At 43.4% G+C, this 121896-nt stretch overlaps 3 protein-coding genes across 3 annotated transcripts; 2 read left to right on the top strand and 1 right to left on the bottom strand.

The window, feature by feature from the left end:
• Positions 1–58311: 58311 nt before the first annotated feature.
• kiaa2013 (KIAA2013 ortholog) lies at positions 58312–67079 on the bottom strand. Its single transcript, XM_080015464.1, has 2 exons — positions 65775–67079; positions 58312–59454 (listed from the first exon to the last, which is right to left on the bottom strand). Exons 1-2 carry the CDS (start codon positions 66781–66783, stop codon positions 58595–58597), a joined length of 1869 nt encoding a protein of 622 aa, XP_079871590.1. The 5' UTR covers positions 66784–67079; the 3' UTR covers positions 58312–58594.
• A 942-nt stretch (positions 67080–68021) lies between these two features.
• Positions 68022–90429, top strand: plod1a (procollagen-lysine, 2-oxoglutarate 5-dioxygenase 1a). Its single transcript, XM_080014909.1, has 19 exons — positions 68022–68229; positions 70032–70123; positions 70271–70407; positions 72665–72828; positions 73709–73821; positions 74584–74647; positions 76209–76306; positions 77404–77505; positions 78831–78962; positions 82438–82562; positions 84439–84543; positions 84641–84766; positions 85291–85432; positions 85583–85696; positions 85813–85878; positions 86022–86126; positions 86749–86895; positions 88912–89037; positions 89592–90429. The coding sequence occupies exons 1-19, from the start codon at positions 68139–68141 to the stop codon at positions 89745–89747; spliced, it is 2205 nt and encodes a 734-aa protein (XP_079871035.1). The 5' UTR covers positions 68022–68138; the 3' UTR covers positions 89748–90429.
• A 3159-nt stretch (positions 90430–93588) lies between these two features.
• mfn2 (mitofusin 2) lies at positions 93589–121097 on the top strand. The gene is made up of 18 exons (XM_080014447.1): positions 93589–93765; positions 95710–95891; positions 96415–96550; positions 96660–96822; positions 100774–100898; positions 101009–101117; positions 101703–101810; positions 104011–104164; positions 106375–106442; positions 106543–106664; positions 107188–107314; positions 107426–107530; positions 113851–113953; positions 114400–114620; positions 116157–116312; positions 116454–116650; positions 118168–118302; positions 119549–121097. The coding sequence occupies exons 2-18, from the start codon at positions 95714–95716 to the stop codon at positions 119619–119621; spliced, it is 2280 nt and encodes a 759-aa protein (XP_079870573.1). The 5' UTR covers positions 93589–93765; positions 95710–95713; the 3' UTR covers positions 119622–121097.
• The last annotated feature ends 799 nt before the right edge of the window (positions 121098–121896 follow it).

A 121896-nucleotide genomic window follows, 5' to 3' on the forward strand; every position in this document is an offset into this window, starting at 1 on the left:
TACATCACATAATGTCGTAATGACATAGGCTATAGGTCAAATGTCAATTTTGTGGTCAACATGGAGAAACGCGTACGGGTCGGCAAAGCATAAACTCTAAAATGGAAAAATAAGCTAAAAATCAACAAATACAAATGTAGCCGGTACTACATCACTGCATTCTGGGGAGGACCTGGATGTTTATGCTGCTAGCACTACCAGCCCCGGCACAGAGGTAAGTCATCTCAAATCGCCTGTGGACAAAAAATAATGTTAATGGTTTTGCAACTGGAACCATTCATACCACATTTCTGAGCATGAGAGGAGCCCAGACCATATGTCCAACATGCTAATGCTACTGATGCAGAGGTAGAGTGGCAGTGGGGAAACTGATTTAGCAATAATAAAGCAAACTTTGGCTGTGAGGCGATATTGATGGGATTTTCTATGACGTGTTGTGGCAGTGATAAAATTTTTAGAGGAAATGACAAGCTCCTGGAATCGCCACACAGCGGAAACTATTTGGGGATTTTCGGGGTAATATCCCAATTTGAACCGTTTCTGGCGGAACACATTACAATACAAACGGTCAGAAGGGCAGAGGCTCGTACTTGTCGTCAACATGTGAAGATTTCATCAAGTTAAAGGAAGAGAAAACCAGACAAGTAATTGCAGAAGAGCTTCTTGGTGCAAAATATTTCTGTCATAATAGATTCAACTCCCGACCTGTCTCATGTAGATCACATTTTTCTTTGGATTCGTTAGCAAGCAAGGAAAGACAGTAGAACTTCTTCTGGCTTTTGAGGCAATACAATACCCCTGGTCATGAGAATCCGTCCATGGCTCCACACTTATAAAGTTATACATTCATCGCGGTAGGGTGGAGCTCAACACCATGGTGGGGTACCTTGTCTTGCTCAAAATGTCCATGGCAGTGGATGTCGCACGTGTGTGCCAATGTTGACTAATGATTAAAAATGTGTACCTCTTATTTGACTCTGAGTGGTTTCAGAGCTACTCTTTGAAAAGTCACATCCAAAAGGAGTCCAGTGGGATAATCTGCATAGCCAGGTAGCAGATTGTGATCATTTCCATCCCGTGTGTCCCTCACCTTCCCATGCATCCGAATAAAGCTCAGATTCCCACGACATTACGTCATACATCACCTCTTGCTACAAGACTGTGGAAAAGGCCTGTGTGATGTTTTAAATGTGACCCTCTCTAGTGCCACCTTTAGCGAGATAAGGCTATTTAAATTTTCAGGAACCAGACCGAGTGGCATATATTTAGCCTCAGCTGATGCTTTTTTAACCCAGCGCTGAACACTCACTAGGGGAGATTTCAATTCCCGCTGGTGTTGTCCTGTGAGAAATGTGTTCACTCCTGCTGCTTCGAGTTGGTATCAACCTAATAGAGAAAATAACAAAAATAGACATGGTTATTGCTTTCATTTTTTGGCATTTCGATAGAAAAGCTAGCTGAATTATCTCACAGATACAACTCTGATGCAATCCTTTTGTCTCAAAGGGGAGAAAAAAAGTATTGCTTGTTCATATTCTATATTCTATATGTTTAACCCTTTTTTGTTTTTAAAATAGTAACTTCTCTGCCCTATCAAATCCTCTCCGGCCAGGGTGAAGAAGTTTTGATCTTCATGTAACATGCAACCTCCACGTAAATAGATCTCCCAACCCCACCATCTTACAGAGCTGAGGCTGCATTTAAATATTTAAACAAACAAGAGGGTTTCCGTAAGAAATGACGTGAGCAGAAATTTGCATGATGTCCATTGTTTTATAAATGTGCAAAACTGAGTGGGGCTGCTTTGTATAAATTTTCATATATATTTTTTTGTTTCTAGAAGTGCTGTCTCAATAGGCTTAAGAAAAAGCCCATAAAATTCACATTACGCCGCACGACTATTTATGCCTCAGAGTCATAGCTTTCGCAGGAATTCACACAGCTGTTTACAGTGCCATTTACCCCCCACCCCCACCCCCACCGTGGTAACGGCAACACGGCAGCGCTGTTTCAATACTGCTGTTCTTTTCACACATTTCTCAAAGCTCTCCAATAGGGCTTTTGGCAGGAGGGGGGGGACACCCAGACACCCAGCCTGGCTCTAGCCTTTTTGCCATTCTATGAAATCTATCGATGTATTTATTTATTTTACATATAAAATAAAAAAACATAAGGGCGACGGGACGCAAGGGGAGCAACAGCAGAGTGCAGTTTGCGGGCACCCCATCACTCACAGGCTGATCGAGGGTGCCCCATCGCTGCCACTGGGACGATGGGATGGGCCCCTAGTGGCCACTGGGCCCCAGTGCAGCTGTACCAGTTGCACCGGCGGTACTTATTCCATTGATCACTTGATTTCTACATAGGCCTACATTTTTGAACAATTTACATTGATGGCATGCATGCAACATGTTCAACTGTGCTTATAATTATGGCCTACAAACAGCTGCACGAATCGCAAATGATTTGGTCATAGCAAACAACTCTTTTACTGTAGACGACTCAGGAGTCTAACTCGGTAGCAACTCTGACAAAAGAGTGGACGAGTGAGTAAATCTTCATTTCAAGAATTGAAAATAATGAAGTCACATTTATTGTTCACTGGAAGTCCTCCCTCCCTCACCGTGCTTTGAATGAAATTGACAAAGAAGGAAAATAGAATGACTCGTTTAACTGGGTGATCGTCAAGAACCAAATCTCAGAAAAATAGTCCAACCTTTCATCACTAGAATAGACCTCGCTTTTAGAATGTTGTGTTGTGTTTAACACAGAACTACTATCCTGCCTGGAACTTATGAATTAGTACAGGCTTGCAATTTTAATCTTGCAACACAAAAGATTATTTTTATGTGGAATTTTCACTCAAACACGCAAACACTCATGGCGCCATAGTGTGTCGCAGCACAGTTGAAAAACACTTGATTAGCCATTAGTCGTAGTGTCATTAGGCTAGTATGAGTTATAGTAACAGTAGTAGTAATATGGTGTGTTCCATTTGAACTGGGAAGTCGGAATTTCTGAGTTCCCAATTCGAATTTTCGACCAGAATGCAACTTGAAGTCGAGGTTCTGACTCGAAATGTCGGAAGAACCTTATCAGCCCTGACCTCAAAATTAAAGATGGTCTGCTCTGAATTCTGTGAGTTAGGCTTACATTTTTCATTTTTCATTCCATGAGAAAATAAATAAATCTAAATCTTTCTCTAAATCCTTGTTCAGCCTGATACCTGCGCTGTATTTGAATGTGCTATTCAGAGCTTCAACTGATTATCAGATAATGTTATATATTGCAATATATAACGTATTATTATCATTAAATTATTATTATTACATAATCTAAATGATCAGAATTTGCACTTGGGGTGATTAGTTTCACCAGCCACTTTCTGGCCATTGTCTCTGCTTTTATTTTTCATTTTTTAACCCGTGCTGTCAACATGCTGGACACAGAGCATTTATGTGCCATTGCATCTCGGACAGAGTTAGTCTGCAAGTGGAGTTCAAGTTCTCAAACTGCAATGCAACTCTTTATTAATTCTTAAATCATCAAGAACTGCTGCAATAACTCTGTCCTGTGGATGACCTGTAGAATGACAAGAGCACAGTTTTTGGTTATGGAGAACCACCTCCAAACCCCCTCGTTGAAGAACTATTTATCATGTTTGGGTCTATAAACAACTGATTACTACCAAGAGGGGGAGAATCACCATGGGTGAGACATATAAACATATAACCAAACAACATTTACACAAAAACATAAACATTGGACGACAACATGTATTGAAAAACAATTAATTAGGTCCAGGAAAACTGGAACTACAACTGGTCACATGGCCTCTTCCTGTCATAGTTATGGCAGTAAATGAGGGAGGAAAGGAGAGGATTGCAACCAGGAGGGTGCTGGGATTCACTCGAAGTAGGTGTGATGTGTGTGTGTATGTGTGTGTGTGTGTGTGTGTGTGTGTGTGTGTGTGTGTGTCTGTATGTGTGTGTGTGTGTGTGTGTGTGTGTGTCTGTGTGTATGAGATCTGTTTATTCTGCACTGAGTTTTCTTGTGATTGCACAGACATTTCATATATTTTCTTTGATTGTATTTCTCTGTAAAGCGCATTGTGTTGCCCTGCTATGAAATGCACTTTATTTGACTATATATATATATATATATATATATATATATATATATATATATATATATATATATAGTATAGTATAGTATACACACACACACACACACACACACACACACACACACACATTTTATATACAAGCTATATATATATTTGTCTTATTTTGTAACCTGTACACTCATGTTTGCATCCTGTGTTTTAGAACAACAAGTCAATCTATTGATTTTGGCCTGATAAATACATTAGGGATTTGATTATTTCTATCCACAGTGTCTGGATTTGTCCATCTCTAGCTATTATAATGTAAAACAATGAATTGTCATGACGTCAACCTAACCCTAACCTGGTAGCGGGTTAGGGTTTAGGGTTAAGGTAAGGTTAGGGTTAGGGTTAGGTTAGGGTCAGGATAAGGGGGTTAGGGTTAGGGTTAGGGGTTAGGGTTAGGGTTAGGGGTTAGGGTTAGGGTTAGGGTTAGTGGTTAGGGTTAGGGTTGGGGTTAGGGTTAGGTTAGGGTTAGGGTTAGGGTTATGGTTAGGGTTAGGGTTAGGGTTAGGGGTTAGGGTTAGGGTTATGGTTAGGGGTTAGGTGGGTTAGGGTTAGGGGGTTAGGGTTAGGGGTTAGGGTTAGGTTAAATGTTAGGGGTTAGGGTTAGGGTTTAGGGTTTAGAGGTAAGGGTTAGGGTTAGGGTTAGAGTTAGGGTTTAGAGTTAGGGTTAGGTGTTAGGTTTAGGGGTTAGGGTTAGGGTTAGGGCCTAGGGTTAGGGGTTAGGGGTTAGGCTTAATTTTAGGGGTTACAGTTAGGGTTAGTGTTAGGGGTTAGGGTTAAGGGTTGGGGTTAGGTTAGGGTTAGGGTTAGGTGTTAGGGGTTTGGGGGGTTACAGTTAGGGGGGTTAGGGTTCGGGGTAAGTGTTAGGGTTAGGGGTTAGGGTTAGGGTTATGGTTATGGTTAGGGTTAGGGTTAGGTTAGGGTTAGGGTACAGGGGTTAGGGTGAGTGTTAGGGGTTAGGGTCAGGGTTAGGGGTTAGGGTTAGGGGTTAGGGTAAGGTTATGGTTAGGGTTAGGGGTTAGGGTTAGGGGTTAGGGTTAGGGTTAGGGTTAGGGTTATGGTTAGGGGTTAGGTGGGTTAGGGTTAGGGGGTTAGGTTTAGGGGTAAGGGTTAGGCTAAATGTTAGGGGTCAAGGTTCAGGTTAGGTTTAGGTGTTAGGGTTAGGGTTAGGGGTTAGGGTTAGGTTAGGGGTGAGGGTTAGGGTTAATGTTAAGATTAGGGTTAGGGGTTAGGGTTGGGTTTAGGGGGTTAGGGTCAGGGGGGTTATGGTTAAGGGGGTTAGGGTTCAGGGTTAGGGTTAGGGTTAGGGGTGAGGGTTAGGCTTAGGGGTTAGGGTTAGGGTTTCGGGGTTAGAGGTAAGGGTTAGGGTTAGGGGGCTTAGTGTTTGGGGTTTGCGTTAGGGGTAAGGGTTAGGGTTTGGATTACAGGTTAGGGGTTGGGGTTAGGGGTTATGGTTAGGGTTAGGGGTTAGGGTTCGGGTTAGGGTTAGGGTTAAGGAGGTTAGGGTAAGGAGGTTTAGGGTTAGGGTTAGGGTTAGTGTTAACCCTAACCCTAACCCTAACCTAACCCTAACCCTAACCCAAGATTCAAGGTTCAAGAGGTTTATTCGTCACATACATATACATATTTTCATACATATATGCAGTGAAATGTCAATACAACACACCTGGTGATTACACACAATATGTCCTCGACCAGGGGTCGGTAACCTTCAGCATTAAAAGAGCCATTTGGGCGTGATTCCCACCAAATAAAACCCACATGGAGCCACAAAATCTATTTGACCGCCATAATGAAGATAACACCCGATATACAGAATAGCTTTATTACACTTCTATTACGCTCTGTACTGTATATTTGAACTGTAGTTTGTTTCATTTATGAAATAAAAGAACTACAAACTGATAAAGACTGTCATTTTTTTTCTGTGCTTGACACAGCGAAACACTAAATTCTTTTGAACTCTAAAGAAAAGAATACTGGCACATAACGTTTTTCTTTGAAATAAAATACAAAATGCAGATCTTCACTTATTTGTGGATTTGAAAAAAATAAATATTCACTTTAATTATAAAGGGGAAAAAAATGTTAGTTTATGTTTTCACGACTTAAGTCTATTCTTCAGTGTGCCTTCATCCGCAACTATTTCCTCAGTTGTGTGCCACAGTCAACCATCGACCTGAATATGAAATATTACAACTACATCAGTTCAGGATCCAATATAAATATCTATATTTGCAAAATTAATAGCTAATTTCTCTCACCTGCTTAATGCGATTTCTGCCCCTGAACTTCACTGCAGAGCTACTCCATATCCGGGCTGTATGATGTAACTTTAAGATTCACACATGACTGTTTGCTGTCATCAGTGAGTCGCGACGGTTTTTTGCTTTTTATGAAGTTCATGGTGGAAAACACTTGCTCACACAAGTATGTTGATCCAAAGATGGACAGGACCCCAAATGCGTACTTGTTCATGTTCAAATAGGTGTCGGAATGGCATTCCATGTCTCGATTCCACTCCACATTCCATGAAACGAACTTTAACATTCTATTTTCCTCCGAAACTTTTCTTTTTTTGGATGTATGCATTGTTAGCTTACCGGGGTTCAAGAGCTCAAAATAAGTCATCAGCCTGTTGGCATCAGGTGACGCATACAAGGTGCCAAAATATTAAAACACGTTTTATTTCAATGTTACAAGATCACCTAAATCTCCAGTCACCTCCTCGCGGCCTTCTTATCGCCGTCAGTGATCAGGCCCACGACAACGGTGTCGTCAGCAAACTTGATGATGTGTTGGAGCTGGACCTGGCCACACAGCCGTGTGTACAGGTAGTACAGTAGGGGGCTGAGGATGTAGCACTGGGGGGATCCTGTGTTCAGAGTGAGGGAGCTGGACATGTGCTTCCCCACCCTTACCACCTGGGGCTAGGCTGAGAGGAAGTCCAGGATCCAGGCACACAGGGGAGTATTCAGTCCGAGCTCCTTCAGCTTGACATCCAGTCTGGTGGGGACTATGGTATTGAAAGCTGAACTATAATCGATGAACAGCAATCTCACATAGGCCCCCCTTCCGGCCATCCAGGTGCGTGAGCGTGGTGTGCAGTACCTGGGAGACCGCATCATCCGTGGATCTGTTATGCTGGTACGCAAACTGCAACGGGTCCATGGTATGGGGGAGGGAGGCGCAGATATAATCCTTAATCAGCCTCTCAAAACACTTCATGACCACCGAGGTGAGGGCCACCAGGCAGTAGGTGGACCTCTTGAAGCAGGACGGGACCACTGATTCAGCCAGGGAGATGTTGAATATTGTAGTGAACACTGGGGCTAGCACAGGTCTTCAGTACTCGTCCAGATATGCCATCTGGGCCCACAGCTTTCCTGGTGTTCACCCGCATCAGACCCCTCCTGAAGTCATGCTCGGACACTGAGAGTGTGCGCTCATCCCCAGTGGTGTAACTCCAATTAGCCGGTGAGCTAGCAGTGCTGTTGCCAGACTCAAACTGCACATAAATGGAGTTCAGTTTGTTAGCGAGGGAGGCGTCCACACTCGTGGCTTGGGAGGAAGCGCTCTTGTAGTTTGTTATAGTCTGCAGTCCCTGCCACAAGCGTCTGGTGTCCTGTTGCTCCATCTGTAGCTCCACACTCTCTCTGTATGTCGGTTTAGCGTCCTTCACCACCCTCTGCAGATTATATGATGCCGCTTTGTAATTATCAATATTTCGGGATACAAGACCGTCATTGTAAGCGGCCGTGCGAAGATTCAGAGCGCAGCGGATGTATTTATTGACCCACGGCTTCTGGTTTGGAAATATCCAAACTTTCACCATGGGAACGATGCTGTTCGCTAACGTAGCCACAAAGCTCACCGCTACGTCCTGTAAACGGGAACCACCAAAATCGTGGTGGGATCTGATTTCCCGAAAGCAGGTAGCAAGACGGTCTTATATCCATTCTTGTACGGTGTGTAGCAATGGTCCAAAGTTATATCTCCCCTGGTGGCACACGTGTGTTGATAGAAATTAGGCAGAACTTTTTTAAGGTTCGCCCTGTTAAAGTTCCCAGTCACCACCACAGCCGCGTCGGGATGTTTGTTTTGAAATCCACACAACACATCATAGAGGTCCAACAGTGCTGTGTCGGTGTCAGCCTGCAGTGGAATACAAAAGGCTGTAATGATGACCGTGTTGAATTCCTGGGGGAGATAAAATGGATGGCATAAGATTGTCAGCTGTTCCAGGTTCAGCGAGCAGGAGCAGGAGAGAGACTTGGTGTTGTTGGGGTTACACCAGCAGTTGTTAACCATGAGGCGGACGCCTCCACCTTTGGATTTCCCAGACTCCCCCGATCTGTCAACGCGGAACATGGAGACGGACTCGGCTGGAAGAATGGCTTCATCCGGAACCAGTGGGTTCAGCCATATCTCCGTCAGGCAGAGGACGCAACAGTTTCTCGTGTCCCATTGGAATTTAATCCTCGCTCGAAGTTCATCCATCTTGTTCTCCAGAGACTGAACGTTGGCAAGAAGGATGCTTGGCAGAGGTGGACGGTAAGGTTGCGTCCTCATTCTGACCCGATTGCTGCCTCGTTTACCACGGTGCTTTCTCCATGGGCCCGCTCGTGGAACAGCGGCTCCATTTTTGTTGTTATTGTTGTTGAGAGTGTTCGTGCGTAAAATTTCAGTCGGCCTCTCTAGTTCACGGATAAAAAGTCACAAAGTTGTTCTTTTAGGGAAGTTTTTATATCCACAAGTGCATCGTGGCCGTAAGAACTGACGATGCTTTTTTGGTGGATATTATGATAAAAAAACGAAAAAATACTAAAATGTGGGAAGTGGATAGGAGCGCCGGCGCAGGCGACCGCAAGGGGCAGCGCCACAATCGCCTATACTTTGGCTGGGGTTAGGGGTTAGGGTTAGGGTTTGGGTTAGGTCAGGGTGAGGGTTAGGGGTTGGGGTTAGGTTTATAGTTAGGGTTAGGGTAAGGGTTAGGGTTAGAGGGTTAGGGTTAGGGTTTGGGTTGGGTTAAGGTTAAGGTTAGGGTTAGGGTTAGGGTAATTCATTATTTTCTGAGAATTGAAATGTAATGTCTTGAAGTACAGCTGTTTGGGGAGAAATTATAATTTTTCGTTGGTTTGATTGTTGACCCATAGATGATTCACACCTAATCCGTAATTGTATCTGACTGTAAATGCTTTTTTTTCCTCGGACAACAGCGAGTAGTTTGCTCAGGTTGACATTTGCCACTTTCCATGAATGGGAGTTTAAAACTCCCTTTATATTGTGTTTGCAAAGTTTGAAAGAAATATTTAAAATACACACAATTAATTTTCATAAAAATAGATTTATTGATGGTGAATATTGTGACATTACCATTAATAACTTTTTTTTTTTTAAATACATGACTTATTTACTCAGTTTCAAGTCCAGTTCCAATGAACTTGACCGACGTCACTTAACCCACGTCGTAGTGTTGGGCTGAAACTTGCCACATGAGTTGAAGAATTGGAATGCATACCGGATCGAAAGCCGATCGGACGCAGAAATTCTGCCCTGCACACAGCAGTCACAGCTTTCCACATGCAGAATCTGACTTTCCATGACAATAGATTGACTTCTAGTTTGTTCTTGTCCTTTGTCATTTTAGGTGTGAAGCTGGCTTTAGGCTATTTAGAGCTGCCGGGACAGTCATCTTTTGCTCAGAGGTTACCATTTTGACTTTGGAAATTTGTCCTTGAGTAATGTCTCATAAGTAAAATGCAACATGGTTTTGATATTGATCATAGGGGGCGGAAATTAACACATGATCTAATCTTGGCGGGTCAGCTTAAAATGAGGCCAGTAGCCCCCACTCTTCTGCCAAGACACTCTTGGGTATAATATTTTATCAAAGCAATAAAAGATTTATCTTTATTTTGTGTAAAAAAAAAATATGCTTGGTTTTTCTGGCTCTTGAAATAACACGCAAACCATTTGTTAGCATTGCATTACATTGTCAACAGTCAAAATAGTAACATCTCCATTACAAGTCAAGCCGACAAGTACACAAAAGTAAACGTAGTGAAGATAAACACAAATACACCACCAATAAGCCACGACATTAAAACCAATGACATGTTTAGTCAATAACATTGCTCATCTCGTACCAATGGCATCTATCAAGGGGTAGGATATATTAGGCAGCAAATGAACAGTCAGTCCTTGAATTTGATGTGTTGGAGGCCGGAGAATGGGCAAGTGTGAGGATCTGAGGAACAAAGGGCGAAATTGTGATGACCAGACGACTGGGTCAGAGCATCTCCCAAACAACAGGTCTTGTGGGGTGTTCCCAGTATGCAGTGGTTAGTACCTACCAAAAATGGTCCAAGAAGGACAACCGGTAAACTGACGGCAGGGTCATGGGCGCCCAAGGCTCATTGATGCGTGTAGGGAACAAATGCTAGCCTGTCTGGTCCGATCCCACAGAAGGGCTGCTGTAGCACAAATTGCTGAAAAAGTTAATGCTGGCAATGATAGGAAGGTGTCAGAACACAGTGCATCACTGCTTGCTGCGTATGGGACTGCATAGCCGCAGACCGGTCAGAGTGCCCATGCTGACCCCTGTCCACTACCGAAAGCGCCTACAATGGGCATGTGACCATCAGAACTGGACCATGGAGCAATGGAAAAAGGTGGCCTGGTCTGATGAATCACGTTTTCTTTTACATCATATGGATGGCCAGGTGCGTTTGCATTGTTTACCTGGGGAAGGATGCACTACGGGAAGAAGGCAAGTCAGCGGAGGCAGTGTCATGCTCTGGTCAATGTACTGCTGAGAAACTTTGGGTCCTGGTATTCATGTGGATGTTACTTTGACACATACCATCTACTTTAACAATGTTGCAAACCTGCAAGGATCTGCTGCTTATGTCATGGTGCCAGATACCACAGGACACATTCAGAGGTCTTGTGGAGTCCATGGCGGCATGAGGGGACCTACACAATATTAGGCAGGTGGTTTTAATGTTGTGGTTGATCAGTGTAGGTGCGTAAAATCACAGAACTCTAAAATATAGCTTGCCTTAAATGCTGTTGACACTGCACTAACACTGATCTGGTTATATATCCAGTATAAACACAAGATGTATTTAAAATGTAATCTATGTGGGTATATGATTGCATTTAATAAGTCCAAATTCTCAATTCATGATCATGGCTACTGCAGCCTTTATAGCACATCTATAGGCTTTGATCCCCGTCTGGTAGCATGCTGTAGTGTCCTTGAGGAAGACACTCAGCCCCTCAACTGCTCCTCTTACTAAATGTGATATTATCGTCATTCCCTTTCCTTTCTAGTAATGTCATGATAGTTTGTTTGACGTTGCTTGGAAAAGCTGATGTTTAGGATTTAGGATTTTATTAGGATCCCCTTTAGCTGATGCAGAACATCAGCTACTCTTCCTGGGGTCCACACAGAACATAAAACATGTCAACAAATAAGACACAGACAAAACAACCACATGGAATTAAAATACAGTGAATCTCCACACGTAAAACCCACAAAATCCTCCTCAAACGCCTATCCGACCTCCTTGGCATCACTTGTACAGCTCTCTTGGTTTCAATCATATCCATCAAACAGAGCTCAGTTTATTAACATCAACGTCTCCTCCTCCCCCCATGCCCCAGTCAACCATGGCATCCCTCAAGGCTCTGTGCTCGGTCCAACACTCTTCATCATCAACCTGCCCCCCCTCGGCCAGATCATTCGTCACCATGGTCTCAACTTCCTACGCTGATGATACGCAGCTTTATCTCAGCACCTCACCAGCAACTTAGTTCCCCCCACAATCTCTGGTCAACTGCATCCATGCCATAAAAACCTGTATGACAACTAACCTATTCAAACTCAACAGCAAAGAGTCAGCTCATGGTTTTGGCCCCAAAGCCGCTGTTCCGGAAGGTTGGAGATCTCCTCCTCCTCATCGATGGCTGTTCGATCAAAACATCTCCCGAGGTCCGCAACCTGGGTGTTATCCTGGACTCTACCCTCTCCTTTCAGTGTCACATCAGATCCATCACCAAGTCCGCCTTTTATTACCTCAAAAAAATCTCCTGTCTCCATCCCTCACTCTCAGACTCCATAGCAGAAATGCTCATCCATGCTTTTATCAACTCCCGGGTGGACTACTGTAATGGAGTCCTGTCCGGGGTTTCCAGTAAAGCCCTGGACAGGCTCTTGTATGTGCAGAACTCGGCTGCCAGGGTTCTCACTCACACCAAGCCCTGGCAGAACATCACCCCCACCTACCTGTCCAGGCTCTATAGAAATTTAAGTTATTATTTTATTATTATTAAAATCAAAAAAGTATAACAATACAACAAAATAACAATATCCTATCTTGCAAACATATTACTATACATATACTATTTGTATGCGCTTTATACTATGTGTATATATATATATTCAAAAGCACTTAGTATACACACAAACTGATATCTTACGCTATATTCATATACATATTGATATTCCCATTCATAAAGGTGTACAAAAAGTAGTTTTTGAAAGCTTGCTTTATTGTGTGCTTCAGCAATCTGAGCTGGAAGTGAGTTCCATGCAATCATGGCTCTATACAATACTGTGTGTTGCTTTGATTGTGTTGTACATTTAAGAACTGTGAGGAGACCTCTGGTGGCATGTGTGTTAGAGCTGAATGTGAGTTGACTATACAAACAATTAGGAAGTTTCCAGACATTAATGTTCATTACAAAGACAAGGAGTGATTCTATCAGCCTCTACTCAACTTTCAACCAGGAGAGATTGACATGCATGTTGTTTACATTTGACCTTGGTGTGCATCGAAGGGCAAGAGGAGTTGCTTTGTTCTGAGCCAGCTATAGTTTTCCTAGATCCTTCTTTGCAGCACCTGACCATATCATTGGGAAAGATATGTGATATAGTTTAAATTTGATAAAACGAGAGTCTGCAGGACCTGTTTGGTCAAGTGTGGTGTTAGAAAAGCGGAGCACCTCTTTATAACAGATATGTTCCTACCTGTCTTTAGAACAAGAGAATCAATATGCCTTGTCCACGACAAGTTTCCTCTACTCGCTCAACAGCTACGTCGTTCAGCATCAGATACAGCTGAGGTTTACGGCTCAAGAAGTGATTTGTACCGAAGACAATGCTTTTAGTGTTTGATATGTTTAGGACTAGTTTATTGCTAATTTCCCATTCTAGTGCTGTCTGCAACTCTTTGAGGGTTGCAGTGATTTTATTAACTGAGGGTGCATATATGTATATTGTTGTGTAATCTGTATACATGGACATACAGACTTTTTTTTTTAAAGCAAGTGGAAGATCATTAGTAAAAACAGAAAAACGCAAAGGGCCAAACAAACTTGGAACTCCACACTCTACATGTCTGGCATCTGAAAAGCTTCCATTGAAGAAAACTCTTTGTGTTCTATTGTATGGATATCTTTCTATCCATGATAGATGGAGAGGAGCAAGGCAGATGGAGCAAAACCATAACACATGAGTTTTTTCAGTAATCATTTGTGATCAATCACATCAACGGCATCACTAAAATCCAAAGGTACTGCTCCCACAATATTTTTTTGATCAATTTCTTTCAGCCAGTCATCTGTCATTTGTGTAATTGCTCTACATGTTGAGTGACCTTCCCAAAAACGGGGTTTGGTAGTCACTTGTCAAATTGTTAACAAAGAAATAGCACTGTATCTGGTCAAATACAATTTTTTCAGGGAGTTCGCTAAGAACAGGTGACAAACTGATTTGGCGACTGTTAGAGCCAGTAAAGGCAGCCCTAGCATTCTTGGGCAGTGGAATGACTTAAGCTTCTCTCCACGTTTGGGGACAAACATTACTCACAAGCACAGATTCAAGATATGGAAGATAGGAGTGGCAATATGGTCAGCTACCATCCTCAGTAGCTTTCCATCTTAGTTGTCAATACCAGATGGTTTCTCAATATTAATAGATGCCAATCATTTTTTACCTATTCTCTACTGACTTTACACAGTTCAAAGGTGCAATTCTTGTCTTTCATTATTTAATCTTTTATACATAAATATGATGGCTCACAACTTGATTTTGGTATTTCCTGCCTTCACACTTTGCCAATTAAGTGATCATTAAAATACTTGTCAATGTCTAAAGGTTGAGTAATGAAAGACCCATCTAATTCAATGAAAGATGGAGTTAAGTTACTTTCTGCCTATGATATAATTTAAGGTACTCCAGATTTTCTTTTTCCATCATGCTTTATTTTGTTTATCTTATTTTCATAATACAATTTATTTTTATTTTTGTTAATTTTAGTCATATAGTTCCTTATTTTACAGCATGTCTGCCATTCAGATGTGCAACCAGACTTATTTGCCACTCCTTTTGCTTCATCTCTTTCAACCATGCATTTTTTCCTCATTAATCTATCGGGCTCTGATAGTTCTAACAGTGATTTCCCTGACAGGTGCGTGCTTATCAATAACTGAAAGCAACAATTTCATAAATACATCAAGTGCAGCATCTGGGTCGCTTGCTACCCTCACATCAGACCAACAAATATTTTTAACATCATCCATGTACGAGTCACAGCGAAATCCCTTGTATGATCTGGCTTTCCTGGATAAAGGATACTAAATTATGATCGCTAAATGGGAACAGATAGAGCTTTGGAGTAAAGTTCTACTGTATTAGTGTAAATGTCATCAATGCACATGGATGATGTTATTTCTGTACTGTTAGTAAACACCCTGGTAGCTTGATTGATGACCTGAACTACAAGCACTGGTTAGAAAAGCAATACTGATCTGTGTGTGTGTGTGTGTGTGTGTGTGTGTGTGTGTGTGTGTGTGTGTGTGTGTGTGTGAGTGTGTGTGTGTGTGTTTGTGTGTGTGTGTGCACAAAGTCCCAAACCCTTAAACTTGGCTATTTTCACTCTGTCATTTTTTTTTGGGGGGGGGGTGTGTGCAAAGAGTCTGTTGTATGTATGTATTCGCCTCTGGCATACAGCCTCAGTATAGTCCTCATTGAGGAACATGTTAGTTCCTTTCAGTTTACGGCCTCTTCCCGAACTACCATCTTGTCCTTGAATCATAGGAATTTCACCACTATCGGCCTGGGTCACCTGGGTTGGTTCCCATCCTGTGGACACACTCCACCTCAATCCTCTTTTCATCCATCTGCAGCTTTACGGCAAGCATCTCACTGACCTTGTCCTCGGATTCCTCCCAGCTCTCACGTGGGGAGTCAGGAATGCCTTCTATGATTATAGTTTTCCTTTTGGATTTATCCTCGAGGTAGTCCGACATTCCCAGTCATTAATAATTCACACACAGTATTGATGTCTGTGAGTGCATCTTTGCACTTTATAGTCAACTCCTTGCAAGTTTATTTTATGTCTTCCACTTTTTCGGAGAAATGCAAATTGATCTTTAGGTCCTGGACCTCTCTAATCATATCGTCCATTCTTTTGTTACTAGAGTCGACCAAGATTTGGACAACGCCCTTGACGTGTTTTTCTTGCTGCGTTAGCAACTTTGTATAGACATCTTGTTGTTACTTTAAAGATCTCACACCTGTAATTGACCGACACAGTCCTCTCTTTTTGGTTTGGGTGTCATGGTTGGAGCGTGGTTTAACGATTACGAGAATAAACAGTCTGGTTCTGCTTTTTCCCAATTTGGCGTCAGTGTTGCGTTCCTGCAGGATGTACCAGGAGTTGATAGATGTTGAAGATATTGATATCTAGTCAGGCCTATATGTCAAAGCCCTGGTAGGCCCAGAAGTCCACCAACTTGAGCTAAAGACATTTCAAAAACTGTTCACAGCCCATCCTTTCTGAAAACGTTACTATTGAGAAACTTACTGTACCACTCTGCTGCAGCTTCTCACTGTGCTTGAATGCAGTCCAATGGGGCAAATGTTTGAGCCATATAAAACAGGTAACATTTCCCTTTTGAAAATAGCAAACTCTTTTTAACATGTTTTGAATTAATATCAGGAGTATCTCAATTAACGCAGAACATCCCAAGCGTAACTTTGGCTACAGAAGGTTGCCTTCACTCTTGGGGAGAATGAAGCGACACTTCTTCCTCTTTCTTCTTTCTAGTGACATACGAGAGTGAGGATCAATAAAACCCTAAAAAACCTGATAAAATGTGTGTGTGTGGGCGGGGGGGGGGGCTGAAAAACATATGAAGACAGTCTAACTATATTGTGAGCTTCCCATTTTCAAACGGTGCTATAGTGCTGAACAGTTGTAACTAAATGATGGGATGAATAAATGGAACCAACATTTGGGCCTGGGTTGAAAAAGTATCTAACTTATTATTTAAAGGCATGAGAATTTTCGGTTTTCGGTGACATGAGTAGCCCCTGTAGCCAAAAGCAGTAGCGTTTTCAGCTACTTTAGTTCTTATTACAAGAAGCTATGTTGACTCTTCAGTGGTGGTATTTGGTCTAAAGAGACAGGGAAGTAGTTTTAAACAACAGCTGTTTGCGAGATGTGCAGAAATTTGGTACTATAATATACCGCACCTTATATATACAATAGAACCTAATTTATCTGAAACCACATGGGATTAATTGGACTACTGAGATAGTCCATTGGCCAAAGCATGACTAAATACAGTATACAATATACAATATTATACAACTGTTCAGAAATCAATCCAAGAGGTCTATTTCAACTCCACCAGAAAAAAACATGAATATGCTACCAGATTTACCAACAGTATGATCCGTAAACATAAAATCAACACAAATCAGATTCTGTTTAGATCTGCAGCTGTTACTTTAACTTAAGCCTGTGTGTCTAAGGGACCGGACAGGCACAATAGCGAGATTCATAAAGATTTCAATCTGCATTTGCAATTATTTTGTACTGTTACCACCAGTATCTAGTAACCAACAATTGTAGCTGGGGGTAATAGAGAGAAATGCTGGATTTGTTTTAATTGACCGGTAAGTGAGGGTGAGATAAATGGTGTTCCACTGTCTCTTAGTCAGATTTTGCACAGAATCCGACCACGATGGTGGAAAGCAGTTGTAGTGTAGAAACTCCCAATATTCAATGCACCAACTAAAATATGGACTAAACCCTTGCTCACTTGTGGTCTACACTATCATAGTGTCTATACTATGAATTATTCCTAAAAGTAAGCCTTCTATGCCATATTTGAAGGCTCAGTGTCAGCTTTTCCAAGCTCTCCCCTCTCAAGTCACATGTGTGGGATGGAGCCGGGCAGCAGGTCCGGTTTGTCTCTGCCACGGGCTCTGCCAACACCAGGCACAGGGCTCTCATCTCCCCCGTGGAGCCTGCCAATCATGGAGCCCATTGTGCCGTAGCTGCTGGCACAGGGCTCTACCTGGGCGGAAACGCACAGGCTCGGCCCGTCTGAACAGAGCTGCGGCGGGGTGGGGGTCAACACTGAGGAGGGTGCGGATATAGGGGTTGTGGTGTGCTCACTGAGGCTGTTGTCCGTCACAGATGACTGGAGTGAAGGGTCAAAGTGGAGAAAGAGATAAAGGGTTTCAGGATTCAGTACCAGGCTCAAAGCTATTCTTTTCAAACACAATCTAAAAACAGGTGAAAACAGCTGCACTGTTGGGTCATTATTAAAACAATATGCATTACTCTGGGTATTATATATATGAGTAAACATGGACTACTAGACTCGTGTACTTACATTTCCCGCAGAGCCCTCACTATTAGCGACTAGTTTCTTCTTTCTGCCCATGCCAGGTTTCCAGTGGCACACCAAACTATCATTCTGGACACTATAGTTTTTATGGCCAACCAACCAGTAAGTGTTCATCTTGCCTTTACCCTGGCACACAAAATGCAAGGAATAGAGGAACAGTAATTACAAGATGGTAAAACAAACACACTGCAGAGAACACGCTGAAACTGTTCAAGTTACCTTTCTTCTTTTTTGCTTTCTTTTTTAATTTATATCGATAAACATAGATAAGACTAAGACAAATTTCAAAATGCTGGTTGTACTGTCCCAGACAGTAAAATATATTGTTCATGAATTAAAGAATGTTAGCCTTTAAATAAATTAAAGAATCCTGTAATGTTAGCCTTTAAATAAAGTGGATGTACATCAACCATTTAAATTTACATTAGATTACAGGAATTACAGGAATATGGTAAATAATCAACGCCATTTTTGTCTTTCTTAAGTCAGAAAAGTCAACAACAGGAATATTACAGATAGGTGTTAATGCATAGCTGTGAGAAAATTAAGTCTCTCACCTTAACCTCAATCTCTCCACGGAGTTGCAACTCATAAGAGTTGTCTTTAATCAGGGCCAGGTAAGTGGCAGAGCTGGCATGGATTTTCTGGGCTAATACACACAAAAAAAACAGAATACAGTGCAGGTGTTCACATAGAAATGCAAGTGCATCATATTCAAGCATAAATTCAAGCATAAATGTTTATTTTCACATTCAAGACAAGTACATTGCCACCCCTCACTAATCAGTTGTGATCAATCACAAATGCTTTTACCCTTCTGTATGTTGTTTTAATTTAGAATAGACTGAAATATGTTTTTGCAGTGAAAAGGTCCTCTGCATTAAGTACGTTCATGTGAATGAAAGTGGTGGAACTTTATAAAAAATATTTCTGCCATAGTGCGAAATATATAAGCCAGGAAGATGACCACCCTTCAGCAAGAGGTCAGTCTATCGGGTGGGCCTTGAACTAGGAAAGATGTCTATCCCAGCCTGGGTCTCGACACCTACACCAGGCAAGACACAACGCATTCCCCTAGACAGTGCCAATCTAGGCTGATTGGCATCACCTGGACCTTCCAGCTGCCGCCAATCCACTCACAACATGATGGCATAAAACCTCATGTTCTACTTCACATAGGCTCTGCGCTCTAGCTTCGCCCTTAATTGGCTTCACCAGAGCATGCACGCCCTGTTGAAAAGATTTGAATGTACCCATCAGCCTATCAGCTGTGAACTGCTGCTATAAAAGGGCTGTGCGTCCACTGTTCTGCTCCCCATTTTGTTTAACGACCATTCGATAAAGATAGAAGATTAAGAATTAGGCTACCCAAAGATTTTAGAAGATCATGAGCGATACTAGCATAGAAGAAGAAGAGGGGGAAGGCGTGTCCGGAGACAACAGGAGAGGAAGAAGGGTAGGAGAGTAGGAACTTTGAACATTGGCACTATGAAGGGTAAAGAGAGAGAGCTGGCTGACATGATGGAGAGAAGGAAAGTAAATGTACTATGTGTACAAGAGACCAGGTGGAAGGGGAGTAAGGCCAGGAGCCGGGTACAAACTGTTCTACCATGGAGTGGATGGTGGTAATGTAATGGGGTAGGGATAGTCTTGAAAGAAGAATATGCCAGGAGTGTTTTGGAGGTGACGAGAGTGTCGGACAGAGTGATGAGCATGAAGCTGGAAAATGATGGGGTGACAATGAATGTGGGTCAGTGCATATGCTCCCCAAGTTGGGTGTGAGATGAAAGAGAAAGAAGAATTATTTAGTGAGTTGGATGTAGTGGTGGAGTGCGTCCCCAAGGGAGAGAGAGTGGTCATTGGACCAGATCTCAATGGGCATGTTGGGGAAGGGATCAGAGAAATAGGTGATGAGAAGGTGATGCGTATGTGTCAAGGAGAGGAATATGGAAGGACAGATGGTGGTGGATTTCACCAAAAGGATGGAATTGGCTGTTGTGAATACATATTCCAAGAAGAGGGAGGAACACAGGGGGACATACAAGAGTGGAGGAAGGTGCACACAGGTGGATTACATCTAAGGCAGGAGTTGCAATTTGAAAGAGATTTGTGACTGCAAAGTGGTGGTAGGGGAGTGTGTTGCTATGCGGCAATCGGATGGTGGTCTGAGGGATGACTCTGGAGGCCAAGAATAGGAAGAGAAGCTATGTTGACTCTTCAGTGGTAGTATTTGGTCTAAAGAGACAAAGAAGTAGTTTTAAACAACAGCTGTTTGCGAGATGTGCAGAAATTTGGTACTATAATATACCGCACCTTATATATACAATAGAACCTAATTTACCTGAAACCACATGGGATTAATTGGACTACTGAGATAGTCCATTGGCCAAAGCATGACTAAATACAGTATACAATATACAATATTATACAACTGTTCAGAAATCAATCCAAGAGGTCTATTTCAACTCCACCAGAAACAAACATGAATATGCTACGAGATTTACCAACAGTATGATCCGTAAACATTAAATCAACACAAATCAGATTCTGTTTAGATCTGCAGCTGTAACTTTAACTTAAGCCTGTGTGTCTTAGGGACCAGACAGGCACAATAGCGAGATTCATAAAGATTTCAATCTGCATTTACAATTATTTTGTACTGTTACCACCAGTATCTAGTAACCAACAAATGTAGCTGGGGATAATAGAGAGAAATGCTGGATTTGTTTTAATTGACCGGTAAGTGAGGGTGAGATAAACGGTGTTCCACTGTCTCTTAGTCAGATTTTGCACAGAATCCGACCACGGTGGTGGAAAGCAGTTGTAGTGTAGAAACTCCCAATTTTCAATGCACCAACTAAAATATGGACTAAACCCTTGCTCACTTGTGGTCTACACTATCATAGTGTCTATACTATGAATTATTCCTAAAAGTAAGCCTTCTATGCCATATTTGAAGGCTCAGTGTCAGCTTTTCCAAGCTCTCCCCTCTCAAGTCACATGTGTGGGATGGAGCCGGGCAGCAGGTCCGGTTTGTCTCTGCCACGGGCTCTGCCAACACCAGGCACAGGGCTCTCATCTCCCCCGTGGAGCCTGCCAATCATGGAGCCCATTGTAGCTACTGGCACAGGGCTCTACCTGGGCGGAAACGCACAGGCTCAGCCCGTCTGAACAGAGCTACGGCGGGGTGGGGGTCAAGACTGAGGAGGGTGTGGATATAGGGGTTGTGGTGTGCTCACTGAGGCTGTTGTCCGTCACAGATGACTGGAGTGAAGGGTCAAAGTGGAGAAAGAGATAAAGGGTTTCAGGATTCAGTACCAGGCTCAAAGCTAGTCTTTTCAAACACAATCTAAAAACAGGTGAAAACAGCTGCACTGTTGGGTCATTATTAAAACTATGCATTACTCTGTGTATTATGGATATTAGTGAACATGGACTACTAGACTCGTGTACTTACATTTCCCGCAGAGCCCTCACTATTAGCGACTAGTTTCTTCTTTCTGCCCATGCCAGGTTTCCAGTGGCACACCAAACTATCATTCTGGACACTATAGTTTTTATGGCCGACCAACCAGTAAGTATTCATCTTGCCTTTACCCTGGCACACAAAATGCAAGGAATAGAGGAACAGTGATTACAAGATGGCAAAACAAACACACAATCTCTGATAGAGATTTGTGACTGCAAAGTGGTGGTAGGGGAGTGTGTTGCTAGGTGGCAATCGGATGGTGGTCTGTGGGATGACTCTGGAGGCCAAGAAGAGGAAGAGAGTGAAAGAAGAGCCAAAGATAAAATGGTGGAAGTTAAAAAAGGAGGAGTGTTGCATGCAATTTGGGGAAGAGGTAAGGCAGGCAATAGGTGGGAATGAACGGTTACCAGATGACTGGGAAACAACTGCATAAGTGGTGAGGGAGGCGGCTGAGAAGGTACTCAGTGTATCATGCAGGAAGAGGAAGGAAGACAAGGACTCTTGGTGGTGGAATGAGGAAGTACAGGACAGCATAGAGCAGAAGAGGTTGGCGAGGAGGAATGTTAGTCAGAGAGATAGTCAGAGAGATGAAGAAAGAAGACAGGAGTACAAGCTGATGCCGCGCAACGCAAAGAAAGAAGTGATAAAGGTTAAGGAAAAGGCATACAACGAGTTGTATGAGAGGTTGGACAGTAAGGAAGGAGAAAAGGACTTGTACCTATTGGCAAGACAAAGGCACCAAGCTAGGAAGGATGTACAGCAGGTTAGGGTGATGAAGGATAATAATGGGAATGTGCTGACTAGTGAGGAGAGTGTGTTGAGAAGGTGGAAAGAGTACTTTGAGGAGTTGATGAATAAAGAAAATGAGAGGGAGAGAAGAGTGGATGATGTGGGGATAGTGGATCAAGAAGTGCAGCAAATTAGCAAGGATGAAGTGAGAACAGCATTAAAGAAGAAGAAGAGTGGAAAGGCAGTTGGCCCAGATGACATACCTGGGGAAGCATGGATATGTTTAGGTGAGATGACAGTGGCGTTCCTAACGAGACTGTATTTACACCATCCTTGAAAGGGAGAGGATGAGGGAGGAGTGGTAAAGTGTACTGGTACCCATCTTCAATTTTCAATCTTCAATCTTCAATCTTCATCTTCATCTTCAATAAGACGTACAGAGCTGTAGTAACTACAGGTGAATTAAGTTGATCAGCCACAGCATGAAGCTATTGGAAAGGGTAGTGGAGCCTAGGTTAAGAGGAGAGGTGGGGATCAGCGAGCAGCAGTATGGTTTCATGCCAGGAAAGAGTACTACAGATGCAATGTTTGCTTTAAGAATGCTGATGGAAAAGTACAGGGAAGGCCAGAGGGAGTTGCACTGCGTCTTTGTGGATTTAGAGAAAGCATTTGATTGGGTGCCGAGAGAGGAAGTTTGGTATTGCATGAGGAAGTCGGGGGTGGTAGTAAGGCATGCAATAGGCGTGGCGAAGGAGGGATTGCATCAAGGATAAGCTCTGAGCCCTTTCTTGTTTGCAACGGTGATGGACAGGTTAACAGATGAAATCAGGCAGGAGTCTCCGTGGCCTATGATGTTCATGGATGACATTGTGATCTGTAGCGAGAGTAGGAAGTAGGTTGAGGAGAGCCTGCAGAAGGGGAGGCATGCATTAGAGGAATGCAAGTCAGCAGGGGTAAAACAGAATACATGTGCCTGAATGGGAGGGAGGGAGGCAAAAGCTAAGAATGCAAGGAGTGGAGGTTGAGCAGGCGGATGAGTTCAAGTACTTGGGGACGACCATCCAAAGCAGCGGAGAGTGCAAGAGAGAGCTGAAGAAGAGAGTACAGGCAGGGTGGAATGGAAGGAGAAGAGTGTCTGGAGTGATCTGTGACAGAAGGGTTCCAGCAAGAGTGAGGGGGAATGTTTACAAGACGGTAGTGAGACCAGGTATGTTGTACGGTTTAGAGGCGATGGCACTGACAAAAAGGCAGGTGGCTGAACTGGAGGTGGCAGAGTTGAGGATATTGAGTTTTCATTGGGAGTGACAAGGATGGACAGGATTAAGAATGAGTACATTAGAGGGACAGCTCAGGTTGGACAGTTTGATGAAAAAGTGAGAGAGGCTAGATTGAGATGGTTTGGACACGTGTGTAGGAGAGATGAGAGTCACATTGGGAGAAGGATGCTAAGGATGGAACTGCCAGGCAAGAGAAAAAGGGAAAGGCCAAAGAAAAGGTTTATGGATGTGGTGAGGGAAGACATGCAGGCGGTTTCTGTAAGGGTGGAAGATGCATAGAACAGAAGGTATTGGAGGCAGATGATCCACTGTGGCGACCCTAACGGGAGCGGACGACAGAAGAAGATGAGCGATACTAGTGTCCCACAACACGGCCCTTTTCAGGGCCAGGCTTCTTTGGGCAGCGGTGTGAGGGGGGCGCCTGGCCTACTTGTCGCCAGCAGACCAGCATGTCCGCTGCTTTGAATGCCTGAGCTCCATCCAAGCTAAACATGAAGCCTAAGATTCGGCGGCCTGTGAAGCTTGCGCAGCCCTGCCGCAGGGTGAGCGAGACCGCCATCTCCCTCACTTCTTCTACAAGAGCGTTCCGCTGGAGGAGGATCTCACCTTGTGTGGAGCAGGGGATGAGGAGCTGGACCAGGATATGCCCCGCCCTTCTGTTCACCCCCCACCAGGTGAAACCCCACTAGCTCATGCATTGTATGAGTATCATCCAGGAGGACGCCGGTTCACCCAGAGCTTCAGTAATTTCCCTGGTGTCGGAGTTTGGTGTGGACCCTGCTCGACTCCACAATCAGTTCTTAGGGCTCCTTTGCTCAGCAGCGTCGAGAAAGGGCGCTCGGAAGAAGAAAGGGCCCAACTGGGTCGCCATGCCCAATGGTCGACCAGTATTACCACCCCTCACTTGCCAAGGCCAACCAGACGAGCCACAGAGTCAAGAGGGCCAATATAGCTCCAACAGCCCCCCCCAAACACCAGCACCGGTGACCGTGAGCAAGCAGCCTGACCGGAGTCCCTGCTCCAGACCACCGGGTGTTGGGGGAGCCTCTTACTACTTGGCTCCCACTTGGTCCAATGTACCTAATGTTCCAAATAAAAATAAAAAAGTAGAAATATTTTATTTTACTAAACAATACATTTTCCATATAGAGTGATCCAATGATAGGGGGGCTCTATCCACCCTGCCTCTTTTGAGTCATGGTACAGGTAGATGAGAATGTTGGGTTTCTATGGGCTTCAGACAATGGCCCAGGTTGGCCACCGTCTTGCCCTCAGCTCCTCCTACCAAGAACAGCTTGGACATCCCTGAGCTAGCTGCAGTTAAGCCACCAGGTGTGTCCACGGAAGTCATTGATTCTGTTGGGCAGCGTAATGCTTGCGCTGTTATTAGAAAAAGCGGCCGGGACAGCTCTGAGCTTCTAAAGGTATATACAGATGAGAACTGCATAGACTCTATGCAGTTCTAATAGACCAAATTTCCGCTGGTAACCAGTGCTCCCTCTCTCTATACAGAGTGAGGGGCTGAACTCTCCGCCAGAACACATCAACATGGAACCCAACACAATCCTTCTGGCTTATAACAGTTTGCCTCCTTTTTAAGGAAGCGCGATGTTCTAATCAGGATAGAAAAACAACCGGCGGTGGCTTATATCAACCGACATGGCGAAGTTAGGTCTGTGAACCTGCATCAATCAGCGCCAGACTGTGGCACTGGGTACATGCCAACCTCTGCAGCCTCAGGGCACTCTACATTCCCAGAGTACAGAATGTAGGGGCTGATCTGATATCCCGAGGGGGCCATCAGAAAGCCAATGGTGCCTGAATTTGGACATAGTTCGTCAGATCTGGCACCACTTGTTTGCAACCGTGGAGAACACTCATTGCCAATCCTGGTTTTCTCTTCCCTGGGAGTGGATGCTTTCTCCCCTACCCCTGGCCCCACAGGCTGCTTTACACGTTCCCTCCCTCCCTGCCAACCAGAGTGAGAGTGAGGAGAGTGTGCCTGATTCTAGTAGCCCCAGAGCGCAGGTCCGCACCTCCCAACCAAAAACATGCACACATCATCATCCAACCAGCGATGGACAAATGGAACCAGGTCCCCAGACGTGTCGACGAATGCTGCTATTTTTTGTTTTTTAATGAATGCCGATCCGAGGAAAGCTACGTTGAAACCTAACCCGATCTTTATACCGAAGAATATCATAAGCTCCTATCATTCAAGACAAAAACAAACGTCTCCATTGCTTATGCCCTGTTTGTGCTCCGGATACATATATCTGGCGCACAGCGGCAATGAGGAACACAACTCAGCAACTCAGTTTGCGTTTCACAGCGGGACTACTATGAGAAAACCTCTGTCGAAACAGCTACTTTCTCATTGTTTATGAAATGGCATCACACAAGGCTATATGGAAACCGGCCAAGTATTGCCACCTGGCATCAAGGCTCACAAACGGAAGGAGAGTCCAAATAGCCCGTCACCGGCGAACTGCCTGTTGATGAGCCTGGCTTTCTCCGGCTCTGGGAGAGTGGTCAGGTCCAGCCACAGCACACACTGAGACTGCGTGGCCCAGGTCATGCCTCTGCCAGCTGATACCACCCAGGTTGTGCTGGAGGTCCTTGCCACCTCATCACACACACACACCTCCGAACACTGCCCTGTTTGGAGGTGTGTGAGTGGAAGACATTTGTATGGCAGCGTTATGGGCATCACCATGCCCTTTTGTCAGATTTTATCTACTGGATGTGTCTGGAGGATCTCTTTGGATTGCCTTGTCTCTTGACAGCAGGGCGTAGACTCAATTGGCTTCGCCTTGTGCCAATACGGGTGAAGCTAGAGGACAGAGCTTATGGGAAATAGAACTATAGTTAGCTTGGTGTAACTCAAGTTCTATGATCATAGGGGAAGCCCTCTAGCTTTGCCCTTATTGGCTTCCCTGGCACGTGAGCACACCCTGCTGAAAAAATGTGAATGTACGACCCTAGGCAGACAACAGGGTAGAAAAGAGCAGATGGAAGCACAGCAGGAAGGCAGCCAGCCCAGATGGCATCCCTGGGCAGTTGCTGAAATCATGTGCTGACCAGCTAGCCCCGGTGTTCACCTGTATAGTCAAACTGTCCCTGTCCCATTCTGTCGCCCCTACATGCTTCAAAACATCCACCATTGTCCCTGTACCTGAGAAGACCAATCCATTCTACTTAAATGACTACCGCCTTGCAGCAGTTACCTCTGTGGTGATGAAGTGTTTTGTGAGACTTATCAAAGACTTCATCTGCTCATCTCTGCCCAGCTCATTAGATCCCCTTCTGTTTACCTATCGCCACAATAGGAGAACTGATGACGGCATCCCCCATGTCTTACACTCCACCCTCTTCCATCTGGACTTTGGTAAGGGGAATTACAGTATGTGCGTCTGCTGTTCATTGATTTCAGTTCGGCATTTAATACTATAGTTCCCCTCAGACTGGTCACCAAGCTCAGTGAAATGGAGTTGTTTGTTGGGTATTGGTACACAATACATTTTAAGGAATTGATTGAAATAACCCAATACCAAATAGTATCGAAACATCTCCAAAAAACAATACCCGCATTCAATCCTTTATGAACCCAGATCTAGAAAAAAAGTACTATTTGTATGGTTTTGCTCACAGCCACTACATTGCGCTTGTAGTGATAACTCTGTAGTGATGCGATGTGTGATTGGCCCATTACTGCAGCAGCAAAAGCCGGCCAATCACCACAAGTGTTATCGATTTAATACAACCTGTAACTGGCTCACTCCTGCAGTAACAGTGTTGAAGGATAGGTTCAGATTTTTCCCAGTCCAGGGATTCCATGTGTCCATGCACTTGGACACATCGTCAGTGATAGTACCTGGGATCATAGGGTGTTTCGGGTCTTTCAACTTCAGACACCCTCACCCAGGTGACCGGACTGGGAGTGATCAGTTCCCGCCCTGTGTCCAAGAAGCATTCATCCACGGCTTGTCCCTTCTGATCCACAGCCATCTAGAGGCTTTCTCCACTGCCTCTGAAGCTCTAGCGATGGCCTTTCTTTTGCACACACCAGTGATGCCCAGGAGGCTATAGGCTTTGCATAAGGACTTGCTCGCAAAGCCCCTGCCTCCCACCTCAATGGGCAAATACTTTGTACGCCACCCCTGTCTGCAGCACCTTTCCACCAGCTCTGCAATTTCTCCCTCCTCCTTTCGTTGGCCTCTTCCATTCGTTCCTCCCAAGGCAATGTGAGCTCCAGCATGACCACTTGTTTGGATGTTTCCGAGAACAGCACAATGTCCAGGCGAAGGGTGGTCTATACAATGGCCTTTGAGTTGGGTTTCCAGGTTTCTCCCAAAACTTTAGGACAAGCGCTGAGGATGTGCTCCAGTGTTCCTCTTCCTTGGCACAAGGGACATAATGGTGAGTCTACCTTGCCTAAACAGAAGAGGTTAGATGGGCTGGGCAGAACATCGTACATGGATTGAATGAAGGGTTCAGCCTTCCACAACTCAGAACATGTGACCTTGCAATCCACTGCCTGTTCCCACCTGGTCCATGCACCCTGCTGCCTCATTCCCACCATCTGGCTTGCACGCAGCTCCTCGACCCCAGCTCTCACTTCTTACTGGACCAAGTCCCATCTCTCTTTTCCCTTTGCCTTGATGTAGTTGGTGGTTGGTATGCTGCCCAGTCCTGCTCTGTCAACAGCCACAGATCCCACCAGCGCTCTGTGGGGTAGACGTGATTTTGCCTGGTCCACTGCTTCCAGTGCCCGCCACTTCCTTCCAGTCCTCACCTCAATGCCTGCCTGGGAGACTTTTGGATCCCTGGACTCCCTGTATTGCAACACCTCCCTTGCTCTGGCAACCTTGAACTCCTCACTCAGACTGTTGCAGGGGAGAACTTTTATTCTCTTTTGTTCGTTCTGTTTTTTTCACTCTAACTCTGTGAAGTCCTGCTCTCTCTAACAAAGTTTTTTTTTAGAGAGTTTTCTTGTTTTTTTTTTTCGTGTTGTTTTTATTATGCCGCTTCCACCGGGACCCGCTGCCTTTGTGTACTCCGGAGAACAGCTGATCGCGCTAATGCTGGCTGGCATGGTGGCCAGACCAGCTGATATACCATCTGAACTCTGGAAGAAAACACACTGGGGATGCAGAGGAGGGAAGCAACAGCGGGGGAAGAGTGGAGGGTCGTGACGGGACGGGCTTATGGAGAGGAGAAGATTTAAGCCGTGTCTCCACTCTGTTGTTATGGGAAACGTACGGTCTCTCAGCAACAAAGTGGACGAGCTAACGGTGCTAACGTGGAGCCGCGCAGAGTACCGGGAGTGCAGTCTGATGTGTTTCACTGAGACATGGCTGCACAGGGACATTACGGACCAGAACGTCTCTGTCGATGGCTTCCACACCGTCCGGGCGGAACGGGATTGTACCGACAGCGGTAAGCGGAAAGGCGGGGTGCTTGCCGTTCTAGTTAACAGCAGATTGTGTAATCCTGGTCACATCACCATTAAAGAACAGCTCTGTAGCCCGGATGCTGAACTGCTGGCCGTTGGACTCTGTCCATACTATCTGCCTAGAGAGATCTCGCATGTCATCATCGTTGTCCTGTACATCCCTCCCTCTGCAAACCCAACATCTCCCTGCAGCATCATACACACCACCATCTCCAAACTTCAAACTCAACACCCCAGTGCCCTCATCATCATGTCGGGAGACTTTAACCATGTCACCATGAACAGAGTTCTGCCGACTTTCAAACAGTACGTGAGCTGTCCTACCAGAGAGGAGAGGACCCTGGACCTGATGTATGCTAACATTAAGGATGCATACATCTCCTCTTCTCTCCCCCCTCTGGGCAGGTCAGATCACAACCTGGTTCACCTCAAACCCTGCTATGTGCCTCTGGTGAAGAGGAAGCTTACGACCACAAGGACTGTGAGGAGGTGGTCGGAGGAGGCTTATGAGGCACTGCGGGACTGCTTTGAAGTGATTGACTGGCCTGCACTCTGTGAGCCCCACGGGGAGGACATTGATGGGCTCACGGAGTGCATCACGGACTATATCAACTTCTGTGTGGACTGCATTGTCCCAGCTCGGACTGTCACCTGTTACGCCAACAATAAACCATGGATCACTAAGGACATTAAGGCCATCCTGAACGAAAAGAAGAGGGCGTTCAGAGATGGCAACCGTGATGAGGTGAGGAGAGTGCAGGGGGTACTCAAACTTACAATCAAGGAGGCAAAAGACAGTTATAGGAGGAAGCTGGAGAAAAATCTCCAGCAAAACAACATGAGGGATGTGTGGAGTGGCATGAGAACCATCACTGGGTTCCAGAAGAGGGGTGGCATGGGGTTGGAGGGCCGTGTGGACCGGGCCAATGAACTGAACCTATTTTTCAATAGGTTTGATACTGCGGCCCATCCCCCACAAGTCTCTGCTGCTGGCTGCTCAACAACAACTGCCACTTTATCTCCCCCTACTCCTCCTCCTTACAGACCCCTTGTCTGCTCCTCACCGCCTCAATTCACACCCACTTACTCCACACCCCCCCTGCTCTACATCATGTCCTCCACAGCCTGAGGACCCCACCCCTCCCCCAACTGTCCCCTCTACCGTGTCCTTCACGCCTGACCTGGTGAGAAGACAGCTGACGAGACTCCACTCCGGCAAAGCTGCAGGCCCCGACGGTGTATTTCCCAGGGTGCTTAAAGCCTGTGCCCCCCAGCTGTGTGGAGTACTCAGTCAAGTCTTCAGCCTGAGCCTGCACCTCCAGAGGGTCCCTGTGCTGTGGAAAACGTCCTGCCTCATTCCTGTGCCGAAGACGCTGCGTCCCAGCGGCCCTCAGGACTACAGACCGGTGGCTCTGACGTCCCACATCATGAAGACCTTCGAGAGGCTCGTCCTGGAGCAGCTAAGGCCTATGGTCAGGCCTTCACTGATCCACTGCAGTTCGCCTACCAGCCCCGCCTGGGAGTTGAGGACAGCATCATCTACCTGCTGAACAGAGTCTACACTCATCTGGACAAGACGGCGAGCACTGTGAGAGTCATGTTCTTTGATTTCTCCAGTGCTTGCAACACCATCCGTCCCGCTCTTCTGGGTGAGAAGATGGCTGCGATGCTGGTGGAGGCCCCCATCGTGTCCTGGATTGTTGATTACCTGACGGGCAGACCACAGTATGTACGCCTACAGAACTGTGTGTCTGACAGAGTAGTCAGCAACACTGGGGCCCCACAGGGGACTGTCCTCTCTCCATTCCTCTTCACTCTCTTCACCTCAGACTTCAACTATTGCACTGAGTCCTGCCACCTTCAGAAGTTTTCTGAAGTTGGTTGTATTAAAAAGGGTGATGAGAGTGAATACAGGACTGTTGTGGGCAACTTTGTCACTTGGAGTGAGCTAAACCATCTGCAGCTCAATGTGACTAAGACAAAGGAGCTCATAGTGGATCTGAGGAGGGCAAAAACACCCGTGACCCCTGTTTCCATCCAGGGGGTCCCTGTGGACATTGTGGAGGAGTACAAGTACCTGGGGGTGTACTTCGATAACAAGTTGGACTGGACCAGAAACACAGAGGCAGTCTACAAAAAAGGCCAAAGCCGACTCTATTTCCTACGGAGGCTGAGGTCCTTTAACATCTGCCGGACGATGCTGAGGATGTTCTATGAGTCTGTTGTGGCCAGTACGATCTTCTTCGCTGTCACATGCTGGGGCAGTGGGCTGAGGGTCGCAGACAACAACAGACTAAACAAACTAATCAGGAGGGCCGGTGATGTCATAGGAGAGGAGCTGGACACCCTGACGACTGTGGCAGAGAGGAGGATGCTGTCCAGGTTTCAGTCCATCTTGGAGAATGTCTTACACCCTCTCTACGACACACTGGCCCAGCAGAGGAGCACCTTCAGCAGAAGACTCCTTTTACCTAGATGCACCACAGAGCGCCACAGGAAATCATTCCTCTTTGTAACCTGACCTCAAAACACAGACTTCCACTTCTGCACCTTCTTCTTTTTGCACATTTTAACTGTACATTTTACACTTTACCATGTGTATATATATATGTTTATATATATATTTACATATAAATAGGTTTCTTAATAATTATTATATGGTGTATGTAAATATGTTGTATGTAAATATGTTGTATGTAGATTTGGAGTTGTAACAAAAGTAATTTCCCCCTGGGATTATAAACGTATTTCTGATTCTGATTCTGATTCTGATTACTGTTGCCATACAGGGCAATGCTGCTCAGGCTTATTGGTAATCCCAACCACCTACGGATGCGACGGCTAATCATCCTTTTAAACCCCTTGACTCTTGACAGTGGGAATTCATACACCAGCAGAGGCCACAGTACCCTGGGTAGGATGCCATGCTGGTATATCCAGGCTTTGAATTTCCCCGGTAGTCCTGATCTGTCAACAGTTTTCAACCATCCCTATAGTTCTTGACTGGTTGCTCTGATGGAAGCAGCGGTGCAGTTGAAGGTCATCCCGAGACTCTTTAGGGGTTTTCGGTAACTGATGGAATCTGGATACCTCAGAGGGAGAAGCGAAACCGGTCTGTAACCTTCCCTCTTTTCAGCACCAGAGACCTGGATTTTGATGGTTTGAAAGACATCCGAGCCCACGTGATTAACCTCTCCAAGCCCTGGAGGTGTTGGCGAGGTCTAACCATAGCACTGCCAGGTTGCCTTTTCCTTCTCGTGCCTCTCGAATGAGCTGTGTTACCACACCGCTGTGTTCTAGGCAGCCTGGAACCCCTGGAATTTCACCCTTCTGCACAGAGGTGTCGATGTAATGATTCTTCAGGAGGGACTCTGTCAGGCGTTTGGAGACGATACTGAAAAATATCTTCCCTTCCACGCAGAGCAGTGAGATGGTCCTCAACTGCTTGATGTTAGAGTTCTCCTCCTTTGGAACCCACACTCCTTCTGCAAATCTCCATTGTTGGGCTACCTTCCCACTCCTCCAGATCACCCTCAGGATCTTCCACAGACAAGAGCGTGAGTTTGGGGCACCTCTTATACACCAGGTAAGGCACTCCAGGTCCAGGTGCTGAGCTGGCCCTGGCAGCCATGACCACAACTTGAACTTCTTTCAAACTGGGCTCTTTGGTGTTAAAGTCAGTGGTTGGTATAGGAGGGCTGATCAGGGCTCTGCACTCACCTAAGTCTACTCCTCTTGCTGCATCATTGTATGTGTTTCGCAGATGGTTGTCAATGTCCTCTTTCGAGGACACGAGTTGGCCGCTGCGCTTCTGTCCTAGCAATTGTTTGGTGAATCCATATGGATTACCTAGGAAGGCAGCACGTTTCCTAGATCTTTCTTTGGTAAGCCTCCTGTGCCACTCTGCTCTACAGAGAGTTATGAGTCTTTCTGAGGATGTTACAGAGTTCTGCAAGCCCACTCTTCTCCTCACTAGTCTCATGAACTGCCTTTTCAGAAGTCGCAGTTCTTGTCTCAACTGCGTGATCTTCTCTGCCCTGCGGTTCTTGGTGTATTGGCCTTTGGTACCACGCTTTTCCACTGTTCCAAACCTCTCAGTGCTGAGGCTGATGATTATGGTCGTCATTGCTTTAAGTCTCCTATCTGCTTCCCCCTTCAAGGTTGCTTCCAGGATACTGTCCACGTCCTCATTGAATTGGCGTCGCTCGTTCTTGCTGCTGGCTGGGGGCCACTTAACTCGCTGGTGGTATTGTGCTGTGAGTGGTACTAGAAAATATATTTGTGTAAAAATAATTTAGATGGGAAGGATTGGTGGCATTTTAGGCAAATGAATGCATGCATTCACATGATGGGTATATTAGGAAAAAAAATGTATCCAATGAAGTACTCTATTAGTATCGGTATCACTTTAAGGGTACTGGTATTGTTACTGGTATCATAATTTTTTAAACAATACCAAGCCTTATGGAGTTGAGTTCCTCACTCTGCTCCTGGGTCCGGAGCTTCCTGCCTGACAGACCACAGGTGGTGAAGGTTGGAACCTGCACCTCCAGCACATGGACCCTCAATACCGTCGCCTCCCAAGGCTGCACTCTGAGTCCTCTGCTCCACTCCCTTTACACCCGTGACTGCATAGCCACACACAGCTCCAACACCATTGTGAAATTCACAGGCTTGATCGTAGGATCATAGGCTTGATCTCCAACAACAATGAGACAGCCTATCTGGATGAGGTATAGGTGCTGTTATCGTGGTGTCAGGATAACAATTTGGACCTTAATGTCTCCAAGATCAAGAAGATGATGGTAGACTTCACAAGAGCAGGTGATCCACAACACACCACTCAGGATCTGCGGGACCCCGGTGAAGAAAGTGAGCAGCTACCAGCAAGACAGCTCTGCCCTGCCTCCAGGACATCTACACCAGGCGGTGCAAGTCCAGGGCAAATTGGATCATGAAGGACATTCACCACCCAAACCACAAACTGTTCAGTGGCTGTCCTCTGGCAAGCGTCGCCGCTCCATCATGGCCAAGCGGAGAGGTTGAGAAGGAGCTTATTCCCCCAGGGCATATGGGCCATAAATACTTAAAATCTGCTTTTAAAAACAAATAATAAAAACGGACTGCTTTTAACTCCCTTAAAAACTGACCTTCACACTGTATCATTTATAACTTGCTACTATTTTTTACTTATTCTATTTTTCCTTATATTAATTATGTACATATAGATTATTGTGGTTTTCAGTTTTTCCCTGTATATAGCTTGACATTATTATTATTACATTGATATTCCGTTACGTTCCTTTTATTTAATTGATAGGCTGCTATATACTGTAGCTTCACGTTTGTTATTTGCACAGTTGTCGGAGTTATTACGATTTAATTTCACTGCTATCAACCTTGTACACATTTGCATATGACAAATCTCTTGAATCTTGAAAAGTTATATGCATCGCCAATGCTCATAGAACATGGGTTAGAGCAAAATAACTATCATAACCAGGAGAAATGAGAATCTGTTTTAACTCCCAATTAACTGCTGTTTTTTGCAGTAACCGAACTGGCTGAGGAGAGACCACAGAAAAGATCACCCCAGAGAGTGACTAGTGCTGGCGAGATTAAGCTTTTTGAAGCAAAGTAGTTTTCTGACACACTGTGTTGAAAATGGTTTCAGTACTCATATGAGTACTCAAATTAGCATTTAACATTAATATTTATCATCAGCAGTCGAACTGTTGCTTACTTCCACCTGAAGTAAGCAGCCAGTACAGTCCCTTAACCATTAAAAGCATTGGTGATGTGCATCAAGCCCCCACAGTCTTCATGCCCCTTCTGACTCTTCACGGCTATACTCGGCTCACAGCAGAATTGTCCTTCCCCTTCTCCTTGGGAGAAACATCCAGCAGTTCAATGTCCTCTACCAGGAAGCATCAATACAGAATACCACAAATTGAATGGAGGGGAGAGGGGCCCAGATAAATATTTCCCCTGTCCTCACCATCCGCTGCAGTGTTTTCCGGTCTGAGGCATGCCAGTTCCCATACCAGATGGTGATGCAGCTGGTCAGTCGATGGTGCCCCTGTAGAACATGATGAGGGTGGTGGTTGCTCTCCTCAGCCGTTGTAGGAAATAAAGACGTTGTGCCTTCTTGGTCGGGGAGGTGGTGTTGAGGGTCCAGCTGAGGTCAGAGATGTGCACACTAAGGAACTTGATGTTCCCGACTGTCTCTATGGTGGGTTGGACAGTGCGAATCTTCCTGAAGTCGACAATCATCGCTTTTGTTTTTTCAACATTAAGAGAGATTGTTGTTACTGCACCATGTAGCCAGCTGCTGCACTTCGTAGAAGCACTGTATGCTGCCTCATCATTGTTAGTGAGGCCCACAACTGTCATGTCATTAGCAAACTTGACGATGTGGGTTGAGCTGTGTTTGGCAGAGCAGTCATGTATCAGTAGAATGAACAGCAGTGGGCTGAGCATGCAGCTGTGGGGGGCCCCGCTGCTCAGTGTGATGGTTCTAGAGTTCCAGCTGGGCCAGCTTCCCCATCAGCTGCTGTGGTATGGGGTTGTTAAATGCTGAACTGTCAGAGAATTCTCACATAAGTGTTTATGTTTTCCAAGTGGGACAGGGTTGTGTATAGGTTGGAGGATACAGCATCTTCAGTTGACCTATTTGAGAGGTAGGCCAATATATGGGGGTCTTTTGAGATGAAGAGCACCTTGTGATGATTGGGTGAGTGCCACCGGCCGGTATTCGTTGAGACAGGACATTGTTGACTTTGCATTGGTATTATTGTAGTGGCTTTGAAGCATGCTGGGACAGCCGCTTGGCTCAGGGAGATGTAGGTCTGCACATTCCATGAGCACGCAACCAGGTATGTTGCGAGCAATGATGGACTGGGATTAAAAAATGGCCCTGGCATTTGCAACAAAGAGGCCCTATTTTCAAACCCAACACCAACCACAGTCTTGCTCTGCATTGTTCTGCATGTCATCGGTGGACTAGGTGCCCACACTAATGTTAGTGCTGCAAGCTGAAGCAGCACTGTTGGTGACACAGCTAGATAAACCTGCAGAGGCCTCAGCGGTGGCATGTTTTAAGAATAAATCTATTATTTTTGCACATGACAATGTTCCATTTGCTCCTGGCTTGTAACATCTTGCCACACACATAAAATGGTTTGTCTTCAACATCACTGCCTATGTTTCTGAGTCGAGGAGCCTGGAAAAGCCACTTGGGTAGCGTGTGGCAGGGGAACTGTCACACTCACATTCATACATACACTGATGTATGAGGTGCCAAGGTGTTAACCTGCTCACCAGGAGCAGTTCGATATCTTGTTTAGCAACACAAAATGCTCCCAGGAGCAGCTGGGATCAAACCAGCAATCCTCTCATTAACTGACCCGTTCTACCTACTTAGCCTTCCTCCTGAGGCGTACTAGTCCTTAGAAGGAACTGAGCAATAGCTCAACACCTGCAGAGGTCTCAGGGGTTGCATGTTTAGAGAATAAGTCTAAGAATAAGAATTTTTGCACATTTTTCACAACTTGACCATAAGACCTGTAGTAATCTGGTGTAGAGGTCTTCCTGGGTCGCCCAGCATCCAACTATCAGGACCCTACCTGGGACCCGTACCCTTTTCAGGTCCACATTTTATTACCACCACATCTGCAATATCTAGGGGAAAACAGGGTATTAATCCATTTTTTCATGGTTGGTTCTAATCGGAACATAATGACATCAAGTGACGTTAACACACTTGTTCAATCCGCAAAGCACATACATTAGAAGTGACACATATTCTCCATTCAAAATTTGCACAGAAAGGCAGTGAAGCGGCATGCCATTCCACATAACTGATGTTGAACGGACTGTGCATGTGCCTCTGACACAACCGCCAGTTAAGCTGTCGGACACGCCCAGCGATCCACAGCACAGTGCACTCTGCTCCAGACAGCACTCAAGGAGCATTCAGAAATGAGGGGTGCTAAAATAACCTTTTGAATCAAAATCAAAGATGTTTTTGATTTTTTATTACTATTATTATTTTTATCAACATAATGACCCATTCTGAGCGGCTCAAGTGGCCCATAGTAGGGTGACTCCGGGCCTGTGGTCCGTGTCTGGCCCATGTGGTGACTTGTATGTGTGCACTTCGGGAGTCCATGGTCCCCTCGAGCTCCTTGGGACTGGTTTATGCTCCTCTGGGCCGTCCGCGGGCTCCCGGCTTCTCTGGAGGCTGGGGGTCCTTCTGTGGCTGTAGGGCACGGTGCTTGGGGCTTTCCTGAGGTTGTGGAGTGTCTATACGGCTGCGGGACAGAGGGGTAGCTGTGGGGCCTTTTCCGTTGCTTGGAGGTGCTCGAAAATAATTCTGACTTCATACACCAGAACTACTTGGGACAAGTCCTGTGCACTTACCTGTGGACGCACACACACACCCACACACACACACACACACACACACACACACACACACACACACACACACACACACACACACACACACACACACACACACACACACACACACACACACACACATAGGCAAACTCATCACAGACACACACTCCACCAGCACCTGCTTTAAACACCCTCCTGTTTACACCCCACTCCTTTTCTCCCTTATTTACTGCCATAGCTATCACAGGAAGAGGCCATGTGCGGAATTACTGTTTCAATTTTCCTGGACATAATCAATTCCGTTTTATCGATACATGTCGCCGTCTGATGTTTCTATGTTTATGTTTTTCCATGTACATTTTGTTTGTTTCCAGAGTGCCCCGGTCACCTTCTAATGCCTGATGGACAATGTCCTCCGACCCCTCCAGCAGTATGCCTTCCCCAATGTCCCCAAATGTCTCCCATTAATAGCTTAATGGTTGACCACCATTAAGTTCTCAGATCAACAAGGTAAAGGTGGTTAAGAACTGGCCTCAGCCAACCACAACGTCCAAGATATGATCTTTGTTGGATTTAGGAGGGTATTACAGATAGTTCATACCCCTTTTCTCTTCCCTGATAGCTTTCTCCTCCTACCTCTCCAGACCAGTTCACCCTGAGAAGATAAATGGACTGTCTTTGATATGGAACCTTTTCTCGTCCAGGAGTCACAAAGACACTTTACAATTACGTCTCAGTGTGGTGCGGGCTAGGACCCAAGAGAGCCACACCTGTCTTGGGTCTAGTTAATTGGACCCAGGATCAGGGGTGGCTTCGCACCTGTTTCTCATCAGACCACTCGATGAGCACGGGTTAAATCACCCACCCCCACACACACATGGGAGGAAGCCTTTGTCATGACAACGTTTCATCTGCTCCCGGCTTGTTACATCTTGCCACTCTCTTCAATAAAATTGTTTGTCTCCAACATCATCGCATGTGTCTCTGTTCATATTCAAATTCATACATACTGTACACTGATATAGGAGGTGCCAAGGTGACAACCTGCTCATCAGGAGCAGTTTGGTGTCTTGTTCAGCAACACACAATATGCGGCTAGGGGGAGCTGGGATCAAACCAGCAATCCTCTCATTAATTTACCCACTCTACCTCCTTAGCCTTCCTCACGAGGTGTACCAGTCCTTTGAAGGAACAGAGTAACAGGTATTTTTATTAATTCTAGTTCAAATTTTTGCCCCAAATAAACACATCCTCATATTTTTCTGCAAACTCCTTTTTTGTTGCCCCATGGCAGACATCCCTTACAGCGCCACAGCTGGCAGAAGCTCACTATGTGACATATACATAAAGAATGTTCTCATAGTTGTGTAAAAAAAAAGAGGACCATTGGATTACATGATCACTGTGCATGTGTTGGTAATTGTTTTGTGTGCACCTACGCAGGCTGGTGGACTCCATTCTAGAGGCCGTGTTGACAGTGTCTCCGAAAAGGCAGTACCTTGGCATTTTGTAGCCAACGATACCTGCCACACATGGACCTAAAGGGACAGGAGAATCAGTGGGAATTTCATAATTGAATCAAAACTCTATAAACAGTTAATCAAGATCCTTGTGTTGTGGTTAATTATTAAACCCCACATGAAAAGAAACAGATTACACGTTATACTAAACCACAATTATTCAAGGTATGCGTATCAAAAAAAAAGTAAAAAAATGTATGCTATAAAACCAAATAAAGTTGAAATTAAATTAAATAATGACATAACAAAAATAACTCACGTCTTCTACAAAAATGTATCAAAAAAAATGTATGCTATAAAACCAAAAAAATGGAACTTAAGTCTTATACAAAAAACAGGAGGACCAAAAATGTAGCTGAAAAAAAGAGAATTGAAATCAAGGTCATACACCCATATATGGAATTCTAAGAACCCCGGAAACACCCTTCTCCAAAAACATAGTAAACCCATGGTAACAAGGCTGTGATTGTTTGTCTGGAAGACCACCCCAAAATGCCTGGTAACAGGACTGCGAGCTGTGATTGGCTCACCCCCACAAAGAATGTGTTTGTATATTCAGCTACCCAAAAAATAGTAAAACCCTGGTAACAGGATTATGAGTGGTTCACGGCACTGAAAGGGGAAAAACATGTAAATGGAGAAGGGTACATTTTGGATAAAAAGAATCCCAAAAGGTTCGGTTAGTAAGTCGATTTCGTGGAGTCTACTCAAAGTTTGCTGTTTATCTCTCTGTATGTCTCTGGCATACAATAAACTTTTTCACATCAGACTTTGTACGGTTCCAGTGTTTTTTCTTCCAAGTTTTTTGAGCCCAAGAATAGATAGAAACGTCGTACAGAAACCCAGACGTTTTACTGGCCAGATGTCGTCTTCATAATCGGAGCCTGGACCTCTTTGGTCACGACACTTGGACAACATTAACAGTCACTTGACATTCTTCATTAAAACCTAGTCTCAAATCAAGCAGTCCCTGCAATTTTATGTCTGGCATACCTGAAGATAACATCTAGAGAAATTTTCATTATATTGTCACACTTGTCTCATGTAATGGCCAGCATTACATAACATCATTGTAAAGTTCCTTATGAGGTGAGAGATTAGCTGAAGCTGAAGATATCTTACCTCTGACCGTTGAGACTCTTACCTGTGTGAATTCCAGCGCGTAGTTGCAGCCTCTGGTTAGGCATGTGTGGGATTGAAACCTGTCTGACGGCTGCCACCAGGTCCAAGGACATCTTGGCTATCTCATCTGCATGTTTGTCCCCATTCCTCTCTGGGAGGCCACTTACCACCATGTAAGCATCGCCTATTGTCTCCACCTCGAGTTAGCAGAAGGCCCAGCTACATTACAGAGCAAATTAACTCTAGAAAAGCTGGAGATTTGTGTACAGTAGAACCTCTTTTATAGGAAGGGGGGGAATGGCGGTCATTCATTCTATTAATTCACAGTATGGACCCTAATTGTAAGGTAAAAACATTAATATCTGTCATTTTAAACATTGAAATATGTGATGATACATGTATCTGTAGGTGCAATTTGAAACTTGAATTTGAATGTGCGCAACATTCCTATCGGACACTTTAAATGGGAGCCATGAATTTTATATTTATCAAGACAATTTGTTTGCACTTTGCAGTCACCATTGCCAAATAGCTGACTCGTGTAGCTGGCATGAAAAGGTATAAGTTTGAATAAGCAAGTTTCTGATAAACAGGGTTCTACTGCATGTTTATATATGATAGTATACAAACATTAAGACAACAAGTAGATTAGATATGAGATGATGGAAATGATAAAGCACAATATTATGGGCTGTGAGAATGTATTAATGCTGTATATTACGAGTATCAGGAGTAACGCGAAGAGCATAATGAAATACAGTGGAAAGAGGAATAGAACAGAATCTAATTGTTTTTCAGGTGAACAAACAAAATACATTTTTGCTGAAACCCCAGATCAAACTTTGTTGCAGTTTGAGAATCGTTCATATAGGTATTTTCAGAGAATATCCAAAAGAGCTGTAACGTTAACAAATTACATTTGGCATCAAGATTGAACATGCTATAGCTGAGTTATTCAATGAAATTGGTGTCATTTGGCCTTTCTATTTTCTGAACAAAGAATTTTTTTTCTACATTTCCTCATTTAATTTAGCAAAACTGAGACACAGATAATTGATCATATTTTAATTTAAAATAATATTTTTTATTAATATGCGCTGTGTGGATGGCGAAACAGCTTTACTTCTGAAAATAACTAAATTGTGATGGCAATACATTTATTCTGTAATAATTGTGATTCAACTTCCATGGCTCTTTATACGGACATACAGTCCGTAAAAAAAAAAAATATTATTATTCACTTTAAATAACATTTTCTCGTATAGTATGTTAATAATGAACTTTTAATTAATATTTTTTAGCTTGGCAAACATGTTGTGGACTCAAATGGCGCTCCCTTAATGGAATGACTGGGATACTGATTTTATTAACAAAACCTTCAAATTACATGACCACATAATATTCTTTTTTTTTTCTTCTTCTTTTTTTACAGTTGTTACACTAAAAGAGTTGCATATTTAAATAAACAAGCTCTTTTGACAGTTTGGGGAATTGTCAGTGACTTCACATCGCGCAACTTTGTTTTGTTAGCCATTGCTCTCAGGTTAGCATTTCAAAGGTTTTAGACTAATGGGTTTTTACTTTTTAATAGCTTTGCATCCGATAAAAAAAAAAAAAAAGACAATATATATAAATATATTATATATATATATATTATATATATATATATATATATATTTTTTTTTTTTTTTTTTCATCTTCAAACAACTGTGGTGTCCCTGTATTTTATTTTTTTTGACATTTGTGTTGTTCGTTTGTGAGATTTATTTATTTGTGTTTTCTCGTACCTTGTAGACATTGTATGAGTCGATCCGTGTGTCAAAGCACATGTAAAGGTTGTTCAGCATTTCCACCACTTGCAGTGGGGTACACGAGGCAGAGATGGTGGTGAAACCCACAATGTCAGAGAAGAAAATGGTAACCTGTAAAAAAAAAATGATTCAACCAGACAAAACATTTTAGATACCTATAAACCCATACTATTATTATTATTATTATCTTGTATATATAACTACACTATATTTCTTTATTCTGAGATAAATCGACTGGTCCAGAATTCTGTGTGAGATGTCTTAAGCTCTGAAAAAATATGTGTTCACCTATCTTATTTTCAAAAATTCCAGGGATTTCAGAGAAGTATACATTGTTTTGTGGAGTATTTCAGGCCTTTCATTTCAGGCTTTAAGATTTTATAGTACTAAGATTCTTTTTTAGAAAGAAATCGTTCCAATGTACTGTAGTTACTTCTACTTATTATATTCTTTTCAGAATACTCTGCGGTCAGTGTAAAAAATCAGTGTAAAAAAATTGCTCTGCCCCCAACCCTGTTTAGTAATTGCTCCTGTAAGCAGAGTGCTTCGGGCACAGCTGCTTCAGCCCTCTTCAGTGAGCCAAATGCAATTTTCACCCATATAACCTGTTTTATCTCCTGATGAATATGGAATAGGATAATTATAGGCAATTACACAGACAATGACAACAAAGACCGAAAACAACATCCTTGTTCATTCAGTGTTTTTGCCAGATCTTGCGTGATAAGGCTGTCACACCAACACAGTTTCTTTAATATTCTGAGCTTGAATTGAACTGAGGAACGAGGACGGAATGGCACACGAGGGGAGTTATGTTGTATTGTCCCTTCAGATCCAAGCTGCGGTCTGTTGACTGTGTTCCATTGATTGCGAGCAGCACTTTTCTAGCCAGTGAACACATATATTGATATAAACATATATTTTTTATATATTTTGCCAATAAGCCACAGCCAAATTGGAATGTACATAATTTCCATCTAAAATGGACCACTGCTACACACAACACTTGGATCTGTTTGCCCCAGATTTTCATTTTTTTTTTAAGTACAGGGGTATCCATTGTATGGATCTAAACCAGATTAGGGCTGATGGCAGGACTGTTTAGGACAAATCATGAATCTGAATCAAAATCTGATCCGAACATGACTGGGCCCTCATTCAATGTGGCTCAACCCAGTTTGGGCCCACACCAGGCCAGATACCCAGCAGCAGCCGATATGGCCAGGTCTGATCCAGTATATATTTTGGAAAATGTAACACTGACACCACAATGGTACATTGTGAGAACTCAACCAATCCATTTCAAAGTAAATCGATAACACCAACCTTCTCATAGCTCTCTGCCTCCACATGTTTCTGCTGGCGGAGCTGTCTGGCCACTGACTTGGGCAACATCTGGTGCAGCAGATTGTCAGCCAGCTGCCTCTGGCGCTTGAGGTCCTCGGTTTTCTCCCTCAAGCTGTGGGCGTAATTATGGATCCACTCTGTCATCTGCTTGAAGGACAGCAGCACCAGGGGGTAGATGAGGCAGGCCATGGCCAGGAGACAGACCCTCATGCTGAGGGCCGAGAACACGGCTCTGGACGCCAGCTGAAGAGTTGGCACTGCCTGGGCAAGGAGGCACTGCCGCATGATCCTAAGGGCTTCAATACCAGCGACAGACCCTGCTAATGTGTATGTGTCACCTTCAGAGAGCCCCCAGAGTTCGAAATTCAAAAGATCTGCATTCCTTACAGAGGGGGTTACATTATATTTGAGGTTCACGTTCTCTAAGCAGTAGTCATTCAACTGCTCTGACATGACCTTGGCAAAACAAAGGTGGCTTAGTGTTTGAATCCACTTGGACTGGAAGTCAGTTTGAATTGTCAAGTGAGGGAAGTCACTCAGCTGGAGGTTGAGCTCTAGGAACGTTACCAGGAGTCTTGAAGCCAGCACATCTCTCCAGGCTGAGTATTCCTTGGCCATGACAATAGTCTCTTCCACAGTTCCCAGCATCTTGAAGAGTCTGGAAATGACCGAGGAGAAAACCAGTGTAGTATTTCCATGCACACCATCTGTTTTCAAAGTGCCATTTAGAAATGCTTTGAAATCTTTCCATGTATCCTGACAAAAAGTGGATAATTCGATGCTACAGGAGAGCCCCTGTCTGTTACTCAGATCAACTATGTCATCACAGAGGCTGTCAAACACCGGCAAAATAATGTCTGGCAGCCTGGTGTCTTCGAGCGTCCCGTTATCCATAACTTTAGTCCATAGTCCTCTCATCTTTTGAAGTTGATCCACAAGTTGCAGAATAGCCACCGTCCTACACGAGCTGAGGTTGTCGTATGCCGCCTCTGTGGCATGCAACAGATTAAAATCGGAGTTGAGACCAATTGATACAGAACCGAGCAGGGCCACGAAGGAGAGGAGACATGCAGTTGAAATGCGACGAACCGTGCGACTACTGCCAGAATGGGAGAATATGGAACACCTAAAAGTTGAAAATTGAATGGGGCTTAATGAAATAAAACCCAGGAATAAACAAAAAATCTGCTGGTACGACAGATAACAGGTAACATTATTATATATTGAGCCCGTACTTTAGACTATTGGTTATAAGAATAGCTGTGATTATTCTAATAAATGAAGCACTTACTCAAAAATGACAACAATTACAGTGTAGACTAGCAATTATTTGGGTTTAAATTACTTGGATCATGAGCATAATACTAGATAGATAATTAGAAGGGAAAAAAGAGCCTCTATTCCTTAAAACTATTGCAAACAAACAAAGGGCACACACCTGCAGAATTCACACTCGCTGTCTGCCTCCTCTTGGGCCTTGGGAATGACTCTTCTCCTTTTGTTCCTCTTGCTTTGGATTTTGGTTAACGTTCCTTTCAGAGAGGCTGAGGACAGAGTCCCAGATGCAAAACATTCTTTTTTCATGAACCCCAATGATGACATGAGTGGGCAAACAAAAAAAAAAATCTCATAGATTGTATGTGCAATGTGTGAACATTGCTAATGAAGGAATTAAATTGTTAGAGGTCCTGTCCCTGAAGCATCTCTCCGTTGTCAAGCACTGATGTGGGACTGATAACCTGATGTGTCGTCAGATATCCGTTGGGGGTGTGGAGCAACTCTGAGGGTGTGGTATGAGTGAGTGAGCGAGTGAGTGTGTGTGTGTTCGTGTGTGTGTGTGGGGGGGGTTGTCGATGAGTGTCAATGAGCGTCGTTGATGAGATGTCAATAAAGCCCAATAAAATATTAAACGATAAACCTAACTATATATGTTTATATTTAGAGAGTTTGTTTTCACAGTCGACTGGTGACAGTAATTTATATTAAAAATGCCTAAATTATTTGTCATATGAAAGTGACAAGTGAAAATCCAGGAATACATTAATTCATATTCATATTTAATGCAAAAATATATGAAAAAAAAAAATCTAGACATGCAGATGAGGTTCACTTCAATAGGATCATAATGTATGGGGGGATAAGAGAGTGGCAGAGAAAGTGTCCCTCACAGTGCTTGATTCGTTCCATAAGGAAACAGAGTAAAATAAAATAACCTACATCTAAAATGAAAACACACTGTTTTGGCGCGGTTTGTTGTGTTTGTGGAAATGTGTTAATTACTGTATGAACATAGCCCTGTGAGAAAATAAACCACTTTGGCACTTGTTTCAACTCAGTACTTGGCTACTCGCTTTCCCAGCTCGGAGCCTGCCCCCTGCTCTGAGCTGATTGGTCTGATGCCGAATGCACAAATCACCCGCTCTCCCAGCCTGCCCGGTCCGACTCTGAGTCTGACTGAGCGAGTGATTCGCAGCCCAAGGGACTCGGGTTGACATCCCACGTGCAGATGCACAATTTACTGCAAAAATGTGAATGCACCCATTAGCCTATCAGCTGTGGCCAGCACCAAAAGTGGGGTGCTGTTCTTCTCAGTATTTTTTGCAGAAACCATTCACTGAAGATAGAAGATTACAAAGTACCGTGAAGATGAACGACACTAGCACCCCACCGCAACGGCCCTTTTCAGGGCCAGGTTCCCTTGGCCGGCGGTGCCATGGAATCCCGGCATATTTGTTGCCGGTGGAAAAACACTTCCCCTGCTTCGAATGCCTGGGTTTATTTCACACTGTTGCAGATGAGGGGGCAGATTGGCAGCAGCAGCCAACAACAGCCATCGCCCTCCGCAGCGCTTCCCTGGGCACCTTGATGGCGGGCAGGGAGACGCTGTCTCCGGAGGAGATGGATGAGGCAACAAGGGCCTCATTCATTCTTGACGTGACTCCAGCCCTGGCAATATCGGCGGGGAGAGCCATGACGTGGGCCACACAGACCCAGCACACGCTGTGGCTGGACCTGACCTCTCTCCCAGAGCCAGAAAAAATTAAACGGGCAGCTCGCCGGTGACGGCAATTTGGACCCTCCTTCAAAAAGGTGGGGAGGGCCCACCTTGGCTGCCATGTCCCCTTGGCAGACCAGCATCATCTCCCCCCATGTACCAACCAGACTGAAAAAATCCAAAGAAATCAAAAGAAAACCAGAAGAGACTAAAGAATAATCGCCCGGGATAGGGTTAGGGCATGACATTACCACCGATAACATGCTTAGTGGAGACACGAGGACCAGCCCTTCATGTGTAACTGTCCCACTAGACCCAAGCAGTGCTGCCCATTCACGTCACATCAGCAGTCCCTCCTCCGGCAGTTCAATGCTGATTTCCGCGGGCAGGGTTCCCACCGCTGGGTTTCCCCCACTCTACCAGCCGTGCAATATTAGAATTGTGTGATCAACGCTGTTCTCATCTACGTCCGCAGTGACCTCCTTAGGAAAGACATAGTGTCTGTCTGTGGCGGTGAGGGCAGAGGAAGCGAACAGCCGGATCGGCATGTTCTGCCAGCGGCTGTTTTGCCAGTGGCTATTCTGCCAGCAACAGCTAGACCTTATTTATTCCCACTTCTTCCTGGATCCCAAAAAGACAGGAGGGGAAGGACTGATTCTGGATTCACAAGCTCTCAACAAAGTTATTGTAAAGAGACTATTCTGCATGCTGGCAACATAGCACCTGCTGTGTTATATCATGCTGGGAGAGTGGTTCACCTCAATCAATCTTAAGGATGCATATTTTCATATACCCATCCTACTGGCACACAGACGGTTCCTGCACTTTGCCTTTATGGGAATAACCTACGAGTACCAGCGGATACTATTCAGTTATTCACTAGCACCCCGCAATTTTTCAAAGTGCGTGGAGACTGAGCACTGAATACACTTACACAGAGAATATTGTTCTATGTAAACTATATTCTTGTGCTGTCTCACACCCCAGAGTTAGCGAGAGCACACACCAAGTCCCTGGTGTCACATCTCTCCCACCTGGGTTATGCCATCAACTGGGAGAAGAGGAGACTTATTCCCAGACAGTGGGTGGATTACCTGGGCATTCATTGAGACTTACTAACCATGAAAGCCACACTGACAGCCTCTCGTCAGCTGGGGTCCACTAGAGAGCAAGTGGCCACTGAACCCAAGCATAGTTCGACCTGTTTGCAACCAGGGCGAATAATCATTGTCCACTCTGGTTTTCCCTTCACTGCCGGGACGGGACGCATTCGCCCACGCCCCCTTGCCCCACAAGCTGCTGTACACGTTCCCTCTGATCCACCTTATTATCTATCGCTATCATATATTATTATTATGGCCTGTTAACGAAAGTGAGAGAGCATGCCTCATCCTAGTAGACCCACAGCTCATTTCCGACAGCCGTTTATATTCCACTGTAAGCGGACAACAACACAACACTATCGGACCTATATGATGTGTTGTGCGGACTTCAGAACAAACATCCCGACATGGCTGTGGTGGTGGCTGGGGACTTTTACAGGGTGAACCTTAAAAGAGTTGGGGCTTAATGAAATAAAACCCAGGAATAAACAAAAAATCTGCAGGTACGACAGATAACAGGTAACATTATTATATTTTGTGCCCTTACTTTAGACTATTGATTATAAGAATAAGACATGTTCCAATCAAGTTCCAGTGACGTCAGCAAGTTTATGGAAGTAGCTACGAGCTTCATAGCCACGTTAGCAGACAGCATCGTTCCCACAGTGAAAGTTCGGATATTTTGGATATAAACCATGGTCAGATAAATCCATCCGCGGCGCACTGAATACTCAGACGGCCACTTACAACATCGGTCTTGTATTCGGAAATATGGAAAATTGTTGACAGACGCTGAACGGACGTACAGGGACAGAGTGGAGCTTGTGGCGAGAGCTGCAAACTATTATGAACTACAACACCAGCACCTCCCCAGCCACGAATGTGGACGCCTTCCTAGCCAACGAACTGAACTCCTCTTTTGCGTTGTTTGAGGCTGGCAACATCACCGCTAGCATGCTGGCTAATTGGAATTACACCGCTGGGGATGAGCGCGCACTCTCAGTGTCCAAGCATGATGTCAGGATGGCTCTGATGCGTGTGAACACCAGGAAAGCTGCGGGCCCAGATGGCATATCTGGGCGAGTACTGAAGACCTGTGCTAACCTACTAGCCCTGGTGTTCACTAAGATATTCAATGCCTCTCTGGCTGAGTCGGTCGTCCCGTCCTGCTTCAAGAGGTCCACCGTCATTCTTGTCCCAAAGGTCGCCTCTCCAGCCTGCCTGAATGACTACCGTCCAGTGGCCCTCACCTCGGTGGTCATGAAGTGCTTCGAGAGGCTGATTAAGAATTCCATCTGTGCCTCCATCCCCCGCACCTTGGACCTTCTGCAGTTTGCATACCAGCCGAATAGATCCACGGATGACGCAGTCTCTCAGGTACTGCACACCACGCTCATGCACCTGGATGGCCGGAAGGGGACCTATGTGAGATTGCTGTTCATCGACTATAGTTCAGCTTACAATACCATAGTCCCCACCAGACTGGCTGTGAAGCTGCAGGAGCTAAGACTGAGCACTTCGCTGTGTGTCTACATCGTTGCCTGGTTTGGGAACTGCACTGCTCAGGACAGGTGGGCCCTGCAGAGAGTGGTGCGTTCAGCTGAATGTACCACTGGAACTACCCTCCCCTTCCTGCAGGACTTATACACCAGGAGGTGTAGTAGCAGAGCCTGCTGGATCATTAAGGATCCTCACCACCCGAACAACGGACTGTTCCAGCCGCTGCGGTCAGGCAAGCGCCTCCGCAGTCACACAGCGAGGACAGAAAGACTGAGACGGAGTTCCCTCCCACAAGCCATAAGAACTGTCAATGCTGAACTCACCAAGGGTCCTAACAAAAAGCACTGAGACACTCACACAGGCCTCACTGCCTTACTGTACTGTATGTAGCATACTGTATTGCAAGTTACTGTATCACTGTTCTAGGTTATTGCACACTGCGCTGTATTGCTGTTCTGTTCGGTGTTACTGTATTGCTGTGTCGTACTGTTGTAAACTAAACTGTATATCTCCATACTCACTTTATTCACATGCACTTTACTGCACATATCTGTATATACAAATAGCCAATCATATATACATAACTCTATTCCCTTTACTTAAATTTTTTACCCCCACTCTGTATTACCTTTTTAAGTCTTATTTTATTTTATTTATATTATTCTATTCACTAACTGCATTACGTTTTAGGAATCAGTTTGTTTCAGTTAGTTAACTAGGTAGGAATTAGGTTAGTAATTATGTTCGGTTTAGAAAATATTATGTATAATCTCCGGGTGCGTTGCAAAGACGTTTCACTGCATATATGTATGAACGTATGTATATGTATGTGACAAATAAACCTCTTGAATCTTGAATCTTGAATCTATATTTACGTGTGTATGTGTGTGTGTGTGTGTGTGTGTGTGTGTGTGTGTGTGTGTGTGTGTGTGTTTGTGTGTGTGTATGTGTGTGTGTGCGTGTGTGTGTGTGTGTGTGTCTGTGTCTATATACGTATTTACTGTATATGCAATGTTTGCTGTGCAATGTTATATGTTCTAAAAAGAATAAATATCAAGGAATACTGTACCTGAACCTTAATCAATTGTAACTTGTTCTGTGTTTTATAAGGCGTGAGATGACTGCATATTTCAAAAAATTGGGACATTTTCTGGGTGGAAAGGAGAAGCACATATTTGCCCTGCACATCTGGCCACAAGGCAAGACACAGAACAATGGCCCTTTCTCAATCTGCATTCTTGTCTGTACTTGTGTTCTTGTGGACTTGTAAAACGTCATCAGTCGCAGCCCAAGTACTGTTCCAATTCAAAGTACGCATCAAGTCAAGTCCAGTCCAAATGCCCGGATGTGGACTTGCTCCGTCCATTTTATCGAGGATGCATCGGTGGTGACTTGTGTGGACTTGGGACAGCCAAATATCCCAGAATGCATTTCGCACAAAGCGGTGGTAATGGTATTGGTCCCCGGGAGTCCGTAGTCCCGAGTCCAACTTGCCAAGTCTGAACTACCAAGTCCGCAAGTCCGGACTTCGCGTACTTGGTATTGAGAAACGGCCAATGTTTTGCAAAAGGTTAGTTTGCTCATAAAGCTGAAAAAGGCTGAAAAGGCTATTCCACCTATGGGCGGGTTTGCTCCTGATTGGTTACTGAGATCTGTCAATTATCGTTATGACAACGTTTCAATCTTTGTATACGTCAATGTGACAAATAAACCTCTTGAACTTGAACTTGAACTTGAACTTGAACTCCCAAAACAGTATAGCACAGTGGAAAATCTGTCTTTAGATCAAATAGCCTACATTATGAAATTTCTGAGGAAAACAAAAGTACAAATAAATAAATACAAAAAACAAAACAAAAAATATGTTTGCGAACTTACTTTGAAGGAAATGGTTGGTAATTGTCCTTCCCTCTATGCAGCATGATGGGAAATTATAACCAGACAAGCATAATAAGCGACATCGTGCTTCATAGAGCTGAACCTTGCTACAGTACTGTGGCTGGGTGCTGGCCTGGTGCAAGATGTCCATCCTATAACAAAGTTGGGTGCCTGAAGCCTAAAAAATAAATAAATAAAATGAAATAAAGAAATAATAATAAATCATGTTAAAATGTAAAATAAGGCAACAAACGACGAAAACATACAAAACAACAAAAAATACTTGAAGGCTAATAATCTGGGCCACATTTTGGTGAGTGACACAGTTATTATGTGGTGGGGCTTAGAAATTTGATTTGTAAAACCACACTTATCATTTTTTTAAATTATACATAGAAATGTTAAAAGCTTTCCAATAATACAGACAATAAAACGTTATTTTTCAACACTATAGCACACACACCTTGATGCCATGCTCAGAACCCTGTGTAGCCCTATTGATGAAGGGTCAGACACAATGCGACACCTGCTGGTCAGTTTTTGTAAGTATGTCGTCTGTTTCCATGCCACTGTTCTTAACTGTCTATTTACAGTGTCCACTGCGTTAAAGAGGCAAAACTGGGCTTATTCTTTGAATTAAACGCACTCTGTACACCACGACCAACAGCTGTTCCAGCACAGTGCAAGGCCAGGTGTGGGCCTGGGGAAGAGGCCCTTCTTTCTCTCCGGACCGAAAGATTTAAGAATTACATTAATGTTTAATGTTCCTTTTGCTCTGCACATCCTGAAACTGTGGCTCATTTCTTTTGCCATAGTAACTACACTAAAATACTGTGGCAAGAGGTTTCTAAGTTTATTAATGTTTTTATGTTATTTATGTAATTTATGGCTGATTTCCCATTACTGTATCCATTACATTATATTTAGTGTTTATTATATTTAACTAGTCTGTTGTTTTATTTATTTGTGTACTTATTTTTGTATTCATAATTTGTATTTTTATTTAAATGATTATTTATTTAAGTATTCAGTTAGTATTGTTTGTGAACCCATCAATCCATCCATCCATCCATTTTCCACCGCTTATGCAGGGCCGGGTCGCAGTAGCAGCAGGCTGAGCAAGGAGCTCCAGGCCCCCTTCTACCCGGCAACGTTTTCCAGTTCCTCCTGGGGGACCCCGAGGCGTTCCCAGGCCAGCTGGGATATATAATCCACCCACCCTGCGGAGGAAACTCATTTCAGACCCTTGTATTCGCGATCTCGTTCTTTCGGTCACTACCCAAAGCTCATGACCATAGGGGAGGGTTGGGACGTACATGGACTGTTAAATTGAGAGCTTTGCCTTCCGGCTCAGCTCCCTCTTCACCACAACGGTCCGGTACAATGCCCGCATCACCGCTGACGTTGCACCGATCCGCCTTTTATCTCATGCTCCATTTTCCCCTCACTCGTGAACAAGATCCCGAGATAACTGAACTCCTTCACTTGGGGCAGCAACTTGCTCCCCACCTGGAGGGAGCAATCCACCATTTTCCAGCAGAGAACCATGGCCTCAGACTTGGAGGTGCTGACTCTCATCTCGACCGCCTCACACTTAGCTGCAAACTGCCCCAGTGCGTGCTGGAGGTCATGGTCTGATGAAGCCAACAAAACCACATCATCTGCAAAAAGCAGAGATGCAATTCTGAGGTTCCCAAACTGGACACTCTCCTCACCTTGGCTGCGCCTTGAGATCCTGTCCATGAATATCACAAACAGAATCAGGGACAAGGGGCAACCTTGGTGGAGTCCAACACCCACTGAGAAAGTGTTTGACTTTGTGCCGAAAATGCGAACACAGCTTTCACTTTGGTTATACAAGTTTCTGTGTGTTTGTGTTGTGAACCCCCCTGGCATTTTGTTCACAACAATGTACCTTGTTCTTTATTATACTCAATAAAGGAAAAAAAAATGTTGCTTGTAAATTGTTTGCAGCATAGGCTACACTCATTTTGATCATTATTAATGTTATTGTGAATGTATGGGAGAAATTTACGATACTTTTAAAGGAAATATAATTAAGTACTATTCATATAAAGAAAGTATAATTATTATCTTGCATATATGCTATATGAATGAAATAGGTGTGGGGAAAAAACTCTCTCGGGACAAACCTAAAACAGAGGAATGTGTGTGTACATTTCACAGAGGCAAAATATAAAAATGTGCCCAAACAAGGTAAGGAGTGCATGGGATGATATGAGAGCGTGCAGAAGATGGATCCACAGAGCAGAGAATATAAGTTGTAGCCTGAGCCAGCTCTTCTGCAGAACCGCTCAGCTTTTATATAACTTGTTTAAAGTTCTAATAAAAGTATTTTTGAAGTTAATTCCTTGGTTTCCTGATCTTTCTCTTAATTTGTGAAATGTCATTTTTCCACAACAAATGCTGAATTCAGGGAAGATGTCACATAATCCTCTGAATGTGAGTACAGTACTGTACAATTCACGATAACATTTCAATAATGACAACTTATATCTACAGCCTGACAGTGGCAGCACCTTTCATCGATGCATTGTTTTGGCTTGCTTTACTCTTCACTGATTGATTACAGAAACTTGAAACTTGAACTTACTGGCAGAAGGAATGGCTCATTTGCCCATAGAAAAAAACGTCACAAAAAGTGACGTTTTTACTTTTTTTTTTTAATGTATTTCATTTTTTATTTTTATTTTTTAACCTGTGCTGTCAGCATGCTGGGCATACAACACAGAGAATTTGTATGCCATTGCATCCAGGACAGAGATAGTCTGCAAGTGGAGTCAAGTTCTCAACCTGCAATGCAACTCTTTATTTATTCTTAAATCATCAAGAACTGCTGCAATAACTCTCTGCTGTGGATGACCTATAAGCCAAGAGCAGTTTTTGGTTATACAGAGTCACCACAAATCCCCCTCTTTGGAGAACTATTTACCATGTTTGGGTCTATAAACAACTGATCACTACTCCAAGAGGGGGAGAATCACCACGGGTGAGATAAATAAACATAGAACCAAACAACATTTACACAACAACATAAACATTGGACGACAACATGTATTGAAAAACAGGTAATCAGGTCCAGGAAAACTGGAACTACTATTGGGCACGTGGCGTCTTCCTGTCATAGTTATGGCAGTAAATGATGGAGGAAAGGAGAGGAATGCAACCAGGAGGGTGCTGGGATGCACTCGAAGCAGGTGTGATGTGTGTGACGGGACCGTCTGTATGTATGTGTGTGTGTGTGTTGTAAGGTGTCCACCGGTGAGTGTACAGGACTCATCCCTATTGGTTCTGGTGTATAAGGTTGGTTTTATGTTGTGGCGCCTCCAAGCAGTGGAAAGGACCTGAAGCACCGCCCCGAACTCCGCAGCTGCGTAGACACCCCACGACTGCAGGAAAGCCTCGAGCACCCTGTCCTGCAGCCACAGAAGACCCCCGGGCCCACAGAGAAGCCGGAGGGCAGCGGAGCAACCCCCATAGCTGGCCCCGAGGAGCATAGCCCAGTCCCTAGGAGCACGAGGAGACCACGCACCGCAGTGGCGCACATATACAACCCATCCCCAGATGCATGCACAAGAAGGCAGTTGCAGGCACAGAACACGGGACACGGATGCCAGGCACAGACCACAAGCCTAGATCCAGGCCCCGCGCCAACAGACCGACACCCCTGGCCCAAACCGCCCACCCTGCAGGTGAGCAGGCGGGACCCCCATGCCCAAATCTTTTATTTTTTTTAAAAAGGACGTTTTTAAATGTACTATTATTAATCTCAGATTACTTTTATATCATAATTCCACATTTATTCATTTCAGGGGACTTATTTCATAGTGCTATTTTTATTTCGTAATGCCACATTTCAAATCCATAAATAACAGTAAATGGGGCATGGGTATCTCACAGATTCAGAGCCAGCGGAGAGAGGGGGCGGTGCCGCAACAGTGGTAAGTGTAGCGGTTCCTTGGAGCTGGTCTTCAGCGCCCGCTACCTCCTCAGTTGGAGCCAGGGGCTGGTAGGGAGTGAGCCGCTCATGGTGGAGGGCCACCACCCGGTTCCACTTGACCGGCCGCAGCCTGTAACACCACATCTGACAGCTGTTCCAGCACAGTGCAAGGGCCAGCCCACTGGCTCGACAGCTTGGGGGAGGGCCCCTTCTTTTTCTTCGGACATTAGACCCACATCTGGGTTCTGGGTGCAAAGTCTTGGTTTCCTTGGCAGTTCACACACAAAAATGTGTGAACATTTGCTCACTGTTATTAAAGACAAATAAATAAAAAAGAATAATCTCGAAAAAAAAATTAGGAACATTTTAAGATGTAACGATAGCTTCAATTAAAAACAGAAAAATGGAGACGTCTGTAGACGATTAAAAGATGTGTGTACCACTTGTGAGACTCAAAGTGGCTGTAGGGTTGCCAATTCTGACAGCTGAGTTTTGTTAACGCATGTGGCAACCCCGAATTCACATGAAGCAGCACTGATGCGTCAAAATAATTCTGAAATGAATAATTTTGAAATGTTTTTTACTCGTCATAATAACCCAAAATGTATTGCTTAAATAATGGCTTTCCAGAAATTTGAAGGTTTATTTCCCTAATTTCACATACTTAGCATGCAGCCTGTCACTATGTCAGGGATGAAACACTTTAAAGATGGCAAATGTCAATGATAAATAGAATACCACGATGGAACACTGTGGTGATGGTCTTGGAAACGTATTTCTTTATATCAAAACTCACCTGACACTTGGATCCACTGATATCCTCTTTTTTTTAATCCACCTTGCCAAGTATTGCACAATGTTTATGGAATGAACTACATTTCAGAGTTTTTCCCCCTCACCATTAATTAATTGTGTTCAACTTTGTATTCAAATTCAACAACACTTGATCAAATAAATGAACAGGTTCGTAATTATATCTTTATTGCTGCATCACCACTGCAAATATGAACTTCTCAGATTGAATACATGAAAAAAGCATAAATTACTAGATAGTATCTCTCAATCTCTCAATTCAACACATTTATATTGTCACTGATCTGTTTATGTCCTCTTACCTTTGACAAGGTGGAAAGATATTTATTTTTCAGTTCACATTATCATAAAACTATTTGGGTACAGTGCAAAGGGACTGTAGTTGTAATCAGAATAAATTAATATCTTAATTAAGGCACATTCAGTAGTTCAAACACAAAAGGAATTGACTGGATATAAAGCCCTTTAAACACCCAATATGGAAGAAGAAAAAAAAAAAAGTAAGAATCAGTAACGAATCATCAAAATTCTGCAACAACAAAAAAAAAAACAAAGAAAAAAAAAAGAAATTAATCTGAATGTGATCCTCAAAAGGGGCTGAATCTGGTGATGAAGTGAAAAGGGAAAACTATGAAATCCCCTTTAGTCCAAAACCATCTTTTAAGGAATACTAGTTTAGCGCAAGTAAATAATGGTAAATATTTTGGAGTGTTTTGCACAGTTAATAAAAATTAACAGGGCAACAAAAACAGCATTGGAAAAATCTGCCCTTTTTTTTTTTTGTTTAACCATTCTATAGGTTTTGTGTCTGGTCGGCATGGTTGGCATACATTGACATCATGTAAAGAAAAAATAAACTGATCAAATTAATTCAGACTGCCAACTGTAGACAGGATTTGTAGATGCTATGCATGTCAGTTCAGCAACACGTCTAGAATCACATCAGTAAGCTCATCAAAAGCATTTTGTCCGGCACAGAAAATGTGGTCTGAAGTGTAAAGTACTGTATTAAGAGACTCCAGTGCGGCAGCCAGTTCCTCCTGGAAAATTTCCCGTTTCGAATTTTAGCGACTTTAAACATCAAGTCTTACCTATGGAACATTGCTTCCATAAGTTGACTTCATGTAGCTACAGGCAATATTCTTGGAAGAAAGTCTGCTTTCCGGCATACTAATGTCACTAAAATCTTATTTACAAACGGCCTACACCAAGTTATTCCCAATACTATAATAAATTATTATATATACTATATATAATATATATATAATATTAGACCGTCAATCAAGTAAAACAGCTCTTCTCGTGTCTGATTCACATCATTTTATAACGGCGTCATTTCTTCAACTAGAAAAGCCGCCTGTTTTGACTTTGGGCCGGGTAAGGTGCAAAGGAGGCTCACTATCCAACAGCAGGTGGCATTCCTTCAAGCAGTAGGGTCTTCCTGTAAGAACCCATAGAATCAGGGTGAGCAACTATCAGTGGTTTGCTGGAATGGCATTGGATTTGTTCTCAACGGTTGTCACGCAAATAGCTCTTCTACCCTATATCAACTGACAGCCAAAAATAAACAACGAACTACCAGACACAGGTGTCATGCAGTAAGCCCTCGTAGGTTTGGGGGGGCACCTTCCTAGGCAGTGCCTTCCTCACTTACGCTGGCGACCTGGTAAAGGGAGGGGGGGTTTGGGGGGAAACAGGAAAAGCAGGAAAGGAGTTACGCAGCTGGTTATGGCAGCAAGCAAATGTGAACTTTTTTGGAATGCAAGGAAAGCAGGTGAAACACGCAAGCAGTGTTTCCCCCAACAATAGCATTAGCAGCCGGTCAGCTCCCACTATACACAAACAAATCATTAAATGAGAAAGTGAAATTTTAAAGAAATGCATATGTGCAAAGGAATTACAGGTTTTGCAAGTGAATAATCTAGAACCTCCAATGGCCACCAATGGAAACTTCCTGGGGGAAACGCTCGTACATAGCGTACGTTACTGTAAGCCAAAGTTGAGTCGGGGTGGGGAAAGTAAAGAAGTGAGGCAGATTCTAGAAATGTATCATTAATTTAATCAAGATAATCAAGAGTGAATCGATATAAAAACACAATCTGAAGCAAAAACAGGAGAATAAGTGAGAGAGAGAGGTGGGGGGGGTCGCCTTCAGATAAAGAGAATGGCACACAGAGACAGAAATCATCCGAATAGATTCACCCGGCAACACCAACAATGTCTCCCCCCGAGTGGCAGCCGTTTTACCATCACCTTTGTTTCGTGTAGCAGACAATTAGAGGTTTCACAGACAGGGAACAAAAGCCTTTTTTGCAATGTAAATTCTTAGTACTACCTTACATAGCTTATCACTTTAGTTCAAATAGGCTCAGTTAACTCTGAAGGTTATTTTCATCATTGGCCATTGACTCCTAAGAGTCTACATCTAACCAATACGGTGTCATAGTTTGGCTGTAAATGTAATACAAATGCAGATCAATGGCGTGTTGATGTAATTTGGCAGTAATGTTTGGCAAGGCATACAAAGAAAAAAAAAAAATGAAAAACGAGAAACCTTTTTTTAACTGCGTGGTGTTTGAAGGCACCATGAAATGCCAAATCAGTGTCGAACGAAAGAAAGGAGGGATTGCTACATTTTTTGGGGGGATAAAAATGTCCTCTGTGTGAACAAAAAGACATAGTGAAACACAAAGTGCATAAAAGAATAGGGCGAAGAATAAAGTTGTTCTGTCCTAGCTTGGTTCCCTCTTGCAAGGTCTCTACTTTCCCTATCACAAGAGAGACTGCCCTTTCGCAGCAAGCATTTGATTTGGATCCATGCCCTGACAAACACCTTCAGCTAATCAGATTAACCAAACGTGTGACACTATCACAGCGCACCCCATATATCTATATCTGCACGCACGTGTGCACACACACACACACACACACACACACACACACACACACACACACACACACACACACACACACACACACACACACACACACACACACACACACACACACACACACACACACACACACACACAATCAGCTTCAAAAAAAGACAAAAGAGGGGAGAGGTGTACGTTCAAACGATACAAACCGAGGCGACTGGTGCAGAAATGGGGCGGGGGGTGGAAATGGAGGAGTACGGGGCGAGGTGATGGTCACACACCAAGGAAATACGCAGGAAATGGAGAAAAGCGACCATCGAAGAGGAAGAGAAAAGTCCTTGCCACCACATGTTAAGTCGAAACCAGAGGACTGAAGAAATATTTTTATGGTGCCCCCACCCTTTACACTTCACCTCGGTTTCCAGTTCAGAGAGTTCACTGGCCGTGTCTATACCTTGCTCCTGAAGAGGGGCTTGGCGCCTGGGCCGCAGTACTCGTTGTAGATGAGCTTGAAGAGGAAGAGGTGGAACAGAGTGATGAGCGAGGCTACGCTGAACCAGAAGAGGAAGGGCAGGCCCGGGTAGCGGTTGGCCATGTGCTCCTCGTGAGCCAGGATGGCCTTCAGGTGCAGAGTGTGACGCAGGTCCTGCAGGTGGCGCAGGTCGGTGGAGATGTACAGCAGCGGCGTGATCGGCTGGGTCACCATCACAGGGAATGTGTGCCCTTTGACCTCCGAGGTCAGCTCCACCGGCTCGTTGAGGCAGCCCGCCTCACACGCATACAGCTGCACGGGCTTCTCCTGCGGCTTGACCCACAAGTGGAGGAAGGGCTTGCCTTCAACATCCAGCAGCACGGCCAGGTTGATGAGGTCCTGGTTGTAGTGGATGCCTCGCAGCACGTAGCTGTTGTGCAGCACATCAGGGTCGGCCTGGAACTGCAGGTGGTTCTCGGTGAACTGGAGCCCACCAAAGCTGAGCGCCATGCCCTGCATGACACCATGCGCCCCGGCCGCCACCAGGACCTTGCAGCCTCTCTTTTGGAGGGTGAGGGTCCACAGGGTGACCAGCTGGAGGATCTGGCCAGTGCTACTGACGCGCTCAGGCCAAAGGTTCTCAGCATGCATGGTGGCGTGGCCGCTGAAGCAGTGGTCGGCGTAGTTGAGGCTCGACTCCAGCCGGGCACGGTCCTCGCCACCCAGCCGAAGGTCCAGCAAAGGCGCGGTGGAGGCAGAGAGGACATAGTACAGGGTGGTGTTTACCGTGTGGCTTGATGGGGTGTGGGAATCTGTGATCTTCCTCATCTCCACGCCTATGTGAGAATGGAGGAAACAACAATAAAAAAGAAAGAAAGAAAGAAAGAAAAGACAGTTGCCGTGGATCCTCCTCAAGGGCTCTTGTTAACAGTTTAGCAATACCAGCCCAGGTTCTGTGACAAGCAGCGACACAAAAAGCCAGTGACTTATTCTCCAGCTTTTACATTACACCCTGTTATACTGCCAAGAAGAGGCTTATCGAATCAAGGTTCATACAGTTGATCTAGTCAGAAGAACATTATGCAGAGATACGCGCCCTGATGTGCCTCTGCCTTTATTTTTTTTCTTTAACCTGTTGAACTTCTCAACCTGCAATGCAACTCTTTATTAATTCTTAAATCATCAAGAACTGCTACAATAATGTGGATGACCTGTAGGATGACTAGAGCACAGTTTTTTTGTTGTACAGAACCGCCACCAATCCCCCTCTTTGGTTAACTATTTTATCATGTTTGGGTCTATAAACAACTGATCACTACTCCAAGAAGGGGAGAATCACCACGGGTGAGACAAATAAACATAAAACCAAACTAAACATGTACACAGAAAAACATAAACATCAGACGAGAACGTGTATCGAAAAAACAGAGTGAATTAGGTCCAGGAAAACTGGAACTTCAATTGGGCAAGTGGCCTTTTCCTGTCATAGTTCTGGCAGTATATGAGGAAGAAAAGGAGAGTGATGCAACCAGGAGGGTGCTGGGGTGCGTTCAAAGCAGGTGCCGGTGGCCTGAGACCGCCTGTGTATGTGTGTGTCCCAACTGTGTCCACCGGTGTGTACAGAACTTATCCCAATTGGTTCTGGTGCATAAGGTCGTTACTATGTCATGGTATCTCCAAGCAGTCAAAAGGGCCCCGAAGCCGTATAGATACCCCACGGCTACAGGAAAGCCCGAGCACACCACCCTGCAGCCACAGAAGACCCCCCGGTCCCCAGAGCCGCGAGCCCCGAGGGCCCATCCACTTATTCGAGTGTGCCCAGCACAGGGCACCTGAATGTTAGCCCACCCCTGCCGACGCCAGTAGGCTGCCAGATATATGGGCCCTCCACCACCCCCAGCTCCCGCCGGAGAGAAGCCGCGCAGCGGGAGCAAAGGCCGACAGCCACCTCCCGCACCCCAACCCACACCTACAACAGCAAGTGACCCCCCAGGGGCCCCGGTGCTCCCCGCCGCCCCGCCAGGTCACAGCACAACAGAAACCACCAGGCGCAAGCCGCCAGGAGTCGAGCCCAACCAGCAGGGGGCCCAACCGGCAGGGGGCCCCAACCGGCAGGGTGCCCAACCGGCAGGGGGCAAATGGCCACCGCCTGGCCAGCCATGCCCCAACACCAACCCACTAGCGACCCGGCACCCCGGAAAACCCCAGAGCTCAACGTGTGTTGCTGGAAAATGCAGTTAAAATTGCGGGGTGTGGGGGTGGGAGTCCTCCAAGCAAGTCGAACCCGAATTACTCGCACCCCTCCTGCCCTGCAGACCCTGGTCTGATGGAGTGTTGTTCGGAGTATGATTTGTGTGCAAGTGTATGTGTTCCAGGGTAATATTAGTGGAATTAATTTTGGAAAGCACATCGGGGCAGGAGCGTGACAGGCAAGATGGCAGCAGCCCGCCACATCCCCAGCCACAGATGTGCCTCTCTATGCGCCCCTGTCTCCCTCTCCTGCTGCATTTTTCCCCATGGATGCTCGACCTTCTCCATGGGTGCTCTGGCCCTGAAGCATGGAATCTGCGCTGTGTGTGGCCGCTCGGGCAGGACAATGATTTTCAGCGAATGCAATCAGGGAACAGCTCTTCTCGAAAAAGAATACAAAAATCCCCTATATGGGATTATTTTGGTTTTAAACCGGACACGAGCAAGCTGAAGGATGTAACAAATGCAGGGTTAAAACATAGGGATTACAGGGATTTAGTATATAATTGATCTCTTTAGCAATCATTTATCTCTTTGAACAGTTTCTTTGCTTTACTCTATGACATACCAAAGGCATGCAGGTATGCATGAGAAAATTGCTTTTAATTTCATCACTTTTCAGGAGGAATGAAGCATTGTTTCAATGAGCTGTAAGGGTACCAACAAATTTGTCCGTGTGTGTGTGTGTGTGTATATATATATATATATATATATTATATATAAATATCAGAAATACTTTAATAATCCCATAATAACTCTACATACAACATATTTACATACAACATATAATAATTATTAAGAAACATATTTATATATAAATATATATATATATATAAACATATCTATATACACATGGTAAAGTGTAAAGTTTGAAGTTTGAGAGAGTTGAGTTTGAAGTTTGGAGATGGTGGTGTGTATGATGCTGCAGGCAGATGTTGGGTTTGCAGAGGGAGGTATGTACAGGACAACGATGATGACGTGCGGGATCTCTCTAGGCAGATAGTATGGACGGAGTGCAACAGCCAGCAGTTCAGGCTACAGAGCTGTTCTTTAATGGTGATGTGACCAGGATTACACCATCTGCTGTTAACTAGAACGGCAAGCCCCCCGCCTTTCCACTTACCGCTCTCGGTACAATCTCGGTCCGCCCGGACGGTGTGGAAGCCATCGACAGAGACGTTCTGGTCCGTAATGTCCCTGTGCAGCCATGTCTCAGTGAAACACATCAGACTGCACTCCCGGTACTCTGCATGGCTCCGCGTTAGCGCCGTTAGCTCGTCCATTTTGTTGCTAAGAGACCGTACGTTTCCCATAACAACAGAGGGAGACACGGCTTAAATCTCCTCCTCTCCATAAGCCCGTCCCGTCTCGACCCTCCACTCATCCCCAGACGTTGCTTCCCTCCTCTGCATCCCCGGTGTGTTTTCTTCCAGAGTTCAGATGGTATATCAGCTGGTCTGGCCACTATGCCGGCCGGCATTAGCGCGATCAGTTGTTCTCCGGAGTAAACAAAGGCAGCGGGTCCCGGTGGAAGTGGCATAATAAAAACAACACAAAAAAAACACGAAAACTTTCTAAAAAAAAACTTAGTTAGAGAGAGCAGGACTCCACAGAAATAGAGTGAAAAAAACAAGAACAAACAAAAGAGAATAAAAGGTAAGAAGGTTAAAAAGCAGATTCAAACGTTGCAGCAACGTACCAGGCAGCAAGCAGCTTTCGCGCAGGCGCACTTCATTGTGAAGTGCTGTGAAGTGAAGTTGTGAAGTGATTATATATATATATATATATATATATATATAGCTAGCATGGGGCCAAACTATCTCCAGAGGGAATTTTCGCACGTCGTCGTGATCGCAGCATCTGTCCCCCCCTCTGCTAATGCCGAAGCAGCCGCTGATGTCCTGCACTCAGCTGTAAGCAGGCTGCAGACGCAGCACCCACATGCCCCCCTTCTCATCTCTGGGGATTTTAATCATGCCTCTCCATCCTCCACTCTGCCCACTTTCTTCCAGTATGTGACATGCCACACCAGGGACAATAAAACACTGGACTTATTATATGCCAACACCAGGAGGCATATAATAAGGGAAGATCAGATCACAACCTGGTTCAGCTCCTGCCTGTGTTCAAACCTCTCGTGCTCAGGCAACCAGCTGTGACCCGCTCAGTGAAAAGGTGCTCTAAAGGGACTAAAGAGGCTCTGCAGGACTGCTTTCACTCTACTGTGTGGGAAGAACTCTGTGCTCCTCATGGAGAGGACATCAACGATCTCACTGACTGTATAATGGATTATATCAACTTCTGTGTGGAAAACACTGTATGCACCAGGACTGTATAGTGTTTTCCCAACAGCAAACCCTGGATTACTCCGGATATAAAGGCTCTTCTCAAGGAGAAGAAAAGGGCCTTTAAATCAGGTGACAAGGAGGAGCTGAATGTGGTACAGAAGCCGCTGCGGAGGAAGATCAGAGAGGGGAAGGACAATTACAGAAGAAAGATGGAGGACCAGTTGCAGCGAAAGAACACCAGAGGAGTCTGGAGGGGCCTCAAAACCATCTCGGGCCACAATGAACCAGACTCCCAGGCTGTGGGGGATCAGAGGTGGGTGAATGATCTGAACTTGTTTTTCAATAGATTTGATCAGTCACCTACCCCTCCCCGGGCCTATTCACCTCTGCTGCTACCTCCGTCGTCTGCACCCCAGGTGTTCTGCCCCACCCCCCTTCCTTCAATACTCAGCTTACTCAGCCCCCACTGCTTCGCCTACCAGAGACAAACCCCCCCATTCGCACCCTCCACTCAGCCCCCCTGCTCCAATCTGTCCCTCACTATGATCCAGGTGAGGGTCGAGCTCAGGAAGATGAAGGAGAGAAAGGCTGCAGGTCCGGACGGCATCAGCGCCAGGCTCCTGAAGACATGTTCAGACCAGCTCTGTGGGATAGTGGAGCACATCTTCAACATGAGCCTGAAGCTGGGGAGAGTACCAGAGCTGTGGAAGACATCCTGCGCAGTACTGGTGCCGAAATCCCCGCACCCCAAGGATCTCAGCAGCTACAGACCCTGGAGAAGCTGGTCCTTGTGCATCTCCGCCCCCTGGTGAGATCATCAATGGACTCGCTCCAGTTTGCCTATCAGCCTGGCATCGGGGTGGATGACGCCGTCATCTTCCTGCTACATCAAGCTCTCTCTCACCTGGAGAAGCCTGGGAGCACTGTGAGGGTCATGTTCATTGATTTCTCAAGTGCTTTCAACACCATTCAGCCTGTGCTTCTGAGGGACAAGCTGCAGCACACAGGAGTGGACCATCACCTGTCTTCCTTGATCCTGGACTACCTCACGGACCGGCCACAGTACGTGAGGTCTCAGAACTGAGAGTCTGACGTGGTCATCTGCAGCCCGGGGGCCACGCAAGGAACGGTCTTGGCACCTTTCCTCTTCACCCTCTACACTGCAGACTTCATGTACAACTCAATCAGCTGTCACCTGCAGAAGTTCTCTGATGATCTTGCAATCGTTGGCCTCATCACAGAGCAGGACGACAGGGAGTACAGAGAACTCAACATGGATTTTGTGGACTGGTACCAGCGGAACCACCTCCAGATCAACGCAGGGAAAACCAAAGAGCTGGTGGTGGATTTCCGCAGGTGCCGACACTCCCCCCCGACACCGGTGAACATCCAGGGAATGGATATTGACACAGTGGAATCGTACAAGTACTTAGGTGTTCACCTGAACAATAAACTGGACTGGACTAATCACACTCATGCACTTTATAAGAAGGGTCAGAGCAGACTCTATCTTCTTAGAAGACTTAGGTCCTTTGGAGTGCAGGGGGCTCTCCTGAGGACCTTCTTCAACAGTGTTGGCATCAGCCATCTTTTATGGAGTGGTCTGCTGGGGCAACAGTGTCACCACAGCTGACAGGAAGACTTGACAAACTGATCAAGAAGGCCAGCTCTGTCCTGGGGGGTCCCCTGGAGCCAGTGCAGGTGATGGGAGAAAGGAGGATGATGGCTAAGCTGTCATCCATGATGGAGAACGAATCCCACCCCATGCATAAGACTCTGACGACACTGGAGAGCTCCTTCAGCGATAGGCTGCTTCACCCAAAGTGTGGGAAGGAGCGCTATCGCAGGTCTTTCCTTCCTGCGGCTGTCAGACTGTATAACCAACAGCGCACCCAGTAGACCACACACCCACCCACAAAAAATCCAAAGTGCAAAAAAAAAAAAAAGTACAATCCCTGATGTGCAATCTGTCGAAATATGTGCAATACGCTTCATTACTTGGATTCCTATTTATGTTGTTTCTACTTAGGCATATAATTTCTAAATATTTAAATTGTTTACAGTGCTTACCCTGATTCTTACTTACTTTTAGTTACTAAAACTCTTTATATGCTCTATTTTCTGCTGTCACTTTATGCTGCTGTACTGTGAAAATTTCCCTGTTGTGGGACAAATAAAGGTTTATCACACACACACACACACACACACACACACACACACACACACACACACACACACACACACACACACACACACACACACACACAAAGCCTGCCGCCAAATATTTAATGAATCGTCAGTATTTGACTTAAAATTTGTTGAGGACAATCAAACCTACACAGCAGCAAGGGTGAGAAGATTTACTGAGCATACAACCCTGTGAGCGCTTAGGCAAGCCACATAACAAAAACAAATGTGATTTTTAAATATGATCCAACTCGATCTGTGCATTTAAGCACAGTGAGGAACTGCTGAAAAGTAAGTTTCTCAATAGTAAGTCATAAATGGTAGGAACCAACATTTAAAAAAAGGCCAGGTTTGACATTTACACCCTGTTTGCATTGCTAACAACATGTCTGAGCTCAGATGATGGAACTGATCCTTCCATGACAACTCACCAGAGATGAAGAGGTCCATCCAGGCCTGCTGGTGATCCAGAACCAGGTCCTCCAGGCTCGCCCTCAGCAATTCCCCAAGCTCCTTTTTGGCCCCATCTCGTAGCCTGGTGAAAGTCTCCTCCAATTTGGACGACTCGATGGGCTCCGAGGTCCACACCACTGACAGGACGTTCTCCGTGTACTCAGACTTGGCAGGCACCTGGATCCTGCCGTTCAGCTTCTTGGAGACGACCACCACCAGCACGATGTGGTTCTTTTGCACAAGAACCCTTCCGGACGAGAGTACAAACTCCTTGTCCTCCACTTTCTCCACGCTGGCGGAAAACTTACTCCCGAAGGACGGCGTCTCAGAGGAAACCTCCAGCGTGGTGCTCCTGTCTGACGGGTTATTGACGTGGATTCGCTGGAGGTAAACGTTGGGCCGGCTGCGGTGGACGATGAATTCTTCCCTGACGGTGACGCAGTCCCGGGCTGACTGCAGGGCGGGCGGCAAAACACAGCGAACCGACAAGACGGCCCCCTTGCGGAACCACAGCATCGTCGCCCGAGCCTCCGCTCGCTTTCCCGGAAGATTGACATTTAGAATCGGGGAGTATTCTGTCTGATGGGCCGGTGCCGAACCAGGCTGGGAAGATGAAGCTACCCATAGTTTGTTTGTGTCGATATCAACCAGAATATGGCCGTTTCCCGATACGAAAGGTTTGTCTACGGTCTCCTGAGGGGTGCTGTAGATACCCTCTCCTCTGTCCACTATAGACTTCCACCTGTGGATTTCGTTTTGTAGGCACTGCCCAGCTACCCCGCCGGATTTGACAGAACTACTGAAAAACCTCCATCCACGATCCGCGCCCAGATACCAGTAGAAAATGAGGAACAGCAGCAGTCCCATAAGGAGCCTCCTGGCCCAGCTACTGGACAGCAGGCCTGGCAAACCCTTTAATCTCTGCTGCAGCCACATCGTGTCGTAAAATATAGACTGAGACGGAAAATGGACGGAGAATTTGGACATTTACACTTCATTCAGCAAAACCAATCTTTCGCGCCGTGGAACGGCGTGGATCGCCCACTCATGTTCAGATTCTATGCTGCGGTGAAGTAAACTGGACAGTCTCAGCTCCCCGATTTAAGTTCTGACGTTAGCTAGCACAAACTTTCTCTGGTTCGTTTACATCGTGGCTCCGGTCACGCCATCCGCCACACGCATGAACGGGTCACTGGGTATTTACTGCTACCGGCAGTCGCATCTCACGTCTTTTTTGTAAATAAGTTGCGTCCTCGAAAAAAAACGTCTGTTTACAAACACCAATAGGCAAAGTCGTTCGACACTTCTGGTACCCAAAACAACTGCCGTAAAGTAGCTGAAAGGTGTAAATAGAAACCGGAAACGTCGCAGCTTCCTATTTTTACGACAACGGGATTTTTTTTTTAATAAAAACTTTATAAAGAAAAATATACCACAAACCACAGACAACAACACAACAACAACGACAATAATAATAATAATAATAATAATAATAATAATAATAATAATAATAATAATAATAAACGTATCATGTGATCATTGTGTAATAAAAACAAAACGCTAAAATCGATACTAATAATACAACACTAATAATAATTATACGTCATCACTGCAGCACTCCATTTCCGCCATTGTGACGATAAAGATACCGTAAGTCATTAATGATGAGAAACCTTCTGGGAATAATGACTTAGTATCCCAAAATAATGACGACGTATCTCAGAATAGTGACTTAGAATCTCAAAATAAATTACTGTCTAAAATAATGAGAAACTTTCTCAAAATAATGACTTACTTATCTCGAAATAATGACATAGTATCTCAAATTAATGAGAAACCTTCTCAAAATAATGACTTCTCGTCGCCCAAGCGATAAGCAATTATGTAACACTACACAAATGCAAAGAGGATATACGTAATTATTTTCAATAGATTATTTTAACATTTTGATTGAGTATATCAAGATCAAGAGGTTATTTGTCACATATATAGCCCATAATAATTGCTTATGCAGATCTGTTTAGTAAAAAGTATTGTCCCACGATGTGAACTGTGAATGAATACCAATACTGGCTCTTGCCAGCGTTAATGTCTTGTCACCAGTTATTACACCAGGTTTCCCCGGTGTTCTGCTTCTAAAGAAGAAAAAAATGTGACCACGGGGCGGGGGAGGGGCAGAGAGGGAGGAGGGGAGAGGTGGGGTGGTTTGGTTTGGTTCGGTACAGTACAGCACGATACCTCGACTTTACCGGCAAGCGGGGTAGACACTAGCAACGGTTGGAACGACGGGGGAGTTAACATATATCAATATTTAATATAGAAGAAGAAAAAAGCTTATTAAAATGATAGCCGCGTCCCTGTTGCCGTATTTGGGGATTGTTTATCTCGCACTTCTACCCCTCACAAACTCCGAAGAGCAGCAAACTTCAGAAGGTAGGCGCCCCGCAGACCTGGGCACATATATACATGCTTTTTTTTTTTTCGTGTACTTTGTTACTTTTGTGTAAGTAGAACTTGTTACAAATGTGACGACGAATGTCGGTGGGGACGGTCGAGACGTCCGCAGTCCGCCGGCCATTCGACAGGTTTCCACGCAGCTGACGTGGACAATACTGTAACCCCACCGGCGAGAACCTAAGGTCACAGTTACTTCTAAACCGGTTCTCTGAACCGGACGTTTTTTTTATATTTTTTCTTTAGCCATTTGACGCAGACGTCCCTTAGGAAAAAAACCTAACTTATAATTCCTATAGGATCTTGTCAGATTTTTAAAATTATAGTTTAGGAGTCCCAGGACTACAAATCATATTTCTACAATAAGAGTCTTTCTACTCGAATCCTAGGAATTTGGTTAATGGTATTTCCTATACTATTCTATGGAATATTTCTATAGGAATCCTAGCAATTTTTTAAAACAAATTTTCCTAAAATATTCAATTTAATCTTATTATGGGAGTCTACAGAAAACCTTTTTTTAAGACATCTCCTATATAGTTCTAAAGAGTCTTTCTGCTTGAATCCTAGGATATATATATATATATATATATATATATATATATATATATATATATATGTGTGTGTGTGTGTGTGTGTGTGTGTGTATGTATGTATGTGTGTATATATACACACGCACACACACACAACATTAAAACCACCACTAATATTGTGTAGGTCCCCCTAGTGCTGCCCAAAGAGCTCAGAGGCATGGACTCCACAAAACCTCTGAAGGTGTCCTGTGGTATCCGGCCCCAAGACATTAGCAGCAGATCCTTTAAGTCCTGTAAGTTGCGAGGTGAGGCCCCCATGTATCAGGCTTGTTGTTCCAGCACATCCCACAAATGCTCGATTTGATCGGACCCTAACCCTGGCCATCCACATGATGTAGAAGAAAACGGGATTCATCAGACCAGGTCGCCTTCTTCCATTGCTAAATGGTCCAGTTCTGATGCGCAGGTGGCCAATGTAGGTGCTTTTGGCAGTGGAAAGGGGTCAGCATTGGCATTCTGACCGGTCTGCAGCCACGCAGCCCAATACACAGCAAGCGGCGATGCACTGTGTGTTCTGACACCATTCTATCATAGCTTCGCCGGTTCATCGGTTGTCCTTCCTTGGGCCACTTTTGGTAGACCACTGCACACTGGGAACACCCCAAAAGACATCACAATTTGTCCCTTGTCAAAGTTGCTCAGATCCTTACGCTTGCATATTTTTCCTGCTTTCAACACATCAACTTCAAGAACTGACTGTTCACTTGCTGCCTAATATATCCCACCCCTTAACAAGTACTGTTGTAACAAGGTGAGCCATGTTATTCACTTCACCTGTCAGTGTTTTTAATGTTGTGTCTGATCGGTGTATATATTGCCTATAATATTCTGTAGAATCTTTCTCTAGGATCCTGTCAGATTTTTTGAAGATTATTTTAAAATGATATAATATATAATAATGTTATTATTATATTATAATGTTGAATTGAATGTTTTTTTAAATAAACCCTATGATTTATTTTTTACTATGTTGCCTACAATATTCTATTGAATCTTTTTAATAGGACTGAAAAAAAACAATTATGTTGCCAAAAATATTCTCTAGGATCTTTCTATAGGAATCCTAGGATTTTTCAATTATATTTCCTAAAATATCCCTTCAGTGGGCCTACATACTGTAAGCCCATGTACATCATGGAAATACCCACATTTCACCCAAATAATTTTTCCAAATGTTGTGTCTTGTAGGTAACCTTCTAGTTTTGACAGTCACAACCAAAGAGACAGATGGCTTTCGGCGCTTCCTGAGATCAGCCAAGCACTTCAACTACACCGTAAAGGTGAGGGGGGGTACGTCAAGGCAGGAATTAAAGTCTATTCTAAGTTCCATAGTTTCTCCTTTAGCGTGCTTGGTGTTTTAGCTTTAAATCTGCGGCTGAAAGCGATAATGTGAGTCTGAAACGTAGGTATTTGTCGGGGGTTTGAAGGTGCTGGGTCGAGGGGATCGGTGGAGAGGAGGGGACTCAGTGTCCACCGCTCCAGGCGGGGGTCAGAAAGTGCGGCTCCTCAAGGCGGCCCTAGAGGAGATGAAGGACCAGGAGAAGATCATCCTCTTCATTGATAGGTATCGAAAAGCTTTTCACCACTGATGCAGATATCAATGCAGTCTGACTTGGATATACTTTTTCAATGCCAATTTTCTTCTTACACTGCTCATCAATAGCTTCAGATGAAAGCTATTTTTCCAAGGAGAAAATAGCATAACACATTCACTGCTTAACAGAGTTCTTACCAGGTCCTTGAGATTTTGTCCTCAGAGATTTAAGAACTGGCATAGCTTGAAAATTGCCTGTTTTGTGTTTGAAAAGTCCCTAAAAAAGATATAAGCTATTCAAATCGTGATGTAATATTGCTTTTTTACCACAGATTATGCAAGGGAAATGTATGGTTGGAAAAAGATACTTGTAATAGTAGATGACAATGCGATTAATTAATGAGAATAATCGACAATGAGAATAAGATTATGTAATATTTTAATAAATCAAGATCACATTGAAAATGAATTATTTGTCTTGCATGAAGTTCTTGGAAAATAAGAAAATGGTGCTTTAAAAAAAAAAATGAGATGAAGTACTTAGGTGTCTAAATCGAATTGTCATATACTAGTACTCACTATCAGATTTTTGGAAAGCAGGCAGTAGGCTGATTCATTATCCAAATAGACCAAAATACACAGTGTATCGACAAGAGAGCGTATGGCAGAGATTCTCAACCTTTTTTGGCCCATGACCCCTACTTAAGGTCCCAAAATTCCCACAATCTGAGAGCATGACTGTGGCAGTGGTTTTGGCAGCCTCTGCAGGTGGAGAGAGCCAACACCTACTACTGATAGGGGATGCACCTGCAGGAGATTGAGGTAATTAGTACAGTGTTTAAAAGCTGTGTTTTCACCTGTCTCCTGACAGTAAGGCTGGTCTCCAACTCCAGACTACAAGTGGAACATATTAATTTGTCTGAAAAGACAAACCTGTTGACTTAGGTTTAAATAAATTCCTGCCTTGTCAAGGCTGTTTTTGTTCTACCTGCCTCCTGGTTCATCTCTGCCCCAGAAACCGACAAGAGACTTGTTACAGTGGCGCAATCGCCAGGATCAATGGACGGACAAACAGGAGGACAGAGGGAATTTCCGATAGGTCAGGCCCTTTGCCGCCTAGGGGAGGTACAGGAGGAGATCAGTTGGGGGCCAGTAGCAGCAGGACCAGGCTGCTCAGGTCCTGCAGCAGGAGATCCACGGCCTGCGGCGCCAGACCAAGGAGCCCCACTAACAGCTGTTGGCACTACTGGTTCAGCAGCTCCACACTGAGCTCCAGCTAGGTCTTGCTGGACCGGAGGTTCAGGCCTTCTTGTCTCAGATATGACGTTTTTCTGAAAACACAGATGTGTATGTAACACTTGCAGTCCGGAGTAGGAGACCAGCCTCACCGTCAGGAGAGAAAAGTGAAAACACAGCAGCTCTTAAACACTCTGCTTATTACCTCAATCTCCTACATGTGCTTTCCCTTTTAGTTGCCAGTGCTGGCTCTCTCCACCTACAGATGCTGCCAAAACCACTCCCAACTGCCCCAGTGACAGATTTGTCTTTCTCCTTTTATTATTATTTTGAAGCCAGCCCCAGTAATCAGTAATTGTCTATGTTATAATTCTCATTTAGGCTTACAAACAACCGACTTCGGCTAAATAGCGCTGCTCCGTGCGCTCAGGGACAGCTTTCTGTTCATTAAATTAAAAAAGTTAAGAAACAAAAACAAACAGACGCATTATTCTGGAAGACGCTCTGCCTGGACCCTACAGTTGTTACATGCCACGCGCACCGCAACCTGGCCCGGAAGGAAGCACCGGGCCTCGAGGGAGCACGGAGTGCAATGCAAGTGTCCCCATTACGCACGGTTTCGTTCCATACACATTTGTTTTGTTCCATTAGGAGACATCAAATAAAATAAAAATGCACTCTTCTGGAGCGCCTATCGTGGGCACACCATCGCTGGCGCATGCATCGCTGGCATGCGAGAGGAAGACTGGTGTGCAAAATGTGGCCTGATCTCTCCCTCTCCGCGATTTTCAAACCATTTAAACTAAATATTAGAAGAAATAGTACGAATCAAATATCTCAGTCTTGTGATTTGAAATTGGCCATGACTGAGATATGGTCTTTAATCCTTTTAGTTGAGCTGATTCTGCCTCCATGTGCCAAGAAGAATGCAGGCATCGCCTACTGTAAAAAAAAACAAAAAAAAAAAAAACCCTGTCTTTCCCTCAAATTTGCCACAGGCGTCGCACGGCAGTCATTTTTTTTATTATATTATTTTTTTTCTTTCCCATAGCTATGATGTGGTCTTCGCCTCGGGCCCTAAAGAGCTCCTCAAGAAGTTCCAGCAGGCCAAGCACAGGGTTGTGTTCTCCTCTGAGACCCTTATCTGGCCCGACAGGCACCTGGAAGATAAGCACCCTCATGTCAGGGAGGGTAACAGGTTCCTGGGCTCAGGCGGTGAGTCCACACCTTTCGGGAGGGTTTTATATAGTTTTTAAGTTTTATTTGATTCATAATGCAGCTGCAGTGTTTATTCAAACATTTGTCCTCTATTCGTTATCGACGGTCACTGCAAACAGCTGGGGGGGGCAAAGGATAACATACTCTAACTTTGAGTTTCTTAATAATATGCTACCCGCCACTTGCCGTAAAGGAGTTTAACACTTGTCTTTTTATAGCAGCAAAATAACGGGCCTATACTCGAGGCTGGGCTGAAGCCATAGAAACTGGGCACAAATTCACATTGCAGTGTCCACAGCCACTTGATTGTGCAGAGGAGGATTTGAATTTTACTTATGTTAATGTTTCCAGGTCATCTGTTGGCTGAGGGAGCATTTTGGGCTGTAGCAGTTGGTGTAAAATCATTAGTGACATGGGGAGAAACTTTTTTTTTTTCCCCAAATAAAAGCCGCATTAAATTTTCCCACTAAGAACCCATTCACTAAATTGTGCTGTGTCCATTTGAGCTGTGATTGTGTCAATAACTTAAACCTAAACTTAATAAAAACAAAAACAAAAATATGCCTAAAATAGCTGCCTTAAATAGCTGCAACCCACAGAAGAGGATCCACATGTGTTTACTGTGGCCTCAAAATATGACTTGACCCCTTTCATCCCGGGCCCGCGGTTTTGTAATCTTTGCCGAGATGTAATCGATTTGACCTTTTTAACTTGTAATAACACCCTTGTTTTGTAATAATATTAATAATAATAATAATAATAATTATAATAATTATAATAATTGATAACAATCATAATAATTATTTGCCGCATTTTGCAATAACCTTTTTTTTTTTTTTTTATTCTTATTATTTATTTGCTCCTCATCTCTCGGCAGGTTTTATCGGCTACCTGCCCAACCTGAAAGAGATGGTCGCCGACTGGGCGGGAGAAGACAGTGACAGTGACCAGCTGTTCTTCACCAAGCTTTATATCAACCCAGCAAAAAGAGTAGGTCAACATTTCAACATACAGTATCTTGGATGGGTAGATAGATAGATAGATAGATAGATAGATAGATCGATAGAAGGAAAATCCACTGCGTGATCTGTGAGATAAACCCTTGCTATCGGGAATAAACTGAGACCCTTGTTAAGTTAGCTACAACAACATTTATTTTGCAAACTAGGAGAGTAATTCAGTGATACTCTGAAACCGTGATACAGTAGTCTCTCTCCGTACATTTGTCCCAAGGGAGTTATACATGGAAAGAGTTGGGCATTGTCTTGTGACTACGCCCCTATAATCATGTTTCGTCCTTCATACAATAATACATGATGTGTGTTCATTAAAAAATAAGCAGTTATAGTTTGGGAGCTTTAGGGCGTGTTCACAGTTAACAATCTTTTTGTGCACGTGCAAGACAGCATGCGCAGCTGTCTGTAGCTCACTACCATGACTGTCTCTTTGTATGAAAAACAAAGAAGCTGAGTCTGGGAGTGGAAGGGGGTGTTCTGGATGTCTGAAAACTCATGCACTTGCCTCTACTTAGTAATTAAAAGTACCGGTGTGTGTATCATATTGTGTTATCTCTACACGCAAACTGGAGAAGAAGGAAGTGTGGTCCGGCCTTCAAGAGCTAGAGAATAACAATATACAGTATACACTTAATGATTTATTTATTCAATGTCATATTCAGTCATGGAGTTTCTGTTGAGCCTGTGTGTCACCAGGGGACACATTGTCACGCTAACCGTACTTTCCACCCTTCAGAAAGCCATAAACATCACGCTGGATAGCAAATGCAGACTGTTCCAGAATCTCCACGGAGCCCTCGGTGAGTCTCTGGCTCCATGCTGTTTAAACCATATACTGTATGCAAGGGGCACATTTAACAATTAAAGCCCCCCCGAGGCCGAGATTTTTGATTGATTGATTTTAAGGGAATCTTACTCTGAGGGGGCCCCAGCATCCCTATTAAATAATCATCGGGGGGGCATTTGCCTGCCTTCGCCTCTGCCCACAGGGTCAACAACAAGCCATTTGGAATTGTGTGGGGGGGACAACGGTGTTAAGAAGCTTTATTAAAAGGACTGACTATTCAATAACAAGATGTCTTTTTCATCACTCTGTAGTTTAGCAATAGTTTAACTTGGAAGATTGGAAGGGCATAAGCCAAACGCCACACTGATTTTAATTTACACAAAGCCCAACTTCAAATAAATGGTCACAATACATTTAAACCTAAAGGGCTTTGGTAGTTTTTGAGATCGTTTAGCGAGATCCCCTTCCCTCCTTCTGTCTCCGCCTTCACTATAAAGATGAAGGATAGAGACCACCCGCCGCTTTGGCTTCCTCTCATGCACTGCCGGGGGCGGTGGGGTTTTGGAAGGATTTTAACTAATTGTCATTAGGATTTGGCCGATGCGAGTTCGAACACGACTGTCCTTCGTGAACTCTCTCACTCGATCTCTCTCGTCTCTTATTTCACTGTGGTCTTTTCCACTCTTCAAAAAGGTGTGTGTGTGTGTGTGTGTGATAACGTTTTAATTTGATGGATGCCCTGCCCATCAACAGCAAGAAGAACAATAAAACAAAAGTGTATATATATTTTTCTCTTAATTTATCCTTTTTCTGTTTTTTTTCCTCTCCCCCCTTCTGCCTCGTTCTGTCTGCATGAGGAATTTATGAGTTTGCTGAGAGAGAGAGAGAGAGAGAGAGAGAGAGAGAGAGAGAGAGCTCTTCCCAGCTGCCACAGAGACACCATGGAAAAGGGGAAATGCGGCTGTGGGTGTGGCCTAGTGTTTAATTTTTTATATCCGTGTTTTACTTCACAGGGAAAAATGCAGGAGGAGATCAATTATATGCCAATATTAAATCAATTTGATTCTTTGAATCAATCAATGCTTTTTGTGTTGATAAGCACTGGCTTTATGATGTGGGTGTTATTCATTTGTTTCGGTTTTTAGGTTTTAATGTTTTTCATCTTTATATTTAGAAAATTCTAATGTGAACATTTGAAATGGAAAAAAAAGTTTAGATTTTGTACATTTTTCGTTGGTATCACATTATTTATAACATAATGGTGCTAAATGCTGGTTGGAGGGGCCCTCTGGGAATTTTTGCCTCGTGCCCCAACAGACTCTAGAATTGCTACCGGTAGTCAGTCAGCAGTCATAGCTAATTAGGATGGTGAAGTACTGTGTTTAGGATTCATTATTTAGAAATAAAGAGTAAATACTTAAACATATTATTATTAATATATTATTATATATTAATATTTACGCTAATGAAGTTGTCTTGTTTCTAATCATGCATGTATAGCCGTGTGTGTCTGTCTGTCTGTCTGTCTGTCTGTGTCTGTGTCTGTCTGTGTGTGTCTGTGTGTGTCATTCCAGACGAAGTGGTGCTCAAATTCGAGGAGGCACGCGTACGAGCCCGAAACGTGCTGTACGACACTCTGCCAGTCGTCCTCCACGGCAACGGCCCAACCAAGGTAGCCCTCAAAGCCCACGCCGACTAATCAGAATACAACAGACACTTTAATTGACACCATAATGAATATAGAAGCATAACATTCATAATATAAAAAAAAAACTTACAAAACATGCAATACACTTGTATTTGAAAATAAAATTTGAATCTTGAATCTTGAAATCTTGAAAGTAAGGGCTGGTGCATGCCGGCTGAGGTGCGGGTGCTGGGTGCACCACTGGCCCGTCTCACCTGCACCGTTGGGGAGGTTGAGTGGCTAAGTTTTGTATGAGCATTATTAAAGTATATAAAGTTTATAATTTATCGGGGGGGGGTTCATATACATTTTACCAGGCAAAATGACAATAATTACCGGAGCGAAAAATTACGGAAGTGACGTAGCCTGTACAGCGGTTTACCATAAAAATGGTCGATGTACCATCAAAATGATATTGAAGCTGTTATTTTAGGGTTAAAAAAGTTATGCTTAAAAAATAAATGCTTATTATAGGGTTTCTTTTAATTGAAATAAGTAATTTAAAGTAAAGCAAATAAAACACTAGACTACACTAGATAGATTTCAATGCATTTTTCATTATTTCATGAATATGATCATTTGTGGAACATTTTTTAGAGTCTAATTTAATATATTTAAGATTATATATAAGATTTTATAATATATATTTATAATATATATATATAAAAAAAAATTCCCTTGTTTTAAGAAATATTGTAAATATTCTCACCACATTGGCAGATCATTTTATTAGTTATATAGGTCTATTTTTCTTTTTTTACATAGATTATTTTGCCATCTAAACTACAGAAGTCACTGCATTTAACATATAGGAGATTTCATAGAATGTTTGGTTGGGTTCTTGTGTATTGATCAGCATAATAAATATGTTATGATTATTGTTCTTATAATAAGTATTAGTAGTTGTAGTAGTAGTAGTATTAGTATTAAGAACTAATAGGAACAAGGGCAACAACACAACACAATTTTCCTACATAATACATAGAGCGAATTTATACCTTTCATTTGAAATGCAAAATAAAATCAACATTGACGGTGAGGTTGAACTATTAAAACAACCAAGACATTTTCTCATTGCCCAGCTCCAGATGAACTACCTTGGGAATTACATCCCCAAGACCTGGACATTTGAGACAGGCTGCACCACGTGCCACGAGGACCTGCGGCCGCTCGCAGGACTCCAGGTGAGCTGTGTGTACACACACTTAAAGGGAATCAATCTGGCCCCCAGCTACGTGGCCAGAAAGCCTAACCGAGTGCCTAGAAACACCAACGACGCCATTTCCTCCATACAAATTGATACGGTCAATACCAAACAGATAATATGAGTGGAGCTGAATTTTGGCTACCTCACCTACCTAAGTGGGGTGCTAAATTGATTTTGCCGCTCTGATGCGCTCCATTGCAGTTTATGGCACGACATTACTTCCAAATTTCTTAACCTAAATTTGGACAGTGGGCTCTAAACTAAACAGTGACACAAAACCGGTGACGGCAAGCTATAGCAAAGCGGGATCACCAAAATGCGGGTTTGCTATAGCTTGCCGTCATAGATAGCTATAATATTGCCTCTCTCAAGTCATCCTTTTATAATACAATACAATCTATAATACAATACAATCTATAAAATGCATTATTTCACTCTCTCACAATTAAATAATCCCACTGATGAACTGGGCTTGTTATTATGGCCTACTATTAGTGATGTAAGACACGTGAACGACTCGCTCATATCGAACAAATCTGTCGGGAGCCACTCAAGCTAGTTTTGACAGAATTTAATTATGTGAGAATTCCATTCACAACTAAGAGCCAAACTAACTCTTGTTCATCGTTCACCGGAAGTCCTCCCTCGCTCACCGTGTGTTACACCAACTGAATTAAAATAACCAAGAGTAGGAAAATTTAACAAGGCTTTTTACTGGTTGACTCGTCAATTGTCGAATATCAAAAAAGAGTCAAACCTTTCGTCACCACATATAGTCACCACTTTCAGAGTGAAACTTGTTCTGATGAACACAGAGCTGCGATTCTGTCTGGAACTGATGAATTATATGAATTAGTACAGCCTTGCGATTTTGATCTAGCAACACAAAAGCTATTTTCTATTATTTATTATTATTATTTTTTTTTTTTAAGTGAAATTCCCACACCTGACCAGTTCCCACGGCAATGGTTGAAAAACACTGTTCTAATCTCTTCTATTTCACACCAGTTAACACGGCTTTGCTCGAAATGCCTTCCAAAGCAAAAACAAAAATGCACAGGATCAGCAAAGGCAAAACTAAAACATGTGGTCCCTTTGTTGTTGGTAACATTTTGTCTCATGTGTTTGTTATAGCACTTCTTAGATAAAACTGCCCCCAACACTGATGTAGTCCTAAAGAACTTAAGGACTTAACACCTACTAAATGCACGGAGGCCAAATGGCAACGAACCCCCTATCTCTCACTCTCCCTCTCCCCCCTCTCTCTCCCTCTCCTTCTCTCCCTCTCACTTTCTTCCACAGGAAAGCGATCATCCGCTCATTGTGATCGGCATCTTCATCCAGCAGCCCACGCCGTTCGTCACCGTGTTCTTTGAGCGCTTGCTGAATCTCCACTACCCCAAGAACAGGCTAAAACTTTACATCTCCAACCAGGTAAGGATCACACTGCCATCTTTTCTGTGCATGAAAATGTTATTGTTTATGTCAAACTGAGGCGCATTAAACCATGTTTCTGTCCCACTTCCTTGACAAACGTGGAAAGGGTTACAGTACCAAACATAGTTCTCCGCAATCTAAGGTTGTCAAAAGTGTCGATACTTAGATGCTTTATCGATACCACATTTAAAACTATATGATCTCCATTAATTACACATTTAATTATAGGTATCGAATAGACCGAAGCTATAAGAAACATACAGATCTACAATCAGATTTACGCAAGGCTGCGTAGATGAAACTACAGGGAAAAAAATCAACTGGTTCTCTACCTGTGGCTGTTACGGTAGAAATATATATATATATTTTTTTTCTGTACTATCGATATACCGCTACCAGATGCGCTTTTTCACTCTCCCTTCTCTCCGACGGCGAGCTGACACATACACTGCTGCAGTGCCCACATAGCCTTGCCTCCTCTCACTCACTCACAGTTCTGTCTTCTTCTTGCCACTCGTCTCATTTGCTCCAGTTTGTTTTGGTGGGGCTAGCGGAGCAGGCTAATCTAGTGGAGCAGGCTAATCTAGTGGAGCAGGCTAGGCTAGTGGAGCAGGCTAGGCTAGCGGAGCAGGCTAGGCTAGCACGGCTGTCTCCGCTTCTCCACGTCGTGGGGGCTATGGATGGGGCTGTGTTTCGTCGCAAAGTGCCGGTTTGTGCCGCAGCACAGATTTTTTCGTCCTCCGCAACTTGTGGCAGTTCTCCATCGCTAGCTCTGTTAACCATTCTAACCGTCCAGCCCATAGTGAAGCAGTCACCCACGCCAAAGCTAATGCTAGCTCATTAGCCCTCTAGTTTAACGGAAACATTCGCGTGGAACTGTTTTTTTTTGTTTTTATTATTATTGAAATATTTTAATACATTAACATTTTTTTATTACGATTATCATAAAATATATATATTTAATATTAATATAATTATGTTTTTATTTAAATTCTAACAATTTCATATGACTACGGGGGAATACAGCTACTCCTCACTTAACGACCTACCTGCTGCTTACAATAATGCCGCGTGCGCTCTGCCTGCGCGGCCTCTCAGCGTCAAGCATCTCATCACGCATCATAGTTCTCAGTCTCAGTTTCGTTCCCGCAGTCTGTCAGCATTCACTACACAAGCGTTCGCAATCCCCAAGACTGAAATAATGGTAAGGGGGCGGCTCGCTTATCGACCAATTCGCTTAACCACCTGGTCGTAGGAAGAGAACTCAGTCGTTAAGTTAGGAGTACCTGTATATAAAAACAAAACAAAAATGAAATATTGGATACTATCAGACAATAATATAGAATATTTCTATGAAAGTAGAGATGTGAATGTATGACAATCTCCGATGCTTTGAACCTCAAGAAGAATATTGTTTTCATGAATCTAAAGTCTTCATGAATCTAAGTTGTAATTATTGATAATGTTTACTACAGTCATTCTGCTGTTCTCTTCTACTAGGCAAGAAAAGAAAAGTCGTACCTCGTTTTCATGTTACAGCCTTATGTTTTCTTTTTATAAAAATCTAAAATTTTATGCCCTCAATGTTGTGTGAATTTTTTCGCACGGTATCGGAAATGGTATCAAATATCTATATTTTTCAAGGTATTGTATCGAAAAAATTCCAATATTGCACACTACTGCAAATCTTTCCTTAACTTTGTGTACAAACCTTTTGAAGGTCTTTGGGTTTATCTAAACATTTGAAATAGCTTATTACATTTTCACTTGACTTGACCTGAATTATTGAATTCTTTAATTAATTCTTTAACTTAGCAGTTACTACTTTGTGTCAGTTTGAGGACTCTGGAGCTCAAGGGGGTCCGGAGACTGAAGCATTGAGTCGACCAAAAAACGTAGATGAACGTACCTGAAAACCATTTTTAAATTAAATCAAATTCCAGGTGGAGTGTGATCCCTAAACACTTTACTTTTAATTTACTTATTTGGATCTAATGTCTGGTTGTGCACAAATAGCTGGGTGTACTTCTTTAAGTTTCAATGGAATGGGTCTACCATCAACTGCTTTCCCTACCAAACATGTGCTAACTTGCACTTTTAACACTTACAGATTACCCCAAAAATGTGATGCTGCTGTAGAATCGCAGAAGCCTATGGAATCTGATGTGCGTGGGCTTGCGACGAGGCAATGTTTATTATTCCTGGTACAAAACACAGTGTTAGGGAAGCGCATGAGCAGTTTCTTTAAAAACTGCAAACTCTGTGGAAACTAAAGTAATGAGCAAAAAAAACCCACACACAGTAAATCTCCAAGCATTCAAAGCCAAACAGTGATTTTATAATTTCTCATTAAATTCACAGCGAGAAAAAACCCCACAGTCAACAAGGTGACTTCTAGTAAACCCCTGTTTTATTTTTGTGTGAATAAAAAAATTGAAAGCAAATGTAACCAGGATATAAGTGTAGAGTGTAGGGTGTTAATTGCAGTGAGACGACTACAGAGAATAAGAGAGGGTACTGTGTGGCAGAAAGTTCAAGGAGTAATCTTTAAAATAAAGAGCCAAACAAGGAGATGAAAACTTGTTAAAATCATCAGTTGTTGATGACCTAATTTCAGTGTTTTTTTTGTTGCTGTTTTTTTGTCTGTGATTCCGGCTGGAACTGATGAATTATTACAACCATGCAATTTTGATCTTGCAACTGGGGCTGTGACGATAACCGCAACACCGCGGAATTCATACCTTCATCACCGCAATTTTTTTTAAACAGTTTTTGTTACTGAATCGAAACTTGCCTTTGACCTCACATTTCAAAACCACCTTTTCTATGGTGTAAATCCTATATGGAAAAAACAGAAAAATGGCACAGTAGTTCTCCAAAGTTGAAAGTGAGCTGATGGACAGGGCCAGCCAAGCTTTACAAACTCTACCCAAATTGCATTATACAGTGACAAACAGAGCTATACGACAAACTGACCGACCTAGCATAAAATTGGTTCATTTCCTACTTGTATGAACGAAAAACATAAACATCCACGCCGTCCCACCAGTAGTGCAGAACTAAATTGTTCCTGTAGTTTTGCCCTCTCTGCCTATAAAAAAAAGGGGGGGGGTTGTAAACTAATTCAAAAACTTTCCACTCGCCACACCTTTCACTGTCCATTATTGGTACGCGTCGTAATACCGCACATTGAATTAATAACCCCATTTTTCACTTAGATTAAAAAATGAAGGGGAAAATAGGAGTGACATTTGTTGGAATATTCTTTAGTATTCTTTACATTTTTATCATTTTTTCCCCCACCTGGTTTCCATAATTTTCTGTCATATTTTGACTGAGTTCTAGCTCCAAACAATGTTATATTGTCTGTAAACTGTGATGTATCTCTTTAGCGATGCTATTTTTCAAGCATTCCTACCATTATCATTGCCACTTGCGCTATCATTAAATGATATAATTGCTCCTCTTTCAGGAACCACACCATCAGCAGGAAGTCAGCACTTTCCTGGAGAGCCACGGGACACTTTATCAGGATGTTAAACTCATCGTGCCTGAGGAAGGGGCCATGGACAGCGTGGCTTCACGTAACCTTGTCTTGTGAGTTTACTCAAGGAAGTAGGAAGTACAATTTTTCTTAAAAGCCTTCCAGAGTTAGTTGTGACACCTTACAATCTTCCTCTTTGAATGGTTAATTTACGCATATCTATTTGATGTTTTTCACATTTTATCATTTCTAATGCGGAGATAAAAGAATCAGATCATTTAAATATTATAAGGGTCCCGTATTGTGAAGTCGCAAGCCAATAACTGTTTGAAATAATCAACAATCTTTTTTTGGTAATAATAGTTAATGATAACAACAATAGTAGTAATAGTAGTGATACTATTAAGTTAAGAATAATTTTAAATAATTAACAATAACAGTTTTGATATAATTTATATTAAGCAATTGCAGATTAACCACTATATCATTGAACCATTTAAAACACATGTTGATATTTCAATAGTTAACTATTTCATATTGACATTTAATACATTTTAATGTTAATTACAGATGTACACACAAACATATATACATAATCGGATAGACATACAGTGGGGCAAAAAATCTGAATCTGCAATAGGTAAGCAGCTTGTTGTGAAGAAATCAACTTTGGGAGCAATTATTAGAAAATGGAAGACATACAAGACCACTGATAATCTCCCTCCATCTGGGGCTCCACGCAAGATCTCACCCCGTGGGGTCAAAATGATCACAAGAACGGTGAGCAAACATCCCGGTGAGCAAACATCATTCACTAGGTCCCCCCACACGGGGGGACCTAGTGAATGACCTGCAGAGAGCTGGGACCAAAGTAACAAAGGCTACCATCAGTAACACACTACGCCGCCAGGGACTCAAATCCTGCAGTGCCAGCCGTGTCCCCCTGCTTAAACCAGTACATGTCCAGGCCCGTCTGAAGTTTGCTAGAGAGCATTTGGATGATCCAGAAGAGGATTGGGAGAATGTCATATGGTCAGATGAAACCAAAATATAACTTTTTGGTAAAAACTCACCTTGTCGTGTTTGGAGGAGAAAGAAAGCTGAGTTGCATCCAAAGAACACCATACCTACTGTGAAGGATGGGGTTGGAAACATCATGCTTTGGGGCTGTTTTTCTGCAAAGGAATCAGGACGACTGATCCGTGTAAAGGAAAGAATGAATCGGGCCATGAATCGTGAGATTTTGAGTGAAAACCTCCTTCCATCAGCAAGGGCATTGAAGATGAAACTTGGCTGGGTAACGCCCGGGCAACGAAGGAGTGGCTTCGTAAGAAGCATTTCAAGGTCCTGGAGTAGCCTAGCCAGTCTCCAGATCTCAACCCCATAGAAAATCTTTGGAGGGAGTTGAAAGTCCGTGTTGCCCAGCGACAGCCCCAAAACATCACTGCTCTAGAGGAGATCTGCATGGAGGAATGGCCAAAATACCAGCAACAGTGTGTGAAAACCTTGTGAAGACTTACAGAAAACGTTTGACCTCTGTCATTGCAAACAAAGGGTATATAACAAAGTACTGAGATGAACTTTTGTTATTGACCAAATACTTATTTCCCACCATAATTTGCAAATCAATTCTTTAAAAATCAGACAATGTGATTTTCTGGATTTTTTTTTCCTCATTTTGTCTCTCATAGTTGAGGTATACCTATGATGAAAATAACAGGCCTCTTTTTAAGTGGGAGAACTTGCACAATTGGTGGCTGACTAAATACTTTTTTGCCCCACTGTAGATTTGACATTTGTAAAACCATGTGTTGAGTCAACACAAATTTTTTAATTTTTCACAATTTTTGATAATAAACAGAGCGCTATGGTTAAATTCAAGCTTTGTTCATTTATTATATTATCAATATAATTTATTAAGATTGAAATATATCTATTTTGGTTATGGACATGTAGGTACCTAACATCGATGTTTTTATTTCATTTCAGAGATATGTGTCGCCAAGACAAGGATTGCGAATATTTCTTCAGTTTGGACATTGATGTTGTCCTTCAGAACAAGGATACGCTCAAAATTCTTATCGAGCAAAACCTGTGAGTCACACCACTACTAACCTTTTGCTGAAGTTCAAAGTGTCTTTATTTGTATTTTATTTTTCTATTTTGTGCTTTTCTTTTTGTGGTCATTCAGGCCTCTCATTGCCCCTATGATCACTCGGATTGGCCGACTGTGGAGCAACTTCTGGGGCGCTCTCAGCGCAGATGGTTTCTACGCCAGGTCGGAGGACTATGTGGACATCGTCCAAGGGCGCAGAGTGTAAGTGCCCGAATTATTGTTATCCTAGGAATTAAAAAGAATACATATACATGGATTGGATGGCTTATGAATAATGTTTTAGGTTGGGGAAATGTCAGGTCAGTGCTTCTCTTCTGACAAACAACTCTTAGATTTCATTTTAAATTATCTTAAATTATAAAGCATTGTTTGGCGTCAGGTGTACCGAAATCTTATAGGCATGCTTAATGAGCAAAAATATTGGAGTGATAAACTCCTATCCCCCCATTGGATAAAAGAGTAGAGCCCAACAGGTGGATGCAGTGGAGGTGGAGGGAGCGCAGCAAGCAAGCAGGCAGGACAAGAGGGATTGGCTGCTTAAACAGGCCCACAAGGGTGTGGAAGGCTATGTCGCCGTCGAGTTGTCTGACAGAAGTAGCTCTGCAAGCTAAGCCTCATTTGTTACTTGGGTCCGCTGCTTGGTTGACATAACGGGGATACCTTACATTTCTGGACATCCTTCAAAACACTGATGATCAAGTCGCAGATCTTGCCACTGCTTGCAGGGGCGTGTGGAATGTGCCATACGTGTCCAGCGTGTTCCTGGTGAAGGCAGGGCTGCTTCAGGCAGAGTTGTCTGACTTCGACCTGTTCAACTCAGAAACCCTGGACCCCGACATGGCTTTCTGCAACTATGTTCGCAGCAAGGTCTGTGGATAATCCAAGTTTTTTTGGTACACGTGCCCTGCTATGGAATAGATCTTATTAGTGTATATTAGCAGAACAAAGTTAAACTATGGAAGACCTTGCACTATTTGCCCTGAAATGTGACTTACTTTCACACCCATGTGCTTTCAGGGGGTCTTCATGTACATAACCAACATGAACACTTTTGGCCGTATCCTGTCCACAGAGAAGTATCAGACCCAGTACCTCCATAACGATCTCTGGCAAATCTTTGAAAACCCAGTGGTGAGAATGTGCAGTAATATTAGAAAGACTTCTTTTATTTGAGTTTAGAATTTGTTTTTTGAAAAGGTTCTCAATAATTGTCTCAAGAATTAACTGATGGACTGCCTTTCCCTCAGGACTGGGAGGAGCGCTACATCCACGAGAATTACTCACTCATCTTGAGAGACAAGCTGATTGAAAATGTGATTATCTATTTGTCTGTCTGTGATCCACATGGGCTATGGAAAATATATCATCTATTCATTATATTCATTATATTTTATCTTATTTTGTTTGTATTATCACTCACATGTTATTAACATTCCTTTTTCTTTCTCCTGTCAAGCCTTGTCCTGATGTCTACTGGTTTCCTCTCTTCACGGACATTGGTTGCAACCATCTTGTTGAAGAAATGGAACACTTTGGAAAGTGGTCGGGAGGTGCCAATAAGGTATTTTTCTTTATTATTATTTCAGGAAAAACACTTTGTTTAAAGGTCCATTGTTTGTTTTTACCAAATCGTTTGTGGTCTTAACCAGCGCTTCTGAATTGTAGTCCTTTTTGGTACCCTAAGTACTTCTGGTTTTCCATCGTGCCTGGGAATTGAATTAATCAGGTAGGGAATTGAATTTACCTGGTTATTTATTGAATTAATCTGGTAGTCAAGTGAATTCACATCGTAGTTATTGAATTGAATAGTAGTTGAATTCAACTATTAGTTGATTGAATTCACCTGGTAAATAAATCACACCTAGCAGTTATTTAATTTACCTGGTAGTTCATTGAATTCACCAGGTATTTAAGGGAATTCAACTGGTAGTAAATTGAATTCAACTGGTAGTTAATTTAACTCACCAGGTAGTTAATTGAATTTATCTGGTCTGAATCAAACCCATACAGTGAAAATGAAAACCAGGAGTACCAAGGGTTTGGGTCAGTTGAGATTTAGTTGAGAACCACTTATCTTAACCATTTTATCAGGTAAAAAGCTTGTTTTATTGATCATACACATTTTTATATACCTATTTATTACCATTTATTTATTTATTTGTTTGTTTGTTTATTCTCCCCAGGACACCAGAATCCAAGGTGGGTATGAGAATGTGCCCACTATTGACATCCATATGAACCAAGTGGGATACGAGAAAGAATGGCACAAACTTTTACTGGATTACGTGGCACCAATTACAGAGAAGATGTTTCCTGGTTATTACACAAAGGTAAGACTTGTAACTGCTTCCCGCTGTCATGAATATATAGATATCTTTTTACATAACAAACATTAAGTAATAACATCTTATTAAAATATTGAAAATAAAAAATAGATCTTATTTTTGTTCTGATGTAAAACTGTGTATATTACATTATAGAGCCACCTTTGAGGAACATATGTCTTGGTTGTCTTTTTTATGGTCTCCACTCGAAAAGAACAAATTTCCTGTTGATCGTTTACGCAACTTCAGACCAGGGGTAAATATAAATACATCTGTAATGGCAATGTCCCCACCTTCTTTAAAACAGAGAAAAAAAAACATGTAACCTTTCCAAATCAAATCAACGTAAACAGTCCTATTATAATGTGCAGAGAGGCAGCAAACTGCTAGTCTGTCATTTATATCCAAATTAGTTTTTATTTCACTATGTAATCGATGCCAAATCCATCGTGTATTTCGGTGAATCAAAACATTTTCTGGAGCCAAAATTTCAATCTGAGACACTTCTTGAAGACGAACCACTGCACGCAATGCCTGGGGGGAGACGCAGAGGCCTAAAAATGAAATTATCACCTTATAGACATACGATTCTATTTCTTTCTGTAAAAAAAATTGTAAAAGAAGCCTAATTTACTGACTTTTTTAAGATACTTTAACTAATATTCAATGTACAACAACAGAATGATTATCTTTTAGAAACTAATTTGGGTCTATAAGGCAAGACAGCTGAGTAAGAAAATTGCAAATTGGAAAAAAAACAACTAAACTACAATCCTTCTTAACTAAAGCTAGATTTAAATCAAAATCAGGACATCTAAAACTGAGTGCAATACCATTAAAATTGACTGAGAAATACATTCTCCAGAACTATCACGTAAATATCACTACTGTTCAATCAATTTCAAGCTATCCAAAATCTAACTGAAATAGTTTGTTTAATTTACTGAAATAAAATGAACATCCATATTTATTTTTTGTTTGACATTCATTACAAATGTTTTCTAGCACACAGGGAATTGAGTCCATTAGATGGATTACTTTGTCAGAAATTCAATCTAGTCTCATTTAAACTGTCTGTTTTTGTTAATTTTTTTCCTCATATACAGGTTGTTTGGCCCGCAGTGCATTTTTCCTCTGTCTCTAAACTGAGTTTACACCCAAACTAAGGAGATTGTTGACAGTAAATTAAATTAAATGCTATGACGATGGCAGGATTTGTATGCATCAATGGTTTCCAATGCTTCTGTAAGGATACACAGGGACAAACTAAAAGACTTCAAAAGACAGCGTCTCACATTGAAAGACAGTCTGTCCATCCCAGCAGTGCAAACACTATAGTAGCCAAGACTTTATAAGATAACCTCAAACCAAATAGACATTCTCACAAGAGCTCCCGACTAGTCCCCGACTGGTCACAAGAATTTCTGAGATCTCAAGTCAAATTACGACCTTCAAGACAGGATATTTCATTATTTGAATCTCGTAAGATGAAAATGTGTCCTGGGAGATTCTAGCTATAGTCCTCCGGTGTATATTTGGCATTACCGATATACTCTGATGCTACCCCCTCCTCTTCTTTCATTAGTGTAACTCCACCCTGAACTTCGTGGTGAGGTACAAACCTGACGAGCAGCCCCTGCTCGCCCCTCACCATGACGCCTCCATTTCACTATTAATGTAGCACTCAACAGCAAAGATGTTGACTACCAGGTAAATGCCGTCTGCCTGGGAGGCCGCGAGTGCGTTCAGCCGGCAGGCCATTGGTGGCTCACGATGTAGGCGACACATGATGTAGGCGACTTTGTCCATCTCTGCCATCCCCTTCCGTTCTTCCATATCTTTTGGGGATTAGGGTTAAACGCTGTCTGAGGAGTCAAAGCTGTAATTGTTTCTTTACAGTTCTAAGGGCAAAAAGGACACCAACGCACAATCTCTCTCTCTCTCTCTCTGTCTGGCCTCCTCAGTTCCTTTGCCAACAGCTTGCATGACTTTTTTTCGCTGTCTATTTGTCTCTGATTGCAGGCTCAGTTTGACATGGCCTTTGTTGTTAGATATAAGCCAGACGAGCAGCCTTCTTTAAAGCCGCACCATGATGCCTCCACTTTCACTATAAACGTTGCGCTCAATCAAGTCGGCGTTGATTATCAGGTGAGTGCCCCTTATGTTTGGAGAAATTATCCGTTTGACATTGATCTCACACCCTAATTGGCTGGTATTGATGGGGGTTGGGTCAAGTACAAAGAATTATATGGAAAGGATGGAATTTTGGAATTGGAATTTTGGGAATTTTAACCAGGATAATACATTTTTGGGGTCAGTATGGACTGGGACAAATGTTTCAGTGGTTAAGGCCACTTCCAGGAATATTTCTTTCGATTTTTTTTGCATTAGGTGAAAAACGGGAAAGCAAGAAGGGAAATTGGCTTGAGATTCCTTTCAGGGCATGTTAAGTGGAAATTTGTTAAAAAAAAAATTAAAAAACACCCAACAACAAAAAACCCTCCACATCGTGTGAACCAAGACAAAACGGAATGCATACACATCATAATCTCTGCCTGGTCTTTCGTTATATTTCTTTCATAATTATTCAAGGCTCAATTCGCGATCATAGAAATTTGGTCCACGTCCTAGTGCCCTAGTGTGTGGTTCACCCAGGCCTAATCTGATCCCACCCCCTTTGTCGTCGTCCCCCTCTCCAACAGGGGGGAGGCTGCAGGTTCCTTCGCTACAACTGCTCAATTCAAGCACCACGGAAAGGCTGGGCCCTCATGCATCCCGGCCGCCTCACCCACTACCATGAAGGTCTCCCGACCACAGAGGGTGTCAGATACATTGCAGTTTCATTCGTGGATCCGTGAATGGCCCATAACCAGCAGGGCCAATTCAGGCCCCTAACCCCCTTCTCTCCCTTGGATTAGCTTTGCATTTTATTTCTTCCCCTCCAGTGCTGTATGTAATTATTGCTTTGTGCATGAAAAACTGTAGTCATTTGGGGCAGCTTCACCCCAGAGTGTGTGGGTGTGTAAGTGTGTTTGTGTTGTAGAAGTCCACAGTGTTTCAAGAACCAGGTTATACCCCGAGCTGAACTATTCTCAGGAAAACTTCAGCAGATGTGTTTAGACTTTTTTTTAAGACTAAAGAATGGAAATTGGATATAATTGTACTTAAAATATATATATATATACATATTCTGGTATTTTAATTTCAGTTAAAAAATGTTCAACGACTGTTGTAGCAATGCCTCTTTTTCAGTATTTTCTATTTCGGTGTTAGTTTCTATATTTTTCCAGTGCAGGAACTCCAAATTTGATCGATGCTATTTCTATTTACATGTTCTCTGAAAGTATAAACCAAATATTTGTGTCGCTTCTATGTGCAATATCAGAGACACCTTTGGAAGGTTCTGCATGGAAATAAGATAATTTTATGACAGTACGTCTTCAAAGTTCCACTGAAATTTTTACGTTAAGTATTATAAGGTTGTTGTTACCTACCAATGTTACATTTGTCATTCGCCCACATAAAAAAAGTGAATCTGAATTAATGTTTGTCAACTGTTACTACTTTTTTACTAGGCAGTTTACATAAGACATCTAAGGTATTTAAATAAAAGCATCAAAATAAATGTAAAAAGTTAGATATAACAGCTATTTATAACAGGCCAAATCATACAACTGTATTTATAGCCATACAATAAAGAATATGGCAGAGCAGTCTCTTAAGGCATAATCATGGAAAAGGAGGGAACTTAAGAGGTAATATTTTACCCAAAAATATCTACAAAAACCCAAACGAATTACAACGTATTCACCGATCAGCCAGAGCATTAAAACCACAACTAATTACCACTTATATTGTGTAGCTCCTCCCCCATGTTCCGCCAGAACAGCTCTGATCCATTGAGGCATGGGCTCCACAAGACCTCTGAAGGTCTCCTGTGGTATCTGGCACCCAGACATTAGCAGCAGATCCTTAAGGTCCTGTAAGTTGTGAGGTGGGGCCCCCATGGATCGGGATCCAGCACATCCCACAGATGCTTGATCAGATCGGACCCTAACCATGGTTATCCACATGATGTAGAAGAAAATGTGATTCATCAGACCAGGCTACCTTCTTCCATTACTCACATGGTCCAGTTCTGATGCTTACGTGCCCATTGTAGGCGCTTTCAGCGGTGGACAGGGGTCAGCATGGGTGCTCTGACCGGTCTGTGGCTACACCGACCCATATGCAGCAAGCAGCGATGCACTTTGTGTTCTGACAGCTTTCTATCATAGCCAGCAATAACTTTTTCAGCAATTTGTGCAGTTCTGTGGGATCGGACCAGACGGGCTAGACTCCGCTCCCAACGCACATGAATGAGCCCATGGGCACCCATGACCCTGTCACCAGTTCACCGCTTTTCCTTCTATGGACCACTTTTGGTTGGTACTAACCACTGCATACTAGGAACACCACACAAGACCTGCTGTTTTGGAGATACTCTGACCCAGTCATCAAGCCATCACAATTTGACCCTTGTCAAAGTCGCTCAGATCCATACACTTGCCCATTTTTCCTGCTTCCAACACATCAACTTCAAGAACTGACTTTTCACTTGCTACCTAATATATCCCACCCCTTGACAGATGCAATTGGAATGAGATAAGCAATGTTATTCACATCACCTGTCAGTGGTTTTAATGTTGTGGCTGATCGGTGTATGTGTGTATAATGTGTGGTGTATAGGAATGAATATGTGATGAACCATATGTTTCTATACAGATGTTCTATGGATATACATGTTCAGCTGTACACTGCAGAATGCAAAGGATAGATATGCCCAAATATACAGTGTATGTTTTAAAAATGGGTCAAGAATAAGAAGCGTCACCTGTGAGATTATTTAGTTTAAAAAAATCTCATCTTTGATAGTTATCCAATATTTATTTAGCTGCACTTCATAAAAAAAAAAACCAAAAAAACATTCAATGTATTTGCATTGTGCATGTGCTCCTCTGCGTGCTGTTCCCATCGCTGGTGGTGGCACCGCCTTTCCCGGCAAGAACGCAAAGATCGCTTCGTTCTAAAACAATTGCAATACCACCATCAGCCAGATTATGGGGGTGACAAGGGGGGTTCAACTCACAATGAAAATCTATAAGCAGGTTTGTTTTCGTTTTGACCTTCGATATTCCTGATCAGGTATTTGTGAGTAAGTGCTGTAATGAATGCATTTATTATAATGTATGTTAATATGCTTCAATAAAAAGGATTAACTGTCTCGTCTAATGAGTACATCACTGATGAACAATCGTGATCATTCATGACGCAAATTTGAAAATGTTATCATTTTATTTAGCTATATTTACCTTTTTTTTACCGAATGCATTTTTCTTGTTAAATTTTTTTAAATGCAATTTTATATATTTTTATTTTATTAGCTTAGTCTGGCACTGTTTTTAATGTATGTAAATATTTTAATAATTGTATCATTCTACTTTGTAAATGCATTTAGCTTTTCTGCTTGTTTTTGTTGTTACAATCTGATGGCCTTTTTAATGTGAAGCACTTTGAGTTACATGTCATGTATGAAAGGTGTTTACATTATGAAATAAAGGTGAGATTACATGGTAGGTTATTGTTTATTCCATAATATACATAATAAGCATTACAAACATTGCTTCTACAGAGTAGTAGAGCCCATAAACAACTCTGTGTTTCATGCATTTCCCATGAATGGTTTAGTTTACATTTATGTAGCAAGTATTTAAACTGAGTGGGGAGTGTGATTGTGCAATGGGAAAGAAATAACATCAGTGTCTGGGTACTAAATGTGAACGAGATGAAGACAAAGGGACAATGTGCCAGGGCGGTTTGGGGAATGTGCTTGTGCAATTTACAGGTTTTTATTCTAGGAAAAAGTATTTAGCCTTGGGGGACCTTGGGTGTACTCCAATGGATCGCTCTTTGCACCCTTTGCAGACTCAATATACTCTCTACGTTTCTGCTATGACTTATCAATATCCTATCAGTCCATTCTTTATCTGGCAAATGTACATGTAGGTGAGGTTATTGTTGCAGTGACGTCAAAATTACGGGTTAATCGTAATTCGACACAAACGCCACACACTGAGTTGCAGGATGTAGCACTTAGTAAGAGAAGAGGGCGGTATAGTGCGACATTACAATTTAATGCGCACTCCCGTTAAAATACAAACAATAAATAACAACAATAATATAATCAATATCATGATCCATAATAAAACCAAGAAGGGATAGAAGAGTTGTAAGTGATCATTTCTTTTTCATATATTTACTGGGAATCACATGCTACATTATTTTGTTTGCAAAGTGGCTTACACAACACAAGTAATGTATTTATTGTTGGCGAATTATACATATATGTTCCTGTTTTCTTTGCATTTAAAAAAAAATCTCTACAGATTTGTGGATTTTAGTATGAATTCCAACACACATTTTCCCCATTTGTATTCGTTGAAATAAATTCGTGTGTATGTATGTGTGTGTGTGTGTGTGTGTGTATATATATATATATATATATATATATATATATATATATATATATATAAAACGAATACAAACGTGTAAATGCTGAAACATGTGAATCAGCATCAAACCGCCTCTAAACTAGTAGGTCGTGAGGTTCGGTGCATTTTTCTGACGTCATCACGTCGTAAGTGCTGAGCGCCGCAGTGAGGAAATCGTGCGCTACGCTCGCGCAAGGGGTGAAATTAGCAATTGTACCAAGCGTCCCGTCCCTACGTTCCACAGGACCGGTGCATGAAGTAACTGTAACGGTGTACTGTCAGTTGCCCCGGACTGGACCGGCATCATGCAAGCACATTGGGTGTAAACTCACACCCTCCATCCACGGTAAGTGCCTCTTAGCTGGCTGGCTAACAGGAAGACGGCGGTGGACGGTTAGCGAGCCACCGAGTTAGCCACCCCTCCCTGGCACATATTTGCGCTTTTATGTCCCAATGTCAGCGCCGTAGCGCCGCCAGAGCGTGTAGCTAACATGTTACATAATGTCATCAGTTTCATTTGCGACAGTATCTTCAGATACACATTCGCCGAGCTGCGACACGAGCCGCCTGTTCTGACCCGGTCGACCAGGTCACCTAGCCGCTGCTTTTCTGTCACCACATGTCCTTCTGTGCGATTCGGCTCTCCGCCCTCTTAATTTCTCTGATCCGTTTACCTGAACCTTTTTTCTTCGGCACACCTGAGGTATTCTCCAGCTCGGTCGATAACTGAGTGGTTGGTTCTGACGTTAACTGTCAGGTTGTGTGTGTGTGTGTGTGTGTGTGTGTGTGTGTGTGTGTGTGTGTGTGTGGAGAGGGGCAATGCAGCCCCAGTGTCTGTGGACAACAATCAATCTCATTTCTCGCATGGACTGAACGTACAAGGTAGGATCCGATGATACCTATTGACCTAATGTTCTGGTAATGGTACATTTCAAGAGGAGTTGCTGATTTTGAAAGGAGTTCTTTGTTATTGGTCATTAACCATAATCTGAGAGGGATACAATATGTTGATAAAGAGCATTATTGAGAAATTGTGCCTGAACATGTCAGTTGATGTTTATCAGTTGCCCAAAGTTAGTGAAGTATCTAGTTATTGGGGAATCTTGACTACAATGCTGCCGATCGAAATTAGAGTATTGTCTAGTGTATGTCAACTTCCTTTTTTGATTGGTTTATTTTATTTTTACCAGGACCTTTGAATATCTAAGTGAGAGAATGCAGCTGTTAGAAATAACACACATTTGTTGGTGTGTTAACTTTGCCCTTTACTTGTATTTACTGAGTGGATATTAAGTTTTTGTTACTTTGTTAAGTGTAATGGTTGTCACATGACAAACCATTTAAAAAGAAAGAATGTTGGCCGTGATTTTAAGGTCACTAGGTTTTGCCTCCAGCCCTTCAAGGACCCATAAGGGTTGCCCAGTAGACACACATGTCACAAGGTTGTTTGATCATACTCTCACTGGTGTTATTGATGGACGCATGTGTGTAGCATCTGTTGGGACACCTGATACCTGACTCTGAGCCAGATGCTCTTCATGTGGTAGAGCAGACTGAGAAGTTCTGCACGTACTACCGCCTAACGTCTCCAGACACTGAATTGTTTTGGAACACCATGCCAAAGTGTTGCTAGTGAGTTGGTGATCTAGTCAAATGCATGGTTTCGATCAGGTTTACAGGTAGTGGTTTGAGCCAAACATTTTGGCATTGGCTCGCAAAAAAAAAAAGTTTCCCCGACAGCTCAGGTTTGAACAGCAGATGTTGCATAATACATTTATTTATTTATTTTTGTCAACACAGCCTTGTTCGGGCCGGGTTGACATTCTTCCACTAGGGCGTACAAAATAAACCTGCCTTATAGGCTGCTTGTTGTAAAGAGTTGTTCAGTCCACCAGGCTGTTGTTTGCGCAAAGGATCTAGAACCATCTCCTCCAGGGCTTTGAATGTGTATTGTCCCACTGCATCACTGCTTTTTATCCTTGCTTGTAAATACTGTACTTTCTTTCTTGACTCCAGCTCCATTCAAGGGACGCACCGATTTTCACTTTTTTCACAACTTATGCTTTTCTCTAACATCTGCTTCTCTTTATTTATTAAATTGCTCTTTTAGTTGTTTCTGTCGAATACTCTTTGCTTCCAGGTGAGGATGCGGCAACGTCTGCATATTCAGACTCTCGGAAGCATATTTTGGCCTTTATTTATTACCGTTCTCTTTGTCAAATGAATTTAGCGCCTCTGCCGTGGAACCTATGCCCATGCTTGACCATGTTTCCAACGTCTCTCTGCACAGTGCCATGTCTCTGGTTTTCCTCCGACCCAACACCAACGTAGCCCACGGCAAGAAGGATAAGAGACTGATGGCTGAGGTGAACGCGTCGCCACTCAAACATTTCGTCACAGCCAAGAAGAAGATCAACGGCATCTTCGAGCAGCTGGGTGCCTACATCAAGGAAAGCTCCTCCTTCCTGGAAGGTCGTTCATCTCTCTCTATTATTTTTTTTTTTTTTCCTGCTCTTAACAGACTAGATACTGTAACTATCTGGCACAATAGTGTATCTGGAGGAATGGTGTCACAGAAAGTGAGTGTTGTTGGACTACACCAATCTCAAAGCCTTAATGTATTATTTATTAATGTATTCCAGTGCTTTAGGTCAAATTTGGTCCATGAATCCAGTACAATGCACTCAAAGCCAATAAATCCTGCACACTGACATCTGTTTCCTTTTCCACAAATAGATTCAGTTAATATTATCCATCCCTCTTGGTAAGGAAATTGTAATGCTAGGCTTTGCGTCAGTCCCACAGCAACTTGCATGTGGTTTAGATTGAAGCCGACAGCTCCTGAGCTTCCGAGACTGACGGAATTTCTTGGACCAAATTAAAGTCCTGTACCATTGCTAGTCTACCAGAAGAAAGCTCCACAATGGCGACTTTAAGCTATTGCAGGCTATGACTATGTCCATTTCTAATTTCTGACCCATTTTCACCCCCTCAGACACGCATATGAACGATGAATTGGACCCAGTCACCACAGAGGAGCAGGTGCAGGAGGTACGGGGTTTCCTCTCCAAAGTGGCAGGGATCGGCGAGGTGCTGGCCCGCAGGCAAATGAAGGTGGTCTTTTTCGGAAGGTGCGCAGATGACCCCACTTCTATCCTACAAACAAACTCGCCCAGAAAAGTGCTTTGCCGTGAGCTTCATCCAAGGCCCAGTTTTAACAGTTGCAATCTGCCCAACCAGAACGAGTAATGGGAAGAGCTCGGTGATCAACGCCATGTTGTGTGACAAGGTGCTTCCCTCGGGCATCGGACACACCACCAATTGCTTCCTGCGGGTGGAGGGCACAGACGGCAGCGAGGCCTTCCTACTCACCGAGGGCTCAGAGGAGAGGAAGAGCATCAAGGTACGTGAATACAGCACCTCAATGAGCTTCTGTGTGTGGGGAACAGTTTCAGCCATTCTGAGGACGTCAGCTTCCTGCCTTAGCAAAGGTTAAGTCACAGCAGCGGACAGGTAATGTTGTCTGCTTGAAATGCTTGTCCAAAGGGAAGGGTGACACTCAGGTGTGTCGAGAATACAGCACCTCAATAAGCTTCTGTGTGTGGGGAACGGTTTCAGCCATTCTGAGGACGTCAGCTTCCTACCTTAACAAAGGTTAAGTCACAGCAGCGGACAGGTAATGTTGTCTGCTTGAAATGCTTGTCCAAAGGGAAGGGTGACACTCAGGTGTGTCGGCCATGTTTCCTCTGCCAAGGCTCGGCTTCGAACAGACACGATGCCCAGCTAAATCCACTAAGTATGTTCCCTGCCATTGTTAGCAAGCAAGCTGAGATGGTTATCTCCATATTATTCCCTATTTACTGCACAGCTATAAATAGATAGCTTTAAATATATTTTTTCATATTTATTCAAAATATGGCCCAACAAGATGGATTTCTTGACTATGACTTGCACCACTACCACCCCCCCAACCCCACACACACTTGAGTTAAAATAAATTCTGCAAAGAGATACAAAAAGGAGTTTTGAAACAATACCGTTTTAATACAATACCATTAACACACAGGCTCCACTTAACACCACAGTGACTCAGGTTTCTGCCCACATTGCCTTATCAATGTCTGCATTCCACTCCCAACTCCATTATCTGGGGCGGGGTTAATCACCAACCTTCTGCTATGCAAGGCAGGCATGAGCAAACTTTAGTTTAATCCGGCCCGGGGAAACTGAACTGGGAGACGTGGCGGCACAGGACACACAGGGCTTTTTTTTTTTTTTTTTTCAATTAGAAAATTGCTCCCTCTCCTTTACGCAATCCACTAGCCTTGTCCCGGTCCAAGGCTAGTTGTGTTTAAAACGTTTGTTTCATACTGGTAAGAATCTGACAAAAATAAATGCATCTAAAATAAAAACACAGGAAAACCGCCATGGGAACCGCATTTCTGGAGGAGAAAGAAATTCCAATTCTCTTAGTTAGGTTTAAGTTTTTCATTTTCTATACAAGTAAGGAAGCAAAATAAATTTAAATCTTTCTCTAAATTCCGGTTCAGCCTGATCTCAGTGCTGTGTCTCAATGTGCCGTTCAGAGCTTCAACTGATCATTAGATTATATCATATATTGCTATATTATAATCACAATATATTAGATGTTATCATCACATTATTACATGAACATCAACAACTCAAAGCACAGATCTAGGCTGAATGACAAACATTTGCCTGCCATACTGATTATTCTACTTAAATGATATCAGACCTTAATAAGCTGACAAAGCAGGGAGAACATCTCCACTGTTCCTATTGATATGCAACATATATTGGTGAGGAGATCTGAATGTATGAGATGGCAATAACTTAATGTACTCAAAGGATTATGAAAAGAAAGGGTTATAACTGAATGTGTTTTGAAGCAAAATGTGCAGGTTTAGAAACTTGACTGTGGAGAGAAAAAAATATGTAATGACAACTATATGCACTCATCAGAAAGGGAAAGGGTTAAAAATTGGAAATGGCACTGTTGATAAAACGAATCACTTACAGCAGTTTTTAAATATTTATTTTGTCATATCACTGTGTCAAATAGTAGCCGAAGAGGCAGTTTACCCGTGTTGACATGTTAATCTGGCCCCCACCATGCTAATCTCCCATTATGAATCTCTGACTCTCATACATATTACATTACTTTTACTTATTTACGGAATCGAGTTCAACGAAACTCATGTATTGCATCGTAGCTCGGCCATCTGTCAGTTGTGTGACAACGTTGACAAAGGTTTGTTCATTTTCAATTGATCAAGCGCAAGCATCAGGCTCATTTCATTGCGTCTCTTGTTTCAAGTTCCACGCACAGACTTTTGACTGTGCTTCAAGATTCAAGAGGTTTATTTGTCACATACATATACATACGTTCATACATTTATGCAGTGAAATGTCTTTGCAACACCCGGAGATTATGCACAATACTTACTAAATCGAACATAATAGCTAACCTAATTCCTACCTAGCTGAATAACTGAAACTAACTGATTCCTAAAATGTAATGCAGTTAGTGAATAGAATAATATAAATAGCATAAAATAAAAATAAAAAAGGACTCAAAAAGATAATAAAAAGGGGGGTTACAAAATAGAAGGGAATAGAGTTATGTATCTGGGATAGGCTATTTGTTTATACAGATATGTGCAGTAAAGTGCATGTGAATAAAGTGAGTATGGAGATATAGTACAGTACAGTATACAACAGTACGACACAGCAATACAATAACACCGAACAGAACAGAAATACAGCGCAGTATACAGTAACCCAGAACAGGGATACGGTACAGTAAGTCAGTGGGGCCTATGTAGGTGTCTCAGTGAGGACCCCTGGTGAGTTCAGCATTGACAGTCCTTATGGCTTGCAGGAAAAAACTCTGTCTCAGTCTCTCTGTTCTCGCTGTGTGACTGCAGAGGCAGTCGGGGTGAGGATCCTTCATGATCCTGTGGGCTCTACTTCTACACATCCTGGTGTATAAGTCCTGCAGGGAGAGGAGGGTAGTTCTAGTGGTACGTTCAGCTGAATGGACCCCCTTTGCAGGGCCCGCCTGTCCTGAGCAGTACAGTTCCCAAACCAGGCAGTGATGTTGCCTGTCAGGATGCGCTCCACCGCTCCACAGTAGAAGGACTTGATGATCTTTACCGAAACCCTGAATTTCTTTAGCTGCCTGAGATGGTAAAGACGCTGCCCCGCCTTTCTCACCAGAGTGTCTGTATGTAAAGTCCATGTTAAATCCTCTGTGATGTGGACTCCCAGGTACTTGAAGCTGCTCACTCTGTTGACAGAAGCCCCATTAATCACCAACGGCGTGTGCGTCCTTGGTTGTAGTCCCCTCCTAAAGTCCACAATCAGCTTCTTAGTTTTGCTGACATTCAGGAGTAGGCTGTTGTCCTGGCACCAGGGTGACAGGTCAGCCACCTCCTCACGGTAGGCTTTCTCATCATCATCGGTGATCAGGGCCACCACGACGGTCTCGTCAGCAAACTTGATGATGGTGTTAGAGCTGGACCTGGCCACACAGTCATGTGTGTACAGGTAGTACAGGATGGGGCTGAGGACACAGCCCTCGGGGGATCCTGTGTTCAGGGTGAGGGAGCTGGACATGTGCCTCTCCACCCTAACCACCTGGGGCCGGGCTAAGAGGAAGTCCAGCATCCAGAAACACAGCAGAGTGCTCAGTCCTAGCTCGCGCAGCTTGATAGCCAGTCATGTGGGGACAATGGTATTGAAAGCTGAACTATTGTCAATGAACAGCAATCTCACATAGACCCCCTTCTGGCCATTCCGGTGCGTGAGCGTGGTGTGCAGTACCTGGTAGACCGCATCGTCTGTGCATCTGTTCGGCCGGTACGCGAACTGCAGCGGGTCCAAGGTGGAGGGAGGCGCAGATGTAATCCTTAATCAGCCTTTCGAAGCACTTCATGACCACCATGGTAGTCATTCAGGCAGGCTGCAGAGGCGATCTTCAGAACAGGAATGACGGTGGACCTCTTGAAGCAGGACGGGACCACCGACTCGGCCAGGGAGGCATTGGATATCCTAGTGAACACCGGGGCTAGCTGGTTAGCACAGATCTTCAGTACTTGCCCATATATGCTACCTGGGCCCGCAGCTTTCCTGATGTTCACACGTATCAGAGCCCTCCTGCCGTCATGCTCAGACACAGAGTGTGCACTCATCCCCAGCGGGGATCAAGCACCACTACCGCAGAGACGACCCCCAAAGAAAACCTGAAGCCACCGTATCTATTATATCATACTCCGTGTCCCATCACGCTGTTCTCTCACTTTCACTCAAACCAGTTTATTTTATTCCGCAGACGGTGAACCATCTCGCCCATGCCCTTCATCAGGACGAGGACCTGGACGCGGGCAGCCTAGTGTGTGTTGTGTGGCCGAAAGCCAAGTGCGCTCTGTTAAGGGACGATTTGGTCCTTGTGGACAGGTGGGTTAGTCCAAGATATACTGTACATCCCTCATTGCTATCCCAGAATCAGTGGCCGTGGCTGGGTTCATTCCCAAATTACAGCTCTATTTTGCTCTTTGCCTCCACAGCCCAGGTATTGATGTCACCACAGAGTTAGACAGCTGGATTGATAAATTCTGCCTGGATGCGGATGTATTTGTCCTGGTGGCAAACTCTGAGTCTACACTCATGCAGACGGTGAGAGAGCAATACTGAAAATTTTACTTATTTATAGCCACATATTCCAAATGATCTTTGGATGACTATGTATTGGACTTGCTAGCTCAACCCTCTCAGCCATTTTGTGAGTTGTTCCAAATGTCACCTGAAAAAAAGTGCTCCAAATTGTCCAAAGTCCACCTCAAAGGGGAGTAAAATTACAATATTTTTTTTTTTTTTTTTTTTTTTACATTACATTTAGCAGACGCTTTTATCCAAAGCGACTTACAATTATTCAAACACCGACGGACGCAGCCATTGGGAGCAATTAGGGGTTAAGTGTCTTGCTCAAGGACACTACAGCATGCTAGCAGGAGGAGCCTCGGATCGAACCAGCAACCTTTAGATTACTAGACGACCAGCTCTACCTCATGAGCCTGAGCTCCTGAGCCCCCACAGTAAACTTCATTCACTTTAAAGGTGCATGTGTCCCAAACCGCGAAGCAAAGGTGGCAAAGCATCTGTGAATTAGCCTGGAAATAAAGACAAATGCCAGCAGGTTGCCAGAGTTTCGATGTTTTTTTGTGCTCTTTTCTTACAAATAAGTAACGCCACTTTTTGTAGGAAAAGTCTTTCTTCCATAAAGTCAACGAGCGCCTCTCCAGTCCCAACATCTTCATCCTGAACAACCGCTGGGATGCTTCAGCCTCAGAACCCGAGTACATGGAGGAGGTACGTGGACTTTTACTGCATAGATCCGCAGCATGGCTGGGTGGGGGATGTCTTTGGTATTCAATGGCAGTTGGCATCATCGTGGCAAAATTATGTGCCAATGTTATATCACTTCGAAATGACTTCAACACTCAATACTTCATGCTTTGTAGTTCAACGCACTGAACCTCGGTTTGATCCTTAAATACAGGTGTTTGAAATTTTAGGTATACATTATTTAAAATTCCCTAAATTCTGGTGATAATCCACAGTATTTGGTAAGTTAAGGTTATAGGAGGAATGGTCACATTGATTTGATTATAAAATGCAAACTCTTGTTACAGGGTCGTTGCAGCATCCCACACGTATTAACCCTGTCACCTCACTTTTATTAATCTTTAGTACGAAGACTACTGGTTTCTGGGCCCAGGAAGGCCTGGCCCCTAAGAGCACTGAACACACACACACACGCAGCTTTGCGCTCAGGCTTAGCGGTGATGACTCGGCCATAATAGTAGTTTAGCCACCCAAGAAAGCTGCTTAGACAGGACAGCTTGGACTGGAGATTGGAAGGGCTTCTGCAAGTCACTGAACGGAAACCACTTATCCTATCCTCGATCTCCCTCGTTTCCCCGTCAGTTTGAAAAGCCTAGTTCACCTATGGTGATCCAATTGCAGTAGCGATAGACAATACTGATTAAACTATAGTATATTCTTATGCTATGCTATATATGTATAAAAAAAGAAAAACAACAGAAAATCAAGGGGCGTTTTTTTGTTGTTTTTTTCCAGCTTGACTTTAACAGCTGGCATGTTTGATTTGGTTCTTGGGATTGGATTTGTGTATTGGGGTATTCTCTCAGGCCATGACAGCTTGCCATTTTTTAAAAATAATATCATATCACGCATGTGATTTGTGTTCTCTGCACGTACCAGAGTTTTTGTCTCATTTTGTATGAAGAAGTTTGCCAGGTGGGCAGTCGTTATCGTGAAATGCAGTGCTTGGAATGGGGGTGGTAAACTCCCCCCACTGTCATCAAAGGGATAAAAAATGATCAGACTTTAAAGTAGCCTGTATTCTGTCCTGTGGAAGTGAAAGAGGAATGATCTTGTTTTCTCTGTAATTTAGTTATTCGATTTAGCCAATCTAGCTACTGGACACGATAATTTTTTTGCCGACTGTATTGCACGTTACTGTTATAAACATGACTGAACAGTGTGCGCGTTCATGCGCGTGCGTGTGCGCGAAATAATCTAAATCACATTTCAATTATACGATTTTTCCCAGTCAGCCTTAGAAGTCTGTCAAGTGTATATATAAACATTTTTTCTTACCCATCTTAGGGGTGAATTCTCGAAGAATCGATTGCAGCTGCTAATAGCGCCATGAATTGCGCCTCAATTACACATGCTATCTGGGCCGTCTTAGCGTCACAAAAACATTGTGCTTATGATATGACAGCGTAAACACGCCCATAAAGTTTTGCTGCTGCATGCAATTCGCCCTTGTTTTATCCTTGTGGCAAAGTAAATAATCCGTGCTTCAGCGGGGGGTTCAATGGCTCCGTAGCCTGAAACAGGACACAAGCTTTTTCTGTTTTGTTCGATTAGGAAAAGGAGCAAAATAAATACATCTAAAATAATAAACACACTGTTTTTGTTTGTTTTTATTTGGAGAAACAGTTATGGAATTATCAGTCTTAAAACATATATATATATATATATATATATATATATATACACAATTTAAAATAATTGTTGGACAGTAGTTATTTCGATTTAAAGTGTTAAGGTGTGTAAAATTGTAAGGAAATCTTTGGGGTTGCTGCGCCAGTGCTATGCAACATCCTGACGGGGCTATAGCACCGGCTGTTGCCGGGGCTTTCCAATAATGGAAATTGTCCGACTGCCTTTTGTTCTTTTTTTTTTCCCCCTGCGCTCTTACCACCAGCTCTTCAGACGCTAATAATTTCACACAAACTGCGTGTGGCTATTAGTGCCGGTGTTTGTGAATTGGACGTTTTTTGCAACAAGGCTCATTTTCATAGAAAGCGTCCAATTTTGCGTGGCAGCGCAGGGTTAGCGGCCGCAAAAGCCGAGCAATCCTTTTGTGAATTTTCTTGATGTGATTTGTTTTATTTTTATTTTTTTATCTTTTACAGCTACTTTGGCTGCTGAATCATGAAAGTCATGTCTCAACCCCTGACCCCTATTCTTGCAGGTCCGCAGGCAGCATATGGAGCGCTGCAGCAGTTTCCTGGTGGACGAGCTGGGCGTGGTGGACAGAGCCCAAGCCAGCGATCGCATCTTCTTTGTTTCCGCCAAGGAGGTCCTGCAGGCCAGGGTACAGAAAGCCCAGGGGATGCCCGAAGCAGGTAGGGGATGGACGCTTGACTGTATAATGGAAAATGCAAGAGTTTTTTATTTATTTATTATTACAAACCCCAATTCCAATGAAGTTGGGACGTTGTGTAAAACGTAAATAAAAACACAATACATTGATTTGCAAACCCTTTCAAGCTATATTCAATTGAATACACTACAAAGACAAGATATTTAATATACAAACTGATAAACTTTGTTTTTTTACAAATACTCATTTTGAATTTCATGCCTGCAACACATTCCAAAAAAGCTGGGAAAGGGGCAGCAAAAGACTGGGAAAGTTGAGGAATGCTCAAAAAACACCTGTTTGTAATATTCCACAGGTGAACAGGTTAATTTGAAACAGGTGAGTGTCATGATTGGGTATAAAAGGAGCATCCCCGAAAGGCTCAGTCGTTCACAATTAAGGATGGGGCGGGGTTCCCCACTTTGTGAGCAAATAGTCCAACAGTTTAAGAACGTTTCTCAACGTACAATTGCAAGGAATTTAGGGATTTCATCATCTACAGTCCATAATATCATCAAAAGGAGAAATCCAGTACGTAAGCGGCAAGGCTGAAAACCAACATTGAATGCCTGTGACCTTCGATCCCTCAGGCGGCACTGCATTAAAAAGCGACATCATTCTGTAAAGGATATTACCACGTGGGCTCAGGAACACTTCGGAAAACCATTGTCAGTTAACACAGTTTGTCGCTACATCTACAAGTGCAAGTTAAAACTCTACCATGCAAAGTCAAAGCCATACAGTATATCAACAACACCCAGAAGAGCTGCCGGCTTCTCTGGGCCTGAGCTCACCTGAGATGGACTGACGCAAAGTGGAAAAATGTACTGTGGTCTGACGAGTCCACATTTCAAATTGTTTTTGGAAATCATGGATGTCATGTTTTCCGTGCCAAAGAGGAAAAGGACCATCCAGATTGTTATCAGCGCAAATTTCAAAAGCCAGCATTTGTGATGGTATGGGGGTGTGTTAGTGCCTATGGCATGGGTGACTTTCACATCTGTGAAGAAACCATTAATGCTGAAAGGTACGTACAGGTTTTGGAGCAACATATGATGCCATCCAAGCAACGTCTTTTTCAGGGACGTCCCTGCTTATTTCAGCAAGACAATGCCAAGCCACATATTCTGCATGTGTTACAACAGTGTGGCTTCGTAGTAAAAGAGTGCAGGTCCCACTAGACTGGCCTGCCTGCAGTCCAGACCTGTCTCTCATTGAAAATGTGTGACACATTATGAAGCGCAAAATACGACTGACTGTTGGGTTTCTTCCACCTACCATCAGTAAGGACCCCCACCAAAAACATGCACACATCATCGTCTGATCCGGAGTGTCCTCAGTTCCCAAATGCTTTTTGAGTGTTGTTAAAAGGAAAGCTGATGTAACACAGTGGTAAACAAGCTTTGGACATTAAAGATCTTGTCTTTATAGTGTATTAAATTTAATATAGGTTGAAAAGGATTAGCAAGTCATTGTATTCTGTTTTTATTTACATTTTACACAACGTCCCAACTTCATTGGAATTGGGGTTTGTACTTGCCCATGTCTTGGGAGGTCTGAATGATAAATTCACTAGTCTGTGTATACGAACATATATCATCGTTAATGAAAACCGAAAACAAAACAATCCTGTTCAGTAGTAAAAAAGCAAACTAAAACTAACTCACAATTAACTCCATCATGAATTAACGCAAATGTTCAAATGGAATGACGTATTTTCATTTTTCCCACATCTCTGCTTCCTTTTTTTTTTTTTTTAGTTTTTCCGGAGTGAGTTTTCTGTCCTTTTTGGAAGTGGAGCTGAAATAAAAAAAATAAAAAAAGTCCGGAAATATGAAAACTAAAAGGGGAAAAGAGAGAGGCTTATAGCAAAATTAAACTGACGATGAAATTGAATCTGGCAATGTTATAGAAAGTTTGAAATTACCATGGCCTAAAAGGGGCATGGGAGCCAATATTTTAATAACCTTTATGCAAAGTCATGTTTTCAGGGTGTTTTGATTAAAGTGCATATTTTTATGTCAAACAAAATGCTTAGATATCAAAACTGCCAACTAGTCTGATAAGATACTGTGGTCACAAATTTGGATACAACATGACCCAATGTAGCTGCAGTAACTTCAGTGAAATTAATACTAAACCTATAGGGTCTTTAAAAACAGTGATCTCAAATTATTATTTTTTAAATTTCAGGCGGGGCCCTGGCAGAAGGATTCCAGGCCAGAATGTTTGAGTTCCAGAACTTTGAGAGGCGCTTTGAAGTAAAACAAAAAAAAAAAACAACTAACAATCCTGACATTATGGCAACCTGTGTCAGCCTCCCCTCGTTGTAACACTGCGGATTCTCTGTGCTGTTTTCAGGAGTGCATCTCCCAGTCGGCGGTAAAAACCAAGTTTGAGCAGCACACGGTCAGGGCCAAGCAGATTTCCGAAACACTGCGCCTGATCATGGACTCCGTGCACATAGCTGCTCAGGAGCAGAGGTGATGCCACACAGTGGGTTTTTATCAGGTCTTTAAGAAGAGAACCGCGAGCCAGACATTTCCTAAAGCTATCTTAGTGTTGTAAAATTATGGATTTAATAAAGACAATTTTCACAATAGTTAATCATTTTTCAACCTAGGCCTTATTACAATGTTGGTTCCCATCATTTAACCTTGCACATGACCCTTGTTGAACACTTTACTATTGAGAAACGTACTTCTCTGCTGCAGCTTCTCGCTGTGTTTGAATGCAGTGCAATTGAGCAAAATTTTATAGTTTTGAAAACAGGAATCCCAAAATATATCTCTACATCTGTCCTAACATGAGATAAATCGGGAGTAGTTCTTAATAAAATTTGGGTATTTAAAGTTTTTCAATAAAAAAGCATTCAACAAGGTTGTGCTTTGCTATATTTTGTACAATTGTTTTTTCTATCTTATTTCTTTGTTTTTCAAAAATGCTAGTTTTATTTTGTATTTTTTCATGAATGATAACCCTTGTTTTGTGCACTGTTTGCACCAGGATTCACTGTCTGGAAACCAGGGAGGATCTCCAGGACCGCATGGAGTTCATAGACAAGCAGCTGGACCTCCTGACCATGGACTGCAAGGCCAAGATAAAGAAGATCACAGAGGAGGTGGAGAGACAGGTGAGTTCCCCTCTTATTTACACACACACACACACACACACACAAATTAAGCTTTTCACAAACAGAAGGGGGTTTAAAAGATGGTCATGTGGTGTCTTTCTCTGGTCACAGGTGTCCAATGCCATGGCAGAGGAGATCAGGAGGCTGTACGTGCTGGTGGACGAGTTCCACATGGACTTCCACCCCTCGCCGGTGGTGCTCAAGGTCTACAAGAATGTGAGTCTTGAGTGTACAAATGCACTGAAAGGAATCCGCAATAAATAGGGATGCACCAATACCCACTGACTGATACATGTTCCGGAGTACTAAACTTCAAGTATTGTCCAATTTGGTGTAGTTTATTGGACAGAATAGTCTTATTGTAAGTTTGGGCTCATTGGTCCATCTATAATCCATTTTTGTATATTACATTAAATGCATGTCTGATAGCTATTGGTGCTAGACTTTCAAATTGGGAATATTATCTCATATCCTTTTATTGGACCATCATCTGATGCCAGCGTCATAACCCATCAACTCATAAACTATCCAGCATAAAAATTTGGAGCATTTGCTGCATGTGGAATGAGGCATTGTGAAGTCTCTCACCCCGTGAACCAATCGGCGCTGAATAGACAATGTAAAAATCGAATCAATGTAAAAATATCCTTAATCGATGGTTGTTAACCTTAACAAACAATTGTCGATTAATTGATAACATGAAAGCTAATGTCACCAGGGGGTGGCGCCATGGCATGTGGGAGCTATGCAACGTTGCGCACCGCCGAGATTCTGTGACCTGGCGTAAGGACCATTGCTTCTCTCATTTCAAAATAGAGAAGTTGGAGGCAAGACTCGCTGAGCTGATTCATGCATCCAGGAATATTTACTTTATCCTGTTCCGGTATACCGTGTTCCATCTGAACGCATCATTAGTTGTTGAGCAACAATAAACATGTAGTTTCCTTTTTTTTTTTTTTTCTCGAAACTCCCTACGCCCCAGAAAGACTCCCGTTGATACAATAACAATTAGACCACAGATTATTCAGTTCTTATTGATAAGACAAAATCTTAATCGATTAAAATTCTTATTAACAATGAATTGATAATCGATTAATTGTTAACATTCCTAGTTGAGTGTTCCTAGTTGAGTGTATAAAAAATAAAATGTATCTTTCCATAATCGAATAGAATCAGGGAATAAGCTCATTTGGAAAAAAAGGCCACGGTAGAGGCACGCAGGAAGCTACACCAAAACCCGTGCAACCCCCCCAAAAAAAGACCCAGATAAATCTGAAGAAAATCTGAAGGCATACACTGGGGCAAAAAAGTATTTAGTCAGCCACCAATTGTGCAAGTTCTCCCACTTAAAAAGAGGCCTGTTATTTTCATTATAGGTATACCTCAACTATGAGAGACATAATGAGAAAAAAAAATCCAGAAAATCACATTGTCTGATTTTTAAAGAATTGATTTGCAAATTATGGTGGAAAATAAGTATTTGATCAATAACAAAAGTTAATCTCAATACTTTGCTATATACCCTTTGTTTGCAATGTCAGAGGTCAAACGTTTTCTTTAAGTGTTCACAAGGTTTTCACACACTGTTGCTGGTATTTTGGCCCATTCCCCCATGCAGATCTCCTCTAGAGCAGTGATGTTTTGGGGCTGTCGCTGGGCAACACAGACTTTGAACTCCCTCCAAAGATTTTCTATGGGGTTGAGATCTGGAGACTGGCTAGGCCACTCCAGGACCTTGAAATGCTTCTTACGAAGCCACTCCTTGGTTGCCCGGGCGGTGTGTTTGGGATCATTGTCATGCTGAAAGACCCAGCCACGTTTCATCTTCAATGCCCTTGCTGATGGAAGGAGGTTTTCACTCAAAATCTCACGATTCATGGCCCCATTCATTCTTTCCTTTACACGGATCAGTCGTCCTGGTCCCTTTGCAGAAAAACAGCCCCAAAGCATGATGTTTCCACCCCCATGCTCTCTAGCAAACTTCAGACGGGCCTGGACATGTACTGGCTTAAGCAGGGGGACACGTCTGGCACTGCAGGATTTGAGTCCCTGGCGGCGTAGTGTGTTACTGATGGTAGCCTTTGTTACTTTGGTCCCAGCTCTCTGCAGGTCATTCACTAGGTCCCCCCCGTGTGGTTCTGGGATGTTTGCTCACCGTTCTTGTGATCATTTTGACCCCACGGGGTGAGATCTTGCGTGGAGCACCAGATCGAGGGAGATTATCAGTGGTCTTGTATGTCTTCCATTTTCTAATAATTGCTCCCACAGTTGATTTCTTCACAACAAGCTGCTTACCTATTGCAGATTCAGTCTTCCCAGCCTGGTGCAGGTCTACAATTTTGTTTCTGGTGTCCTTTGACAGCTCTTTGGTCTTGGCCATAGTGGAGTTTGGAGTTTGACTGTTTGAGGTTGTGGACAGGTGTCTTTTATACTGATAACAGAATATACAGAATGCGGCGGCGCGACTGGTGTTCAACCAGCCAAAGAGGGCACATGTCACTCCGCTGCTCATCGAGCTCCACTGGTTACCTGTAGCCGCCCGCATGAAGTTCAAGTCTCTTATGCTGGCCTACAGAGTGATTGTTGGGAATGCTCCCGCCTACTTAAATGCTCTTGTAAGAGCACATGTTGCCCCCCGGATGCTGCGCTCGTCAAATGAGCGTCGCCTGGCTCTGCCGGCCATACAGCCACGGCAATCCAGGCTATTCTCATTTGTAGTTCCACGTTGGTGGAACGAGCTGCCAAAAATGACCAGAGCGGGGACCTCCCTCTCTGTCTTCAAGAAGCACCTGAAGACCCAGCTCTTCAGTGAGTACCTCCTGTCCTAATCTACAATTACTTTGCACCACCTTGCAGTATTTATTGTTACACCAATGTTGTTGTTACACTAATCTCTGTCGCAATGTAGCTGAATGTTATTCTCCCTTGTAAGTCGCTTTGGATAAAAGCGTCTGCCAAATGACTAAATGTAAATGTAAATAACGAGTTCAAACAGGTGCCATTAATACAGGTAAGGAGTGGAGGACAGAGGAGCCTCTTAAAGAAAAAGTTACAGGTCTGTGAAAGCCAGAAATCTTGCTTGTTTGTAGGTGACCAAATACTTATTTTACCGAGGAATTTACCAATTAATTCATAAAAAAATCCTACAATGTGATTTCCTGGATTCTTTCCCCCCATTCTGTCTCTCATAGTCAAAGTGTACCTATGATGAAAATTATAGGCCTCTCTCATCTTTTTAAGTGGGAGAACTTGCACAATTGGTGGCTGACTAAATACTTTTTTGCCCCACTGTATACAGAAAGCGTTAACGTCTGCTTTCGACGCTGCCCTTCAGAGTATCGTAACGGCCACCGTTAAGCAAAGCAATGCATGGTGCAGGTTAAAGTAAACTACTGAGGATCTACACACATGTAGTCATTCACAAACGTCAGCAGCCTCCTCGACTACTTAATACCAGATTTTGCGGCTGTAGGTGATTTACACGTCACAGGGTTCACAGCTTGTGCTCCTTCTCCACTGCCATCTCACATACTGTAAATAGCGTGTCCCATGTGTGTACACTGTGCACACACATCCTCACCTGTCCACCGTTTTTACACACAGCGGTCAAGCTTTTGTCTCTAGAGTTGTGCAAAGCGGCAGTATACTAATGAAAATGCAGAACTTTTTGTGCAAAATAAACTCCCTTTAGAACAAGAAACTAACAAAAATATTTTTTTGAAACCACCCCGCTCTCCCCACCTGGCGCAAACTTGTCACCAGTTCCCAAACCAAACAGACCTCCTACCCAGTCTGCAATTGCCCACAAAAATGCCCAATGGTAGATAATGACAGTCACTCACCTGAAGAGGGCAGAGTTAAACTTTCTTTAATTTCAACAACAGTTTAAAAAAACTCCATACAATTCATTATCTCCATTCCACACACACACACACACACCCATGTTCTCATTCAAGCATTGAAGTCCACCCATGTTCTTCCTGAGATTTATGCCTCTTGCTGGCATCCTCCGTCCCTCCGTTACATGTGTTGCAAAAGAGCTGTCCTGACTGATTCTGGCTTGCCACTCTGCACTTCGGCACCCTCCTTTTGAAGGTATTAACAACTGAAAGGGGCAGAGTGTAGGCGATATGATCCAACTTTGAGCCCCCCCCCCCTCTAAAAAATGATGTCCTGGGGGAAAATGTTGTCTGATCTCCAAAGCGAGTGCCGACTCAAACTCTTCAATCAGGCTAAAAGGGGACCGTAATGGTTTAGTAGAACTGTTGACAATCTTCCATGAGGTTGGGGCAGGACATGATGAGCAAAAAATGGCCATCAAGTTGAAATTATCATTCAGTTCAATGGATTAACTAGCTCAATGGTGGGCAAACTTTTTGGTTAAAGGGCAGGAGTTTTGAAGACCATGTGTGAGGGACCGCATTCCAAGTTTAGAATTTATTATGTTCCTGTATGCTCAATGAACAACTGCAAAAGGAGTATTCCTTATGATATAAATGTATCTGTTTTAGCAGTAGTGCATAAGTAGCAGATACGTTTTATCAACAGTGCCATTTCCATATTTTTTTCCATTTTGCTTCAAAACACATTTTGTTATATGATAATACTTTTTCTTTCATTACCCTTTTTTATCTGTGCATTTAGTTATTGCCATTATACGTTACTTATTCATGCAATGCATCAGCCATATGGTAGCATGCAATGCATAAAAGCATTTTTTAAGTTGCTTATACATGTTTCAGCTTATTTTATACTATATACTCACTGAGCACTTTATGAGAACACCTGTACACCAATGTATTCAGGCAATTATGTAATCAGCCAATTGTGTTGCAGCAGTGCAATGCATGAAATCATGCAGATACGGGCTAGCAGCTTCAGTTAATGTTCATATCAACCATCAGAATGGGGGGAAAAATGTGATCTCAGTGTTTTCAACCGTGGCGTCATTGTTGGTGCCAGACGGGCTGGTTACAGTATTTCTGTAACTGCTTATCTCCTGGGATTTTCACACAAAACAGTCTCTAGAGTTTACTCAGAATGGTGCGAAAAACATCCAGTGAGCAGCAGTTCTGCGGACGGAAACGCCTTGTTGATGAGAGAGGTTAACGGAGAATGGCCAGACTGGTTCGAGCTGCCAGAAAGGCTCTCGTAACTCAGATAATCACTCCATACAATTGTGGTGAACAGAAAAACATCTCAGAATACCCAACATGTCGAACGTTGAGGCGGATGGGCTATAACAGCAGAAGACTACATCGGCTCCCACTTCTGTCAGCCAAGAACAGAAAGCTCAGCCTGCGTTAGGCACAGGCTCACCAAAACTGGACAGTTGAAGACTGGAGACATGTAGCCTGGTTTGATGAATCTCAATTTCTGCTGATAATATTGACCCTACAGATGGTAGGGTCAGAATTTGGCGCCAACAGCGCCAAATCCATGGACCCAACCTGGCTTGTGTCAACAGTCCAGGCTGGTGGTGATGGTGTAATGGCATTGACAATGCGCATCAATGAGCCCATGGGCGCCCATGACCCTGTTGCCGGTTCGCCGGTTGTCCTTCCTTGGACCACTTTTGGTGGGTAGTAATCAGTGCATACCAGGAACATTCCGCAAGACCTGCCGATTTGGAGATGCTCTGACCCAGTCGTCTAGCCATCACAATTTGGCCTGTGTCAAAGTTGCTCAGATCCTTACACTTGCCCATTTTTCCTGTTTCCAACACATCAACTTGAATAACTGACTTGCTATCTAATATATCCCACCCCTTGACAGGTGTCTTTGTAATGAGATGAGCAATGTTATTCACTTGTCAGTGGTTTTAATGTTGTCGCTGCCGGTTTAGCTATGGCTTTAGCTATAGCTTTGTCTATGCACTGCTCCATGCACTCTGCTGCTCCGTCCGTCCCTCTCCGGCGTCCGTGTCTCGGCACCCCCTCCCCCACCCCGCCAACATGTGAATGCCGTCACTGGATTTTCATCAACACCATGGCTAAAGCAGGCACGAATGACTGTTTTGATCACAACAATTACCAGCTGGCCGCCAAATGGTGATTACAGATAAATGTATCTGTTTTATCTGCAAAGACATTCAGCCAATTAAGATCTTGCAGGATTGAAAGATTTCATCTGCAAGCTTGAGCCGAGGTACACGGTTCCAAGCCGCCCAACCATCACCAACAGAGTTGGAATGTTCTCTAGTGCAGAGGTTCCCAACCAACAGGCTGCGGCTTGTGCCAGGCCCCAGTGTATTTTCCACCGGCCCATGAGCAATCTGCTCCACAGCGGAGCAGTAGCAGGAAACTGAGTAAATTAAATACATCTAGAATAAAAACAGTGTTTTTATTTTCTTTGTTTTGAGAAATGAGTGCTCTACGCAGCAAACCCTTGCATGATGCCCTCCCCCACACACACACATTTTAAGTGTGTCTGGGAGGGGCATGAAAATCCAAGACAACACAGAAACGACCGATTCTATCCGTGAGCTGTCTTCCTTGTGTTTCTGTACTCATGTTGTGTTTTAAATTCTATCACAGGAACTCCATAGGCACATTGAGGAGGGCCTGGGCAGGAACATGTCAGAGAGGTGCTCCACTGCTATCGCCGGTGCTCTGCAAATCACCCAGACTGAGATGATCGGTATGACACACCATCTGTCTGTCTGACTCTATATGTATATGGAAAATCCCAAAGAATCAAACTGAGGTCACATGAAAGTATGCAGTCATATGTGAGAAGTGATACCAGGACACAACCCAACGCCAATCAAATCTATTTACCCAGCACACATAAAATAATTGCTCATGTTAATATCTGTTGTAGCATTTGATTTTTCTTTTTTTTTTAATTGTGCTAAAGTTAATATAAGCTTTCTAAAATTAAAACAAATGTAAATAAGTCAGGAAAATCTAAACTACAACTAGAAAGTCAAGAGCTTCTGAAATTTACTAGAGCAGGAGGGAAAATGTAATTTAAAATAATAGAATTTAATAGTTTCTGAAGGGAAAACCTATTGTAGGAAAAAGTAAAGTTGAAACAAACCTGTGTTTACTGTCCCTCTCATCATCATCACTCTCTTTGTCCAGAGGGTCTGAAGCCCCTGCTGCCGGCGCTTGTCAGGGAGCAGGTGGACAAGCTAGTCCCCCGCCAGTGCTTCAGCCTCAGCTACGACCTGGCCTGCGACAAGCTCTGCAGTGACTTCCAAGAGGACATCGGCTTCCACTTCTCGCTGGGCTGGACCATGCTGGTCAACCGCTTCCTGGGGCCCAAGAACACCCGGCGAGCCCTCATGGGCTACAATGACCAGGTACAGTTCTTCGGGAGAACCTGATAACCTTGTGCAATTCTTTATTTGTTTTTTTCTCCCCATGGTTTTTACTTCAGTCCGACCGATATATCAATTTGGCCGATATAACAGTCATTTTATTTGACTTTTTTGACCACATCGGGATCGGCAGTTATGCAGCCGATGTGTACCTATTTTTAAAGAAGTATTATCAACAAAAAAAAGTTGATTATTTATCCTGTATTATCCTGTCTGTTTTTACTACTTTTAAGTCATTAGCCAAAATAAGCGCAGAAGTCTGACTAGGCATCATAAATCCACCAATGTTTTAATGTTTACTCTCGCATTTAGACACGGACACAGGTTTCCAAACAGGAAGTGTTGCTGCATTCATGGGAAAATGGAAAAACAAACAAAAACGGGGGGTGAAGGAGAAGTGTTCCCGTTTACGCACGGGGCTTTTTTGTTGTTTCTTTCAGTTACAATAAATACATCTAAAATAAACAAACACTCTGTATTTATTATCTTTGAAACGGTGACCCTTTATGCCAGATCACAGGGAACTGATCACTTTACGCCACTCCGACTAAGTTGCGCTGGGGTGTTCACGTAACGTGCATGCAGAAAGGAGCCCATTCACCACGCAAACAGTGACGGGCAGCATATTTAGATGGGGGGGTGATACTTAGATAATGTGAAAATATTGCAAGGTGGCAAATACAGCGATATTCGATATTATTGAATATCGGCCCAAGCCTAGTGATGATGCCTTGCTGGAACTCTGGGAAAAAAAAATAAAATTGTTTTCTGAAAATGTTTTTTTATCCATCAAAGTTCTTTTTTCAAATGTATTTGTTTGCTTATAAGTTAAATTTTCTCAAAGATAGAAACTAAGTTTTTAAAATTTATCTGAAAATTTTATAGTTGTTGACAAAATATCCCTCAAAACATAGGTAATCGGTAGGCTAGGACTCTCCAAAATTGGGATCTGCAACGCACCCAAAAGTCTGGCGTCGGTCTGGCTTGAGTTTTTACTATTCTGTTTGGACAGACTTCTCTGTAATTTTGTGTGAAATGATGAGTCGACAGTTGGGTAATGTTGCAAGTCTAGTGATAGTCGGGAGTCGTCATCTCTGCTACAGTGCAGTAACAGAGTGGCAGTCTTTTTCACAGCTATTTAGGATAGTGAAGTACTGTGTTGATGATTTATTATTTAGAAGTCACAAAGGAAATCTGGTTCTCAAATAATAAAGTCTCATACCAACGGAGACCACGGTAAAGTTAAAGAGAACAAGGGGGCACCATCTATCTGGAGAGAGAGCCGGGCCTCAGCAGGACTGCACCTAGTGGAACGGAGCAGATGTTTACGTTTTTCGTTTCATAAAAGTAGGAAACCTGGAAATAAATCGAAGATAAAAACACACTTTTGAGCATCTGTCCGCATCTTAATGGCTTCAGGTCTACAAAGAATGATCAGATTTTGAGTTCTCTCCACCTCTGTCTGTCTGTCTATTTTATTGTAATCCATGCCTTTCCACCAACTCCCTTGTCTCGCAGGTCCCTCGTCCCCTGGCCCTGACCCCAGTCAGCACCAGCATGCCCCCCTTCCCCCAGGGATCTATGACCCAGGAGGAGCTGATGGTCTCAATGGTGACTGGCCTGGCCTCCCTCACGTCTCGCACCTCCATGGGTATCATCGTGGTCGGGGGTGTGGTAAGTGGAGAGAGCACCACAGGCACTCACATACAGGGTTGCCAGGGTTGGTCATCTGCAGGGACTTTTCAATTGCATACAACATTGTCATCTAGCATCCCTCCCATCAAAACATTCACACACCCTTTATCCTTTAACCAGATCTGGAAGGCCGTGGGCTGGCGGCTGATCGCCCTTTCAGTGGGCCTGTATGGCCTATTGTATGTGTATGAGCGGCTCACCTGGACCACCAAGGCCAAGGAGAGGACCTTCAAAAGGCAGTTTGTGGACTATGCCAGCGAGAAGCTGCAGCTTGTCGTCAGCTACACAGGTTCCAACTGCAGCCACCAAGTCCAGCAGTGAGTGGACGCTCTGTCTTTCTACCCCATATATACAGTATATATTAAAGATACATACACCGATCAGCCACAACATGAAAACCACCACTAATATTGTGAAGCTGCTATGCACTGTGTGTTCTGACAGCTTTCTATCATAGCCAGCATTAACCTTTTCAGCAATTTGTGCTACAGTAGCTCTTCTGTGGGATCAGACCAGACGGGCTAGACTTTGCCCCCCACATACATCAATGAGCCCATGATCCTGTCGCTGGTTCACCGGTTGTCCTTCCTTGGACCACTTTTGGTAGGTACTAACCACTGCATACCGGGAACACCCCACAAGCTCTGCCATTTTGAAGACGCTCTGACCCAGTCATCTAACCATCACATTTTGGCCCTTGTCAAAGTCGCTCAGATCCTAACAATGGCCCATTTTTCCTGCTTCCAACACATCAACTTCAGGTACTGACTGTTCATTTACTGCCTAATATATCCCACCCCTTGACAGGTGCCATTGGAACGAGATGAGCAATGTTATTCGCATCACCTGTCAGTGGTTTTAATGCTTTGGCTGATCGTGTATGTAACACCATGGCAACCAGCAATGGCAGCAAATCAGATTGTCACCAACGCTAGTTTATTGGCTAGCGTCTGTACTTAAGAGAGAAAGGGATCGACGCAACCACTTACAGGTTTTGAGATCTGTATAGATATGACTCACTCAACAGACTTGTTGTCAAGTCAGTCACAAAAAAGACGAGTAGGACGATTGTGAAGAAGCGGTTTTATTTCACAGCGAAGGGGCATGGAAGATTGGACAAGCATGCACCATACGTCAAGGGCTTAAACTTTTGAACGAGGCATCAGGTCTTCCATTTGGCACAATCTAGTGTAATTGTGACAATCATCAAGCTTGATCTTATTTTCTTCCTCTCTTCCTGCAATGGGGCACTATCCCCTTGTGGTCAAATTTGGAAATTTCAGTCTTCAGGAAAACCTTTTCCACACACAGACCTGTAGTCTGCTTACTTAAATACTTACATTTCACTCATCTGCTGTTTTGTCACAGACATTTGGTATTAATTCCTCTTTCTTTTTAAAATATCTGTGGTGGTCTCTGCAGCCAACAGAGCACTTCCTAGGCTTAGCTCTTAGCTTCGATGCTAGTGGGTCCGGTCATGCTCCGGGCGTGGGTAGAGTTACTCAGATGGGCGGGGTGGTTGTAATTTTACTGAGGCGCAACGTGACATAGGGTTTGGCTGCAAATGTGAACAGGTTGTTTCAGGTTTTCTGAAAGTGACAGCTCACAAAAAACTGACTGTTGTTTTATTTCACAGTTGGTGTGTTAGTACACTGATCAGATACCCAAATGTATGTGCACAAGCATTGAAAAAGCGAGTTTTCCATAATCCCTTTTAAGCTCATAAATCACTGCATTACTTGACGCCTGGTTTGGTGAAGCTGCAAGTTCGGGTGACTGGCGTTCTGCTGGTTTCCGGTCAGATCTTTGAACTGGTTTGTCTGACTGTGCACAGGGAGCTGGCTGGCGCCTTTGCCCAGCTCTGCCAGCAGGTGGACGTGACACGGCAGAACCTGGAGGACGACATCACTGACATGAACAACAAGATCGAGCTACTCGAAGCGCTGCAAAGCAAGGCCAAACTCCTCCGGTAAGAAGCCTAAAGTGTGTGTGTGTGTGTGTGTGTGTGTGTGTGTGTGTGTGTGTGCGTGTGCGTGCGCGTGCGTGCGTGCGTGTGTGTGTGTGTTGTTCCACCACATCCTACACATGCTCGCTTGGATTGAGATCTGGGGATTTTGGAGGCCAAGTCAACACCTTGAATTCTTTATCATGTTCCTCAAACCATTCCTGAACAATTTTTGCAGTGTGGCAGGGCACGTTATCCTGCTGAAAGAGGCCACTGTCATCAGGGAATACCCTTTCCATGAAGGGGTGTTCTTGGTTTTCAAAAATGTTTAGCTTGTTGGTACCTGTCAAAGTAACATCCACATGAATGCCAGGACCAAAGGTTTCCTAGCTGAACATTGTCCAGAGGATCAAACTGGCTCCGTCGGCTTGCTTTCTTCCCATAGTGCGTCCTGGTGCAATCTCTTCCCCAGGTAAACGATGCACACGCACCACCGGCCATCCACATGATGTCAAATAAAACGTGATTGATCAGACCAGGCCACGTGCCCATTGTTGCTCATTTTGCTCATTTTGAGTCTGTGGTGGCACAGTGGCGCAGTGCATTGCACTGCTGCCTCACAGCAAGAAGGTCCTGGGTTAGATTCCCGCCTGGGGCGCTGTTGGCACCATGCTCCGGGCGGGTTGTCTCCCAAATAGGAGCCTTTCTGAGTGGAGTTTGCATGTTCTTCCCGTGCTCACATGGGGTTTCCTCCACCTCACGTCAGTAAGGACCCCCACCAAAAACATGCACACATCATCGTCTGACCAGCGATGGGCATTCGTCACCAGGTCCCCGGAGCGTCCACGAATGCTGCCCACTGCTCCTGGCTGTGCCCCCGGAGGAAGGACAAGCCAAGGATGCGTTAAATGCAGAGGCCTCATTTCACCGGCCACCATCCAAAGCGCGCGTGTGCGTGTGTGCGTGTGCGTGTGTGCGCGCGTTGTAGTGTGGTGTGCTGTGTGACAATTAAAGATTCTTCTGTTCTTCTTCTTCTGTGCTAATTGCAAAAATTGTAGCCGTTAATAAAATGATGAAGGATAGTGGACTTTTTGAGGCTATTGTGAGCTTCCCGTTTTGGGGCAGAGTGGTAGGTTTCTCAATAGTAAAGTGCTCGACGAGGCTGTGCTATAAATCGTTGATGATATGACATGATATAATTTTTTAATAAGGCCTTGGGTTTGGAAATGGCAATTGGGGATTAACATTGTTTGTTATTCTATTGTGGCAGGAACAAGGCAGGCTGGCTGGACAGCGAGCTCAACATGTTCACCCAGCAGTACCTCCACCAGGGCCGCCGATAAAAGATTTCTGTGAAAACCAGACCCCAAGAATCTCCAGTGATGCGCATTGGGAAGATCGCTGTAGGCCTGTGGTACACCAGGGATTACCTTGCGTCCAATGCTACGTTTCCCACCCACCACACACACACATCTCTATTCATTCACTCTCGATTCAAGTTGATTGGCTCTCTATGGTCATTTCAAAATCATTTTTAAAAGTCCCCTCACCGCAGTCTCACCGCTGAAAATTCCACTGAAAATGAGAATTGGGGGGGGGGGGGGGTATTTTGATACAAAATGCCCTTCTGCTGCACTACCTGTCATTTGAAGATTTGTAGATGAATTTACAATTGTTTGTTTTTTGTATATTTAATTGGACCCAATGCCTTTTTTTTTTTTTTTTTTTTTTTTTTTTTTTAAACAACCACCCCAGATTTTTTGTGCCACCTTGACGTACGTTCAGTTTTCCAAATTAGGCAATGAAAAAAATTGACTTCTTTGTCTTGTAAATTATTTATTCTCTAACGGCTAGGGTTATACGATTCAGATATTAATAAAAGGAAAATCAACGTGCAAAAACATTACAGCACTTGAGCGACCACGATCAAAGCAAATCGTTTTTTTTTAGGCTCGTACAGGCGTACGATTGTGTTCTCGTTAACCAAACACTACTTTAACTTTGCCCTTTGGGAGACTATTCATTTGAAACTTTGGGTGTTTAATTGGAGGAGTTTCAGAAAAGCAAATACCCACAGGGGAGTTGGTTATATCCTTTGTCCACCGCAAATTCCTTTGTTGACAAAAGTAGAAATCAAACAATTCTGACATTTTTGTAACAATATTGTTTGAACCGATGAAATCTTGGGCACTATTTGCATTAGACTAGTTGCAAATCTATCCAAATGCATCTAATAAAGAACTTGAGGTTTTAAACCATCAGAATTTTCACCACCAAACCATCCCTGTGTCCACGCCAAAAACACCCTCCTTAGCTTCCACGTTGTTTTGAATAATCGCTTATTGCTGGGCTAGTTGTGAGTCAAACTTTTATTTTACAGTTCAGTTTAAGTGGTCTCGACAGCGCCAATAGACCTAATAATACGTTTTGGTATTACAATTTTCATACAGCTATAAAGTTCATGCTGCTTTAAACCAGTGGGTTTTATGCCTGGACTGGACTGTAAAATATTGAGTGCACTGAGGCACATTAGTTTGGGCACATTCGTTGTGCCAAGTGAGCAGGGGGGGGGGGTTTACTTGAGGTTTTCCCTTCAGAGAAAAGACTTGCACTTTATATTTTTTGCTGCATTTGTTATGTTGGGAGTTTATTTTTATTTTTTTATTATTATTTTTTTTTCCCCAAAAACTGTTGGGGGGAGATGTTTTGTCCATAAATTGTCACTCTAGATGGTTGCTTTTAGTTTGGATGTATAGACTCGCATGCAGTAAATGTCCAAGTTTGTTGTTTGTAGAAATTATAAATAAAAAATGTTAAGATGGTGAAGAAATCTCTGTTGCATTTCGCATTTCTATGTTGAGTATTTACGGTGACTTGCCGGTAAACTCAGGAACTTGTCTTGGTTCTAAATGTCTCTAACTTGTCAGTGGATGGCAATGAATTTCATGTATAAGAAAAAAAAAGTGGTGGACTAAATAACTATACAGGCCTAATCACCAGTACTAACTATATAAGGCACACTTGTTGATAGAAATAGAGTCATCATCTGGGTTGTTCAACCGCTGGGTAAGCCCTCTGGTTGTCGCTTGGTTCCAGCCTGGGACGCGATACTCTACAGCAAGGAGAGCCACTTGAGCATAGAGTCGGATGATCGGAGAGTTGCAGACGTCAGGTCTTACTTCCTCCCGTTTGGTGGCAGCATGTGGAGGCGTCATCACAGCCGTGTTCGGCGATGGACACCAGAGGCAGTCTTAAGGCGTGTTTTTCTGGGTGGAGAGCGGTCCTTACTGGTTTATATATAAGTCGCTTAAAATTAAACTTGTAAGTAATGTTGTTGGCTGTTTGGCGATGATTACGAAGTTATTATTAACTCGAAAAATTGGGTTGCTGCATTATTAAATCGAGCCTGAGAACTTGGTTGACCATAAAATGTTGACCATAAAAAAGAAGCGGATCTGCATTGCGCATTCGGAGGTCCGGACGGTTTTAAGTAAAACCAGAAAAAGATAAAAAAGTCGTAAAAGAAATTGAGCTAAAGAAACCACGCAAAAGGGACTTTGAGCAAATGGAGATCTGAGCTGAAGGAAGCCGTTGACAGAGCGTCCGCCGATTTATGTA

This window comes from Zeus faber (genome assembly GCF_960531495.2).
Source record: "Zeus faber genome assembly, chromosome: 15".
NCBI lineage: Eukaryota > Metazoa > Chordata > Actinopteri > Zeiformes > Zeidae > Zeus > Zeus faber.

Bases quoted from the DNA above. Each gene is read 5' to 3' on its own strand.
- kiaa2013 (XM_080015464.1), bottom strand. From the start codon at position 66,783: ATGTCCAAATTCTCCGTCCATTTTCCGTCTCAGTCTATATTTTACGAC. The intron at 59,455-65,774 runs GTGAGTTGTCAT...ATTCTCACATAG, and splicing joins GATGGACCTCTTCATCTCTG to GCGTGGAGATGAGGAAGATC.
- plod1a (XM_080014909.1), top strand. From the start codon at position 68,139: ATGATAGCCGCGTCCCTGTTGCCGTATTTGGGGATTGTTTATCTCGCA. The intron at 74,648-76,208 runs GTGAGTCTCTGG...GTGTCATTCCAG, and splicing joins GAATCTCCACGGAGCCCTCG to ACGAAGTGGTGCTCAAATTC. The intron at 85,697-85,812 runs GTGAGAATGTGC...CCTTTCCCTCAG, and splicing joins AAATCTTTGAAAACCCAGTG to GACTGGGAGGAGCGCTACAT.
- mfn2 (XM_080014447.1), top strand. From the start codon at position 95,714: ATGTCTCTGGTTTTCCTCCGACCCAACACCAACGTAGCCCACGGCAAG. The intron at 101,811-104,010 runs GTACGTGGACTT...CTATTCTTGCAG, and splicing joins AACCCGAGTACATGGAGGAG to GTCCGCAGGCAGCATATGGA. The intron at 113,954-114,399 runs GTATGACACACC...CTCTTTGTCCAG, and splicing joins CACCCAGACTGAGATGATCG to AGGGTCTGAAGCCCCTGCTG.